The sequence below is a fragment of the Dermacentor andersoni genome, chromosome 11 (genome assembly GCF_023375885.2).
Source record: "Dermacentor andersoni chromosome 11, qqDerAnde1_hic_scaffold, whole genome shotgun sequence".
Lineage (NCBI taxonomy): Eukaryota > Metazoa > Arthropoda > Arachnida > Ixodida > Ixodidae > Dermacentor > Dermacentor andersoni.
Window position 1 is genome coordinate 9,125,341 of NC_092824.1, and position 122,771 is coordinate 9,248,111.

The 122,771-nt window shown below is 46.6% G+C and overlaps 1 protein-coding gene across 1 annotated transcript; it reads left to right on the plus strand.

Annotated features, from left to right (window-relative positions):
• The first annotated feature begins 27,244 nt into the window (after nucleotides 1-27,244).
• On the plus strand, nucleotides 27,245-104,259 carry cdi (serine/threonine kinase). Its single transcript, XM_050167864.3, has 5 exons — nucleotides 27,245-27,581; nucleotides 51,794-52,170; nucleotides 67,778-68,059; nucleotides 83,097-83,419; nucleotides 102,715-104,259. Exons 2-5 carry the CDS (start codon nucleotides 51,806-51,808, stop codon nucleotides 102,810-102,812), a joined length of 1,068 nt encoding a protein of 355 aa, XP_050023821.1. The 5' UTR covers nucleotides 27,245-27,581; nucleotides 51,794-51,805; the 3' UTR covers nucleotides 102,813-104,259.
• Nucleotides 104,260-122,771: the final 18,512 nt, after the last annotated feature.

The window sequence follows — 122,771 nt, forward strand, 5'->3', positions numbered from 1 at the left end:
CTGTTCCAGCCCGAAACACTGCAGAACTTTCTCGTGGTCACCAAATGCTTTCTCTTCTTTGAGCCACTCCTGCATGTTTGACATAAGCCTGTAGGCAAACTCTGTGTATGACTCACTTCTGCCTTTCTCAGTTTCCCGAAACTTCCGACGGAACGCCTCCGCTGACAGCCTGTAATTTTTAGCAGACTCGATTTCACTTGGTCGAAATCCTCTGCCTCCTCTCTCTTCAAGCGAGTGACTACGTCGGCCGCCTCGCCGGGTAACAAAGTGAGCAAACGCTGTGGCCACGTTTCCCGAGAGAACCCCTGCTTCTCGCACGTTCGCTCAAAGTTAACCAGGAACAAACCAATGTCCTCTCCAAGCTTAAACGGCCGCATCAGATAAGTCATTTTGAACGATACTCGTTCTCCTGCACCGTGTGCCTGACTTCCATTACGAGCGCGTTCCATCCCTACCTCGAGACGCTTCATTTCCAAAGCATGTTGACGGTCGCGCTCCTCTTTCTCTTTCTCTTTTTGCTCTTTACGTTCGCGCTCCTGTCTCTCATTTTTCTCTTTACGTTCGCGCTCCTGTCTTTTTGCCGGCTCCCTCTCCTCAATGGTCTCAGGGCATTCCGACAGCTCGTCATCCTCAGCTTCTAACTCAAGAATAGCCCTTAGCAGTTCTGGTTTTCTGAGTTTGTCTGAGACATCCAGACCCAACTCTCTTGCAAGCTCCAGCAATTTCGGTTTGCGCAACGACTTCCAATCCATGGCTGCTCTGAATGCTGCTTTCTCTACTGCCTACTATTGTCTTGCCGCAAACTAACCAGGCAGCAACGACAACCACAATTACCAGCTCTGTTTCTGACACTAACAAAAGTCTGGCAAAACTCAGAAGAAGAAAGTCCCGCACTCACCAAACCTCGCAGCCAAGAATTCAGCACAGTCGTTCCGCTGCAGGCAACCAGTCATCACACAGGGCTCGTTGCACTGCTCCCGGATGGTCGTTGCGCTGCTCAGCATACAGTCGACCACATATCTTCGCTGCTGGCCTCCGTTGTCGCGATCTCACCGCTGGCAGCCAGTTGTTGCATCTGGGTCGCAAGCCCCAAGGGTAACGTTGGCCTGGCGGCCTGGGGCACAGCTGGAAGCATCCGAAGGTCCTGGCAAAGGATGAGTCGACTGCTAACAGAACAACTTGTTTATTCTAGCATCGCAAAAGAGCGGCCGGTCAGGTCGACCGAAGTGGAGAAACGGGAGACCACGTTACTCGACTGAAGAAATCGAAGCTTCTCTTGGCGTCCGGAGGCAGCTGCTTTTATACTCTCGGAGTCGAGGGCAAGAAGTGACAAGAAGTGACGTATCCACCGGGCCGGCGCCGGTCAGACCTCCTCGCTTCACAGTTGGGGAGCTCCTCTCCCCGGCTGCCGCGCTTTGACAAGCGTGGGCACCAACATGCACACACACACACACACACACACACACGAAGACACGCGGCCTTGAAACATGCCTGGACGCGCTTGGCAGGAAGCGTTGCGGCAGCGCTGAACTGGCCAAAATGTCCGCCGCTTTGAACGAAGCCCCGGCGTCTGTTGCATCCGCGCCGGCTATACCGCACGTCGGAGGCGAAACGTAACACTACACACGCCAGGCGACGCGAGCTACATTTGCCATGACTCGCATTCGCGACTGCACTGGATGCCCTCCATGTTACTCTGGTTAATCTTGCTCACTGCACCGAGGCAAAAGAACGATCATGGGGGCAGGTGTATTTATACCTGTGTCACACGGGCACATTTGGAAGGCCTTCCAGTTAATGGCCTTCGAAACGCCACAAATCTATCGACTTAAAGGAGTTTTCACGCTGCTACACGGCGCTTTTGAAAGGCCGCTGAGTAGTGCAGGCTGAGTAGCGCGGAACGGTAGACCTTGTTCTGTGGTTCTTCAACGTTGAGCGACTTCTGCATATCAGGAGCTTCCTCAAAGACGTCATCCTCCGGAATGGAGGACGGAGGACCTCCGCGCCCTCATGGCAAGGCGAGTCCCGCGGCGGTAGCCCTGTCCGTGGGAAACCGCGACATCTCCGACTATAGGCTTCCCGATTCATCTGACAGCTCAACAGCGGCAGAGATGGAATCGGACAGTGATTACACGCTAGTCCAATCGCGCCACTTGAAGCGCAAGCTTCGCCGGACGTCAGCAGGCAGTGATTCTACTCATAAAAGCAGATGTGACGAACGGGTCTTCTCCGTGGGCTACACCCCAACTACGGAAGGTACGAATATGAATTCGTTGAACAGACAATCGCTGACCAAATACTTCGATCGAATAGCCTCAGGACATGTGAGAGAGATCCGCATTAATGCTCGGAAGAACATTCTGACGGTGGACGTTAATTCTCAGGCAGTATTGGAGGCTTTGAAAGGCATTCAAGTGGTTGGTAACATCCCAGTTCGCTCATTCCTTGCGTACGGCAAAGATACCTGCTCTGGTGTGATATCAGATGTGGACATTGACATAAAGGATGAAGACCTGCGATCTCTTTTATCGTCGACAGTGCGAATCCTCGACATCCACCGATTAGGCCGCTCCCGGTGCATCAAGTTGGTGTTCGAGTCAGACTCTTTCCCAGCATCGGTCAAAGTAGGTTATGTGAGGCACTCAGTGCGTCCATATGTACCACGACCGTTACAGTGTCACAAGTGCTTCAAACTGGGCCACGTGAGTGCGGTGTGTAAGAATCCTACGTCGTGCCGAAGATGTGGTGGTGCTCATCATGTAGACTCCTGTGAGACTGACGCCATGAAATGTGCAAATTGCTCCGGAGCCCATGAAGCGACATCCAAGGACTGCCCCAAAATGGCAGAGGAGAGGCAAATCCTGAGAAAAATGGTGAGAGAGAACTCCACGCACAAGGAGGCTGCCGATTCCGTCCGCAAGAAAAGGCGCCGGTTGCGGCAAAGGCGTCGCCGCTCCCAGAGCAAGCCCGGAGGGAAAGAGGCACTTCCTTTGAGTACTTGGATGCAAAACGTGCCACAGAGAGTGCACGGCCGGGACACACAAGATGCGCCTCCCCCAGTACCACCGCGCCCGTCAAGGAATGAGGCGTCATCCTACGTGCGTCCAACCTCTTCGGCTATTGAGTGGCCTTCGCTACCACTAAGGGCTTCCGGAGGAGATACTCCTTCGGCTCTCCCCAAGTGCCGGGAGGGTAATGAAAGGCTTGGAAATGAAAAGGTGATAGACATGCTCAAACAGCTAGTAAACACTATGCGTATATTACTCTCCGGAATGGCAACGCCAACTTGCACTATCGGTTGTGAAGGCGTTAGATGCTATGGAGCCGCTATTAGCGGCTCTAAAATAAGGGTGTTAATCATGGCTCTCACGATAAAACACTGGACATTGGAACAAAAGATGCATCATTCTGTTATAATGCAATGGAATGCTCGAGGTTTATGCGGCCGCATGTCTGACTTTAGGCAACGAGTCTTCAAATACCGCTTCCCAGTGATCGTGATATGCGAGCCAAATCTCACGTCGGAATTTCGCCTTTCCGGATACGTTAAGCTCTGGTCACGTGAAGATCGACACAAGAGCAAAGTGTTAATGTGCATACGCAGTGACATGACGTTTGTGCGGAACACGATCGCTCCACATGACAGCAATGAATATGTGTGTGTGACACTAAAACATAAGCTACATGTGTTTTCGATCATCAGCGCCTACATACCTCCTAGACAAAGACTTGAACTCTCTTATCTATCCACTGTATTACAAAGTTCCCCAGGCCCTCATGTTGTTATTGGAGACTTCAACGCTCATCATCCTTACTGGGGAAGTGCCGCAGTGAACTGTCGGGGTAGGCACTTGATGGACTTCATAGACACTGAAGGTCTGGCTGTCATCAACGATGGATCTCCAACTTACATCCGCGGCACTACCTACGGAAGTTGCTTAGACCTCACTATTGTATCTCAGAGCCTCCTGCCCTTAGTCAACTGGTGCTTGGACATAGAAACGCATGGGAGCGATCATATACCAACATATGTGCAGATGAAGTGGTTTGTTCAATCAACTGCATCTGCTGTACGCTGCACTGATTGGTCCACATTCACTACATCTGTCGAAGAGTACTGTGGAGACATCACTTCACCATCTGATATAGAAGACATTATTGTCTCATCAGTGCAGAAGACAACTAAGTTCATCAGTGCACCTACATCCAGAACGGCGATTGATATTGAATATGAACGGCTCCGAGCGATCCGTCGGAGAGCGGAAAGGAAGGTTAGGCGAACTCAATCGTCATTAGACCTTGCTTTATGTCGACGAGCTCAACGAAAAATACGGCGTCACCTTCAAAAAATGGGAAAACAATGGTGGAGGACCTTCTGTTCGTCTCTAGATCCTCGAAAGCCACTTTCTAGGATCTGGCAGATAGTACGAAGCCTTCGTGCCCCTCCTCAGCAAAAACATCCTTTCCGTGCTCTAGCACTTCACCAATCTCTGACGGAAGTGCAGGTTGCCGAAGACTTCTGTAAGAGAGTCACCCGTACCGATGCTTCAGCATGTCCAACATTGGATCGACCCGTGCTACCTCCTAAAGATGATCGTCTTGACCTTCCTTTCACGATGCCGGAATTGGAAGCTGCACTTGCTGCGTCGAGACGATCTTCTGCCCCTGGACCTGACGGTATTTCGTATACTGCTCTGTGCCACCTTGGGATGGAAGGTCGGAAAGTCCTGCTGTCATACTATAACGCCACGTGGTCATCCAGTACAGTCCCGAAGCAGTGGAAAACCAGCCGTTTGGTCGCCCTCCTAAAGCCAGGAAAATCGCCTTACGAAATGTCATCTTACCGGCCAGTAGCTTTAGCTAGCTGTGTCGGTAAGGTGATGGAACGGATGGTGCTCACTAGATTAGAATGGTTCATGGAAAAGAATGAGCTTTATCCTGAAATTATGACCGGATTTAGACGTGGCCGGTCTGCAATAGATGGGGTCATTGATCTCGTGTCCACGATCGAACACGAAAAGAAGCGACACCGCCTTGTAGGAGCAGTTTTCTTAGACATAAAAGGAGCTTATGACAATGTACTGCACGAAGCCATTCTTGATGTCCTCAGTAATTTAGGCATCGGCGGCCGTCTCTACATGTGGATTGATAATTACCTAAATGGTCGTACAGTCTTCATGTCCACGAATGATGGTGAAACGACAAGACACGCTGTGGTCCGTGGAGTGCCTCAAGGAGGAGTTCTCAGCCCGACTCTTTTCAATGTTGCCCTTATTGGCCTTGCGGAAATAATTCCTGATACAGTACACATCAGTACATACGCAGACGACATATGCATGTGGGCATCCGCAGTCACGCGACCGCAAATTCGTGCCAGATTGCAGCGTGCTGTTTCTTTAACGTCTCAGTACCTGCAGTGCCAAGGACTGCAACTGGCCCCAGACAAGTGCGCTGCGATAGCGTTCACACGGAAGCTTATGTGTTGGTATCCAATTATGATCAATGGAAATGCCATCCCATATGTCACCCACCACAAGTACCTCGGCGTTGTCATTGACCGCGGTGTTTCATGGTCGAAACATGTGGCAATGTTAAAGAAAAAATTAACTGGGCTTGCTCAAGTTTTTCGCTTTCTGGCCGGTATGAAGTGGGGTCCATCTGAGCGTTCGCTACTCCGGCTGTACCAGGCTCTCTACATCGGATACATTAGGTATAGCCTGCCAGTTTTATCAGGTATGAGCCCGTCATGTTTACGCACGCTGGAAAGTGCCTAGGCACAGATACTGAAAACATGTCTCGGTGTTCCACGTTGCACCTCAACCCACGGAACAATTGAGGAGGCTCGCGTCACCCCTTTACCTGTCTATCTACGATGCGAACCTCTTCGAGTATTCCTGCGACTGCTTTGTCGTCATGGACGCCATCCCTTATCGACATTACCCGATATACGGCCGGACTCCACTTTCTCAAGAGCCGTTAAATGGGAAGAATCTGCCATACCAGCATACTTTGCCCCGGCTGACCTTCCACATATGCCCCCATGGGTAATGTCCAAAATACCGGTACGTCTATCTATTCCGGGAATTTCTAAAAAATCGCGAATACCTACCGTCGGCCTCAGACATTTAACACTTGAATATATATCGAAAGAATATGACTCCTCGGTGAGCGTGTATACAGACGGATCGGTGTCGTCGTATGCGTCTGGTGCGGCTTTCGTCGTGCCTGCGCATCAAGTCATTCGACGGTTTCGTCTGCATAACAAGACGACTTCAACATCTACGGAACTAGTGGCAATCAGAGAGGCCGTTCAATATATTTCGCGACAGCCTCCTCAAATATGGACAGTCTTCAGCGACGCAAAATCGGCTCTTCAACTACTTAGAGTGGTGTTGAAAGAAAGCGCTTACAGAGTGTTGGCTCTTCAAACTGCCGAGCTCTACACTTTAGCACAAGAAAACGGCCACCTCATCACATTTCAGTGGATTCCCAGTCACTGTGGTATACAGGGCAACGAACTGGCCGACGCCGAAGCGAAGAAAGCACTCGAAGAACGAGAGTCACTGCTTTCAATTCCTTTTTCAAGAGCGGACGCCAACTGTCTCCTCTCCAGTGTCATCCGAAAATTGACAGCACAGCACTGGGACAATCCGGATAATCGTCACAGACGACTCCAAAGATTGGACCCTGCCATGAATTTTAGGCTACCACCGAAAATTCATCGAAGCGGTGCCAGTCTTCTGCACAGACTAAGGCTGGGGGTAGCGTTTACGCGCGGATACGTGCACCTCATGCGACGCACCGAGTCTCCACACTGTGAGGTGTGCAATGTGCCTGAGACTATAGGTCATGTGCTTTGTGACTGCCTTAAGTACGTGGAAGAGCGTGAAAGGTTGGACAACGACCTTACGCGTCTCGACAGCGCACCGTTGTCGGAGGACGTTATTTTAGGCCCTTGGCCAGATGCTCGATCAAGTTTCAAGGCCATTCAGGCATTACTGAACTTTTTAAAAACTACGGGCTTGGATTGCAGACTTTGAGCATGCCAAATTGCTTGCGATAAGTTCTACATCTTCCTTCTATCGTCATCGTCACCCATCATGCACCTCTTCTCTCTTTCTTTCCCTCTTCCCCTTCCCCCAATGCCGAGTAGCTGGCTAGAGGAATATACCTCAGGCCGACCTCTCAGCATTTCGTATCATTAAACTTCTCTCTCTCTCTCTCTCTCGCAAAATTGTGTGGTGCTGCGGATCTTTATTTTCGTTTTCATGCCAGAAAAAGTTAAACAACATTAAAACTACTTAAAAGCACTATAATTTCTTTTATGTTTGTTTATACATTAAAAAAATGTTTATACATTGCCATAGATATATGTTTAGTACTGAAGTTCTTGAGTAGCGAAACTGCGGCAACGTTTGCGTCGCTACTGTTGAGAGTACGTGCAGTTCGCACATATCAAGTGGCAAAAATACTTTATTGAATAAATAATAACACTCGTATATAGTATTTTAGAGCATTTTGGTTTGATTTCTTATTTCTAACCGTGAGTACGAGCACACTGTGAACGATAGGGCATGTTCGCGCTGTTTCCGTTTCCGTTGCTCAAAGGCCATCGAGATTTCGATAGAGTGTCAAGGTGCTCCTTTGACTCGATAGACTAGTATTGACTCGGCGGCCTTCGAAACCGCCCGTGTAGCAGCTCAAATTTGACTTTTGAGTCGACTGACTATAGGTTGGAAGGCCTTCCAAACGCCCGTGTGACACGGGTATTAAAGTATCTCGACCTTGCGAGGCACCGCTGCGCGTGTCAGAGGAGCTGTCCGGTCGAACACTCCCTGGCACACACCTGCCTCGGCGGCCCTAACCTACGTACAGTTCTGCTTCGAGCTTTAATACCCCCACTGTTCCTTGGGTGCCCTGGTGTTCCTGCGCCGCCTGCTTCATTTTAATCTCAGGTACTCTCCTGAGGCTTCCGTTTGTCGTTACTTGTGTCCTACAGCTGGATCACTACTTGTAATAAAAATAAAAAACCCGATCTATCGTCGCGACATTAGATCGCGACAGCGGCTTCTGCAACATACCGCACCCGTGCGAAGAGAATTACGGAACGCCAACGAGGAATATGACCACAGCTTCGAGCTCCAAACTCGTAACCTCGTCGAGTGACACTCCTGCAACAGGCGTGACCCCTGAAAACCGCATACCACCGGAAACTTCAACAGGCCCATCCTTCGGTTGCATAACTGCCACCTGCACGGCCAACATCGACTACACCCACAGCATCCCGCAACATAGAATAAACAGCCCAAACACACGGCTGCACGCACACCGCATCCCCACAGTACAAGCGAGACGCCATGCTGCTATGGTGTCTAGAAAATGCTGCTACGCTGCTAAGGTTGCCAGATTAAAACTGACTACTGTCACCAAGTGTAGCAAGCGTCTCAGGAGCTGGCTACCTCGGCGCGTAGCAACATGGCGGCGCTCTTGCGGTTCCCGATTTCAATGCATGGGCCCTACACTCTTAGGCAAAGTTACACCCTTTGGCTTGCCCCTTCTGCCACACAGCAATAATCGTTGTCTGCCTTGCTGCGTTTCCTTTCTTTAACGCTGCGAGCCCGGAAATTTCCAGTAACAAACGGCACGCGCGTTATCAGAAGGGGCACTCCAAAGGGTGTAAACTGCTCTATCGCCACTGGTGGCGGCCTTGCGCAGAACACGCGGGAGAGGAGCCTGGCGCGCTCCGTAGTTTGTTGTGTCGTTGATCGTGCTTCTCTGTCTTATTCACGTTTTCAGAGCAAGATAGGCAACACCATTCGCACGTGTGGGGTGGCCAAAGCTTCAGGGAATGTCGAAGAAGAATTGTTGCAGGTTGGGGGACTCAAATACCGGTGAAAACGTGCCGGCGAAACGGTTCTAATCATTCCCGGCAAAGCCTCATCAGCGGAAGCAACGGTAGCAAAAATGGATCGTCGCTTCGAAGGGAAATTTCTTGTTCTCATCCTTTCCTTTGTCTCGTCGGTGTTTTTTTTTTTTTTTCACTCGATCATAGTTAGACGCGTGAGCAACGAAGTTCATCTGCAGTGCAGCATGAGGTTTAAAGGCATTTCGCTAAAGTTCGGAATGCTGGTTGCCGCTTATATTGTTTTCCACTTCTTTACCGCGTTGCGCTAGCTAGGCAGCACGACTGCACGAGCGCATTGCGTTGTATGTTAAAGCTACTGAAGTTTGCAAGAACTGAGATTGTTGGTTTCATGTGGCGCGGTAAATCCTCACACCAGCTGTCGCGCATTTCATGTTTTTACATCTATTTTATGCGTGGCTTCGCACATGTTTAACTGTTGCTAGTTGCTCCATGCATAACTCTTGTCGATTCTTTTGAGCTGCGAAGTTATCACCCGGCCTTGTTTGTAAAAGGTATAAATCACGCTGTGTCTTATCGGAATGATACCAAGGAAGTGCTTCTTTAACAGCTTTATTTTTTTCGCCCGAGGGCATCTTAGATATTGTTTGAGTTTTTGGAAATGTGTTTAGAAAATGGGTAGTTCAGGGCGAGAATTGCTAATAGCTGCTGCATATGGTATTTTTGTCCCATTTCTCGCTGAAAAGTTCGCGTCCCGTTTGGGAAGTCATCACACCTCGATGCTGCCTGAGCAAACTTAACACGCCGAGTGATTTGTTTGTTTCACAACGTAGTCCCTTCTTGCATGTGAGTTTTGTACTCAAGTGAATTCTTTCTTATACTTACGCTGCAGACGACTAAACCGGGCCTTGCTGCCAGCGCTCATGTACTTTAACTGGCGCTGCTCTGCCTTTAAATATATCATGTGGCACCTCTTTCTAGTAACATAAAAAAGTACTGAAGAGTTAGTCAGTCTTTAGCTTTATACGTTTCCAAGCAGCTCCCTTGGGGAATTTAAAATTGCACAAACTGCACGGGGACGGTGGTTCATCGGCGTATGCAACAGAATTGCATCGGTGGTACAGCACTAACACGCGCTTTTATTAACGCGTGTGTTTGGTGACTTCGTTGGCTAGTGTACGCGTTTCCTTCAATAAATTGGCAATTACTCTTGAGGCGACTTCGACTGCAGTTATTCGGCGATGTCACATGTATTCATCGGCAGAAAAATCACAACGGCATATTCAGAGATTGTACCGTGCGGATATGTTTATAAGTCTGCACTAACGACGGTTGCTTATTATTCAGGTACAGAAGCAGCATTGCGGCAAGGGTAGAATAAAAAAAAACCATCGAGAGATCGCATCACTCAACAAAATTTATCGGCTAGTCAACATGAGCTCCACGTCATGTACTGGGGTTCATGGCGTTTGTCTGCGGGACACATGCACCTTGCACGTATGTGGACCATGTTGTCCCAAACACCGGTAACATCGTGTTCATACCCGCTCTCACAGAGGTCAGCATCTTCCCTACAGCTGTCACCGCAGAAGAAGCAGCCTGGCACCCGAACAAAGGAAAAATCGCAGCCGCGAACTTCAGCCATCCTTGCTGCAAAGGGTTGTCGTCTGCTACTGCTCCCGCGTGTACTGTTGGAAGCGCCCGCTAGGTGGCTTTCAGTGGCGCCTCTATAGGCGGTGCACGAGGCGTATAGTAACTCTATGATGGGAATGATGGGAAGTACAGGTAGGGTGGCTAGAAGGGGAGGTGTGAATACCGGCGGCGCTTTCCTTCGGCCGCGCGTGACCCCCTTGCGCACCGATGCCACCAGGGGGAGCATGGCGCTGCTGCTCGCGGCGTGGTATTACGGCGTGGTACTCCCGCGCTGGCCTGCGCCCTCCGATGTCAGTTGGTCTCGTCGCCTGTTTTGGAGTGTTCCTCCCGACATTCCGTCATTCGAGGGCGAGATGCTGTGGACCACCAAAGTTATGTTGAGCACCGCAGCGACGCACGGCTAGTTTATTACATTGCAGGTTCTGTGGCGAGAAGACGTGTTTTGCCCACACATTGTGAAGACTGCGAAGCACCATAAAGACAATATCCCCAGAGAGCTTCCACCAGAGGCATCCAAAGAGTGGGACCTTAGGGCCTTTTATATCCCTCAGAATCGTTCTATAAGCTGGATAATGCCCTTGAAAACAAACTCACACGTTTATTCATTGTAACACCCGCCATGGTTGCTCAGTGGCTATGGTGTTGGGCTGCTGAGCACGAGGTCGTGGGATCGAATCCCGGCCACGGCGGCCGCATATCGATGGGGGCGAAATGTGAAAACACCCGTGTACTTAGATCTAGGTGCACGTTAAAGAACCCCAGGTGGTCAAAATTTCCGGAGCCCTCCACTACGGCGTGCCTCATAATCAGAAAGTGGTTTTGGCACGTAGAATCCCATAATTTTTAGAGAGAGAGAATGAAAAGGAAAGGCAGGGAGGTTAACCAGATATGAGTCTCCGGTTTGCTACCCTACACTGGGGATGGGGGATAGGGGTTAGAAAGATGACAGAGAGGGGAAAAAAAAGGAACGCGCACACATGGAGACACACACACAAAGGCGTTCCAGTTAAAGTCGTTCACACAGGCCGATAGATCGCAAGAAGCGCAAAAGCGCTTGCACGGCCTTCTTCTGTGAAGGTAGGTCCTTTCGATGTTGTAGAATTCTTTTTTCGGATAGCGGTTGGTTGTCCAGTTGGTCAAGTTCGAGGCTAAGGCATGCCCTCTGTGGACTGTACTGCGGGCAGGCGCACAAAATATGGCCAATTGATTCTTCATGGCCGCAGTGGTCACAGGCTGGTGTGTCGGTCATACCTATGCGGAAGGCATAGGCTTTAGTAAAGGCAACGCCCAACCAAAGTCGATATAAAAGCGTGGCGTCTCTACGGCGAAGCTGTGATGGCGCTCGAAGACTTAATGTTGGATCAAGTGAGTATAGTCGCGTATTTCTTAAATGTGGCTCATTCCATTGCGACGCGGTGCACTGCCGAGCAAGTAGGCGGAGCTTCCGTGCCGCGTCAATTCTAGAAACAGGAATTGGGACGTGGCGCTCCTCAGTATGGGCTGAGCGGGCAGCGTGATCCGCCCGTTCATTGCCGATAATCCCGCAGTGACTTGGAAGCCACTGGAAGGTTATTTCATGGCCTGCATCACTTATATGGTGTAACGTCTCTGTAATATGGAATATTAGCTGTTCGTGCGGTCCGCGTCGTAAAGGTGACAGTAGAGACTGCAGTGCCGCCTTCGAATCGCAGAATATTGTCCATTTGTGTGGCGGTTCATCACCAATGTGATGAAGGGCAGTAAAGAGCGCTGCGAGCTCTGCTGCCGTCAATGTTGTCGCGTGGGCCGTCCTAAATTTAATCGTCATACCAGCGAAAGCTACAACCATAATTTTTAATTCAGTGTAACACGCTAGCATGCCAAAGCTGTGGCCGAGATTTCGCAGTCATTTGGTTAAATGTCAAGATTGGTTGCCTAGACCATTCTGCTACCCTGACAGCCTCAGTTATACGTTTTTATTGCCTCACAAGGATTCACTTTTTGCTTAAAGGTGTCAATCAGCAGAGCAGTGAGAAGAAACGGAAAACACTGAAACCTTGTGTGTTGTAAATTTTTTTGCTCACTTGTAAATAAACGATTTCATGACCAGATCTGTTGTTTCACTGTCTGCAATCATAGTAAATTCCTTATATGAGCGTCAAAATGACATACTACAGCTCTGTAAGCACAGACAAAAAGTGGTTTGTAAATACGTCCAGACTTTATCAGTTAATGTCTGCAGTTTACAGGTCTTACGGCATGCATAGGGTGATTGACTGCTGATCTCGAGGACGACGGTCGCATTTTCAGGGAGGCGACATGCAAGGCGCCCGTGTGCCGTATGATGTCAGTGCGCGTTAAAGAAACCGAAGTGGTCGAAATTATTTCGGAGCCCCCACTAGCTCCTAACACCCAAAGCCAGCTCACGAAATGCGCACAGACAAAACGCGTTTGAATCTCGATACAGTGCGAACTGGGCCCGTAAAATTTCACAGGAGTAATGATTTGGGCTGACATAACATTGTTTTCATGATAAAGATTCATTCTTCGACGCTCGCAGAAAGCGCGCGATACCCGAAACGGGCTCACTTTCACTTCGGTGGTAGAGATGCAGCCGACGCAAGGCTGGCGAGGCGCTAATTTCGGCTGCGTGCTTACCCGGATGGATGCTATGAGCCTCCCCTTTGGAACGGGGCGGTGGCTTGCGCCACCAAGCTCTTGCTACTATGCTGCTTAATATCCTACCTAGGTTAACCAATGAAAAAACAAAAAAACCCCACTATGAACTACCACGTCCAAATTTTCTGATACCCTATTGCGAACTGTGCTTTTGTACGTCTCCGTCTTTTGTCGTTTCCTTACTTTTCTTCCACCAATCCTGCAATCGCCTCTTACTGATGTCTATTGTGGACCTGTTTGCTTTACCACTGCTCCCGCTGAACCCAAGGGCTTCAAGGAGGCCAGTGCCTAAATCGACCGCTGGATAGACGTCTTCACATTCTAATAAAATATGCTCCGTCGTTTCCCTAGCTTTACCGCAGCAAGCACATGCTTCTTCTTCCTTCTTATATCTCGCTTTATAGGTGCGTGTTCTAAGGCATCCCGATCTCGCTTCGAAAAGTAATGAGCTTCCCTTTGAGTTATCATAAATGGTTTCTTTCCTAATTTCGTTTTTTCCCCTTAAGTAGTTACTCATGGCAGGTTTCTTTTCCATTGCCGCCACCCATGAGATTAATTCAGCCTCTCTGACTTTCCGCTTGACCTTTGTTGCTGTGTTGCCCACCCCATAGGCCACATACTTGCTGGTAAGCTTCCTAGTTCTTTTCCTCCACTGTGAATCAATGTTTTGCCTGTACAGATACCTGAACACTCTCCCAGCCCATTCACTTTCCTCCATATTCCTGAGCCGTTCTTCATACTCAATTTTACTGCGAGCTTCCCTCACTTCAAAACTAGTCCAGCCCATATCCCCTTGCACAGCTTCATTTGTAGTCTTCCCGTGCGCGCCCAATGCGAGGCGACCCACTGATCTTTGGTTCCCGTCGAGTCCTGATTGTACCCCTGATTTAAAGCAAACAACCGCATTTCCAAAAGTAAGTCCTGGAACCATTACCCCTTTCCACATACCTCGGAGGACCTCGTACCTATTGTATCCCCATAGCGCTCTGTGCTTCATTATGGCTGCATTTCTCTTCCCCTTGACTGTTATGGTTTTTTCCTGTGTTTCCATATATCCGTTGCCTTCGTTTATCCATATACCAAGGTATTTATATTCTGTTACCCGAGGTATTTCTTGGCCCTGTATCTCCACTGTCTGTTCACTGTTTTCATTGAATACAATAACACCTGATTTTCTAACACTAAATTTCAAGCCTAAATTGTTGCCTTCCTGTCCACAGATATTAGCCAGACGTTGCAAATCACTTTGCTTGTTTGCGAGCAACACAATTTCGTCCGCATAAAATAAACGTGGGAGTTGCTGCTCTATTACTGTACCTGCCTGTTTGCATGAGAGATTAAACCCGATATTACTTCCTTCTAGCGCCCTCTCCATCCTCACCATGTACATCATAAACAGCAGCGGGGATAAAGGGCACCCCTGCCTCAGTCCCTTGTTGATATGAACTTTCTCCGCGCTCCTCATCCCTTCCCATTCAACGCAAACAGTATTTTCTAGGTAAATCTCTCTCAAAAGCTGTATACAATCGTTACCTAAGCCTTCCCCTTCCAGAATATCCCACAAAATGCTGCGGTCTACGTTGTCGTATGCTCCTGTAATGTCCAAAAAGGCCACATACAACGGTCTGCTTTCTGCTTTTGATATTTCAATACACTGTGTAAGAACAAACAAGTTATCATCCAAACGCCTACCTATTCTAAAGCCATTCTGAAGCTCTCCCAAAATGCCATTATTTTCTGCCCATGCTTGAAGCTTTAATTTGATTGCCTGCATTGCTAGCCTGTATATTACCGATGTAATGGCCAACGGTCTATACGAGTGAATTCTGCCTTTCTCCCTCTTACCTTTATAAATTAAATTCATTCTACTTTGTCGCCAACTGTCTGGTATTCGTCTATCTTTTAAAGTTTTTTCAACTGCTTTCACGAGAGCTTCCTCACTTTTTGGTCCCAGTTCATTTATCAGCCTAACGGGAACCTCGTCTAGCCCTGTGGCTGTGCGCTTAGGAATTTTCTCTTCCGCTTTCTTCCAGTTAAAATTTGTAAGCACTAGCTCCTTTCCCCCTTGGGTCTCTTTCATGCTCTTTTTTTCTTCAAATACAACCTTGTCCTTGCCTTGGAAAGATTCGGCTGCTACTTTTTGGATGTAATTTATTGCTGCTTCTCCTTCCAGTCTGTTTTCATCTTCGTCTAGGATATGTTGTTGTATTGTTGTTGCCTTCCTGCCTAATAATTTTATGTGATTCCAAAATATTCTAGGTGCGGCCTTCTTTTTCTCACGTATTTCTGACAACCAACGTTCACTTTCACCTTTTAATTTTGCTTGCACCAGTATTTGAACCATAGACTTTTTCTCCCGGTATATTTCCCATTTACTGGTTACTTCATCCTGTGGCAACTGCGCCTTCTTTGCCTGCCTGTGCTCTCGAGATGCTTTCTGTCGTTCGGCGATGGCTTCTCGTATCTCCTTGTTCCACCAGCTTTTCGGTTTCTTTTTTCCTTTCCAATGAACATGTTGTTTCTCTTTCCGTATTTCTGTCGTTACTACACTTAGAAGCTCACCATATTCCCACCCCTTACTTAGCGACTTGCCAATTTCTTCCTCCACTCTAGTGACTATATTTGCTATTTGTTCAGCGTTCAAATTTGGACTGGCCATTTTGCTTTCGTTGCTCTCTTTCCCAACTACATATCCCATTTTCAAAATGATGCGTTTATGGTCACTCCCTATGCTGCTAAACCCTTCCTCATCGATGACCATTTCTCTCAACTTATCATGAATTCCTTCTGTCATCAGACAGTAATCAATGGTCGATTGCCGGTTTCCCACTTCCCACGTGATCTGTCCTTCACACTTAGGCCCTGTATTCACGATCACGAGGTTATGTTGCTCGCAAAGGTCTAGCATTGACTTCCCGTTATTGTCGGTATAGCCATCTAAATCCTGTATGTGGGCATTCATGTCACCTAATAGGACTATCTCAGCACCATTCCCGAAACCCCTAATATCAGCGCTTATGCATTCCACTAACTCTTTATTCTTCTCTGTGCAATTTATTCCGGTCCACAAATACGTAACTCCAAGCCAAGTTTCTTTCCCACTCATTGTACCTGATAACCAAAGATGCTCTTGACATTGTGAATTTACTCTTTTCCATTTGGCTCCCTGATGGATGAGCATTCCGACTCCCCCTCCCTTTCTTTCCGACTTAGTTCTGTTGCACCATTCCCATACATAATTCTCAATAACTGGCGGCTCTTCTGAGTCTCTAAGGTGCGTTTCTGTAACCGCATACACCCCTATTTGTTCTCTATCTAACTGCTCCTCAATCTCTGCCCACTTTTCCTTTCTTCTGCCGCCCTGCATGTTTATGTAGCCTATTGCATGGCGAGCTCTTGTTCTTGCTTTCCTCCTTTTTCTGTTATCGACGGCGATGCTCTTCTGATGTTCCCCTAGGGGACCTTCTTTATTACTACCTACTCTGACCTCCTGAGCGCCCGCGGGCCCCCTAAAAAAGCAACAGCGCGACCCCCAAGTCGCCAGCCCACTTCTCGTGCTAGCCTGTAATTGAAGTGGATCCCATCTCGTTTAAAACCACCACAACTTCTCACTTCCCTGTTTACTTCGACAACCTCAAAGCCTTTCTCTCGGCTCATTTTCCATATTGCCTCATTGGCAGCCATTACGGCTCTTTGTACGTGACTGTCACGCACAGGCACCTCCGGCACCGTGCAAACCACGATCTGCACCTGAGGGGATAGCTCGCGCAAGTCGTCCACCCCCTTCGCCAAGCGCTGGGCTAGTCCTGGCCCTTTCCTGTTCAGGACGTCATTTAGCCCACCTGCTACTACGACAAGGTTGCGCACGTGGGCATTTTCCGTGAGCTTTTCTTTTGCTCGCTCCATGACAGAACCCAGTGTCTGCCCTGGAAATGTCCCTACGCCACTCTTTTGTCGCCTTTCACCCTCTCCACAATTGCTTTTGAGCACCCAGCCATGTTTGAGTCGCCAGCGATAATCACCCTTTCACTCTCTCCTACCTCTCCCTGCTTCCCGGCTTCCTGTGGCTGCAGCGTCGCCTCACTCGGGGCGTGTTGCGCTGCTTCGCTATAGCTACGCCGATTCACCGGCGGCGAGCTGGGGACCGCTTGCTTTGGCTCCCTGCCTCCCACTTCGCCCTCGCTTTGGTGTCCTGACCCGACATTATCCGCTGCCCGAGTCTCAAGAGCGTCGAGCCGCCTTTGCAGTTCGGCGTTCCTTTCTTTCGCCTCCCCAAGCTCGGCCACAGTCCTCACCAACTGCGCTGCCTGGGCCGCCTCCACCTTGACGAAATTTTCAACCTTCGCCTGCAGTGCTACCCGCTTCTCCTGCTCCTCCCTCAGGTTTGCCTTAAGCTCTTCAAACTTAGCCGCCCAATTCCCTTCCAGTTTTTGGACGGCTTCCCTGACGCCCTCGCACGACCTGCACGTGAAGCTAGACCCCACCGCGTCTGCTAAATTCTGGAATTTAGTCTCGTCGAGGAAGCACCAGCGCAGGCACTCGTCGCACTGCACTTGCTCCCCGTCCCCCGCGGCCTTCATGTTTTTCGATTTCATCGCTAGGCCCAACGAGCAAGTTCGCCAAATCACTCACGCAAACCCGACCTCGACCGCTATCCCAAACAAAAACGAAGAATTATCACTCCCTACTCCATGTAAGAATCCGAAGAGCTAGCTGAAAGAAATACCCCCTAGGCCTAACGAGGGAGCCGCCAGACCTAGACTAGACAAAGACTAGACTAGACCTAGACAAAGCCGGTACGTTTCCTACTCCTACCAAAAATTCAAAATTTGCGCCCCTACTCCATGCAAAAGAAAACACTTCAAAACACTAGCTAATAAAGATAAAAGAGTACTTAGCTACGAACGAAGTCGCTGAAGCCTCGTCCACAGGAGCGTCCGTGAGCACGACCAACCACCACGGCGACCAACGACCAACCCGCCTTAGAGTCCCCGCGGCATCGGTGCGCTGTGTCACGTTTGCGCCGCCGGTATTCACACCTCCCCTTCTAGCCACCTAGAGTCACTGGAAAAGAAACTCACTAGAGCCACCCTAACTGCAGCGCCAGAGTTCCCTCTAGTAATTTTGTAGGAAACTCTATGGAGGTTCCCGCTTTTCCGCGTGCGTCTATTTGTCGTACAAAAATCCCTCACGTGACCTGATCCTAGGTGCCCACGGAGGAAGGAAACTAAGGAGAGGCCCTACCCCCTCCGCGCGCTAGGAGAAAAGTGTGGCGGAAATGACGTATAGGTTCTCATTTCTTTTGCTGCTTTTTTATTTTTTTTGCTGCATGGCCACGCCTTTTGGCGTGCGTCTATTTGTCGTACAAAAATCCCTCACGTGACCTGATCCTAGGTGCCTAGAGAAAGCATCATTTAAGGATATTTGAGAAGGCGCGATGCTGGCGCCGAGCGACGCCGTGGCGTGTTCGTTCTCTGGACCGCGCGTTGTTCAACATTGCTCATGTAATCGTGCGTGCGTTGCTTGTGTGTTGGTTGTAGGTTCTGTGTTACTTGGCGGAAAGCCGTGAGTAGTGGCGGTGCGGCAGTGCTGCTTTGGCCTCGATGAGCTCTGGCACTACAGAATCTGCGTTGTGTGACCCGTGCTTTCTGGAGAACCCGGCGGTGGTGACAATTGAAATATCGAAGTGGCCTAGCGCCTCGGCAGCGAAGTTCTGCGAACCGCGATGTGGCGTCGCCGTGTCCGACTTTGCTTAACGGACATCGAGGCATGTGCTGCTCGCTGCAAGTCATGTAAATGCAACTGCGTCGACCGCCCACTGTTCAGCGCTGAATGTGTGTTTGGTTTGCTGTGCTTGAAACGATTGATGCAGCCGTGCAGCGGGGGTGGCGGAGGAGCAGAGTGGCTTAATTACGGGGTCCGTTTGCGCGTTCACAGCCATGTGCTCCCGTCTTGGTCTCATTAGCGGCTGTCGCGGGACTGAGGTGTGCTAGCTCCTTGCCTAGTATGAAGTTTACGACGCTAACACACAGCATGTTCACGTTTTTCCGCGCCATATGTCATTTGCATGACGGCCGAGTTGAAAACGAGACATAGTGTTCTTTGCGTTTGTGTGTTGTAAATTACTTTCTATTGTGGAAGTTCTGGGAGTCTTATTACGCAAGGAGTGCGAACGTAAACATAAACACATATGTGTGTAAAATTTTGAATTACCCATAATACCCTTTACGACTGATAAGTGGGCTGCACGGCCTGTGTGAATCAGCTACCGTATGTTGCGACGCTCTTCCTTGTGGTAGACTGATGCATGGTGCGCGTTTATTTCTGTACTGTTGTAAAAACCATTTGTTTATTCACTCAATAAAAATGTACGGCTTCTTTGCCGCAGTACGTTTTAGTTACGCGGTGAAGCATACTAAAAGTGGGAGGGGGCCACTATCAGCCAGCATAGTATGTCCACTTAGGCGACCTGAGAGGCGGCGGGTTCGCGAGTGTATGATTAAAGAACTCTTATTATGTCCAGTGACAGTGGCCCCTTTTCACTTTTATTATGCTTCACCGCAGTACATTGCTTAGGCTTCACCGCGAAATAATAGTGTATTGCGAGAAAGATAATCGTAAAAAGCCTAATTATGCAACGTTTCTTTCGTAGCTTGCTACACCTCAATACAGGAGTGTAAATAAGCATCGTGCAGTAAATCATACTAAGAGTGGAAAGGGCACATAGGTTTACACTGTGCTCATTACTTTCAATTGTGACATAATTTGCAAGTGCATCTGTGCTCGTGGTAAGCTTCATTGACAATTCTTTGTACATTACAAATTAATATTGCAATGAAGCTTACTAAAGCACATACGCCATTATGGTACGTGTTATTCACCATCAATGCAGGAGCACAATGCGGATTCTTGCCCCTGCTTTTGGCTGGACTGCACATGCTCTTTGAGAATTGATTCATTGTTCATAAGTGCACTGGTACTTTACTCTAAACTGGAGGGCTCAAGTTGATATGAAAGCACAATTTTTATTAAGGGGACAAGATGTTGCCAAGATGGTTGCAGCACAGCTTTTTCTTTTCTTCCAGGCACCTTTTCTACTTGAAGCTTCCATTGCAGTGTTTCGAACATCATTGAACCAGCACATAGTGTATATAAATATTGGACACTGATTGGCAACATCACCTAAGTTCATGCCTATATATAGTAAAAAGATGTAGCACGACCAGACAAAATAAAAGAAGGGGTTGGGCTGTAGGAATACTAAGTGTTAAATGGTGCTTTATCCTTTCCCTTGAGTTTTCTGTTTTTGTGCTTTTTATGAATCCTCCACAGTAACCATGCGAGTGCTGAGCTTGAACTTGTTGGTTTCAAGTCTCACGGTTGTTACTAACAGAACAGTGTGATAAACGAACAAGGGCTTGGAGGCATCCATTCACCTTGCTTGCCTCATGGTGCTGCTTCATAAGCACCATGAGCATCCAGGCCAACTAGGAAGGGAGGTTTGTTGCAATTGCTTCTGAACTTTATTGCCACCAAACCAACAGTGCTCTCAATGACAGCTTTTGGACAGTAGAATGCTTGCACCCAGCAAAGTCTTAAGAAGGAAGCATTCAGGATGTGAAAATTGGCTTTTGAAGCTGGCAGCATTACTGAAGGGGCTTTGCCCATCTGCCCTCTTTATGGATGCACAAAGATGATTTCCTCTTTAAGAGGGATTGTTTCAGAGGTCGTTACATGGCAACAGTGTTGGGTGTTTAGTAGCTTGTCTTTGCCCACTGTTAATAACCTGTTCCTTCTCCAGTGCCCCTGTGAAGTGCCTACTTTTTGGACACAATGTGCTCTCCATGCATTCATGCATTTTTAGCTTGTAAAGACGTCTATTACCCCTTGCCTCAAGCTGGTCTTTGCTGATGTCACCCAAGAAGGCATTGGGGAGTATGGCAATGTACGCTTACAAAACACTGTCGATACCAGTGAAACTAAATTAATGGAGCTGCTGTTCTTTTTTTGTCCACTCCATCTTTGTTAGTTACAATGAGCAATGTCCGAACAGAAGGCATATATAGTTGGTCGTGCATAGCCTGCGCACTAAGACTTGTTGGCATGTTATGACCTTAGCCCAGTGTTTATATGTAAAAACCTTCTGATGTGTTAATGACTTCCTTCTCTTTATCATACTTTGCCTGGTGGAGCCAGCAAGTGGGTCAACCAGATGTTCAACAGGCTTCCCACTAGTTTTCCCAGAGTCTCCTTATCAGGGTGCTGCTCATAGATATCTGTTTTCTTGACCTTGCACTGCACTTCAACCATGGCCACACCTGCTAAACCTATAGCATGCGATCAAAAAAGTGCTATACATCATGTTGCTCCAAACTCGTAACATGTGCTACAAGGCCTTGAGGAACACCCTCATTTATTTACGCCCAGATCATACTGTATGAAGCTTCGCATGATAAGTGCGACAATTAACATCTGCTGGTTTTTCAGTGTTAGGTTGCTGAATTGCTGAAAGCTATCCTGAGTGTTTCAAAAAGCAAATGACCGCTGCTGGACAAGAAGTGCTTAAAACAAGGGTTGCTATAACCACATATGTCACACGAAATAAAGGCCACTGAGTATACAGGCGGTTTACTTCATATCCAACAAGCTTGGTTCTCCCTTTGCTAGTGAGTGAACTCAACTTGCCCCGAATACATGGCCTGTGACAAACTATGTGCCAGATGCTGTGTCCCCTGCAAAGCTGAAGATGTGTATGAGATCCTGACACCCTGCAGCGGCTTCTACACTGGGCAAACAGGCTACTATAAGAACGACTGCCTTTACTAATATGCTAATAACATGAAAACGGGCAGAAATTTGGCTATTCATTGGACCCAACTGCAGGTGCAAGCCACCCTTCCACCAGATGTGTGTTGTTCACAGAAACTGGAGCTATACAAATGCAGATAAAAACAATAATGTTTGAAAGTAGTAGAGCTGCACTATATTCTGCACAAGCAGTGCTATCTGCAGCGCTGGTACCTTATAGCCACAATTCATGGCTGCACCACCATGCAAAGGCACTATTCTTGAATTATTAACTTCTATTATATTTATGGTGGCCATATACTGCAATTACATATCATCCACATTGTGTGCAATATGGTTAAATGTCAATTATGACAGCCATTCCTAATCTGAAATGCAACAAAAGAGCAAATATAGGCAACAAATTGCAATTCAGAGACAAAAGGCAACCAGTGCACAGGATAAGTGACAGACTTCCTTTTATTGAAAAAGAAACGTGACATGTGTCATGCCACCACCAGTGGGTAGCAATCTTTCAAGCTTGGGTGACAGAGGCAAAACTTGGCAAAATGCTGCAATCACGCTGTAAAACGGCCTTGGACACAAAAAACCGACATCATATTGTACAGAATGAAAGGGCAAGACTTCATCTAAGAACAGTCTGTGGCACCACATACTTGAAATGGTGTAAAAAATGTTGACATGCCCTACCCATAAAGAAAAAGCAACAAACACAGAAAACACTCCTTAAAATGCAATGTGCAGAGTCTGAAACCAAGAAAAAACAACCCGAAAAAGGTTTCGCTAAGTCTTTCAATGATTAAAATTGTCAAACTGTATCATCACTTCTTAATGAACCTGCACAGCTGAAAAGGAAGGAAGGAAAGCTCAATAGCAGGGCTGCAGAATATGTCACCGAATAAATATACTTTGCTTACCAATGATACCTGTGGTTTAGTTGTGGTCTGTGTATAAACTAATTGTGTATAAACTTTTCTTGTTTAGCATGGCTGAGCGGATAGGGAAAAAATGAGCATAAGAGCACCAGGTGTATGCATAGTCTACGCACAAAAAGCCACTGCTTTCTTACTTTTTTTTTCTCTGTATTACTATTCATGAGTATTAGGTGCCTTATTAGCACTGCTAACATCCCACTGCAAAACACAAAATTGGGCAAGTTGTGGCATAAAGAAAATTGCAGTTTCACTCATAATGTGAAACAATGATGCAGTAGCTGGTGAAATATGCACAGGAAGCTTACCTCATGCAGTGTTTGCTGAAGTGAACACTTGCCAATGCAAGTCGGTAATCTCCTTAAAAAAGTAAAATAAGTAAGAGTCCTATTTATTTGTGGGAGTTGTGCCTCAGTGTTGAAGTGGAAAGACTCGGCTTTTCTCCCTCCTCTTTCATATCCGGACTTATCCGCTGATCTACACCAAAACAACCCTTTAGCTCCTTACTGCTGAATTCGTTTTGGTTTTCTCAAATCTATATTTGGGCTACGCATTGCTGTCTCGCGCTTTGCTTGAGGAAAACAAGACACCAACAGCTCCATCCAGTAAATCTGAGAAGCCAAGCACTAGAAGAAGATTAATGAAGCAGATGCACCCAATCATTGTCATCACATGCAAGAAAACTTAACATAGGTCTGCCTTCACAAGTGGGAAGGTGATGTGTAAGAACTTGAAGGTGTGGATGCCAGCTCTATATACAGTATGCAGACATTGAGCAGGTGTTAGCCAATCTAGGCACCTGTTGGCTAGATCACGCTCTCCGGGATCAGTATTCACCACGACTGTACCTTCAGCAGAGTGGCTGAAATGTAGAATTGTGGACTGCCACTCTTTTGATCGTATGTTTGAATCCTCGCAGCACAATGAGAACTTTATTTGCAATATCCTAGCAAGAAATTCGGGAATTCCAGTGACAACACCAGTAGACATCAGAACAACCAGGGGAGTTAGCCCATAGCAGCTATTGCTGTAAAAAAGAAGACTGGCATAAGCACAAGAATTGAGGTGGGCATACTACATGCCTTTGTTCTGGTAGTGGTCCACACTTTGGTGCTACAGTTAATGATCTCCACTGTCACTGGACATAATAAGAGTTCTTAAATTATACACTCGCGCACCCGCCGCCTCTCAGGTCACCTAAGTGGACATACTATGCTGGCTGACAGCAGCCCCCTCCCACTTTTAGTATGCTTCACCGCGTAACTAAGCTGTACTGCGGCGAAGAAGCCGTACATTTGTATTGAGTGAATAAACAAACGGTTTTTACAACAGTACAGAAATAAACGCGCACCATGCATCATTCTACCACACGAAAGAGCGTCGCAACATACGGTAGCTGATTCACACAGGCGGTGTAGCCCACTTATCAGTCGTAAAGGGCATTATGGGTAATTCAAGATTTCAGACACACATATGTGTTTATGTTTACGTTCGCACTCCTTGCGTAATAAGACTCCCAGAACTTCCACAATAGAAAGTAATTTACAACAGACAAACGCAAAGAACACTATATGTCTCGTTTTCAACTCGGCCGTCATGCAAATGACATATAGCGCGGAAAAACGTGAACATGCTGTGTGTTAGCGTCGTAAACTTCATACTAGGCAAGGAGCTAGCACACCACAATCCCGCGACAGCCGCTGATGAGACCAAGACGGAAGCACATGTCTGTGAACGCGCAAACCCTAAGCCACTCTGCTCCTCCGCCACCCCCGCTGCACGGCTGCATCAATCGTTTCAAGCACAGCAAACCAAACACACATTCAGCGCTGAACAGTGGGCGGTCGACGCAGTTGCATTTACATGACTTGCAGCGAGCAGCACATGCCTCGATGTCCGTTAAGCAAAGTCGGACACGGCGACGCCACATCGCGGTTCGCAGAACTTCGCTGCCGAGGCGCTAGGCCACTTCGATATTTCAATTGTCACCACCGCCGGGTTCTCAAGAAAGCACGGGTCACACAACGCAGATTCTGTTAGGCCAGAGCTCATCGAGACCAAAGCCGCATTGCCGCACCGCCACTACTCACGGCTTTCCGCCAAGTAACACAGAAGCTACAACCAACACACAAGCAACGCACGCACGATTACATGAGCAATGTTGAACAACGCGCGGTCCAGAGAACGATCACGCCGAGGACGAACACGCCACGACGTCGCTCGGCGCCAGCATCGCGCCTTCTCAAAAATCCCTAAACGATGCTGTCCCTAGGCACCTAGGATCAGGTCACGTGAGGGATTTTTGTACGACAAATAGACGCACGCGTGCAGGCTTCCTTTGCGTAAGTAAAGCTGAAGCTAGTGCCGACGCTGCTTCGCTATCGCACTACGCATTTTGACAATGGAGGCCTTGTCTATCTTAGTCAGACCTTGTCAACCGCTGTGAAGGCCGTGGAAGATGTTTTTACTGTGTTCTTTAGCAAAAAACAAGTTACATGTAGCGAGTCTAGCTGATTTTTCAGGTCAGCTGCAGACGGCTGCAGACACTGGCCTTTCCCCAACTAGGGTGCCCAGAGCATGAAAAACCAGCTTTGACAAGAAGTTCCAAGTTTTCTTGAGGTTTCGGTTTTTTTGTAAAAGGCATCAACAAAGAGAGGGAAGCGCAAAGGCAACGGCAGAAGCTCTTTAAACTGCGTCACTGCCACTAGGTCTATCTTCTTCAGGTATGTGTGCATTATCTCATCTAGGGCTGTCTTATATGCCCGCGTTTGACTGTTGTTACGCGAGAATAAAATATTTGTTACGCTTAAATGAAACATCTGTTTCCCATTTTCGTTCACTTATATCAGACATAAAAAGAAATCTGCACGTGTTTACCAGGTATTAAAAAATGTATAGTACACAGAACACCGCATGCAGTCCATTTTACAGGCAAAATTTTTTACTTATTATCCTATCCTTGTGGCCCAATGGGCATTATGAGGAGATGGGTACATGGTTTACAAACAATAAAAAAACATTCAAACCTATGAGGACAACAATACGATAATAGGCAGAAATAGCAGCAAATAAAAAGAGAGGACATGCAGCGATCGAAATTCAAGTCATTTCAATGGATGATCGGTTACAGCGGTTTTCAATGGTTATGCATTAATATAACATCAATAGAACAGTAACGTAACCTTAGAATTCCTTTACTTTATTAGAATGAAAAATGTAACCTAAAACTTACCCTTAAAAAAATTACGCTGCCATCATGGCTAGAATAAAAAACAAGTATCCTTAGCTACCGCCGAAGAGACACGTACGAAGGCGAACGCCTTGTAAAGCCTACTGTAATTCACCTTAATGCACCCTAATCCTCCTTCATCCACCTTAATCCTCCTTAATTAATACACCTTATTAATCCCCCTAATTCAACCTAATACCCCTTAATCCAATCACTATAATCAATAATTAAATTTGCTAATCATTTAGCATCTCTTATACACGGCTGGACATGCTTTGGTTCGTTTCTGACCTTCCTTAGATCGTGTGATGTGTTCTGTACCTCGCAAAACGGCCTTGGAACATGGAGATCTAAGGCATTTGCCTTAAAAATTACGTTTTGTCTTCTGAATTAAGACGGCAAGCTGGGCGAGTTGGTGATTGAACATGTTCCTGTGGGTGGGCAGCGCAACCCGGACGAAGGACGAGAGGCAGAACACAACACGAGCGCAGACTAACGTCTCCTTGTCGTTAGTCTGCGCTCGTGTTGTGTTCTGCCTCTCGTCCTTCGTCCGGGTTGCGCTGCCCACCTAGGAACATGTTTTCTCTTCGCCAGCATAGAAACACATCAGGTTCCCCGCTCGAAGCCGAACTGAGATAGCACACGCTTTTCACACAAGCGACAAGCGCTAGAGAAGCCTGTTGTTCTTAAAACAAACCACGATTTATAAAGCAGCTGCCCACATTTGAACTGTGCTGCTGCTACAGCTTAATAAAAACAAAAAGCGCAACAGCCCGCTTGCCGATGCGGTGGAAACACGGCGGTCCACGATGACCGGATGGTGCCGCTGCACGCGCTGCACCCACCTACACCCACCTGCACTGCAGCGCTCCTAGCGGCAGCCGCTGGCATTCATTGCATCCGGTGCCACCCGGGAGGCCGCGGACGGCACACTAGCCAGTATATTCTAGGCACTATAGTGCTGCCAGCTGCCACGCTGCGGTGAACGACCGCCATTCTAAACGGCATGTATATGGCCTCCGAAATTGGGCTTTCTTGTCGCCACCAAATTTCGGAGGCCACGATTTTCTTGATTACTCATCCAGCCACTGAATAAAAAAAAGAAAAAGAGGATATTCCATTGTGGCCAACCGCAGTGCAACTAACAACGTCATTCGGCTTGTCGCTCGTGTGCGAGTTTCGGCAGTGCCTGTTTCGGAGAGGTGCGGGCTCCGTGCTGAATAACGGCGAGAAGAGTGCGCCAACTGTCTCACATTTGTGTGCCGCTGGCCGTGCAGCGCAAGTTTGGCTGCAATACCTAACTGGATAAAGGAAAGCTGTAGAAAACAACGGTCGCTTGGCCAAGTGGCAGCGACGTGATGGGCCAGCGGGGTCCTGCGATGTTGTGTAACCTTACCGCGTCGACATCGAGTGCCGACGCCACACCAACTCCGACAAGGTGAGTAAACAACAGCACCTTGCGTTCCGCGAGGAAAGCTTGCGGTTATGTGGCGTCGTGGTTTTCCCTCTTTTAGCGCTAGGCCTACCGGCGGAGCCCGGTGACGGGGATATCCAGTTACGTTTTGAACCGCGTCCAGGAGTCGTGCCCTCCGCGCGAGAAAAATGAAATAAATCGCCACCAGAACAGCGACCACACAGCTGCGAAAATTTGCGTGCATGCGATTCCTCTGTTTACCGTGTAGCCCGGGGACTAAGGTGTAGTATTTTGTTCGTGTGCGCTCGACCCAGTTTTTAGCGAAACCGACTGGCGTGTTCTAGCCGGCCGGCCCCCTCCTCCGCAATTATTTATATTTTTTTATAGTGCTCGTTATTTTCGAGGCCGCCCATCGTCCTAGCGGCTACATAGCCGAGAGATGCATATCGCAGCCAGCGCTGTTCCCTTTCGTCTTCGGTTTCGGAAGCACTAGCGCTGACGGCTTCTCCGGAGCTTCGCCTGCCCTCAAGAAGAAACGCACGGTTGGCGCTAAATGGCGACGCCTGCTTCCTGGTCGCCCGCCTGTATTTAACCTTGGACCGTTAATTTCGTTTTTGCGAGTTGGTCGCCGTGGCAGTGCGGGGCAACTGTGGGCAACATTTTCGGGCACCCTTCACCGTGACCGCTTGATGGGTTTAAAAGTAGCGGGCTCGCATAGCTTACGTTCTACAAAGTACACTAGTCTACTACTCGATTCATGCGTTTCTGAAATGTGTACGCCAGTTAAGCCGCCTTCTTGCGTGGCCTTCGCGTTTGTATGTCGCTAGTAGGTGCTCCCTTCAGGCCTCACAACATGGTTGCAAGTGTGTGCTATTCATTTAGCGAAAACTACTATCCCTACGTATAGCATATTCTGTTGTGAATTAGCATAAGTTTGTGTGCGGAAGGGATGTTGCCATGTTACGTGCTTTACCTAGTTGTTCACTCTGTGCCTACTTTGAACATAGCTATCCAAACCCAGCCTCAGTGCTGTTCATATGAATGGGAAAGTGGGACTGTGTACAATGGCAGAATAGTCTGTTTCTCTTGATGATGCGAAAAGTGCATTTACAGCTGAACGATGACAGTCTGATGCAAATCTCAAATGTTTCACTCTAAAAGCAACTGCATTAGCTACATTCATTGGAATTTGTAGCATAGGGAAGTTACCTTTTAAAAGCTGAAACCGGAACTTTGTGCACTCGATTAAACAAACTAACTTGGTTAAACGTGTTCACAATTACACGCAGATACTCTTCTAGACATAGAAGCATTGTGCTGGATTGTTTGTTACTTAAAATGGTGCACACATTTTCCACACAGGGTAGGGTTGATTGTTTATTTGGGTTCACAGGGTTAAAAAAAATAACAGATCAAAACAATAACTGCAAGGTGTCTTGCAACACCCCCCTCCCCTTGTAAATCCAAGCACAGATATCGTTGAAACATACAATTAAAATGTGACAGTGCATCTGTGTAGATGATGGTGCTACATTATTTTAAACAATGCAGTGTGACATTATGTACCAGTATGTGACAGGATGTAGAAGTGATAGGTAGGGTAAAGTGCAGTGATCATAGGTTAGTCAGGGCTAGGATTTACCTCAATGTTAAGAGAGAAAGAGCAAGATTGGTCAAGAAGAATCGGGTCAACCTAGAGGCAGGAAGGGTAAAAGCAAGCAAATTCAGGCTGGTACTTGCAAACAAATATGCAGCCTTAGCACAGAGAGATGATGATGACATAGAGCTAATGAATGAAACCATAACTAGGTTTGCTTCAGAGGCAACAATTGAAGTGGGGGGCAAGGCACCAAGTCAACCAGTAGGCAAGCTCTACCAAATAACAAAGGACCTAATAAGGAAACGACAAAAAATGAAAGTGTCCAACTCGAGAGATAAGATAGCATTGGCAGAACTGTCAAAAGTGATAAACAAAGTGAAAATAAGTGATATCAGAAACTATAACGTGAGAATGGCTGAGGCAGCCATAAAAAATGGACGCAGCCTCAAATCACTGAGAAGGAAACTTGGCATAGGACAAACCAAGATGTATGCACTGAAAGATGAGCAGGGTAATATTATCAGCATTCTCGAAGATATAGTAAATGAAGCGGAAACATTCTATACTCACCTGTACAGTACCCAGAGGTATCAGGACACCTCCATTAGAAACAGCAGTGAACAGGATACAGAAACTCCTCCGATAACTAGCGATTAGGTTAGAAGGGCCTTGCAAGACACGGAATGAGGAAGAGCAGCAGCAGAAGATGGAATAACAGTCGATCTAATCAAAAATGGACGAGACATAATGCTTGGAAAACTGGCGGCTCTTTATGCGAAGTGTCCATCAACTGCAAGGGTCCCAGAAAACTGGAAGAGTGCAAATATACTAATCCACAAAAAGGACGACGTTAAAGAACTGAAAAATTATAGGCCTATTAGCTTATTCCAATTATTGTATAAAATATTTACCAAAATAATCTCCAATAGAATAAGGGCGACACTGGACTTTAGTCAACCAAGGCTGGCTTCAGGAAGGGATACTCTACAATGGATCACATCCATGTCATTAATCAGGTTATCAAGAAATCCGCAGAGTACAATAAGCCCCTCTATATGGCTTTCATACAATATGAAAAGGCATTTGATTCAGTAGAGATACGAACAGTCATAGTAGCATTACATAATCAAGGAGTACAGAATGCTTACATAAATACCTTGGGAAATATCTACAGAGGTTCTACAGCTACCTTAATTCTACACAAGAAAAGCCGGAAGATACCTATAAAGAAAGAGGTCAGACAGACAGGCACAATCTCTCCTACGCTATTCACTGCGTGCTTGGAAGAAGTATTCAAGCTATTAAACCGGGAAAGCTTGGGAGTAAGGATCGACGGCGAATATCTTGGCAACCTTCGGTTTGCCGATGACATTGTTCTGTTCAGCAACAATGCAGATGAGTTATAACAAATGATTGGGGACCTTAACAGAGAGAGCGTAAGAGTGGGGTTGAGAAGATTAATATGCAGAAGACAAAGATAATGATAAATAGCCGGGCAAAGGAACAAGAGTTCAGGATTGCCAGTCGGCCTCTGGAGTGTGTGAAGGAGTATGTTTACCTAGGTCAATTAATCATAGGGAACCCTGATCATGAGAAAGAAATTCACAGAATAAAGGGTTGGATTGCATACAGCAGACATTGCCAGCTTCTAGCTGGAAGCTCACCATTATCATTGGAAAGGAAGGTGTACAATCAGTGCATCTTACTAGTGCTGACATATGGGGCAGAGACTTGGAGACTGACAAAGAAACTTGAGAACAAGTTAAGGACCACACAAAAAGCGACGGAACGAAGATTGCTAAGCATAACATTAAGGGACACAGAAGGAGAGCGGTTCGGATTGGAGAGCAAATGGGTATAGACAATATTCTAAGAGAAAGAAATGGAGCTGGGCAGGTCATGTAATGCGCTGGTTAGATAATCGTTGGACCATTAGGGTTACAGAATGGGTACCAAGAGAAGGGAAATGCAATCGAGGACGACCGAAGACTAGGTGGAGCGATGAAATTAGGAAATTCACGGGCGCTAGTTGGAATCGGTTGGCGCAGGACAGTGGTAATTGGAGATCGCAGGGGAGATCCCTTTGTCCTGCAGTGGACATAAAACAGACTTCTGATGATGATGATGTGACAACTTTATACATTATAACAATATACAAAGTTTAGTGTTACGTGCATGAACTTACATGAAAATTATTACCTAATTTAAAGTTTAATATTACACAAAAAATAAAGAGTTGGTTTAGAAATAGTACCGGCGTTTTACTTCTGCTGGTGGAAAAATTATGAAAAATGTTTGTTTCCGTAAAAAATGCATTTGAAGATGAAGGCTTCAGACATGTGGTATCGCTACTGCCAGTTTTCAAAACCCATAGTTCCTGGCATTATGTTTCAGCAAGTTGGAAATTGGAAGGTGCACTTAGGCTTCAATATTTTTGCTCTGATTATTACTTTTTACTGATTAATACAGAGTGGTATTCAATATTCATATGATGTTTATGAGCCAGCATTTTACAAATGACTTCTCCCTGCTTTTACAAATTAACAGATCTTTATTACTATGAACGGTTCTTTCTTGGACATTGACCTCCATAGTTGCTTTGCATATGTGGAATCACCAATCACAGTTAAGAGCACAGGGGTTTTATTTGGACGTCCCTTGCTGATCTACTTCGTTTCCAACTCCTCTTCCTCATCTTAAGCCTTACCCCACTACTCGGTCATATCTAAAACCAGTGGCGTGCCAGAAAAAGAAAAGTTTGCCGCAGATGCCCCCCCACCCCCCCTGCGGACAAGTAGCCGTGATCAGACGGAGGTGTTGATAATGGGAGCTGGTTTGATTCTTGCAATAGCAGCTGTCTTCACACCCAATGGGCAGGATAGTGAAATGATGTTCAGAACGTTTAGTGACTGGGAAAGGACATCATAGCAGGGCTGAAGAGAACAACAAGGAGTGTCAACACGGACAAAAACGTGCGAGGATCTTTGCAGGTTTGAGGGTAGGAAAATGTCATGCCTATTCGGGTGAGAAGAGGTTGGCGATGGATGCAAGTTGGGCATGAAAAAAAGAAATGAGTAGACGCTGGACAAAGGAGGATGGATCCGAAACATTCGGCGTAGATACGGGGTTGACGAGGTCACCGGGCAGATGGAGGGTGCAGCCGTAAACCATCTCAGCTACAGAGCAGGCGGGTTCTAGTCAGAGTGTTCACCGAAGGCTGAGCAGCACGATTGGAACGTGCAACACCCAATCCTTCGCGGGAGGCCGAGTGGTGAGTGCAGCTTTCAGGTGTCGATGTAGCCTCTCGGCAATGCTGTTGCATGCAGCATGGTAAGCAGTTGTGCTAATGCGCGCACAATCTAGAAGGGAGGTTACAAACGTGAAAAGTACCTACTCAAACTGTCTACCTCGATCAGTGGTCACCGGTGATGGCACACCAAAATGGCTAATCCAGGTAGACAGCAAAGTATGAGCAACTGTCTCCACCGTTATGTCGGTGATTGGAGCCACTTCAGGCCACCGTGTGTGCCTATCATATACACATGAACAAATATGTATAATCACGGCATGGTGGCAAAAGCCCAAGGATGTCCAAGTGAATGGTGTCAATTGCATCAGAGAAAGGGAATTTGCCGAATGGAGGCTTGACGTGTCGTTGCACCTTGATATGTTGACACGCTGTACAAGTGCGGACCCAGTCTCATATGAGAGCGCGTATGTGCAACCAAATGTGACATTTTGCTGTTTTTTTCCTGTAGCGTAAATAGCACAAGGATGTAGAAGAGAAAATAGACACACACAGGTGCTAACTTCCAACAATTTATTTTCTGGACGGACGCCACGTTTATACCCAGAAATAGATTGTTGTTAGAAGTTAGCGCCTGTGTGTGTCTGTTTTCTCTTCTACGTCCTTGTGCTATTTGCGCTACAAAATAAAAAACTGCAAAATGTTGCCCCAGCAAGGCCAAATATCTACACCAAACGTAACGTTCGTTGATAAGGTGTCGCCTGGCACATATGCCTGGATGGCAGATTGAGTGCAGTGTATCCAAAACAGCATGACAAAGAAGAGCAGGAACATAAATGCGGGTATTGTTAGGGGAAATGTCGCACCAAAGTGTGATGTCATGGTCGGGAAAGTTGAATTGCTCCAAGTGGAAAGATGTAGATCGGAGTCGTCGAAGCTCATCGTTAGATGCTTGAGCCGCCACGAGTGAAAACAAGGAAAGGTGAATAGAACTTGTCATGGCGTTCATGGTAATACGACTGGGAGTGTCCGTTGCCCTGTCAAAGCTGCCTTTCACATAGCATATTTCTGTCATGAATTCGGCAATAAAAGCAGGATGCTGGAGCTCTCTAGGAGTATGGGTAGCACTGCAGGAACATAACGCCAAAACAAGTCGTTTGGGGTCGGTAAAACCTACAAATTGCGCCCTTCAAGGAAGTAGAGCGGCCAGTTGCGCTAGTTGGTGGAAGTTCATCTTGTAATACTGGGGTTACTGCGCTAAGACACACGGACAACAGAAGTAGAAAAGGACAAGATGCGTGCAGACTCGCAACTGAATTTTATTGGGTGAAAGATGACGTATATATACAATGATCAAAATGACGGCATCATGCTAATAGGCCATCCAAAATCACTGCCGTCACAATCTTACGTCCAGAAATTGCACCTCACAATTGGCAAGCACAATGGAGGAGTCGCTAACACATACACACGCTTTCTTCTTTATGACATGCCTCGAACAGCTCCCGTGTACGACGATCCTATCACAGAATAAAATTTTTGTTTTTTTCCGGAAGAGGAAGGCACACCTTCCTTGTTTCTTTTTCACAATCCCTGAAATGTTTTGCTACTTGGGAATGCTTGTCGGATGACTTATTCTTAAAATGTAATTTTAAACGGATATTAATACAGCGTTCGGTCTGACCAGCATAAACACAGCCGCAAGAGAAAGGGAATTCATAAACAACACCACATGAGCAAGGAACAAACTGTGATCTGTGGCTTACATGGCAAAAAAGGGCTATGGCTAGGAATCTTTACGATCTTTCTCAGGACCTGTGCACACAGACTTGCCATTTTTAAAGGAGCAGAAAACGCTACATTCACCCCATAATGTTGCATCACATTCTTCAAATTGTGCGACACCTTATGTTAGTAAAGAATCACGGCAAGCGTCTTACGCTCCTGGTTGTTGTCTTGAGTTGAAGCTGTGACGTTACACTTAACTTTCTTACTCGATTTTTTGCAAGCTGCTGTTACAATTGGACTCGGATAACCTGCTGTATTTAGTCTCACCACGTGGTGTTCCATGTTCCATTCGATGTTCCACGTTTGACGCCAAACAAGTATGTTACTTAAATCGGTCTGCAGTAAAGCAACACCTTCTTGGTTATCTATTTTCTTGTAAATTACACAGTCATCCGCGAATAGGCAAACCTTTGGTGAAAATGTTACCCGGTAGATCATTCATGAAAATTAGGAAAAGTAAGGGTCCCAATACAGACCCCTGGGGCACACCCGATACCACTGGTTGGACTGGGGAATCAACAGTATTAGCAGAAACAAACTAAGTACGGTTAGAAAGGCAAGTTCAAATGCTATCAAGGATTCAAGGTTGCCTCCTAAGATTAAGCACATTAGGATCAAGATTTAATTGGCCAAGCTTATAAGTAGTAACTGATGGCTAACCTTGTCAAATGCTTTAGACTAATCTAAAAAAATACAATCTATTGAAAGTCCAGAATTGAGCAAATGATGCAGGTCACTATTTATTCATTTGTTACATACTGCCGGCCAATTTTAGAGGCCTTAGGTAGTAGTGGAAACAGGATTACAACCCAGTACAAGCTCACTGTACTAAAGAAAACATCACAGGACACACTCGCGCCAATGCATACGAGCGAAAGTATCAACATTAATTCCAATACACAAAATGATAACGTGTGCACGCACTTGAAGTGTGAAGGTGCCTACAGCGCTCAATTTCTGATCGCTTGTAGGAATGAATCAATATTTGGCTGTTCAACCACATCAGCAGATAAGGCGTTCCAGTCTGCAATTGTCAGAGGAAAGAAAGAGTACATGAACAAGTTAGTCCTGCATTTAAGCTCGGACACCTTTTTTGGGTGAACAGACAGAATAAAGAGGCTTACGACAGGCGCTATGAATTAAGGTTAATCAATTCTTAACAAGTGATATAGTGCATAAATAAGTTTTAACCTGTCACGATAATTCCTCGTTTAAAGTTTATCTGGTTGTGCTTTTTGGAGGAGGTTTGATGGGGATACTTTCGAGCTGCAACAGTTGAAGGTGAACCAAATAGATTTTCTTTAGATGCTTTCTAGTTTTAGTTTGTTCACTTCTTTCCAGGGATCCCAGGCTGCTGCAGCGTACTCCAGTATGGGCCTAATAAACATATTGTATGCCAAAAGCTTTATTTCTGTTGAGTGACCCAGTACGCGCCGAAGGTATCCCAATATTCTGAACGCTTGTTTTGTAATCAACCTCACATGCTCATTTCAGTGCAAATCAAAGGTTATCATCACTCCCAAATACTTGTAGCTATGCACTATGCTTAAAGGTTGGTTATTGATGTAATAGGTGAATTCAAGTGGTTGCTTTTTACGGGTTATGGTCACTGCTACAGTTTTCCTACTTTTTATAGTCACCTGCCATGTGCTACTCCAGTTCGCAATCGTGCCTAATGCTTCGTTCAGTAAGACCTGATCATCAGGGCTAGAGATTTTCTGGTATATGACGCAGTCGTCCGCAAACAGCCAGATTTGGACGCCTAGGTCCTGGTCAGTATCATTAATGAACAAAAGAAAAAAAAAGAGGGCCGAGAACCGAGCCCTGGGGAACACCAGACGCTACAGAAGCTAAAGAGAAAACTGTGCCATCAATGACTACACACTGGTGCCTAGACAAGAGGTGTGCAGCAATCCATGCCAGAAGGCGACTGTTTTTAAGAATGGGCTTCCATTTTAGTACTAGCTTAGAATGAGATACCCTGTCGAAGGCTTTCTCGAAATACAAAAAAATATAATGTCCACCTGTTTGTTTAATGCTATAGCAGTGTCATGTTGCTATTAGTTGGGTTACTGTAGATACTCCTCTACGAAATCTATGTTGCTGGTGGTCAAGGAGGTTATTGTTCTCAATAAAGGAAGACATGTGCTTAAACATATGTTCTAGCAATTTCACTGAAGTACATAGAATCAATATAGGCCTGTATGAAGAAGGTGATGAATGGTCGTCTGCTTTAGGTATGGGAGTAATTTCAGCAAATCTCCAATCGTCCAGAAGTTCCGCACAAGTCAATGATTTGCGAAATAATAGGGCTAGATACCTCGCACACCATTCGGCATATTGTACTAAGATTGCATTCGGTATCTCATCATTACCAGGTGATTTCTTGATGTCTAAATCCAGAAGCATCACCAGGACACCATCCTCACTTACAGATACATCTATAGGCAGTATTTCTTCAAAAAGCGACATGTTTGGAGTCTTACCATTATCCTGCATAAACACAGAAGTGTGTATTAAGTGTTCCAGGTATATTAAAATTATCATCCAGAACTGCATCACCAATGGCACTGACTTCTTTTTTGGCGGCAAGTATTGCCAGAACTTTGCAGGGCATGAAAGAATAAAGTTTTTCGATTGCACGTTCTGAAAATGGTCTTTTGCTTTTTTAATGCCATTTCATAACATAACGCGTAGGTCGGTAATCTTTTCCGCATTAGCATTTGTTGGATGGTGCTTAAACTTATTTCTCCCTTTTTCAGAGCTTATGCCCCAAACGAACGAGGTCCTTTGTCACCCAGGGGTTACAGCTGCACACAGTCTTTCATTCTTTTTTTTTGTATGAACTGCGCAATGCATCGAGAAACCAATTCCTTAAAGAAACGCCACATTTGTTCGACCGAGGCAGCAGCTAATTCATACATAGTGGGGAAATCTGAGAATGAGCTACCAAGCCTATCCAGTACGTCGACATCACTAGCACGTTAAACAATGGGGCTATAATATTTTTTTTAAGTTTAGAAGAAAAACGCATTTCTATCAATAAGGATACAATCCTGGGATCAAATATGCCATCAAAAATATGGATATTTGGATTTCTCCGTAATAGCCTACTGGAAACAAAAAAAAGGTCCAATATAGACTGCATTCTGTTGACTATGTGTGGGTAATTTAATTGAGTTAAATTCTTCAAAGTGACAACATTAACGAATGTTTGAGACGCGCGTCATTAAGAGCTTCTGGGAAATCGGCGGACTAGTTTATCACTGGTAAGTTGAAATCGCCTGTCAGTCAAGTTGCAGAAATGAATGATGTTTGTACACAAGAACTCGTTAAGGTTTTCGGCAAAGCTATCGGAGTTCGGTGCACGATATATTCCAACAATAATCGGGTGGCATTCCTCAAGAAACAGTTTAATTACAACGCTTTCTATTCCCAGTATGTCCGGTAACCTGGACACACGCAGTGATTCCTTGAGTAAAATTGTGACTCCGCCTCCCCTACCATCGCTATCATTACGGTAAATCTTGAAGCCATTTGATGTTATCTCGTGAACACTGATGTTGTGACCCAGGCAGGTTTCTGTTATTACTATTACATGAGGATTATGCGCTGTAATAATACTTTCCGAGTCAGCTAATTTGTTAGTAGTGCTACAGGCATTTGTTTAGGCAACAGAAGAGTTTTTTTGCAACCAACGCTAATTCAATTGATTGCGTCTGAGCTGGTTCATGCTTTGGGTGTCAGAAGTCGAGGAATTTTTCTTATCTGTGAGAAGAGCAACCCTCTTCTCTTGGTTGCTATCCCATTGAAACAGGGTGCCGTCAATATTTATTTTGTCGTATACGAGCTTAACTTTTTTCCTTCCCTTCTATCTTTCGCAGCACTATCCCACAGTTGCTTGCGCAGTATTCTAGTGCCAGTAGAATAATCCTGACTTACAGAAACATGCTGGCCTTTAAGCTTGTGGCGATTCCTTAGAATTTTTATTTTTTCGCCGTGGTCAATTAATTTTAGGACAGTCGGTCACGGTTTATTTACTTCTCTGCGTCCTATTGTACGAATTAGCTCAACAGATGTAACTGCGACGAATGAAGGGTATTCAGGTCGACGCATTTCAAATGTTATTATCGAAGAGTCCTCGCACTGTCGCTGAAGTGATAGAATTGTGCCAGAGTTACGACGAGTTGCGCAGGCAACGGCTCCACACCAGACGTCCCACTCCGCCCGCCGACTCTGTCAAGCCTTGGAGTCAACGACAACCATGCTGCTCTGTTCATAAAAAAACTCAGGTATTTGTTCGCACAGAGGTCACCCGCCAGCTATCTTTGATATCTTCTGACCTGGAACCACCACCTGCTTTGCCTCCTACGATCCGCGACTTCATTGAAGAGCAAGTATCTCGAGCCGTTCCTCCAGCCCCTGAGCAGACACCAGTCACTGCACCTCTCACTTACACTGAAGCAGTTTCCCGATTTCGTCCACAAACACTCTTGCCGCCCTCTATGCATAGACCACCGACATTTTCCTCCTATGCCGCTCCCCAACCGATAGCATTTTCCAACTCCTCAACCACGACTTAGACCTTACCCCCAATATGTTTTGCTTGTGGTTGTGCTGGTCACATGGCCCGCCATTGTCATCGTTGCATGCTTCCTCTTTGGAACATCCGGCGAGCGCCACCTTTCCCCGCTCCGTTTTCCTCTTCGCCTTCCTACCTCTTCCTTTTCCCCTGACTGCCAACTGCCTCTACCCGCCGCTCACCATCTCCCTGTCGTCGCTCGCTTTCTCCGATGCAGCACCATCCCGTGTCCACCGAACTCTATGCCGAGGCTAATTACGCTGTTACAGAGTTTAGCCATTATTTGGGCCCTTGGAAAATTCTGTCCTTATTTGTATGGTCACCCTTTCGATGTCGTCACTGACCATCACGCCGTTTGTTCGCTGTCTACCCTTAAGGGTCCATCAGGCCGACTTGCTCGCTGGGCCCTTAAGCTACAGGGGTACGACATCCGCATTCTCTACCGTTCCGGCCGCAAACGCACGGACGCTGACGCCCTTTCTCACTCACCAGTCTCCGCTGACTGCACTTGCCTCTCCGCCCTTGAGCCCACACTTACATCTCATGCACTCCCGCAACATGCCGTCAGAGCAGCGCAAGGATCCCTGGATCAGTGCTCTCATCAGCATCCTTTCTGATCCATCCACCTTTTCACCATCTCGCGCTCTTCACCGCCACTTCTGCATTCGCGACAGCCCTCTTTATCGTCGTAATTACCTCTCTGACAGTCGCAAGTGGCTTCTTGTGATACCCCGCCACGTCCGTGACCTTATCTGCGATGCTTTCCACGCAGACCCTCAGTGCACGCATGCAGGCTTCTTCAAGACCTATGCTCGACTACGCATCCGATTTTATTAGCGCGGCATGTATAACTATGTTCGTAAGTTCATTCACTCGTGTGCTCAGTGCCAACGCCAAAAATTACCTCCCCAACAAGTCTACCTGTCACAACCCCTTCCCTGCCCTAGTCAGCCCTTTGATCGTGTTGGTATAGACATATACGGACTGCTACCCTCCACTCCAGCAGGCAACCGCTTGATTATTGTTGCAGTGGATCACTTGACCCGCTATACTGAAACAGCCACTCTGCCGACTGCCACCGCCCGCGACGTTGCATCGTTTCTGTTAAGACATTTTGTTCTTCGCCACGGTGCCCCTCACGAACTTCTGAGCGTTAGAGGCCGCGCCTTTCTTTCCGATGTTTTGAAGGCTTTACTCGACGAATGCCGAATCATCCGCTGCACCAGTACAGCGTACCATCTGCAAACTAACGGCATGACTAAGCGCTTCAAGCATACTCTTGGCGATATGCTCTCAATGTACGTCGCCCCTAATCATTCAAACTGGGTCCACGTTCTCCCTTTCGTGACGTATGCGTACAATACTGTGGCCCAAGCAACTACTGGATTTTCCCCTTACTTTCTCCTATATGGACGAGAACCTTCTACTACGCTCAATACCATTCTTTCATATACACCTGACGCGTCCGATAGTACTCCGCTATCTGAAGCTGCTCATCATGCCGAGCAATGCCGCTAGCTATTTCCACCGAGGACCAGTGGCAGCAGCAATCCTGTCAACCTGCCGACCATCCTGCACCAACTTTTTCTCCTGGCTCTCTCGTATGGCTTCGGGTACCATACCCAGCCTCTCTGCAAAACTTGTTGCAAAATACCTAGGACCCTACTGTGTCCTGGAGCAAACGTTCTCCGTCACTTACATCGTAGAGCCCCTCACGCCATCGACGGACTTACGCCATCGCAGCCGCGAACTTGTCCACGTCTCTCGCATTAAGCCGTACTACGACCCAATAGTAGTCTCTTCGCCTTAAGCCGCTAGGATGGTGCCTTTTTCTGTGGAGGGCAATTGTAATTAAGAGTAACCTGCCTGCGCCACAGCACCATCGCTACCGGTATGAGCTCGTGGTTGCTGTCCTTGGCTGAACGCTTGTGACTGCTACCCATTCGTCTGCGCCTGTTGCTAATAAATCTCTTAGCAGAACACTGAGAATTGTTCCCTTGCTTGCCGCACTGAGAGTGGTACATACTCAGTGAACCAGGTTGCCGAGTTCATTGAAGAGTGTCACATTGTTCTAAAGCATTGTGGGGAAAGGTGTTTGTTGAAAATGGCACATACCCAGTGCATTTGTGGTGCTGATGCCTAGGGTTGCTGTCCTTGAGAAACCCTTGTGGTGTGGGTTCAATTCCGCTCAACACCGGATAAATTTAAGGGACCTTTTCTGACATTGTAGAGCGGGACATTTCCAATGGCACATTTCCAGTGGCCTAGTTATTCAAGCTGGCGTCAGACATTCATTCAACAACGGCACACACCTATTGCACATACCCAGTAACCCAAGTTGGCATCAGAGGTTGTAAGGTCGTTGTGAGTGTTCGCCTTGGTTAACTCATTTATGCATTCTTGTTTAGTTGAAGTGCATGCTTGCTTGTCTTCTCTAGGGTTCTCTCTGTGTTTGTGTATCTGTTGCCTTGCAATGTTGTGCTGTTAACTCACACCTGGGCTACTCGCAGAGAACGCCTGCTTTGGGAAGGCGACAGCCGGACGCTGTTCAATGAAAAATGGAGCGGCAGGGTTTTCGCGCACTGGTACTGGCGAGCTCCATAAATCTCGCAGCACGCCACTAGCAGCATCTGGATGGATAAGGGAGTTTTGGGGGAGTGTTTGAGTCAGGCCGATGCAGCGTAGGCAACTCGGGTGGTTCGAGTGGCGATCACCGCCAGTGTAAGTTCTGCAGCCTGGACACAATGTCCCACGACTGAGTGGGCAGTGTGGTCTGAGACTAGAGAGACAACGGACCAATCTTGTCAAGTGCCCGATCAGAGCGACGGACTACCCCGAGGCTTTTGCTCAGCCGCATTTGTTAATGTGAACTTGCTTTCCTTGTTTACTATATACTGAGTGTAGCTGCTAATGTCTGTCTGCAAGTAAATTCAGTTCAAATTATTGACATCCAACATCTTTAGTCTCAAAATACTGAAGCAGAGAACAGCTCAGTGACATGGGAAAAGTCGAGAACGAATTAAAACACCATGAAAGAAGAGCCCGGCGGAAGAAGAGAGAAGAAAAACTTGCTGGCGCAGCCCGACAGCGCATCTGTTCTCGGTAAGCCTTCGGCAGACGGCAGCGGCAGACAGGCAGTATCCATTCAGAACTCGTGAAGGTAACAGAACTGCGATGTCATCACTGTGTCTGGTCAGGTAAAGAAGCAGAATGCGAGGGTGCTGCTCATGTAAAGGCGAGTAGCGAAGATAAGCGTCAACGGGCCAACGGACCGACCCCAGACAGTGCGTCGACGGACTGACTTATGGGGAGTGCTCACTAATGGACTTGTGAGTGTGCGTCAGACAGTTCAGCCCACTGATGGACTAGTGGCCGCACTGCATCACCTTCTGATGGACTAGAAGATGACCGTGGAAAGCTGCATGGTGGTGACGACCGTGGAACAGTGACACATTTCATCGGCCTCCTGGGACTGGAAACAAGGTTGGTGGCTTCCCTGTACAGTTCACAGAGACCACTACGTAAGAGAAGATCACAATCAAGCTATCACTAATGGGCATGAAATTAGATTCCAATGTCTACCTGGACATACCGTCATTGCTGGTAATGATCTCTCCGACGGAGCCGCCCGGTCTGCCCATCTGGAAGTGCAACCAGTTCCCGTCCCCTTATCCAGAACCGATGCTGCAAGAAAGCTTCATATCATGGCTAAAGCTATGACACACAAATACTGATCTTCTCACAACCTCCCGAAGTGTCATCTTCATAGGCTGGTTCCATCCTTAAAGCTATAAGTGCCATCAAAAGTTTCCCACTTTGAGGCGACAGTATTGTACCACCTCTGGCTTGGGGTCAACGAACACTGACACCAAGGACAACATAGCGGAAATTACTTGTGCTTAATAAATGAAATAAAAAAACGACAAATTAATGGAAAAATGAAAGTGGAGGAAAAAGCTACTTGCCGCAGGTGGGGAACAATCCCACAACCTTCGCATTTCGCGTACGATGCTCTACCAATTGAGCTACTATGGCGTCATTTCCCCATCCACTTTCTTGGGTATTTGTTACCTAGCAGAACCCCGGGAGTGTTAGCCAGGGCCACCACTCACACCTTGGCGGCGGATGTGGAACATCCTTTCTGCCGCAGGCGTCACGAGAACGTGATCTTTTTGGGTGAAGGGAACCGGTCAATAAACCCACACATGCTACCTGAAGGCATCAATGTTGCCTGATTCAAGACCCTCATTATGTAATAAACGAGAAGAAAGGAGGTTAACCGAGGGGCCCGATTTTTATTAGCCATATCATAAGAAGCGAACAAACACTGACACCGAGGACAACATAGGGGAAATTACTTGCGCATAATAAATCAAATAAAGAAACAATAAATTATTGGAAAATGAAAGTGGATGAAAAAACTACTTGCAGCAGGTGGGGAACGATCCCACAACCTTCGCATCGTCGCTTTTCTTTGTCGTCTGCTTTTCTTCACTGTCATATGAATGCTAGCTGTAAGATGATTCGAAGTAAAAATATGTCGCATAACTGATTTGACCCTGCACATCTGTCGTGTGAATCCAGCATGACCAGACCCATGCCACTTCGTTGTGTGATGTAGGAAATACTCCTACATGATGAAGTCATGTGGCGCAGTTCTGTTGTAGCCAATTTAGCATGTAAAATAACTGACCATTTAAATGAGCTTTTACAATGAAGGTGGCCTGTTATTACCATTGTTCTGTCTTCTTGTGCTTACAGTGGTGATGATACTGGCCCTGGTGGTAGGGTATTTCAGTGCTGTGTCATCGAGACGTGCTGCAGCCATTAGGGTCAGGCACCTGTAAAGTTTGAATTATTCAGTGAAGGACAATTTCAGGATCAAATAAAAGGGCTCAGTCCATAGAACTGAGTGGATCCAAACCAGGACGTTTGGTTGGGATTAGAATAACCAAAACATAAATCTACTGAGGCTCACTGCAATAGTAAATGAATAGAACTTGAGAAATTCTGTACATAAGGCTGTGTGATGGCAATTTTATATCTTTATTTGCTTCATATCATTGTGTGTTAGTTACTGTGTTATGTTTTACAGCACTGAGATGTTTTGTGTGAAAGCAAATTTGGTTTATTTATCACAACTTTCTTTTGTGTGTGTTCTAAATACTTTTTAAGAAATATAGCATTCGTGCACTCTGTAAAAAGCAAATTTGGTTATATATACTCACAAAAAGAACTAGAGATAGTTATCTTGTACACTTGTTTGCTGGAATTGACATTTATGTTATGCTTTTCCTCATAATTTCAGTCCAGAAAGCCAGCCCTTTCTGAACGTGCAAGCATGTTTATAATAAACAAATTTCTTTTTGGATGTTGAAGTAGCTGTTGCTCGATGAATACTAGTGATTTTATTTTCATAATTGTGGTGATCAAAGCTATTTAGAAAGAAGGTCATATGTTATGCCTTCAAAGCCCTTAGGGAACAGTAAATGAAATTTTTGTTGGTGTTCAAATTGTCTTTTCAATTAGGGTCTGTATTTGAGATGGTACGGCAATATTTTAAGGCAGGTAAAGGCAGGGAACAGGGACAGCGAAAAGAATGAGGAGTACAGTAAAACCTCGTTAATACGTACTCAGCCAGGAACAACGTTTAGGTACGTACTAATCGATGTATGAATTAACCGCCAATGCCAGTTTAGAAGCTGCTTACGGGCCGAAAAGAACTACGTCACGATGCTCTCAAAGACACACCCTCAGACAGGCTTTATTTGTGAGTAGGCAGCAAGAAATTGGCGATGTTTGCTTGCCGCCATGGTGGCCTTGCCGCGACATCTTTGAACTCGGTAAAGCCGCGAGCGAGTTTGTCCACAAGGCCCCGCTTCTCTGCGAAAGCTTGCATGACGCTCAAAGCACGCACTCAGTCAGATAATGAAGGGCCATTATACACTTTCAGATCGTCGTTGTCACCATCACTTTCACTTGAAGATGGACGAAGTGCGACGGCGGCAGCAATGTCGCTATCCGAGAACTGCGCGGATGTAACAATGTCGACTTATCGATAACATAAACATGACATGCCGCCGCAAAGACCATTGAACACCACCACCCCACAACAGCAAACACACTGGCGGAATGAAGAAAACAAATTCACGCAGGAACATCTCTGGGAGTTGTCTAAGTATGCGTAACCATTGTACCACTTGCTCATCTCCATGAGGTGTCAATGTTATCTGGCCAGTACACACAAACGACAGCACTGCGGCGACACGAACTGGTGCACATGGCGGCGCAAGGTGCATTGATAACGCAAGCAAAGTACTGCAGATGACTGCGCCCGGTGCGCTGATGACGTTCAGATCATTATAAGCCATTATTGCTCATTAGGGCCTTATCCATCCACGTTGAACCATGACGAACGATGTAAGCTTTACGAATCGATGTAAGCAAAGCTTTCTGTGCTGGATCCTTTGATTGACGATAATTAGCGGTGATGTTGACGGCTAAAGCTTAATTTCTTCAGTGTTTAGGCTAACATGAGAGTGGTGAGTTGATGTTAAACGTTACCTTGAGTGCACCACTGCTGTTTGTCTACATAGTACACAGAACACACAGGGGGAGATGTTTGCTTGAGGCGTTGTTGTGCACCATATTTCATTACCTCTGAGAGTGTTGTCATTGCCTTGCATGGCACATCACATTGTGGCAGAAGTGTTAAACGAATTGGATTATGTACGTGCCAAAACCACACTCTGATTATGAGGCACGTGGTGGTGGCGGACTTCGGATTAATTTTGACACCGTGATGTCCTTTAACGTGTCTCAAAATCTAAGTGCACGTGCGTTTTCTATTTCGCCCCCATCGAAATGCGGCTGCTGCGATTGGGATAAAATCCACGACCTCCAGCATTGTCATAGCAGCAAAGCTACCGCAGCGGGCACAGAAGTGTTGGTTTGATGGTCGACCGCTTCCGTAGTGTCTCCTGGACCCTATGGTGCACTTTAATTAATGCAACTCTGCTTCTGCGCATCCTGCGTAAGTTGCCTTTCTGACATATTTGCATGCCGTTTATTTTTCAGAAATAGCAGCAACGTACTGTACCGTACCTTGAACTGAAGCTTATCCTGTGTCCCCGCAACTGCCTTGCCTTCTCGCGTCACCTCCCCCCTATCTTGTAGGGGAACTGCTTGTTCTCCTTCCTCTCATTCTTCTCCTCTTCTACTCTCTACAGTTGTATCTGCATCCAGTCTGGCCTCGCACGTTAATAGAAAGGGAAGCGCTGCAGTTTCTGCAATGTTTCTGAGGGGAGTCACGGGTAATTACAGCTGTTAAGCGGCTAATGTGGCGATGGCCAGAAAGCTCCAGAGGGTATTGTGCACGTTCAACATGGTAGGGTGAGAACGAGTTTCTCTGGTTGCCTTTCCTCTCTTACTCGCGCCTGTCATCTATATACACGCTCTGAACCACCCCCCGACGCAGTGTGCGAGACAGCAGCAGCCACAGCAGCAGCAGTGGGAAAGTTGAAGGAAGAGGCAAAGAAAGCTTCGCTTTAGAGCTACCTGCCGACTAGCTGCGCGCACTGCGTTTCCACCGCTGCACGCTGAAGAGAGACGCGCGGGACAGTTGGTCGCTGCTGCAGGCTTTATCTTGAAATTGGACGTCTTACGGGACGGACGGAGGGACATTTTCCTTGTTGGGTAAGCATAGACATTTAAGGCAGGAAGCTGGGCTGGTTGGTGGTTATTCGTATAAGGGGATGTTATACGAATAACCAGGGGGTCTGCGTCCTTTTTTATGCGCTAGTGCAGTCTCTCCTTATACGAAGCATAGAAATGCCTATGCATTTTAGAAAAAAGTGCTTCTGCGCGGTTACTACTTCAATTGGATTGGATTCGGTTCGGTGGCAACAGCGAATTCGCCCTCCTACCGGCAGCTTATTCGTGCTATCGAAAGTGATTCTTGAAGGCCATGCTTTTGTGCACTGCAATCGGCAACACCTGTATGAGCAGGAACTATGTCATGGTGGCCATGTTTAACGTCACTATCGTTGGCGGCTGTCGCAACTCGAGAATCAAACTTCTGCACGCATGAGATTTTGCCATTTTGTGCCTGTGCATGCAGAACAAGAAATAGTACACACTAACCATTTGGTGGGCACCGAGCGACTAAGGCTTAAGCGGTCATCCAATACATGGAGTTCAATAAGTGCTGGGTGGGGGAATCTTCGCGACTACACTTAAACTGCGATTACACATTAAGTGGGTACGTATTAATGAGGTTGGACTGTACATACAAGCGCCTGTATGTCCTCATTCTGTTCACTGTCCGTGTTTCTTGTACTTTACCTGCCTTAAGATGTCTTTTAAAAATATACAATATGTGTGGTTTTGCTATTGATTGTATAGAATTTAATGTGCATAACATTTATGTGATATAAACAGTTTGTTACGGAAAGGCAGGTGTATGGACAGAGACATGTTCTTATTTGTGCCATGTTTGCGTGCTTTTGCCTTCCAGTAACATAAATCCCACCAGCTGGCTCAACTAGAAACTGTTTTGTGAAAACACAGGTGCCATCTTAGCAGATTTTGTCACTTCATCAGGAAAATTATGCATCTCGCAGCTAGTGTATAATTTAGTGGATTACAGTGGAATCTCGATGATACGAATCTCACGGGGTCACGATAAATATTCGTATTAGCCGAAATTCGTATCATAGAAACAACTAGCTAAATTTAAGAGTCAAAGGTGAACTCACTCAGGCGCACGTACGTAAAAAGCATTTATTTCCTGAAGAAAAAGTCTCTAATGACCTGCTTCTTTTTTTTTGTCACTTCAATTAGCAGACTTTGTTCAAATCCATAAAAACGCGTGCACGTGTCGTCGGTGATTTCATCCGCGGTCATAGCACGCCTCAGAACTTCGAGCGCATGCAGCCTTTCAGCCGCCGGTGGTGGTCCTTCGCCGTCGTCCAGGTCTAACACAAAGAACGCAGCCGAAGCACAGCAGCCACTCCGTCCAATGGCACGCCAAAAAGGAGGAAAGGCACAAAAGCAACAAACTCTTCGCGCCTCGTCGCGGCCTCCACGTTGTCCGGCGCCGCGTCCGCGCCTCTGCACTAAAAGAGAGAGGGAGAAATCGCCTAACCGCAGGCTGTTCTCTTTCACTGCCGTCGGTGGGGCTCGCGGTCGCGTCCGTCCGTGCGCTGGAATCGTACCAACTGTGGCCTCTCCTCCGCGCAGCGGCGCAACCTCCTCCCCTCCTTAGCAACCGGCGTGCCGGTCGGGGGCGCAGCTGCGCATAGCAACCGTGACGTCACACAGTAGCGGTAGAACGAGCGCGCGCGCTTCGGCGGTGGTAGCTGCATCGCCGCTCCTTCGTCAGACGTCTCGTTGCAGTCGAGTGAGAGACCCATAGCTCCGAGACGGCCCTGTGATTGCGCGCCAAGCGGTTCGGGGAAGCGGCAGCGGACGCCGGATTTCCCCAACACCAAACGCCAGAAGAACAAGGAGCGAATGTTCATGCGACAAATGAACACGTCACCAGATGCGAAAGCAAGGGAGGCAGAACGGAAACGCCAACAGCGACTGATTAGATCGCCGGGTACCAAAGGCAGGGAAGCAGAACGAAAGCGGCAGCAGCGACATTGATATCGCCGAACATCAAAGCAAATGAATTGGAGCGCAGACGGCAGCAGCGACCGGCCATTTCACCGAACAGCAAAGCCAGGGAAGCGGAGCGCAGACGGCAGCTGCGTCTGGCTTTCGCCAAGCACACTTTCAAATTTCCAAAGTGTCTTCGGTAATTTTCGTATCAACGGACGCGGGTCGAAAATTGATTCGTAACAACCGTCCTCTAACACCTTGAAAAGTAATGGGGCTCGGCCGGGACCACAGAAAAATTCGTGTCATCCAGAAATTCGTATTAGCCGTGTCGTATCATCGAGATTCCACTGTATAAGCTGATTTCTAGTGGATTGCACATGTTCAGCGAATTTTAGCATATGGTAGTGGATTTTTGGCTTATTATTTATTAAACAAAGTGGAATTGCAGGTGGTGGTGCATCTCTCATTAAAGAAATTTAGATTTCGACAGTAAGCCCAAGCAGCTATCCGGTACTAAACCTCACCATGCCTTGCCTTGTACAAGAATTGGTGTCATAGAAAGGGAATTGACAAGCATCACAGCTGTAGTGAGGGCGTCAACAATGCAGAACTTCTGGTGTGAAATAAATGATTATCTTGACTCTTCTGGTGAAAAGCCATTCTAGCAGACTTTGCTTTCTCAATGATGGTACAGTTCGAAACACAAAAGTTCAGCCATGTGAATTTCTCGAGAACAAAACTCTGAAGCAAGCTTGCCCCCAGCACAGTAGCATATTATGGTCATCAGAGCTGGGTTAAAAAGGCACAAAAAATGGGTTGCTTTGACTACAAACTTCCAGAGAGGGAGTTATCCGTCTCACTGGCTGCACCCGTGATGCCTGCAAAGGAAGTGTTGAGCTGTTAAGTTAAGCAGGCGCTGCGAGCCATTAGGAACACCTGGTCTGCAAAGACCAGAGCCCACGTACTGATGACGACAAACTAGCAGTCAAGGTTTTGACACTTCCATGCATCTCTTCCTGTGCCAAAAAACAGAACCGCTGTGATCATAGATGAAAGATAACCGTTACGCAATGTTAAGATGCAGCCGAGGGTGGGAAAAAGTTCAGGACAGGAAAGAGCATCACATGCAGCTAAGCTTATTGGAAGCAGAAAGGATCATATCTATAGGAGAAGGTGGCAACATGCGCAAGTATGTATGTGCACAGTAATCTGAAACAAATTTGCATGTTTATTGAATCATACAGTCCAAAAACCTGCGTTGGGTGCTGCATAAAGCCACCAATATATCACTGACACAGACGGTGCATTTCATATTGATAAGATAAGCCTCCATTAATTCCCGTGCCAAAGAATCTTTCTACGAAATATGCAAATGTTGGAAAGGTGTGGCCCACACATGCAGGAATTGCGGTGCATAAGTAAATGTGCACTAATCTTATTCTTGATTGACAGCTCGTGTTCTCTTGCCCTATCATTGACACAGGGGCCTGTTTGGCTAGTATACAGGGTGTCCCAGCCAACTTTAGCCAGAGTTTAAAAATATGCTGATGCACTCTAAGGCAACGCAACCAAATGCATGTTATATGGAGTAAGTCACACTATCTTTTATATTCTGCTTAATTGCATTGCATAATTAGTCCAGATTAATTAACCATCTTCTGAAGCAACGAGGTTAGGCAAAAAGTTCGAATTAGAAAGTTGTAGAGCACTTTGCAAAACGTCCAGTTAGACAGTTTCTAACACTCTATTAAGTATTAGTGTTTTTCCACTTACTGCAGGTGCCCGCGAAATACAAGAAGTGTAGCGTGACGTTCCCGCTTGCACATTGTGATTGCAGCGCTCCCAAACGTTTCTCATACGAACGAACATAGCATCTAGCAGGGTGTGCTGCGGCTTAAAAGGCGACGACAGGGCAGTGACACAGGCGTTAGCTGCGCTGTTTACACCACCGATGTGCTTCCCTTGCGGCGGTTCACAACTGCGATAAGCAGACGCAGCGGCAGCAGACCCACCTAGATGCTATGTTCATTTGTACGCGGAGCATTTGGCAGCGCTGAAATCATGGCGCACAAGCGGTCGTGTCAGATGGTATTCTGCAGTAAGCAGAAAAACACTAATGCCTAATAAATAGTTAGAAACTGTCTCATTGGACATCTTGCAAAGCGCTCTACAACCTTCGAATTGGAATTTTTTGCCTAACTTGCTTCAGAAGTTGGTTAATTAATCTTGACTAATTAGGCAATTAAGCATAATTAAAATAATAGTGTGACATACTCCATACAATAGTCAGCAACATGCATTTGGCCGCATTGCCTTAGAGTGCATCGGCATATGTTTAAACTCTGGCTAAAGTTGGCTGGGACACCCTGTATACCCTGCCTCAAGTAAGAGGAATTGTGTACACCCAGCCAACTGGGCAAGTCACATACGGCCTTGCATGCTTTCTTTCACTTAGGGTCAGCTTCTGCGGCCCTGAGATGCATAGGCACACTTTCGGGAAATCAGAATGCATCCACTGTTTGGATTGCTCTTCTGGTTCTTCAGTTTTGAAACGGACCCATGCGTAAACCCCTGTGGCAATTTTCAAAAAATCTTCTCCTTCATCATGGTAGTGCTGGAGAAACGTTAAGGCTGCACCCAGTCGCTGTGTTTTGTGATGGCCGATCAGCATCTCGGGAATCCACCTTGTATAGAGTTTGCAGTACTGGACTCTCTTACTCACAATGGTATAGAGAGCTGACGATAAAATTTCAGGAAACGAATCACTCAACACAGAAATTGTGAACCGATGATTTTCTCGAATCGCCTGATCCACTCACTGAACAAGATCATCGGTTGACACTTGTTTCCTTCCCTGCCCGCCTGCACCATGAACGTTTGTGCCTCCTGCTTCAAAGTTGCTGAACCATTGCTGCACTTTGCTGTCACTCATTAAAGTTGTACCGTACGCTTTACTTATTTGTTGATGAATTTCGGCTGCTTTGCACCCCTCGGCACGCAGAAATCGAATGACAGCATACACTTTACACTTAGCGGGAGACTCTATAGTTAGAGGCATGTTTATGTACTCACTGCACTCTCAGAATTGACATCTGCACACAGCATAGTCGGATTTTCACTTTGGTTTTCATTTCACAACTGATCGAACCTTTAAAAACAATAACCCTCGTACACACACACACACATATATTTCTTAACATCAGTTAGGACATGTACACACTTGCTGTAGAGTGTACTGTTGCATGGAATGTGAACAGTAGCAGCAGTGCTCTAAATTTGAAGGAAAAAAATCTCATCTTCACTCCAACTAAATTAACCAGCAACCGATTTAGCAACACTCACTGTGTGTCGGTTTTTATTTTCTTGGGAGATGAAGAGATTAATGCAGCAGCTCACCACTCGAGGGCACTGTGCAGGAGGGTCCAGTGATGCGCTGCTGGCTGGGGCCAGGCTGCTGTGCGCTGGATCCCCCGACGCGGTCCTCGTGCCAGGCGCTGCGTCATGCGGTGGCCACCCTCACCCGCCTGGATGACTTCACCTCAGAGAAGATTGGCTCTGGCTTTTTCTCCGAGGTGTACAAGGTGACGCACCGCACCACGGGCCAGGTGTGCGTGCTCAAGATGAACACGTCGAGCAGCAACCGGCCCAACATGCTGCGCGAGGTGCAGCTGCTCAACCGGCTGTCTCACCGGAATATCCTGCGCTTCCTGGGTGTCTGTGTGCACCAGGGCCAGCTGCACGCCCTCACCGAGTACATCAATGGCGGCAGCCTCGAGCAGCTCATACAGCGCAGGTGAGTTTCGTGCTTCAAGTATGCCCACTGTTGAAAGGGAACGTCTTTGGCTCTCACTTTGTAGGAAAGTTTACATCTTTTGGGACGTATGTTGCCCCCCAAAATAATTGTCGTCTGTCCTTCCTATGCTTTCTTTCTTTAAAACTCTGTGCTCACTAGTTTTCTGTCAAGAATGCCAGTCACTCCTGTAATGCTCACACCCTTCATAACCTGGAACTACTTTCTGTTAAAGAACAGAAAGGCACACAAGTTAGGTGGCGATCATTATTTGGGGACAGGATAAGCTCTAAAGGATGTAGCGCTCTAGCTGCAAGTGCCAGTTGACACTACGCACAGTGTGTGGAAAGGTGCCAGCACCACCAACCACATGTCACCTGTTGCAAATGTGGGTGATAGAGGGAAAATATCTTTGCACTTACAAGTTTCCTTTCGCAGCTAACTGTAGGTGGCTGGCAGATGTGGGTCGTCTACCTTATTCTGTGAGGCGGCAATTAACAGCAGCAGCTGGTCTGTGGAGCAGCATACTGTTGTTTGGGCCCTGTAGCCTGGACGATCGCCCTCTTCTCCCGCCGTGGTGGCATAGCGGCTATGCTGTTGCACTGCTAAGCACGAGGCAGCGGGATCAACTCCCGGCCGCTGAGGCTGCATTTCGATGGGGGCGAAATGCAAAAAACGCCCGTGTCCCATGCATTGGGAGCCCGCTAAAGATTCCCTGGTGGTCAAAATTAATCCGGAGTCCCTTACTATGGCATGCCTCATAATCGAAGTATGGTTCTGGCACTTAAAACTCCAAAATTCAATTCAATTGGCCTCTTCCTTTGGTTGTCATGCTTAGTGTCCATTACTAGCACTGCTACAGAGCTTCCCTCCAGCATGCGGTATATTAAAGAAGAAAAATGTAGTAGTGCAGACTAACATAATACAAGAAGCAAAAAGTCCGCATCTGTCCTTAGAACTGTGGATGAACTGATTTGATGTGCTATTTCTTGGACGAGTTGGAATTGAATTCTGGTAAGGGTTGTGCTTTCTAAACACGGACAACAGGAAGGCACACGGATACACAAATGGCAGCGCTCTAGCAACAGATTTTTTATTAAAAATCCATTCGAAATTGGTGAAGCGTGGTACCGTTAACCTCTCTTTTAATAATGTCGTTCAGAAGTCTTGTTATCATGCTGTTAAGATCAGCCTGCAGGAACAAGCAGCACGTCTGGGTTCAGCAGGACACCCAACGCAGGTGATCATCTCAATTGCAAGCAGCATGCTTAAGAAAGTGCGGAACCCGGATGGTGCCTCTTTGCACACGCCCAGGAAAAAAACAGAAGGTGGCGGTCAATATGTACACGCATAAGGTCTCACATGGGCTGAAGAAAGCAGTCAGTCAGGTCGGCGGGAATGCGTCTTTTTTTTTTTTTTTTCGGCATCTAAAAAGCTAAGCCACATGTGCAAGCTCATTGACCCTGTCACTGTAAAGCCGAGAGGGTGCCAGAAAAAGCACCCTTTCGTGCTTTGCGCAGGGGTGGTATGCAGCATACCACGGACCTGTGGTGGGAAATGCATCGGCCATTGGCGTAAATGATCGCTTGAGAGAGCGCAAGCTAATGTTGCATGGTACAGAGATGGGCACCTGTCCACACATTGCGGTGACTGTGATTGTTTGCCATTATTTTCAAATTGTCGGATAATCAGCCATCACAAAGATAAATGTACACAAAAAATTATAGAAACAAAAGCCATAATTGACAAAGGGGCAAAATGTGTCAGCACACCATCAATTTTCCTACCAGAAAAGGACATTTTCTTCTTAAATTTTTCAGTGCATAGAAGTGTCATGTAGCTGTTAAGTGCTGTATATACTGTCTTTTCGTGACAATATAAAGATGTGGATTTTCAATAACGAGATCACTTGCTAGAGAGCTCCCGTTTGTGTATCCATGTACCTTCCTGTTGCCCATGTTTAGAAAGCGCAACGCTTACCAAAATGATTTGAGTGAACAGGAAATATATAGGGCTAGTTACAATGCGTAGTGCGAGGCATCACAACAAATTACGTACAGTATTTATGATGAAGCATGGCAGGCAAAGTCATGGCATTTGGACTGTCGTGTGCACGCGACCTGTTTCGGGAGAGCAGCACTGATTGTTGCGTGCAGGTCAAGATCATGGTACAGTTTTGCTGAGGAACAGTGCACGGATTTTTATTGTCTTGTTGTAGTGACGGTAAAGAACGAGACAGTACGAAAACTATGCATAACAAATTTAATGCTTTATTGCACGATCCAGAAAAAGTTCTATTTAAAGCACGTATGGGTCTCCCTGGTGCGGTATTCGATCACGACCTCCCTGATGATATCCACAATTAACCAATGGCCCTCAGCCCCCCCAGCTGCGTAGCACCTCACCAAGGTGGCGGTCAGACCTGTAACGCAGCAGAGGGGGCTAAGAATCTCTGGGTTTCGACAGGCCGCCAATGGAAACTGACCCTTGCAACGTTTAACACCCGAACCCGCTCGAGTGAGGCTAGCTTAGCAGGACCTTTTGCGGAACTATCAGACATTGTTTGGGATATTTTTTTTTAACTTTATTTATTTCATACTGCAGACCTAAACAGGTCCAAGCAGGGTGGTGAAACACAACAATATTACAATGCATTATTCAATCGAGTAAGGTGGTAAGACACAACAGTAATACAATGAGTCAATCAGTTGAAACAGGCAACAACGAGTTATTCCAGTCTGTTTTAGTTCGGGGAAAAAAAGAATACTTGAATACATCCGTCCGTGCAAAATAAGGGGTTAGTGAATTCGGATAATGGTGTCGAGTAAGCCTAGACGTTGTACTGGACAGATACGATGCAGGATTAATTGATAAGTCTCCATTAATAAGCATGGTAAGGAATCGAATTCTTAAGTGTTGCCTTCGCTGCTGAAGGACTTCGATGCGATTATCACGCATTATTTGTGAGGGGGGAATCATAGCGAGAGAATTTAGAATATATGAATCGCACGGCTTTTTTCTGTACCCTTTCGAGACATTTAATATTTGTTTAGTAAACGGGTCCCAAACAACACATGCATATTCAAGTTTAGGTCTAATTAATGAATAATAAGCAAGCAGTTTTACGTTAGGTGGGGAATTTCTAAGTTTATGTCGCAAAACATATAATTTATGCAAGGCTGAAGAACAGATATTATCAATGTGTAAATTCCATGATAATTTGTTAGTAATTGTGACGCCTAAATACTTATATTTTGTTACTTCCTGCAAGCGCAACGAACCTAACGTGTAACTAAAGGTTAGTGGTGCTTTCTGACGAGTGAAGCAAAGAAAAACCGTCTTTTCAGCGTTAAGCCGCATTCCTCATGTTTTGCACCAATCAATAATGCCAGCTAGAGAAGCATTTAAATCAGTTTGATCATTGGTTGAAGTGATTTCCCTAAAAAGCACACAGTCATCCGCAAACAACCCAATTTGCACGCTGGGATGGATTGAAGTAGTAATATCATTTATATAGAGTAAAAATAGCAGTGGCCCTAGGACACTTCCTTGAGGAACTCCCGAGGTGACCGGAAGACAGCCAGACTGTTGCTTATTAATTTCCACGAACGGGCGGCAATTTGTTAGGTAGTTTGTTATCCATGCGATTAATATTTCAGGGAGCTCAAGATGTCTAAGTTTTAGTATTAATTTGTCATGTGGAACTGAATCAAAGGCTTTGCTGAAATCAAGAAATACGGCATCAATTTGACCATTTTTATCGAGGCATGAGGCGAGTGAATGAATTACGGTGACAAGCTGTGTAACTGTTGATTAGCCTTTTCTAAATCCGTGTTGAAAATTAGACAGTGTTGAATGTTTATCTAGAAATTCGTTAATGTGATTGGCAACAATATGTTCAATTAGTTTGCAACATGAGGATGTCAATGATATTGGCCGGTAATTTTCTAACAATGAACAGTCGCCCTTCTTGAATATGGGTACAACTCTGGCTACCCTCCAGTCATCCGGTAATTTTCCAGCAAGCAACGAAGCATGAAATATAATAAGAAGGAACCTTGCAATAGTTTCAGCATAACGTTTCAAAAAAATGTTCGGAAGGTTGTCAGGACCGCAAGAAGATTTAGCTTTTAAGTTAACTAGCATCGAAACTAAGCCAGGGTATGAAATAAAATTAGCTTCGGATGGGTGAAACGTTTTGTCTCTAGATGAACTAATGCCAGAGTTAGAAAATACACTATGAAAATAATAATTGAAGTGACTCGCAATTTCCCTGTGATCGGTAATGATTGAACAATCAATGCAGATTTGTGCTACTGGCTTCTTTTTTTCGTTCAAGTAATTCCAGAACTTTTCGGGCTGTTCAACAATAAAGTTTGGTAGTACAGTGAAACCTCGTTAAACCGTAGTCGGCCGGAGCTCGGAAAAAGTACGTACTAAACGGTAGTACTGTTTAACCGAAATAGCATGAGATTGCCCACTTACCTGTAGAAAACGGAACTCGGAGAGAGTGCGATGAAAGGGGAAAAAACATGCTGTATTTATTCACTTCGCGCGACATAAGTGTTATTTTCGTTTGATGCCGCGGCGGCCTAGCACGACGACAGCAGCCTCAAACTTACTCAAGCTGCGTGCCAGCTTCTCAGCCAGCCCCCCTCCTCTCGGCAAACACTCGCACGGCAGATTCCTCGTTGGCGTTACGTATTCTCCGTGCACGCGCGCACTAGTGCTGCATAAGTTCCGGGGCGCCTTTTTCATTGCCGGGTGCCGGAGTTCGGAAAACTTTTCGTTTGGAATAGTTACGTTATCGCGCCCCTGTTGTCGTTGCGACGATTGCATTCACGAGGCTGACGTAACGCGCAGCTTCTGCCACTGTCGGGCCGGAATCGCCCGTGCTGTCGCTTTCCGTGTCGTCCTCATCACTGTCGCTAGTCGACACTTCGGCAACAACAGAAGCAACGATGGCGAAAAGTCGAATCTCGTAGCCGACATCTCTTCGCGGTCGCAGAAGCGCTGCCGAGCAACTTCGCATTCCAAATGCCACACACTGTAGTCAACAGCAGATCCATGTCGCGGGCCAGCGCCGACTTCTTCGTGTTGCGTTCGATAGCACGGACGATGTCTAATTTTTCTTCTATGCTGAGCACCCGGCGTCTTTTTTTTTTTTTTTTTTTATCCGAGCTTCGGCATGACGGCAGTCCTCGCTTGCACGACGCCATAACGCTCTCTCGCTTTCTGGCACGGCGTCGAAATGATGTTGATGTTGATGCGGCTTCACGTGCAAACACACAGGGCGCTTGGAGGCCGTTGTACCGATCTCTGAGGCTTGTTGTTCTGCCGGACCGCCCAGTGGAGACGACGCACCGCCGTGTTTGCGCGACGAAAAGTGGAAACGCTACGTTTTAACCGATGCGTACGCAATAAGCTGGTACGGTTTATGCGGATACAAAATACATTATGTTCAATGGCCGTTGAGTCGGGGAATTGACTTTACTACTTTTAAACCGAAACTACTGTTTAAGCGGGTACGGTTTAACGAGGTTTTACTGTACTATATTGAAATAGTGTTCCTTCGAGGTGCATACTGCACGCGCTAGGTTTTCTTTCATTTCTTTAACTTGATCAGGTTGTAATCGTGTTTTCTTTAACCTTTTTATCTTGCGGGTCATGTGGATAATATCACGTGTCATCCACGGTGTTTGTTTGCAGACTAGTTTGTATTTATCAGGCACAAATTTATCAATACAGAACTTACACGTTTTTAAAACGGTGCCAGAGTGCTGTCACATCACTGTCGTTAAAGTCGGTGAGACATGTTTCCATATGTTCTATTATGGCTGCATCATTTGCACGTGACTAGTCCTTGAAGGAACGCTTCACAGATTTTTCAGTTGGGGTGGAAGAGACTATGGATATATCGATACTGACGAGTAGATGATCAGATATACCTTCTACAACTGCAACGGTATATTCAGTTAACATTCTGGGCAAAAATACCAGATCAAGCAAAGATTGGCAAGGTCCTTGCACACGTGTTGGCTCCTGAACGACTTGAATTAGGTCATGAGTTAGCATTATGTTAAGCATGCTGTTTAAATGTTTATTGTTCTGTGAGAGAGCTTGCAAACGCTCGCAAATGATGTCAGGTAAGTTCAGGTCACCCACAAGTAACAATTTGTTTGACTGGAATTGGGACATGCTTTCTTGTAGCTTGACTAGATATTCAGGTGATGCATCGGGACGTCTGTAAATTGCGTACAAAAGGAATTTGTGACCCCAACACGTAAGTTTTAGGCATAAGCATTCGAGAGTTTTATCGTCTTCTAGTAGAACAGCTCCTATATGGTGTTTAAAAAGGACTGCAACACTGCCTCCCCTAGAATTCCTATCCTTGCGGAATACTTGATAACAGGGTGGGAACACATCCTCATCACCTATTTCGGACCGCAGCCACGTCTCTGTTATAACTGCAATGTGTGGGCTGTGCTCCAATAAAGTAATTTCAAGATTTTCTGTTTTGTTTAGGACGCTGCGAGCGTTTAGGTTAATAATACGCAAGTGTTTGCCGCATTCTTGGGAGGAGCGTCAGGTGTCTTGGTGCGAGGAGCGTTTATTCATTATTTTTACTCGCATGTTCTTTGCCTCATCCCAGAAAAAAATATCTTTATCAATGTTAAGTTTATCACGAATCAGGTATACTTTTTTACCCCCAAGTTTCTCAGCTTGTGCACTGTCCCACAAAAGTTCCCTTTTCTTTAGTTTAGCTTGTGAGTAATCGTTCCTAATGCTTATGCTCGTTCCTTTAAGTTTTGTACAGTTATCAAATATCAGTTTCTTTTCATTGAAATCCTGGAGATATATGATAACTGGATGGTCAGTACCTTTTCGGCCAAGTCTGTGAATGCGGCCAATGGAATGGCACTCCACTTTCAACTTATCTTTAATTACCTCAGTGATAATCTTTTCCTTAAGCAGCGCTTCAGTTTCATCGGGGATGTCAGTTATTCCATGAATAATTATATTTGACCGCCTGTTTCGGTCTTCCAGATCTGTTAATTTTTTTGTCTGGAAATCAGTGACATGCTCCAATGATTTAAGAGTGGTTTCAACCTGATCATCAGGAGCAGGAGAAGCTTCTGAAAGTTTTTCTTCAATTTTAGTGAGTATCTGTTGAAGGTTACTAATCATTTTTTCGCCGTTGGCTAGTTGAGCTTTCATTTCGGAAATATCATTATGAATAGTAGTTTGACCCTCTAGTAAATGTTCGAACAGCTCTTTCTGTGTTGGACCAGGGTTGCTCTCAATGTCGCCACAAAGAAGTAGCTTACAAACATGAACACACTCATAGGCTAGATCGAGACATTTCCGTGGACACGGCAGGACAATAATGCTACGACAATCGCTGCGCAATGAATTGCCGTAAGGACTACTGACCTGCAGAATACAGAGCAGATTTCTGGTCAGTGAAATTGCCAGGCTGCGTCCGCCGTGCCCACTGAAGATGAACTCGTGAGGTGCTTGCTTTATAGCTGTACAGTGAGGTGACGTCACGCCACGACTGCCAGGTGGCGTCGCTAGCAGAGTCACGTTGTCAGGTAATGCTGTCGTTGCAATCTTGTAGGCGGAATAATCAGGACGTAGTCGATAGGTGTCCATGATGCCACCAGCTTGCGGACACGTGTAGCCACTTGCTTCCGTAGATGCGACGAGCTGCAGAATACAGAGCAGATTTCTGGTCAGTGACATTGCCAGGCTGCGTCCGCTGTGCCCACTATCGGCCCTGGTGAGATAAGAACTGGTGAGGCTTACACACTGCTAAATAACGGCCATGTCCTCTGCTATAGAGGTCTCCCTGATAAGAAGCAATACAGGGTTGGATTCCTAATCCATAACGACATAGCGGGCAATATTGACGAATTCTACAGCATTAACGAGAGAGTAGCAGTAGTCGTAATCAACCTTAATAAGAGGTATAGATTAAAGATAGTACAGGCCTACGCTCCATCATCCAGTCACGACGATGAGCAAGTAGATCAGTTTTGTGAAGATATTGAATTAGCGATAAAAGAAGTGCAAACTCGGCATAAAGTAGTAATGGGTGACTTCAATACAAAAGTAGGGAAAAAGCAGGTGGGTAAACAGGCAATTGGCAACTACGGCATCGATTCTAGAAACGCTAGAAGAAAGGTGCTGGTAGAATTCGCAGAAAGGAATAAGCTGAGAATAATGAACACCTTTTTTGGGAAGTGTAGCAAGAGAAAGTAGACCTGGAAAAGCCCTAATGGTGAAACAAGAAATGAAATTGAATTCATACTTTCTGCCAATTTCAGGATAGTGCAGGATGTAAAAGTGATAGGTAGGGTAAAGTGCAGTGATCATAGGTTAGTGAGGGCTAGGATTCACCTCAATTTGAACAGAGAAAGAGTAAAATTGGTCAAGGAAAAAACAGGTCAACTTAGAGGCAGTAAGGGTAAAAGCAGACAAATTTAGGCTGGTACTTGCAAACAAATATGCAGCCTTAGAACAGAGATGATGATGATGATGACAGAGGTAATGAATGAAACTAACGAAGCAGGCTTCAGTGGCAGCAATTGAAGTGGGAGGCAAGGCACCAATGCAACTAGTAGGCAAGCTCTCCCAAGTAACAAAGAACCTAATAAAGAAATGACAAAGAATGAAAGTGTCCAACTCAAAAGATAGATTTGGCAGAACTGTCAAAACTGATAAACAACGTGAGAATGACTGAAGAAGCCGTAAAAAATGGACGCAGTCTGAAACCAGTGAGAAGGAAACTTGGCATAGGACAAACCAAGATGTATGCACTGAAAAATAAGCAGGGTAATGTCATCAGCAATCTCAAAGGTATAATAAAAGCAGCGGAAGAATTCTATACTGACCTGTACAGTACCCAGAGGACTCGGGGGTACTCTATTCGAAGCAATAGTGAACAGTATACAGAAACTATTCCTATAACTAGAGATGAGGTCAGAAGGGCCTTGCAAGGCATGAAACAGGGGAAAACGGCAGGAGAGGATGGAATAAGTCAATTTAATCAAGGATGGAGGCGACATAATGTTAGGAAAACTGCCGGCTCTCTATACGAAGTGTCTATCGACTTCAAGGGTCCCAGAAAAGTGGAAAAATGCAAACGTTACAATAGTCCACAAAAAGAGAGACGTTGAAGAACTGAAAAATTATAAGCCTATTAGCTTACTCCCAGTATATAAAATATTTGCCAAAATAAACTCCAATAGAATAAGGGCAACACTGGACTTCAGTCAACCAAGGGAACACGCTGGCTTCAGGAAGGGAGACTGTACAATTGATCACGGGGATGTCATTAATCAGGTTATCAAGAAATCTGCAGAGTACAATAAACCTCTTATATGGCTTTCATAGATTACGAAAAAGCATTTGATTCAGTAGAGATACCAGCAGTCATAGAGGCATTGCATAATCAAGAAGTACAGAAGAATACCCTGGAAAATATCTAAAGAGATTCCACAGCCACCTAAATTCTACACAAGAAAAGTAAGAAGATACCTATAAGGAAAGGGGTCAGACAAGGAGACACAATCTCTTTAATACTATTCATTGCATGCTTGGAAGAAGTATTCAAGCTACTAAACTGGGAAGGTTTAGAGTAAGGATCGACGGCGAATGCCTTGGCAACTTTCGGCTTGCCGATGACATTGTTCTATTCAGCAACACTGCGGACGAGTTACAACAAATCATTGAGGACCTTAACAGGGAGAGTGTAAGAGTGGGGCTGAAGATTAATAAGCAGAAGATAAAAATATTGATAAATAATTGGGCAAGGGAACATGAGTTCAAGATCGCAAGTCAGCCTCTAGAGTCTGTGAACGAGTATGTTTACCTAGGTCAACTAATCACAGGGAACCCTGACCATGAGAAGGAAATTCACAGAAAAATAAAAATGGGTTGCATCGCATACGGCAGAAGTAAAACAAAAACATGCAGACATTCAGTTTGTGTGTCTTATTTCTCTAAGCTTTAATTTGTCTATTCAAGCAACCTATTACACAAATAACAGATGTTGCCTAGAATAATTCTCGAAGTCACGTGCCACCACGAGCGACTTCACAGCGAACACGTGTATGTAAGTGCGCTAGCACATGTATGTCATCCTCCGGCTTGGAGCATGGCGGTGGCGAGAAGAAGGGAAAACGGCGTTTGGATCAAAATATTAAACTGTCTGCTCTGCCAAGCATGCTTGATGGCGCCCTTTCTGTTGCAGTGGCAATGAAAGCATTTGGCATTCATATGCTGACAAAAGTTTGCTGCGTATTTCAATGACCCGCAGTGATAACGTGAGGCAGAAGTTTGCTCAGTGCTGTTGACTTTATGCACGTCATATTCTGTTGGTGGTGTGCAGCGTGTAGCGCACGCACTTAAAATAGCAGCTTCAATTGCTATTGCATGATCGACTGCTGTTTGAAACTTAAGCTGATTGTCTTCTGCAAATAGGTTGCATTGAATATCAGCTCGAAGCAACCTACAAACAGATCTGTTCTTTAAGGCTTGATCGAGAAAAGTGCTGAACTCGCAAGTTTGTGCGAGCCTCTGTAGCTCTGCAGCATACTGAGTATTAGTCTCCTGCGGCAATTGTGATCGGCGATGAAATTTGGCTCTTTCTCCAATAAGGGACAGTTTTGGGATAAAGTGGCTTCGCAGTAACTCTACAAGTTCTTCAAAAGACTTCTTAGTGGGAATCTCCATAGACGTTGACAACTTCAATAATGCGTATGTCTTCAGTCCTCCATACTTATCAACGTGTCAGCCTTCTGCTCACCCAGGACTTTGTTAGCCCGTAAGAATGCTTGGAGCCGTTCCTCATAACTAATCCAATCTGTGGAATATTCATTGAATGGTTCTACTTGCCCCAATTGCGACGACATGGCTGCATCGACTTGCCGTCTTGTGGCTGTCTACCAGGATCCCGCCCTCATCGCCAAGACTGTCATGTTCCGGGGCTTCCATGAACAAAGAGGCAGACTGTACTTGAAACATGCGATATTGCATGGCAGCCACTTAATGTGGCAGAATATAACAGCCCAAGGATAAAAGGGCAAAATGCACAGCCCATTCTTGCGGCCAGCACTTATATGCACATAGTGTGGGTGAGAGATGTGACAGAAGGGGGCAAACGCTATCGCGCAAGTACACGTGGACAGATATGCGACAACATCCTATGTTGCATGAAGCTGATAGAACATTTGGTATTGCCATACGTCTGTGATACCATGTTTGATAACCTTCTCACCATCTGTCTTATTATATATTGACACGTGGACTTGTTTATCCTTTTCTGATGAGCACTTTTCACCATTTAACAAATGTTATCGCTCAGCGCGGGACGCGCCCGCATGTATCGGAAGTTTCTTGAATTTTATCGATGGTTCTGTTTGTCACCGACTCTTGTATAATTTGATTGCATGTACTATGCGAATTATGTAGAACTTTCTGGAAGACACGCGGGCACCATAATTTGCTCTGGAACCTTCAATTACTCGTGTATAAAAGCCAACGCGCTTGACCGGCAGATTGTCACCGATCGCCGACTGTGTTCGCCGGTACTGTTCCGCTTTAAGTGTAGCCTGTTTTTGTAGGCATAGGTTAGCCCAATAAAATTTAGTTTCGTCATTCACGGTATTGCTACTGCGTTCTTTGCCATCACTACTACGTGACAATATGCATTCTTTGACCAATAAAATTCAGTTGTATTTGGCCTGCATTTTTACTGCTAATCACACACACTTATTCCTGTACATTGGTGCTTTGCAACATTTTGTTCATGAAATTGCTCAAAGTCACCCAAATCGATGCACTCTAAAGCAAACCTTTCAATTACAAGCTGTTTTAAAAGATGCAGGTGATGCAACAGGATTGCTAGCTGCAAGACAAACTGTTGTGGGCGTGTAGTGTGGCATCTGGTGTGCAGACAAGGGTGATGAGTGTTTGCAGACATCCTGCTTGCACCAAAATTACTGGTGTGAGGATAGTTCAAACTTTGACTAGGTATTCGATTATTTGAACTATTCAAGCCGCTAAAATTGCTGTTAGTCTAAGTAAGCTTTGCCACTATACAGAGGTGTTATGCGGCGAAGAATAGACTGTATTGTGGTGAAGAATGTTTGCCGTGCAGTGAAGCATATCAAAAGTAAAAAAAAGGGTGCTGTCATGGTGTCCCTGCTGGCGCTTATGGTTGCCCAGCACTATCAGCTATGCTGCCGGTGTTCATGCACCTGGACAACAGCAGCTGCCTGGTGAAAGCCTCTTTGTCTGCTACCAATCTGCCTAAGTGCTGTTAGTGCACGGTTTCCAAACTACAAATTTGACCAAGTAGCAAGCTTGCCAATGTTTTTAGACCCTTGTTCTAAAGTAGTTGAGTGCCACCAGGATGCTTCACTGGCAAACTGGATTTTTTAAAAACCTAGTTTTAGAAGAAGCAAGAAAAATTTCAACACTGTGGAACTCGGATATGTTATCAAGAACAAATGCTTCTGCTGAGGCTCCTTCCACGTCAGCACTGTTGAAAGACTAATAAGCTGTAAATTTTAATAAAAATTTATAAATAGTCAGATATTTCTGAAGACTATGTAGAATGAACTTCACAGACCTTCCATACGTAGGTGCTCTGTGTAAAGGCTAGCTTTTTCATCATGTTTTGATTATTTTTAGCGTGGCAAAAATGAGAAATAGCAACGTGGCAGTGGCATTGCGGTTTCCACTTTTTTCATCCAGCTTTTCCTCTAAAGTCAGTATAGCAATTCTATGTGGGGAAGCTGAAGCACTTTTAAAAAAAGTGAGTTCTTAGTGAATTATAGGTTTTCACCCCATGAATGTGAAAATCATAGTTTAAAAGGCCGCAAGTCACTGGAAGTTGCTTTAATTTAGCAAAAACAAGCAGCAGCATCTGCAGGGTTGGTTGAAGGGACTGACAACTGGCCAGAATGTGTTGCTAGACGTTGATGGAAATGAAATGGCCATGATTTATAGTGATAAGAATCCAGCATACTGTCCGCAATTTAAGTAGGGATTATAATTTTAAATTGGCAAAGAAAGTCTCCAAAACCAGTAAGTGGCAAATCCTGGCGATGAAATCTTGGTGCTTTAGATGTAGTCTGAGATTACTGTACATAAGTTAACTGTTATTAAGTACAGCACAATTATTGCTTAACATTGTATTTCAAAAGGCGCAGCGCAACTGAGACGGAGACAAAGAAACAAAATCACATCACAAGCGCTGACTAACAACTGGTTTATTTGCTCCAAAACAAGGCTATATATGCACAAAAGCTTGCCACATGACACCACAGCTAGCTCAGACATGGTCACACACGATCAACCAAAACAGGATACTGCAAGCGAATAAGAACATATTGTGCTAAATCCACAGAAACTGTAAGAAAAAAAATTTTCATCGAACTTGGTTTACTATCGCCACGCCATGTGTCTCAGTGCTTAAGGCTAAGGCGAAGTCACTATGCTGAAAAAATTGTATTGAAGTCAAGGAACATGCACACAGGACATGGAATCCAAAGACTTGCCTTGAGCAGGTGTGTGTGATGAAAATACAAAAAAAAAAACCTCTAAAAGGGGGAAACATTTAGACCAAAACAAAACCTTCAAGAAACTGTATCTCAGCGTCATTCAATGAAATAATGGCGTGCTCATGCAGTTGTCCGCTGGTCTTTTATAAAAATAAAAAAAGCTTCTACGATTTCTCGCTTGGTCCTAACTCTTGGCTTGCAGCCACTCAGCTTGCAATGTTCAACCAGAACGCCACCTCTTATTTCGTACATTAAGATTATCCTCCCTCGCCTTCTCATTGAAACATCTTCCTGTTTGACCTATATACAGGTGACCACAGCCCAAAGGAATTTAATAAACATTTGCCATACAATCTGTGGATTTATTTCTGGGCTGAGCGCTTCCAGTGAACGACTACATCCTCACTGAAAATGGAAAAATCCTGATAAAAAACGTCACTCGTCATTTTCTGCTTTACCACTTCGTGATTACACACACTGACCGGTAAGATTTCCATTGCGCTAAAAAAAATGGATACCATGAAAATTGGTTGTCAGTCCCTTTAACGGGCTCTGATGACGAAGACTATCGTGAAGTCATTGTGGATATTGGTGAGACGCGTGATTAGAATAGAGTACTCGCGTGACACCTGTGTTGGCATCATGCCCAGTTTTTTTCCACTACGCTCTGGGCGCAAGGGGAGTGGAGTTTCAATGAAAATTTAAAGATTGCGGCACTGCTACAAGCACAATCGAGAAAATAACTTCAGGAGTTGAATTATAATGTGGCAGCCTTTGAAACCACTGTACATCTTCCAATTTTAAGACCTCTTCAAGGTCCACTTAAAGGACTTAAAAGATGGTACCTTCGCCACCCATTTATGGTGGTGCAAGACTCCATATAACTTAAGCATATTCCCCTGTATACTTCTTTTGTGCCTGCACAATGGCCCTAGAGGTGGCTGTCCGGCCTCCTTTTTCCTCGCCCACTGGCCCAACACTCCACAGACGGTGCTAAAGGGTACGTTTATAAAGTGGGTATGTGTCCTACGAAAAGAACGCTCTCAAGCCAAACTTTTAAAAACTAAGTGCTGTTAAAGGGACACTAAAGTGAAACACTGAATTAGTTTAGATTGATAAAGTATTCTTGAAGCACACTACTTTTGCTGATTTCCAAGTAATATGTTCATTGTTAGAAGAGAGAATGACTTAAAATTTTGTTCTCGAATTTTGCACCAGAACCCCAGGGCCGGTACACCAGTGTAAGATCACGGATCAGAAAGCGCATTTTCACCCTCTGGCCTTGTGGTTCAGTAAATGTTCTTCCCAAGTTCAGCCCTTGGTTCTTTTAGAATAAAGTGAAGTCCACCTTTACCTATTAAGATTTATACAGCAGGCACCATCATAATTGACGAGTTTATGGCAAGCTGGTGTGGGAATTTCATGGCCGCACCATAAGCACCCATCTTTTCCAGCATACCAAAAGAGTGACTTTTTTTTTTTTTTGGTATTGTAGAAAGGTGATTTACTAACACAGCTGAAATAATTTTTCTCTTCAGTGCCTTTTTAACACCTCCCCCTGCAGTCTCATGTCTGTGAGACAGAGTTGAGAGTTCTTTATTACAGATCATTCTATTTGACAAGGTATGTACAATCTGTATGGTCGCATAGCCAAAGGCTAGTTTGGAAACAATTTACAAGGTACATGTGCAAAACTGTCAGTACACTAATACAACTAATGCAGAAATTACAATTAGATGCAAGCAAATACAAAAACATGTCGCACAGTAATTAACAGGAAAGAAGAAAGAAAAATACCTTAGACATCACGATGAGGCTCTTCAACAGATAAAAATAGTAGAAAAGCGAAGTGCAACCTTTGACAGTAAGTGCACGTCAACCATAATTGCACAGGTGTTAAGACATCTAGACACACATATCCATCAATTAGAAAGCAAAACTATTACTTTTCAAGTACACAGGTGGGCAGGTCAAAGTTTTGACGGTTGACTGCAGCGGCTGCCACTCGTAAATAAATGCTAGTGTTGGCCTTGCAGGTCAGAGCCCCTGTCGTGGGAGCTGCGTATGCGGCTGGCGTTGGACATAGCGCGAGGCATGGCATACCTGCACTCACGGGGCGTCTTCCACCGGGACCTGACCTCCAAGAACGTGCTCATCAAACGTCACCAGGAGGAAGAGGGTGCGCCCCCCACCCTGACGGCTGTGGTGGGGGATTTGGGGCTGGCTGAACGCATCCCGGTGTCAGGCTGTCGTGACTTCCGGCTACCTGTGGTCGGCTCCCCTTACTGGATGGCACCCGAGTGCCTGCACGGTGCCTGGTGAGTCTTATCTGTTCCAGCTGGTGCAGCTCGCAGCTTGCTGGAAGGACCTTAGGCAATTAATGCGATTAGCATTCTTTGCCTGCTTCAGGCATTTTGAGCCTGTCTACCTATCTGTCTGTCTGTCTGTCTGTCTGTCTGTCTGTCTGTCTGTCTGTCTGTCTGTGTCTGTCTGTCTGTGTCTGTCTGTCTGTGTCTGTCTGTCTGTCTGTGTCTGTCTCTGTCTGTCTGTCTGTCGATAGATGAGATATGTAGATAGATACAGATAGATACAGATAGATGATATTGCCTTGCTTAGTAACTCAGGAGACCAATTGTAATGCATGCTCACTGACCTAGAGAGGCAAAGCAGAAGAGTGGGTCTAAAAATTGATCTGCAGAAAACTAATGTTTAACAGTCTTCGAAGAGAACAGCAGTTTACGATAGGTAGCGAGGCACTGGAAGTGGTAAGGGAATACATCTACTTAGGGCAGGTAGTGACCGCTGATCCGGATCATGAGACAGAAATAATCAGAAGAATAAGAATGGGCTGGGGTGCGTTTGGCAGGCATTCAGATCATGAACAGCAGGTTGCCATTATCCCTCAAGAGAAAAGTGTATAATAGCTGTGTTTTACCAGTACTCACCTACGAGGCAGAAACCTGGAGGCTTGCGAAAAGGGTTCTACTTAAATTGAGGACGACGCAATGAGCTATGGAAAGAAGAATGATGGGTGTAACATTAAGGGATAAGAACAGAGCAGATTGGGTGAGGGAACAAACGTGAGTTAATGACATCTTAGTTGAAATCAAGAAAAAGAAATGAGCATGGGCAGGACATGTAATGAGGAGGGAAGATAACCGATGGTTATTAGGGGTTACGGATTGGACTCCAAGAGAAGGGAAGGCAGCAAAGGGTGGCAGAAAGTTAGGTGGGCGGATGAGATAAAGAAGTTCTCAGGGACGACATGGCCACAATTAGTACATGACCGGAGTAGTTGGAGAAGTATGGGAGAGGCCTTTGCCCTGCAGTGGCGTAACCAGGCTGATAATGATGATGATTATGATAAAATTGTTGCGCTGTACCTACGTTTTTCTGAACCCCATTCCATCAGCGTACCGTTCTTGTGAGAAAGGGTTAACGTGTTGATGTTAAACAAATATTTAATAACGTGTAACGAAGGAGAGTAGCCTGCGCCTCAGCAGCATCGCCACCAGCATGAGCTCATGGTTGCTGTCCTTCGCCGAACGCTTGTGACTGCTGCTCGTTCGCCTGCGTCCACTGCTAATAAATCACTTCGCAAATGGTGGAGGTTGCAGGGTTTCGACCACCCTGAAACTGCGGAGTCACACTCTACCCCCCCATCATGACCGCCGATGCACGTCCTCCTCCAGCTCCTCCAACGGCGCTGCCCACCCTGTTTTGTGCTGGTGCCTTGTGTCAACAAGATCCCCCTATCTTCTGTGGCACAGATGACAAAGACATTGAAGATTGCATCTCCTCTTACGAGCGAGTGAGTGCCCATGACCAGTGGGACAATGCCAGCAACTTGAGAAACGTAGCATTCTATCATTCGGACGTTGCAAAACCATGGCTTCTAAACCATGAAGCCGACATACCTACATGGTTGGTCTTCAAGACCAGCTTTACACAAGTTATCGGTCGGCCAGCGGTACGAAAGTTTTGTGCAGCACAGCATTTGTGTACACGATCCCAAGACATCAGAGAGAATTTCACAAGCTATACTGAGGACATTGTTGATCTTTGCAAATGGGTGAATGCATCGATGTCAGAGGAGGAGAAGATCAAACTTATAATGAAGGGCATTGAGGATTATGCATTCCAATTGTTATCATCGAAGAGTCCTCACACTCTGGTCTAAGTGATAAAATTGTGTGAGAGTTATGGCAAGTTGCGCAGGCAACGGCTTCACACCCATCGCCCTCCTGTGCCCACCGACTCTGTCAATCCTTGGAGTCGGCGACAACCATGCCGCTCTGTTACTAAAGATTCAGGAGTTTGTTTCCACAAAGGTCGCTTGCCACCTATCTTTGATGTCTTGTGTCCTGGAACCACCACCTGCTTTGCCACCTATGATCCGCGGCTTGATCCATAAGAAAGTTTCTGAAGCCGTTCCTCTGGTCTGTGAACCGACGCCAGTCAGTGCACCTCTTGCGTATGCAGACGTCGTTGCCCAATCTCGTCCACACACGCTCCCGCCACCCCCTATGCATCTATCGCCAACCCTTTTGCTGCCACCTATGCCACTACTAGAGTTTTCCTCTTCACCTTCCAGCCTTCCTATCTCTTCCTTTTGCCCCAACCGCTCACCCGCATCTACGCGCCACTCACCATCTCCACGTTGTCGCTCGCTTTCACTGATGCATCGCCATACCAAGTCCACCAAGCAGGAAAACTGATGGCCATAGTTCCCGAGGCACGAACTGCGTCCACTTCACAATGCCTAAGTCCTCGTCCCTCTCTAACCACCGTAATTGAAGTATCTGTTGAAGGAATCGCCATCCCGGCACTTGTCGATACAGGAGCCATTGTATCTGTAATTTCTGCCGAACGCTATCGCATACTAAGAAAGGTTTTGACGCCTCTCTCTGACCTCTCCCTTTGAACCGCCAGCGTTCAAGACATTGGGCTTCTCACTGCCTGTACTGCTCGAGTCTTCATTCAAAGCTTTCTGCATACCGTCGAATTAGTCGTGCTGTCTCCATGTTCCTGTGACATCATATTAGGCTGGGACTTCCTTGCAAAAAATGCCGTTATTGACTGTTGTCATGCCAAACTTGAACTTCCTGCACTTCCCGACCTTGAGACTTTCGGAAACCGTCCTTCTAGCGATAAACTGCTTGTGTCTGAAGACAATGCCGTCCCTTCGTGCTTTTTCCTGCCTGTGTCGTGCACCGCTATTTCTGATGGCGCTGTTCTCTTTATGCCCTCTGATGTGTTCATTCGCCACAAATGTTCTCCCTTGCCCTTTGCTACCCTTACTCTTTGCAGTGGCATCGCGAAGATGCTCGTCGACAATCGCATGGCGTACCCTTTACTTTTATTTCATGGTGAATGCCTAGGCCTCGTTCAACTGGTCGACACCTTTTGCATCTTTGATGCTCCTGCTGCTTCTATTTTACGGACCTTAGCGCACTTACTTGTGACCCTGCAATTTATCAGTCACTCCTCTACGCTTTCTACTGCTCCATCGACGATGAAATGTCATCTTCAGAATGTAGCCAGCTTATTACTCTCCTGCAGAAGTTCTGCGCTTTTCATAGCCATGCCTTCGGATTGGGCTGCACATCGACCGTTTTTCACCAGATACAAGCAGTCATGCACCTCTACGGTAACGCCCTTGCCGAGTATCCGCTTCGGAATGCTGTGTCATTAACGACCACGTTGCTGACATGCTCAAGCACAGCATTATGCAGCCTTCAGACAGTCCCTGGCCGCCACTGGTTGTTCTTTTTAAGAAAAAGGATGGCTCTGTTCGGTTCTGCGTTGACTATCGCCATCTGAACAAAATAACGCGCGGGGACGTTTGTCCGTTGCTGTGCATCGACGATGCGCTCGACTGTTAGCCGGGAGTGGAGTTCTTTTCTTCGCTGGATTTACGTTCTAGATACTGGCAAGTCCCTATGGCACTATCTGATCGACCTAAAACAGCATCTGTAACACCTGGCGGATTATATGAATTCACCGTGATGCCTTTCGTCCTGCACAACGCTACAGCCACTTTTGAAAAGATGATGGATAATATTTTACACGGTCTCAAATGGACCATGTCCATGCTACCTGGATGACGGAGTCTTTTATGCTGATTTCTGCCCTCATCTTAGCCCTCTCAAGCACGTTTTGAAATGCCTCACTGATGTGGGACTTCAACTCAACTTAAAGAAATGTCATTTTGGCGCCTGAAACCTTACAATTCTTGGCCATGTATCGCGAGACGGCATTCTTCCGGATCGAGCTGAGCTCCGCACTGACGCCGACTTTCCCTAACCAAAAAAGTTAAAGGAGCTTCAAGGTTTCCTTGGTTTATGCTCATATTTTTGACGGTTCATTCGAAACTCACCTACATAAGTGCACCCCTGACAGACCTTCTAAGCGGTGACAAGGAACTTTCAGCTTGGTCACCTGCCTGCTATGATGCCTTCACAAAATTATGCCGCCTGCTAACTTCACTACCTATCCTCCACCACTACAATCCTGCAGCCCCCACAGAGGCTCACGCAAAGGCCAGTGGCATCGAACTTGATGCCATACTTGCACAACGAAAAGCGAGGTGTGATGAATATGCCATCACCTACGCCAGCCGAAATCTGATAAAGGCCGAGCTAATTATTTGGTTATAGAGTGGGGGGGTTCCACTCTGCGTGCGGCTAGGGCTGAAGGCGAGCTCCGGATCTAGCCCCACGCAGTCGCTTTGTGTTACTCCCCAACCCGTAGCGCGGGAATCGCGGCTACGCCGGCTCGAACGAATAAGCCAACCAGTGGCGTCAACTGTAAGAACGTTTATTGCTACAGGCAATAAAGAACACTGGCAGAGGGACGTCCTCTCTGTAATAGTAATAAATAGGCTGGCCTCGTTGCCTGGGATAGGCAGGCGAACGTGGTCACTCACGGGTTGCGGCAGGTACTCCAGTCCGGCAGGTTAAGGGTCCGGCCTCAGAGAGAGCGGGTCTCCCTCGGTTGTGCTGTTTTGTACCTTTTTACCTGGGCGAGGGGAATGTCCTCCTCGCCCGTCAGCTACCTGCCCACAAGTCGGGGAGGAAGGGCGCGCGTGTCGCGAGAGCAAGGGAGAATCAGGAGAGGGCATAGTGCGCCTCTCTCCTGTCTATGCCGGCTCTCGACACGACGGCGCGGGGGAAGATGGGCGCGTGTGCTCCCCACAAGAGAAAGTGTTTAGCCATTATTTAGGCCCTTGGAAAATTCTGCCCTTATTTGTATGGTCACCCTTTTGATGTCACTGACCACCACGCCCTTTGTTGGCTGTCTACCCTTACGGACCCATCTGGCCGACTTGCTCACTGGGCCCTTAAGCTACAGGAGTACGATATCCACATTCTCTACCGTTCCGGCCGCAAACACAGATGCTAATGCCCTTTCTTACTCACTGGTCTCCGCTGACAGTGCTTGCCTATCTGCCCTTGAGCCTACACTTACATCACATACTCTGCGCAACATGCCGTTGGAGCAGTGCTAGGATCCCTGGATTAGCACTCTTATCAGCATTCTTTTTGATCCATCCACCTCTTCTTCACCATCTCGCACTCTTCGCCATCAGGCTACCCGCTTCTGCATTCACAATGGCCCTCTTTATCGCCGTAACTGCCTTTCTGATTGTTGCAAGTGGCTTTTTGTGATACCCCGCCTCTCCGTGACCTTATCTGCGACGCTTTCCACGCAGACCTTCAGTGCGCGCATGCCGGCCTCTTCAAGATCTTCGCTCAACTACGCTTCCGATTTTACTGGTGCGGCATGTATAACTAAGTCCAAAAGTTAATTCGGTCCTGTGTTCAGTGTCAACGCTGAAAATTACCTCCCGAACAATTCTACCTGTCACAACCCCTACCCTGCCCTAGTCTACCTTTTGATCAAGTCAGTATTGACATATAGGGACCGCTACCGTCCACTCCAGCAGGGAACCACTGGATTATTGTTGCAGTGCATCACTTCACCCCCTATGCTGAAGCAGCCACTCTGCCCACTGCCACCGCCCGTGACATTACCTCATTTCTGTTACGACATTTCGTTTTGTGCCATGGTGCCCCTTGCGAAGTTCTGAGGGATAGAGGCCGCACCTTTCTTTCCGATGCTCTGAAGGCACCACTCGACGAATGCAGAATTGTCCACTCTACAAGTACAGTGTACCATCCACAAACTAACGGACAGAGCTCTTCAACCATACTCTTGGTGATATGCTGTCAATGTATGTTGCCTCTGCTTATTCAAATTGGGACCACGGTCTTTCTTTCATAACATATGTGTTCGATACTGTGGCCCAAGCAACTACCCAATTTTCCCCGTACTTTCTGCTATACGGACGAGAACCATCTAATACGTTTGATACCATTCTTTCATATAAATCTGACACGTCCAAAAGTACTCCGCTGTATGAAGCTGCTCGACATGCCAAAGAATGCTGCTAGCTTGCCCGCTCTTTTTCCATCGAGGACCAGTGGCAGCAGCAATCTCGTCAACCTGCCGACCGTTCTGCACCAACTTTTTCTGCTGGCTCTCTGGTCTGGCTTCATGTACCCACTGCCACGCTCGGCTTCTGCGAAAAACTTGTCGCAAGAAAACCTGTGACCCTACCACGTTCTGGAGCAAATGTCCTCCTTCAAGTACCTCCTCAACCTCTCACGCCATCGACGGACCTACGCCATCGTGGCTTTGAACTTGTATACGTCTTTTGCATGAAGCTGTACTACGACCCAGTAGGGGTCTCTTTGTCTTAAGCTGACAGGATGGCGCCTTCTGCAGAGGGCGATTGTAACGAAGAACAGCCTGCAGATCATCACCATCGCCACTGGCTCATGGTTGCTGTCCTTCACCGAACGCTTGTAACTGCTGCCCGTTCGCCTGCACCTGCTGCTAATAAACCTCTTAGCAAATGTTTCTTTAGTTCCATTTGACAGGAGTTCCATTAACTGAGAAAGATGAGCCAAGATGCAGCATTATGTACATACACCCTCTTAGTACTGTTTTAAGAAATTGTAAGCATCAGGAGAGGAATGTAGCTGATATTTTTCCAAAAGCTGGAAAAATTATGAAGTGTTTTGATACAGCATTCAGTAAATGTATTATGCGGCTACCGATCACTGTTCATCAAAAAATGCATCAATTTTTGCTTGCTTTAGTCCTTGCCACTACTTTTTTAGGATTGTGTTCTCCATAAAACACAAGCTTTGCACGAAAACACAGGGATTGCGGGAGATGGAAATTCAAGATTATGTGCAATACGAGAACAAGGTAAACGCAAGAGCCAACGTTTCGACAAGTGGACTTGTCTTCTTCAAGGCGACATATGCTTTCCTCGCCACAGTATATATAGGTGGGGTTCTTCTAAAGGGGAGAGGCCATAAGGTGGGTGGGCGCGGCAACGAGTGAAGGTGTATTAGCGGCCAGGGTGTCGAATTGAGAATAAAGGAGTGCTGTGCACAAGGCAAGGGACACGGCCGTCTGTCAATCACGTGTAAACGCCCATGAGTCAGCCGGCGTGTCAACGGTGTACATAGCAGCCCTCTATTACCTGTTTTGCTGGTGGTCGTGGGCAGTGGCATAGCCAGAAATTTCATTCGGAGGGGGGTGATGCTCATGTTGGAGCTTGGCCTCCTCCTCCTAGAATTTGTCGAGGGACCAAATACATAAATAACTGCATTGCCATTGCCAAAGATGCTGCAAACGAATTCTTGAATGCTACGCACTCAAGACAAGTAAAGTGCGTATCTTTTCATAAAAGAATGTACTCGTATGCCCAAAAATCTTGAGGGACACGGCCGTCTGTCAATCACGTGTAAACACCCATGAGTCAGCCGGCGTGTCAACGGTGTACATAGCAGCCCTCTATTACCTGTTTTGCTGGTGGTCGTGGGCAGTGGCATAGCCAGAAATTTCGTTCGGAGGGGGGGTGATGCTCATGTTGGAGCTTGGCCGCCTCCTCCTAGAATTTGTCGAGGGACCAAATACATAAATAACTGCATTGCCATTGCCAAAGATGCTGCAAACGAATTCTTGAATGCTACGCACTCAAGACAAGTAAAGTGCGTATCTTTTCATAAAAGAATGTACTCGTATGTCCAGAAATCTTGAGGGGAACTACCGTTAGCTTCGTTTCAGACGTTGGTTTGTTGTCTGTTATGCCAACTAGTAACTCGCAGTTCAGACGTGGCTAGGTGGCCCAGGCGATACTGGTGGACAGCACTAGCTCGTTGACGCTTCTCAGCAGACTGCCTAGCTCAGTCTAAAACCTGCATTTAAATAACTTCGCCTTTCCCTAGTTCCCTATGGTGGGGAACGGCAGATATTGGTGACGATCTAATCAAGTTCACCCAATTGAATCCCGGCTCTTCTCAAGGCCTTGGCCGCACCCCCTTTAATTAGGGGCGAGGGAACGGGTGATTCATCCCTGCATTTAGAGGTCGCGCACTCGTATTGCACAACACACACACATTCTTGAGTCTGTGGCGTGCCTCTATTGTTCGTTCACAAACACAGGAGAAACGACGGCAGCCGGCTCTACGGAGCTGTTGGCACACATACACTGTCAGCATTTCGTGGACACAGGATTGCACAGACACCACATACTTTCAGAGTATTTGCACCCCCCCCCCCCCCCTTCTTAGTAAGCTTCTCAATGCACGAGCAGTGCAGAGAACACACAGGGGTTCCAACAAAAAGCTGTCGGGGTGTCATGGTCGCACCGACGACACAGAGATGGCTACAAAAAGCTGTCGGCATCATGTTGCTTGTCGGTTCCTATTACAGTAAAACCTCGTTAAACCGTACCCGCTTAAACAGTAGTTTCGGTTTAAAAGTAGTAAAGTCAATTCCCCGACTCAGCGGCCATTGAACATAATGTATTTAGTATCCGCATAAACCGTACCAGCTTATTGCGTACGCATCGGTTAAAACGTAGCGTTTCCACTTTTCGTCGCGCAAACACGGCGGTGCGTCGTCTCCACCGGGCGGTCCGGCAGAACAACAAGCCTCAGAGATCGGTACAACGGCCTCCAAGCGCCCTGTGCGCTTGCACGTGAAGCCGCATCAACATCAACATCATTTCGACGCCGTGCTAGAGAGCGAGAGAGCGTTACGGCGTCGTGCAAGCGAGGACTCGCGTCATGCCGAAGCTCGGATAAAAAAGACACCGGGTGCTCAGCATAGAAGAAAAATTAGACATCGTCCGTGCTATTGAACGTGACACGAAGAAGTCGGCGCTGGCCCGCGACATGGATCTGCTGTTGACTACAGTGTGTGGCATTTGGAATGCGAAGTTGCTCGGCAGCGCTGCTGCGACCGCGAAGAGATGTCGGCTACGAGGTTCGACTTTTCGCCATCGTTGCCTCTGTTGTTGCCGAAGTGTCGACTAGCCACAGTGATGAGGACGACACGGAAAGCGACAGCACGGGCGATTCAGGCCCGACAGTGGCAGAAGCTGCGCGTTACGTCAGCCTCGTGAATGCAATCGTCGCAACGAGAACAGGGGCGCGATAACGTAACTATTCCAAACGAAAAGTTTTCCGAACTCCGGCACCCGGCAATGAAAAAGGCGCCCCAGAACTTATGCAGCACTAGTGCGCGCGTGCACGGAGAATACGTAACGCCAACGAGGAATCTGCCGTGCGAGTGTTTGCCGAGAGGAGGGGGGCTGGCTGAGAAGCTGGCACGAAGCTTGAGCAAGTTTGAGGCTGCTGTCGTCGTGCTAGGCCGCCGCGGCATCAAACGAAAATAACACTTATGTTGCGCGAAGTGAATAAATACTGCATGTTTTTTCCCCTTTCATCGCACTCTCTCTGAGTTCCGGTTTCTACAGGTAAGTGGGCGATGTCATGCTATTTCGGTTAAACAGTACTACCGTTTAGTACGTACTTTTTCCGAGCTCCGGCCGACTACGGTTTAACGAGGTTTCACTGTACTACGACCCTTTTGGCGCCCATTGATTGGTGCTTCGCAGAATCGAATAATGCCACACCGTGATAGCGAGACAGTCAGAATTAGCGAAGAAACAGCCTAAACCATAATCTGACAGACTCCCAGCCTTTATAGCAAAATATTCTAATGCACTCCCAAACATAAACAACATCCTACAAAAATACCACCCAATATTATGAAGTAATGAGTAATGAGTGTCTGAGAAAAGCATTCCCGGATGTACCAAGGCTTACCTATCATCGCAACAGGAACTTTAAGACATGTTAGTGCTCTCAAAAGTCAGTCAACAACATTCCCCTGTAATAAAAGCATGTTGCCGCCCCAGGTGCAAAATCGGCAGGCACCTTCAAAGTGACATTAAAATTAAAAGCACCGCAAATAGTTATACACACAAAGTCAAATCTAGCTTCACTTGTACAGGTTTGGATGTGATTTATATGCTTGAATGTTCCTTCTGTAATAAACAATATATCGGTGAAATGGGACAATTAATCAATGTCAGATTAAACGGAGATCGCGTGGACACAGCTAAGAAGCTTCCCAAAGCTGTCGCCGAGCATTTCAACCAAGCAGGTCATAACATTGATGAACTTAAACTCTACATCTTAGTCAAATTTCAGTTCTGAACGAGAAAGAAATACAGAGAATCACATCTCATCCATAAGTTCAAGACATTGCAACCAGTAGGCATAAACGTTTCAAAGGGAGCTTTAGAATCTGTTCGCTATGCTGAATTTCAAGCTATAGGCAACAACACTTAGTTTGGTTTCTTAGCATTTTTTTTTGTTTTTTCTCATCTTTGTCTTTCCATTTTTTTCCTTTTATTTATTTATTTATACCATTTCAGTATTCTTTTTCTTTTTCTCTTCCCCCCCACGAGCACCGGTTTCTGCTGCTCCTTCTATTCTCTCTTTCAGAGACACGATAGCCCACGACCACCAGCGAAACAGGTAATAGAGGGCTGCTGTGCATGCCATTGACACGTGATTGACAGGCTGCCGTGTCCCTGGCCTTGTGCACAGCACTCTTTTATTCTCAATTCGACAGCCTCGCCGCTAACACACCTTCGCTCATTGCCGCACCCACCCGCCTTACGCCCTCTCCCCTTTAGAAGAACCCCACCTATATATACCGTGGCGAGAAAAGCACATGTCGCCTCGAAGAAGACAAGTCGTGTGTGCATGAGATGCAAGCAAGTTTTTACAACCAATTGGGCAGGCTCGTTGCAGCTGGTTTCCCTGAGTTGGTCTTGGTCCCTGTGGCAGAAACGCTTTTGAAGAAGTTAAAGGCCGGGGTAAGCAGGGTAGAGCCGAAGAAAAAAGAGTGGCGTGTAGTGGTCCCTTACATCCATAAAGTCACGCACTGCCTGAAAAAGTGGCTAACCGGTATAATGTACCGGTGGTGTTCTCCGCTCCCCAAAAGCTTGCCCAGCTAAGCCGTCGCATAACTTGCGAAAGCCAAATGCCTGGCTTAGAAGAAGCATGGCCAGCGTTTCGTAAAGTGTGGCACAAACATTGTATGGGAAATTCCTCTGTCCTGCGGGAAATCCTACATTGGACAGACGGGGCGTTGTGTGAATGACCGGCTTAGGGAACATGCAAAAGGTATAACAAATAATGAAGGTGGGCGACTTGTCGATCACTGCAGGGCTTGCACCGATTATTTTCCACGGTTCCGCGATGCGAGGATTTTAGGTAGAGGCAGGCATCGGACATCGCGTGAAACATTGGAAGCCTTCTGCATCAAGAAAGCGGGTCCGAACTGTGTTAGTGATACATTGGTTTTTCTTTACGAGGCTGAGCTGAAGTTTCTATCGCGCCTACTCTGATAAAACTTTGTACTCCATGTTGCCTTGTACGCATGCGCGGTGTTTTGGAGGGCTATATATGTCGAGTGCTTTCACCCTCATTAACACTTTCCTGTCCGCGGGAAAATAAGCAGTTTTCGGGTGGTCTAGTAAACAATCTTTTTGCGGCTACACCAAATGTTTGATATTAAAATATTTAGTATCAATTTGTAGAAGAGGGAATGTGCTTTCTAATGGTGTTATTGGAAAGCAAACATTTATTACCAAATTATTGGAAAAAATATCACTTAATAAAATATTTGTAACAGAAACGAGAAAACTCCGCAAAAACGTCAATGCTGCTTTGCACCAAGACAACATTAAAAAAAATTCAAAATATACATTTTGAAGGAACAGGCCGTATACAACATTCCTGCAAATATAAACTTTCTATCTGTACAAGTTATTCTTTTACAAAGGGAAATGTTATTCCTAGTGGCTATCGTGCCACCGCACAAAGCAGTTGCGTGATGTGGTGAAGCACAAGTTTGCGGAACACGTCTCGCAGAAAACGTTCATTTTTTGTTCCACTTTCCGTTCTTGATAGCACAATTTGCAGTTCCTGTATCTTTGTAGCTTCTGGGGCTTGTGCTGTTGATCCTTAGGGGCACATGTAGCGGGAACAGCAGGAGGAGCCTTGGGGTCTGGATGTTGTTGCTCATCAAGTCCTATGAGCTGCTCCACCAGCTCTAGCCTGAACGCGAACTGATCAAAGCGCGAACCTCATGACAATTCAGGCACTTCAGGATGCTGCCGGCGGTGCTCATCAAATAGAATAAAGCTGTTGACAACAGCAATATCTATACTGTGGAAAAACAGCGTTTTCCACCAGCGCACGCACTTCATCAGAACATTGTATGTCCCAATCAGCTGGTCCGATTTATCGACTCCGAGCATGCCCACATTGTACTTATAAAGCAGCATTGGCTTTTTCACCGATACTTCTTCCCACTTATTGTTCACTTTCCTCCTGCGCTTCGCAGTACGAATTTGTTGGCTCTGTGGGCTGTCGACATCATGTGAACAACACGCTTGTCCTTCCATTGTAAATATAGAATGTCCTGATCCCGTAGCCAGCGAACATCTCCTCTCTTTGCTTTTTTTTCCCATTGGGTGTCCTTCAGCTCGGCTGGAAAGCCCCGACAATCCTCTTGCGTTGTGCCACAAGCAAGCGTCTTGCACTCCAACAAGTGTACAAACAAAGATGTCGACGTGTAAAGGTTGTCTAAATAAATTATGTAGCCTTGATCTAGGTAGTCCTCTGCCAGTCGCGTCACAACGTTGAATGCCAGCCGACGTGCGCTTGGTGCTTCACGCTTTCCTGTGTATAGACTGAACTGAACAGTGTAACCAGATTTGGAGTCCGCCAAAACCCACAATTTATATCCCCATTTGATAACTTTGTCCCGCATGTACTGTCTAATTTCGGATCTGCCTTTGGACTTTACCATCCTCTCGTCAACGGAGAGGCTCCAGTCAGGTTGGAAAAATTGGGCAGATGAGGTGTTGATGTGCTTCAGCAGCGAAGCTACGCGATGCAGCTTGCCATGGGATGCGGCAGTTGTCTTCTCAGGGTCGGACACACTTAGGAATGCAAGCAACGCTTTGAATCAATTTCTTGGCATTACCGAAGGCTGAAGAAGACCAGAAAATAATTTCCCCGTGTTCCAGTAGCAGTGCAAGCGCGGCACTTGTACAATACCCATGTAAATGAGAAGTCCGATAAACTTCATCTCATCGGGAGTCACTTCTTTCCAAGATCCGTCTCTCTCACTGTACGATTGCTTCTCCAAAATATGCATCCACGCATATTTATTAGTCATGTTGCATATCTTGGTGATTATTTCCGCTGTGAAGAACAGCGCGAAGAAGTCGACGGCTCTTGCGAAGCGTCGCGCGGCACTGCGGAGCGCAATGCCGAGGTCAAAACACCACTCTTTGTGCCGCCGCCGACAAGTGGTCCTGTCCAAACGACGTTGACACCCTGCAGATGAGCATCGTAGCCTTTAGAACACGCCGCATGTCTTTAGATCTGATCGCGGCCGCGATAAAATGGCGCGGAGTGGAAAATGGAACTTATTGGTGGATACCTGTCGACGTTCCGGGGCTACTTGACGCACTTTCACCGTCCATGCTGAAGTCGGATGAGTCAAAATCATCTCCCGAGTCTCCGCTGCTACCACGATCACAAAATTATGATGCAGACTCATCGGAATCCGTTGAAACTCGCCGTTTCCGAGGAGCAGCTGCGCGTGACGTCGACGCCATATCCGAAACTATGCGTGCTCGTCAAGCGCGATTAAAAGGTGTTCTAAAAATTCCTCCTGCAGCCAGAAAAGGAAACACAAAAGCGAAACTTGAAAAATAGTTGTCCTTTTATGCGCTGGATGGCGCTAGCTGTCCATAAGCACTCCGAACGGGAGAAAATCTATGTTGAAACCATCGACAACACAGTGTCAATGGGCATAGGCACGGACAGGAAAGTGTTAAACAGTTGAAGTAACGCCCGTGGTGTCGTCGTCTTTCTTGTGTGTGTTGTTTTTTGGCGGAAAATCTTTTCAGTATGCCAGATCACCAACTAGCCCAGCAGTTAACTCTTCTAAAGAGAAGTCCACTTGTCAAAACGTTGGCTCCTGTTTTCACCTTGTTCTCGTTTTGCTCAAGTGTTGCACGAACATTTCAGATCTGTTCTTTCTGAAAAATATGTGGGAAGCCTGCACAGCTAATCCTTCTCCTTGAAGTGCAGCAGCTTCTTCTGTGGTAGCTACCTCTTGAGATGCCTCCTCTTGTTCATCTTCATTGCAAACTTCTGTAATAGTGCTTTCCACTGTGTTATCAGGGCAAGTTGCAACATCAACAACAATGTGCACACACTCATCACAGTCCAGTGCGATTTCCCTTAATGCACACTGCTCCGATAAGTCCCAATGCTCAGTGGCATCATCTTCACTGTCACATTCAGGCAAATCCTGCATGTCTGAAGAAAATTCTGCATGCCTGAAGCAATTTGCTGAAGCCTCATAGCTTTGCCAACTTTCACCAATTTTATGCCTATGGGGATTGGTCTTGAAAGAAGTTGACGAGCACGACTGTTTTCAAAATTTCTGTTCCATTTTTGGTTCCATTTTCACAGTGATGTGGAAATTTTGGTTCCAAGAACTGAAACATTTTTTCCATTACCTGAATACAAAACCAACCAATTGAGGGGCGGTTGTCCTGTTTAAGCGATTTCCATTTACCAGATAAATTCTGAATTCATTTTGAAAGTGCTCTATTAACTACACATTAGTGACACACCTCTTTAATGGTGTTCTGCATTGTGGCCAGACTGCCACCGATACTTGTGACCCAGCTGGGATTTCTAGGATTATTTAGTGATAAAATGAAGGCTCTTTTTGGACCTTGTAAAAAGTCTGAGCAGCATATGGTGCATTGCGTGGAAAGTAAACCAGATGACAGTTTTCTTGGTGTGGATTTTGAGGAAGTGACATGCTAATGCTGAGCATCTTGGGGTACTGGCGACCATTTGCAACCACCTTGTTGTGCAGGTACGACCAACGTGCAGACGTCTTCTCATACGGCATCATCCTGTGTGAGGTGATTGTGCGACTGGAGGCAGACCCCGACGTGCTTCCTCGGACGGCTGACTTTGGCGTTGACCGGCTGGCACTGCGCCGACTTTGCCCGGATGACTGCCCGCCGGCCTTCCTGCGTCTCGCACTGGCCTGCTGCCAGGTGGAGCCCGCTGCACGGCCCACCTTCCAGGGTGTCGTGGAGCAGCTGGAGGCCATGTTGTCTGGGGATGTGGTGGACGCCGACTCGCCTGTCTCGGACGCCACCGACGACAGTATTGGCAGCGTCCAGGCCATCTGTGAGTGCAGTTATACAAGAACTGTGTTTTTGCGCTCGTGCGTAAGTTGGGCTCTTCTCATTCGAGTAACAAATGCTCTTCAGATTCAACTCAAGGGGAGATGTGGCCCTTGAAAACCGAAAAATCGCGAAAAAGTCGATTTCTGAAAAATATTGTCACGTGGTAGTGACGTATGAAGAACACAGTAGCAATACTGAGAAAGACGAAACTAGCGTTTTATTGAGTGAACTTGTGCCCTCAAAAACTGGCTGCAATGAAAGAACGGCGACAGCGGCTAACACAGTCGGCAATAGTCGAAAATCTGATCAGTGGGTCAAGCGCGTCGGCTTTTATACATTAGTCGTCGAATGTTCCAGTGTAATCGCTGGGACCCGCGTGCCTTCCACAAAGTTCTACATTATTTGCGTCGCGCACACATACGATCAGCTTACACAAAGTTCGGTCACAGACAGCAGATGGAAGCATCAATAACATTCCAGAAACTTCCGATACATGCAGGCGTGTCCTGCGCTGCGCTATAACATTTGTTAGGCGGTGAAACGTTTCGCCCGATAAAGACGAACAAGTACACGTGTCAATACCCCCCTCTTAAAAAGCATCGACCCGATGTTGCAGACGAAAGTAATAAAGAAAAACACCCGTAGCAAAGAGAACAACAAAATAAGGAAGTTCGTCAGCGTCCGTAAAATGGTAAACGCACCATGTGGCCCACTTCAGATCATGCACGGCGCCACTGTGAATGCGAAATGCCGTCTGGCACGACCTCATAGTCCAGTGCGCCAATCTGTCGAATGACCTTGTAGGTTCCGAAATAGCATCGCAATAGTTTCTCACTCAGTCCTCATCGGCGTATCGGGGTCCAAACCCAAACACGATCGCCAGGCTGGTACTCGACGAAGCGTCATCGGAGGTTGTAGTGTCGGCTGTTGGTACGCTGCTGGTTCTTGATCCGTAGGCGGGTGAGCTGTTGGGCTTCTTCGGCGCGCTGGAGATAGGTAGCGACGTCAAGATTCTCTTTGTCAGTGACGTGCGGCAGCATGACGTCGAGCATCGTTGTCGGGTTCCTGCCGTAAACCAGCTTAAACGGCGTTACAGTGATACAGTCGTATATCACTGTACAGGTTACAGTGATATACAGTCGCCGACCGATTTTCCGGACTCCAGCTTCGCGGCACCGCCATTCTCCCCATAGACCATAATGTATAACAACTGCCGAAAGTTCAGACACCTTGCAACCTCTCGTCTGATTTTTCGGACACTCCTTGAGCCAACTCGATCGAGGGTATCATGCACCGACTCTGACCGGCGCATAGTTCGATTTGCTGAACGCCATTTTTGATTTGAACGGAGACTCCTTGCTGTCCCACGAAGTGGCGCTACTGGAAATATCCGCTCATCATCATCGTTTCTGCCTTGTTCGATAGAGTGGCCGTTACAGCAGTTCCGGTTTCAGCTTAGTAAGCCATGTCAAGACAATCCAGCAGCTGATTTGCTTCTGTCGCGCGCGACGCTGCGAGCAGGCCGCGTTTTTCGTTTGTGCGACTGGTGTCTGCACGGTGGTGTTCGCTTTGTGTGCTGTGTCGAGGTTTCGGTGATCCAACGCGGCGTACGGAAACATCGCATCAAGTGTCTAATGGCGCCTACAGTGCCCACGCAGACTGCGCTGGGGAATGCCGGCAAGCGGGTGCCGGGAGGCCTAAGATTTGTCTCCTTCCGATGTGCTCCCTATTGACGCGGAAAATGTTCTGCCGCGGAAAATGTTCTGCCGAAACCTGCGCAGTGGTTGCATAGCGCAGGTTTAAATAAACGGTCGGCGACTGTACAGTCGCCGTCCGTTTAATTTAGTTAAGAGTTAGCGCTCATCCTGTCTGCTTCTAGTCTGTGTCCTTGTCACTTCGCGCTACAATCCAAGATCATGTTACCGTACCAACTCGCCCAACTTTCTATCCTTTTGCTTATGCTTAGTACAACAGGTCACTCAGTGGCATAACCAGAAATTTATTTCAGTGGAGGGGGAAGGGAGATCCCGCCGGCCAGTACCACTCCTGTTACCAATGCCGACCCTTCGTAATTCTCGCCAGTGGCTTCGAAGCTCGGAAAGCACGGCGCATTGAACAGTGTTGTTTTCCGAAATTCAGCGTCTTCTCAGTACAGAAGTGTTACATGGTGAAGCATACGGGAAGCATTGTTGCATTGAAGCATACCAAAAGTGGGAAGGGGCACTTGTAATGGGGCACAGTATGCATTCCTTACATACTGCGCCCGCGTGCACCACCCTCTCATGCGCGCACACACCCACTCCTGTCACATTACAAACACCGAACACTTAATGTACTGGCAGGCATTCAGAGCCATTTCAGGTGATTTTAGCCCTTGGGGACAGTAAAAGGCGTGGATTCATTTTTGCAGACGTGAATAGATTTGTGAACATTCAAATAAATCAAGTCGCAAGCTGATTATCAACTACTCTATTTTTCGCATGTTTGGTTAAATACTTGGTTGGGGTCGATGCATTGCACGCACCCTTACCAGGGGGCTCAATTGGTTTTGGAACAAAAGACAATTCTGGAGTTTTTATGCGGCGAAACAACAATCTGATTATGTGGCATGCCTGTCTTGGTACAACGGTCGTCCGGGTCATCAACTCCACTCGAAACAATTTCTATACCCAACAAAGGGAACAGTGACAAAAGCAGCGCCCATGTGCGAAGGTATATTGACTACTGGAAGGCACGCAGATTGTATCGCAGATCGTATCCCATACGTGTGTTCACGTAGCACGCGGATTCATACGTTTGCACATGCAGTTCGGAACGTATTGTTGATCTGCAAACTTCTATCCATGATTGCTGTAGTTACCAGCTTCGACGGTTGTCGAGAACGCCTATGCATAATCTCAGAACCGGTCGCTGGTTGGCCACTCATATGAACATATTAGTGGCAAGCTTTCTGTTCACGTCGGCCAACAGCCGTTAATGCCACGGCACACTGCCTTGGCCTTTAGGCCTTATCGGTAGTGCTTTGAAAGGTCGCTCGTGTATTGGGGACAGAAGTAATGGGATTTACGCCGAATTGACTGGCATCTATTCAGAGGCCACACGACACACGGGAAGCTAACTGCCTCAACAAAAGTGAGTGTACGGGATGGTATGAACATTGTTCTCTACCACCATCACCATCCTTGCAACACGCCGTACAGAGGCGTTTCATCTTGGCATAGTTCTTAGACGCATTGTTATTGGGCATAATACACATTTTGATTATTATGGTGAAGTATATCAGAGCACATCAGTCACTTGGAATGCACATTAGACATTTGCCGTCACATTTTATCTTGTGCCTGACAGTGCAAATTGTTCTAGCACATTTGTAATTTTATGTCACTGTTGGCTTTGTATATTGCTTCACTGTTGAGCAGCACTCACTGATTGCACAGTAACAAGCTTCGCCAACTAGCTACAGATTACGTCAAGTGTTCGAAAAGTACAATTCTTTCTTCTCCAAAACTGCTCCAAAATGCTGGTGTAGCTGCTCCTAAACTGCTCCAGAACTATATTTTTCCTGTTCCCAAAATTGCTCCAAATCTTAAACTGGCTGGATCACCACTGAATATTGCATTTTACATGCATGGCGAAGGCGTGCAACAGTACGGATGCACTGCTTATTCCGGAAACGGTCTTGCAGTTCACACACGTGCATGACAAATGAAATGGACTGGACACTTTAACCCTTTCGCTGTCACGGACATACCGGTACGTCATAGCGCTTCCCCCCCCACAGTGTCACTGATGTATCGGTACGTTCTCTATCGTGCGTTCAAAATTTCGCGCCTGAGCACAAAGCTGGGGCTCCTGGACTGGCCACGCCATCTGTTGAATCTTTCTACAAGTTCGTATTTTCGCCCCGCACTGTGCTGGTACATGTATTGAAGAGTACGGTGCGACTGCCACTCGCCCCTCTCTCTTTGCTGAGTGGCGCGGTGGCTCCGCGTTCGCTGGATCATGCGTCGCGCGCGTGTGGTTATGGGTTCAAGGGTTGTTCTGCCATCTCCGCTGGTTTGAAGGTTTCTATTTTTCTTCTGTTGGTGTGTCTGCTATGGCGCGTCAAGTTCAGGGGCACGCGCCGTTGCCTCTCCAAAAAGAGTGACTCGATTGCTGCTTTCGCTCTCTCGCCGCACCCTCGCTTCCGGCTTGCAGCAGTAAACGTAAAGCCCCTCGAACTTTGTTTTAGCCTTTTTCCATCTCCCTCTGTCTTCTTGATCACACAACGTCCCATTTCTCTCCGTTGTGCGGGCGACTGAAAGCGCATCCTCCCTGCGCGCGGTTACTTTCGGATGGCTGAGCGCGCGGGACCTTCGTCTGCTCATTGGAGCGGTGGCTCTTCCGATTCAGAATATGAGCCGAGCTCAGATTCGGACTCGGACAACGTCTCATGCGAGGAAGAGGTGAATTCCACATACAGTCGAACCTGACTATATCGAACCCATTTACATCGAATTATTCCATATATCGAACAATTTTTGGACACTGTATAGTTACAATGAGTATATATAGCAAAAATTACACTTACATCGAACAAAACTAGCACCGACTCCCGATATATCGAACGTCAAGCAGCGGAAAGTGCCCCCGGAAGTTGGCCTTCCGTCGTGGTGATGGGAAAACCCGGCAGCGCGGCTCCATCCAACCGCTCTCCCTACGTGACCGCGCTACCTCGGAGCCGCCGACACCCCCCTACAAAAAATGATCCTGGCCCGCCCGCCCGCAGCGCTTGCTCAGGCAGCCAATCAAAGGCTCCTGTGCCCTCGTCGTGCAAGATGGCAAAAGTGCGAGTTGTCTCACTGCTTATCTGATTCATTGTGTTCGCCTTCTCCCGCAGTGTTGCCGTGATGAAGCGGCAGAATTCGCCTTTCGTCATGAAGCTCGAAATCATAAATCGGGTCGAACGCGGTGACAAGTCGGATATCCCCGCAACGTACAAAATTCCGAGGTGCACTCTCGGCACGATCTTGAAGGGGGAAATTAGGGCTAAAGCGGCCTAACTCGCGACCCGGTGCCCGTAGTGCCGGTGGCGCCCGACGCGTACGCGAGGCCATGTATGAGTGGTTCATCCAAAATAGCTTCAGCCGTACCGACTTCTGCGTGCTCAGTGATGACTGTAAATTCTGATTAATGCGACGAAGCCGTTGCCATTGTTGCCGAAGTTTGGAGCAAGCTGTCAGAATTTCCGGAAGCTGTTGACGAATCATTGGTGGACGAGTTTGTGAGCGCAAATGATGGTGTCCAACCACGGGAGAGCCCGGAAACGAAGACTACATTGCGGACATCGTGCCGAGCACAAGTGAAAATGGGCACGAGGAAAGCAACGACCATCTTTGGCCCACATCCTCCGAAGTGATTGGTGCGCTCGCACTAGTTCGGTGCTTCTGCGCGAATGCGGAATGTTGCGGCCTCAGCTACTCTGACTCCTTAAACAAAGTGGAAAAGTGCGTGCCTCGCACGCAGCGAAATTGCCCAAGCAGAAGAAAATGCAGTACTATTTCGTGCGAAACTAAGCTAGTTTCATCAATAAAGTGATTTTATAAATGGTATGTGCTTTTATGACATCCACTTATTTAGCAGACTTATATTGAATTATGCTCTATATCGAACTGATAGGCGTTTTTTGGCGAGTTCAATATAGCCGGGTTCGACTGTAGTCAGATTCAGATGTTGAACGGATGTTATAGTGAGGCTGATGATGATGATGTTTACTATAAACAGCTGCAGAACACTGAAATGTGCATATTGCATTGACTATGTTATTTGTATACCAATCATAATCAAAAATAAATGGCTATGTTCATTCCCTGTTATGTTCATTCCCTGTTATGTTCGTTCCCTGATACCAAGCCGACACTGGGGGTGCGTCACGGCCAGAAAGGTCCGACAGCGAAAGGGTTAACACAGCTATCACTTAATCACATAATCTATGGATGATGAGCAAAATGAGAACAAGGTGAAAGCATGAGCCGTTTCAACAAGTGGACTTTGGACTTGTCTTCTTCAAGGCCACATGACAAGTCTACTTGTTGAAACGTCGGCTCCTACTTTCACCTTGTTCTCGTTTTGCTCATTGTCTTGCATTTCCATCTACCGCCTTCCTCATGTTTTGTCTAGATAACCTATGGATGATAATTCTATTTCTGTGGGAGAGCTATTCAGGGCTGATTAAGACAACTTGAGCTTGCCTTTTTTTCATGTAATACACTTATTTTGTTCTTCATTTGGTCCGGGTGGTGCAAAAAAAATATTTGCTGCAAAGCACGAGGTCGAGGGATTGACTCCCAGCCACAGCGGCCACATTTCGATGGGAGTGAAATGCAAAAACACCCGTGTACTTAGATTTAGGTGCGCATTAAAGAATCCCAGATGGTCCAAGTTTCCGGAGTTCCCCACTACGGGGTGCCTCATAATCAGATCATGGTTTTGGCATGTATAACCCCATAATTAAATTTTTTAATTTGTTGCAAGGCATTGCCAACTGCGAGGTTGAAGTTGAAGATGGTTGAACACTGCTGGGGGGCACGCAGCTGTTCCCTATTCTCGATTCCCCCTGGCCGCGCTTCGCTGTGCCGCTCATTCTTGGCCAAGCAGCCGTTCGATATGGAGTTTCCCATTGTTGATTCTGCCAAGTGCGAGATTCGTTCCGTAATTCGCTTTTTGCACGTTAAAGGGACTCCACCAGTGGATATTTATCGTCAGTTGACAAAGGTGTATGGCGACAAGTGTATGTCCGTTCATCACGTCTGAAAGTGGTGCAGAGAGTTTAGTGCCGGTTGGAAGGAAGTCTACGATGAAGAGTGGAGTGGAAGATCGTCAGTTTCGGAGGCAGTTATCGAGATGGTCCAACGCGAAGTGCTACAAAACAGGAGGATCACCGTCCGTGAACTTGTTGCTCAGATTTCTGGGAGTTCTTATGGCACAATGGAAAGAGCTTTGACTTAGAAATTCGGATATCACAAGTGTTGTGCTCGATGGTACTACGGCTGTTGACATCAGACCACAAGGAGAAACTTCTTGACTGTCCTCTCCAGTTCCTTCAAAAGTGTCGAGAAGATAAGGAAGGATTGTTGGACTCCATTTTTACGGGAAATGAAACGTGGGTGTTTCATTTCACTCCCGAAACGAAATAAAAATCCAAACAGTGGCATCACCCAGAATCGCCAATCGCAAAGGAGTTCAAACAAACACCTTCTGCTGGCAAAGTCATGTCCAGTGTTTTTTGGGATCGTAAGGGGATACTGCTGATCGATTTCATGGATCGTGGGGCAACAATCAACTCGGACAGTTATTGTGCAACCCTAAGAAAACTCAGGCAAGCTATCCGGAACTGCCGGCGAAGACGACTGGCAGCCGGTGTAACGCTGCTTCACGACAATGCCCGGCCTCATGTGTCCCGTCAAACCCAGGAACTTTTGACAAACTTTGAATGGACCGTCATGCCTCACCCACCGTACAGTCCAGATCTCGCGCCTAGTGATTATCACTTGTTCCCCAAGTTAAAGGAACATTTCAGTGGCAAACACTTCCTTGAGCGACGGCTAATTTAAAGAAGAGGTCAAACGCTTCAACGGGTTGGCAGTGGAGTTCTACGACATTGGAATACAGAACTTGGAGCACAGTCTACAATAATACATAGAAAAAGATGGCTATTATGTAGAAAAATAGAGGATTTCTAAAATTGATCGGAACCTTATTTCTGGACCAACGCTCGTAATCGAGACCGCAATTATATGGACCTCAAGTGCATTTCTTCCGTTGTCGTCACCTCTGAGTTCTGTATAAAGTCCAAGAGCAATAACATCGTCCCCACGTGCTGTACGTGTGAGTGAAAGCATGTGAAGGTGAGCTGACAAATTTGGCTCAATCTCACGTGCGCAAAAGAGGGAAGAGGAAAGCAGGAGGCATGGGTTGGCAGCACACTGTCTTCCGTCGTGCGCATAGTCGGAGGGGGTAGTGACACTGTACTTTGCCAGCACTGCGTATTTCGCGTGCGCATTATCTTGAACGCAGGGATGGAACTGCTGTGCCGATTGCACCAACTTGTGCCAAACCATCGAGCTGCACCAACCTGCACGAAAACACTAATTTCGAATGAAGGTGCCAAGTTTAGCAGGGTGTGCTTGTCCAGTGGCAACCACACAGCCACAGACATGCATTGGCTAGCACTTAGCCCTGCAATCCAAGCCAAAGCTACCCGTTTCAGCGTCAGCGTCTTTGGCGTGTGAGTGTGTTTTGTGGCATAATTGTAATTAGGTCATAAGAAAATGTAAACCAATTTCTGCTATACAATGCATTACGAATGTTTTATAAAAGTGTTTCGCATTTGTGTATATGTGGGCCGATAAAGATCAGATGAACTGGCATCAGATGGGGCAGTCGGGAAGGAAAGCAGCACGGAATGAATAAGGTTGTACAGTCTGCTCAACATGCTTGTTATAAATTTTTGCACTGGATTCTGTGCCAGAGTCTGTGTCGATGAATGGCCGGGCATGCGACATTCTAAATTGATTTTGTCCGGTGGCTGGATTGACAGTGCAGCATACCATCGAACGACCTGCCTACTTTCGTGAAGCTTCTTGGTCACAAATATCCGATTGCAATCGCCACTGATATTCGCACTCAGGCTACGCTATTTTCTGCATGGCCTCAAAAGACACAATAAGTTGCTTGCCTCCGCAGAAAGTAAGCCAAGGATCAAAATTTTCATATTTAGCCAACCTTAGCGGCCAAATTGGGGTCATAATTAAACCTTCGGCAAAACTGCAAACCTCCGAAATTGCGTTTGTGGCAACAATATTCACGACACGACTTGCGAAGATAGGCCAAAAATGTTAAACCATTGTTCGGCAAACGAAACATCTGTTGCCTTTTTTACATTGGCTTTATGGAGGCTGTGGCGGAACCGCGAATAAGCCCAAATAATCGAGCTTATTCAATATATTGGACGACAACGCAGACTGGAAAGTCAGTAATCATTTTCATCCCTTTATTATTTTCAGAAATATCTTCGAGCTTTTACTTGGCAAGCGATGTGAAATACTGGCAAACTTCCAATGACCAGTACATCATGTCACATTTATTCTGCGGTATTCTGCTATCTTAACTGAAGGCCATAGAACTTTAAAATTACCTGCGGGCACTGCGCAAATGACATTCACTGTTCCTCGGTGGGTGTTGTTCATGGTAGCCATTGTGAATATTTGTCATTAATTGTGCGCAAACGTGTTTAACTAAATAAATTTATCAATTTAACTAATCGACAAGATGTCAACGATAATCTTGTGGATGACGTTTACAAATGACCGATAACAGCATTTAATACAACCTAGGATTCGTGAATAACCTGGCGTGGTGGCCTAGTGGCTGTAGTGTTGCACTGCTAAGGCCGAGTTTGCGCTATCAAATCGCATCCGCATTTCGGTGGGGGCGAAATGCAAGAACACCCGTTTACCGTGCATTGAGTGCATGTTAAAGAACCCCAGGTAGTCAAAATTAACCTGGAGTCCCCCAATACGCCATGCCTCATAATCATATCATGGTTTTGGCACTTAATACCCCAGAGTATAATTTATAATTTTAATTTAATTCGTTAAGACTTTTTTAACAACAAGAAAAGCCTGTGAAATAAACAGTAAAATAATACTAATAACTAATACTAATAAAAAACTGCTGCGCACCAAAGATTGGATCAAGCTTTATGCAAACCTTCTCAAAGACCTTCACTGTGTCTAAATCAATGCTGAATAAAAAAAAATTAAAAAAGAAATAGGACCACTGAGACGAGCGGCTGCGCATTTGTCTCACCACGTTAGAGCTGCTTCAGCGGTTTCTTGCTTGAATCTTTGGTCCCCATGAAAGGCGAAGTAGCAAAATCTTATTGGTCTACTATTATAGCACGATCTTGTAACAGTTCGCTTTCCCAGGCCATTACATGACCGTGGCCCAGGTTTGCACGTTTGCAATATACACAATGCACTGATAACGTTTACGTCTGAGACCACATATATTACTGGTGCGGGGACACGGTGTCACGTGTATTTGTTAAAAGTATTACAGGCTGGTTTCTCTCTCTCTCTTTCTCTTTTTGTTGGAAGAAGGGCCACACAAGATCTAGATCACTTGCTATATATGCTGTTATCGGTCATTTCTCAAACTATTCCACTACCTTTCCATTGGCACCTTGTTGAATAAGTAAGGTAATAAATGTTAGTTCATTAAAATTAAATATTAGTTGCTTGTTCACAATGGAACAAAAAACTTATCATTAACACTAGCCTATCAACATAGAGTGAGCACTGTTCACAGAAAGCCCTCGGTTATTTTTTTTTTTCTTGGCCACATTTAGTAGGCACATCCATTGTGTAATTTAATGGTGCTTTCTGAGAAATCTGTGTGGGTTTCCATTGTAGCTTCATGCTACAGTCAGGGGGAGGACTATCTTTCCCCATCATGAATTTTGCTCATTTTGCGGGCTTCCACGGAATTTATCTGCTGTAACCTAATAGGGGTCTGCAAAGTGAAATAAGGAATACCTTTTCTTCATGTGCCTGCATTTCGCTCATATTTACATTTACCAAGCTGCTCCAGAACGCATATATACTGCTCCAAAACGGACAATTCATGCTCCAAACCTGCTCCAAAGTGCTAAATTTGCCACTCCTAGAGCTGCTCCAAAACTTCCTTGGCCACTTCCATCCCTGTGAAGGCGATCTGCTGAGTGTAGTTGTACCAACAGTGCCGACAACTCATAGCTCTATAGGCTCTGTGTTCTCGCTGCTGAGTTTGCATTGAAGCGATAGATAGCACGAAGGTGATCGCACATGATCCTCTCCACCTCCTGGCTGCTTCCTTATACACTTGCTTCACGACTTCAGGCAGACATTCGCCCATTTCACTAGCTGGCCAGTTATGTTTGTGCATAAAAGGCACATCGTGTGTCAGACATTCTCGACATGAGTCATTGGCCTATGACAAATAAAACAAACTCCCAGCTGTCATTGCGCAGCTTCTCGCTCTTTTTGCATGTACATGCAAGGCTTGGCACAATGTACGCGAAAATTATGAACTCTCAAAGAACAGGCGAAAAGCTAGCCCACATTTGGCTGCAGCAGCACCTATACTTATGCACCGCTGCATCGGCTGAACGCTCATTGCCACTTCATGCATCTCCTTGCTCCTGCCCGTGCCCCTTCAAGCCTTTTGCAACATGCCACATGAAACAGCCTATCCATGCCAGCCAATGTATTGCAAAATGAACACACATATAGAGCTGCGCTCAAGTTTAGTGTTAGGGAGTGTCCTTATCGTCGGTGAATTTTTTTCATTCCTCCATGCCTCCATGCTTCATGCCTCCATGCTTTATGCCTATTTGTGCCTATTACATCTTGAATCGGTGTGTGCGTCGGCCGTGCAAGATCGCCGTTCCAAGATCACGTCGATATATTCGGGGCGTGCTCCACCATTGGAAAAGCTGGCGTTGCCATCACCATGACGTGGTATGAGGGATCATGTGGATACAGCGGCCACGTCGGCTGCTTCGGAAGCGCCGAACAAGCTGTAAACGAAAGTTTAAAGTGCCGGCTGTGCTGCGGTTCTGATTAAGTGGGGAGGTTTTCCCACTTCGGGTGTTTATTTGGCAACACTTGAAAGCATTGTAGTAGGTAGTGACTGCCTTTGAAGGCGTCCAACATGGTAGGCTACTGCTCCGTGCTGCAGTGCTGGACGCACGGAACGGAGCCTGGTGTCAGCCTTCACATGTACCTGCGGGCAAGAAGCTGTGTGAAGCTTGGATCGTGAAATTTAGAACCGGCAAGCAGCCGTCGGCTACAACTCAAGTGTGCAGCAAGCACTTCCATGAGGAAGATTTCTGCTACAGCGTCGGGGCTAAAATGTTCGAGTAGCAGAAAGCGCACACTGAGACGCTCGCACACGTGCAGCTGCCCGGCTAATGTCGTGAAGCTTTGATCTATGAACTTGATGCTAAACACTGGCTGGTTTACTGGAATGGAAAGGGAACGGTAAGAAGCACATTAAAAAAAGCAAGGCATATGCTCATGTTTGTGTTAGCACCAAACAATGAATGTATACTGGATTAAGAAAAAAAAGTGGGGGACAATCACTTGCTGGGAAGCAAACATACAGTGCAACGCAACATGAGAAATAATGATATTGAAAGGCCCAAGAATTTAGAAGACAAAAAAAAAGATTGAATTGTCGCAACGGCATATCACAAGTTGGCGTAAGCATCGTCCCTGGTTATAACAAAATTGTTTTTGAACAGCTCCGATAGTGTGTCAAAATGAACATATGCTGCTGCCTTAAACGGCCCCTCACCAGGTCTGGCCATTTTGAGCTGACAAGCGCAGAGCATACAATGCGCGTTAATTACTGCGTTTGCAAAGAATTACATCGTTATGCGCCGCGGAGAGGTCTGAACTTTCAATCCAAATGACGTTTTCCCTTTCTCTCACGGTGACCGCACTCCAAGCTGGACGGTGACGTAGTTGTGTCCTTGCGCCTACGTAGTTGTGTCTGCAGTGTGACATCGCTCGTGGTGACACGTGGCTTCGAGAATTATTCAAAGCAACATTTGTTATTTGTGTAATCTGTTGCTTGAATTGACTAATCGAAGTTCAGAGAAATAATAACACACGAACGGAATGTCTGCGTGTTTTTGTTTTACTTCGGACCGAAGCAGGAGAGATACTTCCGCATCGTCTGCTTGTTCCCATGGTTGTGCAGTCACGTGCGCAGGTACCAAAACTATGCCATTTTCTACTGTGTTACTGCGCATGATCATGCTCTGTGGATCCACTTGTTCTGCCTTAGTATTTGCGTAGCACTGAATTGTACCGCCAGTCATGTGTTCTTGTGTGCAGCATACAAAATCATACGCTGCGCGAAACGAGACATTACAACAGCTTGCGCGCAACTCCGTCAGCAGAAGTGCACAGCGCTGCAAAAAAGAAAAAAAACGTTATGAAAAAAAGAATGAAGGCGGGGCCCATGGCGCATGCGCCACGCAATCCTCGAGGTCTGGTATGGGAGAACGCAAGGAAGGAATTTCGCTTGCTGAGTCTAGACGGGGCGAGTGGAAAGTGTATTGCTATGCAGTGGAGCTTGCCTTCTAAAATCATGGGTTCATGGCACTGAAATATTTCTATCTCGGCTATTAATGAGCCGATTTCAAACATTTTTACGGCAGAACGCTCCCTAGAGAACACGTAACAACTTACAGCGTATAACCAAAATTTGCTATGGGGCCTGGTGAGGAGCCCTTTAAGGTCGCTGAACAATGCGAAAACGTGCTCGCAGCGAAAGCTGCGAGCACATTTGGGGATGTGTTTGGGGACATTTGGGCACATGTTCGGGGACGTGCATGCAGATGCGCAGTCGGTCGCTGTGAACGCTTGTGATCGTTGCATTGAGGTTTCATTCTGTTATTCTTTATTTTATTCTTTATTCAAGAATTGCCCTGCATTGCCCGAAGGCGTTATAGCAGGGGGGTTACAGGAGGGAAAAAAACAAATCTTCATTTGTACAGCACACTTGCTCTTCACACAGCTGATTCCACTCCACAATAGTTTTGACGAAAAAGGAATCCGCAAACAAGTACGTCCTGGCACGGTATTCGCGGATTTTAAGTGAATGGTCATTACGCCTAGAAATATAATGTGGTTCTTTCAAGTAGCTTTTACTGCTAATTCCAGTCTTATTATTAAATATGAGGTATAAAAACTTCAGTCTCAACTTTTTCCGCCGAGAGGAAAGCAGTTCCCAATTCAATTCAAGTTTCATTTTAGTACAACTTTCTCTCCGCCCATACCGTCCCAAGACGAACCTAGCAGCTCGGTTTTGAATTCTTTCCAGCTTATCAATCAATTTTTTTTGCGCGGGGTCCCAGACGGCACAGGCGTATTCCAAAATTGGTCTAACACATGTTAAGTAAGCAGTTTTTTTTTTAGATTCGGCTGTGAACATTTCAAGTTCCTCTGAATAAAATTGAGTGCCCTACCAGCTTTTACAATGACGTCATCCACACGAGCAGACCATGAGCAGTCGGATGATAGCGTCACACCTAAATACTTGTATATAGGTTTGTTTTTTATCTGGGTATTACTTATCTGGTAAAGACATACAATCCGTTTCTTCTTTCTTGTAAAACATACATGAACACACTTTTTTAAATTCAAATTCATCTTCCACGTGGAACACCAAGTATTAATACATTCTAAGTCAGATTGTAACATGGCAGCATCTTGTTCACTCTTAATTTTCCTATAAACAACACAATCGTCGGCAAACAACCGTATACATGAAGAAATACCAACAGAAATATTATTTATATAAAGTAAAAACAAAAGTGGCCCTAAGACTGAGCCCTGTGGGACTCCTGACGTCACATCAGCGTATGCCGAGCTTTTGCCGTTCAAAACAACACATTATCGGCGCTGAGACAGATCATTTTCAATCCAAGCGAGTACGCTTGAGTGAATATTTAACATATTAAGTTTAATAAGAAGAAGTGGATGTGACACTGTCGAATGCCTTGCGAAAGTCTAAAAAGACACAATCTGTTTGTCCTCCCTCGTCGACATCGAATGCCAATTCATGATAAAATTCAATTAATTGTGTTGTGCAAGATAGACCTTTCCAAAACCCATGTTGTTCTTTGATTAGTATATTATTATTTGTTATATGATGCATTATATCGGTATATATAATATGCTCAATGATTTTGCACGAGATGGATGTTAGTGAGATAGCCCTGTAATTCGCGACATCTCTTTTCGAACCCCCTCTATGAATAGGTGCAACTTGAGCGGTTTTCCAATAATTAGGTAAGGGTCCTGTGGATAGCGATTTCACATAGATTAAATAAAGGTACATCGAGATAAGTGTAGCACACCGCTTTAGTATACGTGGAGATATACCATCCGGACCAGTTGCTTTGGTTTCATCTATGACCTTTAGGAGTGCCTCGATGCCTCTAACGCTTAATTCAATTTGTTCCATTAAAGGAAGTCTGCTTGCATGTGGTGTAGAGCTATGATTGCATTTAGGTAGGAAGACAGATTGAAAATATGTATTCAAACACGTTGCCTTTTCAATATTGTCTGTAATTATTTGTTGATTACAAACAATTTCATTTATTCCTACAAAATCTGATCTGCATCCTTTTAAAAACCTCCAAAAATGTTTAGGATTAGTTTTCATGCTGTCGTTAAGTGTCTTAAAGTACTCTTCCTTCGTATTTTTTATAGCAAACTTATACTCCTGTGTTACTTCAGATAACTTTTTTTATGTGATTCATACTTTTAGTTTTTTTGTATCTATTAAATGCTCTCTTTCTTTTTTTAATTATTCTGAGAATACGCGAATTCACCCAGGGTTTCTTACGTTTTTTGAGTCTGGTGGAGTATATGCTTGGAACATACTTGTCCGTAAGCTCAAGCAGTTTATCTTTAAATACCCGTCATAAATCATGGATGTCGTAATCCTCAGCAAGACATTCAAAAACCGGCACGTAATCAAGGAGCTCCTGGGAGACACTAGGATAATCACCTTTTTCGAAGAAAAAAACTCTCCTTGATGTGGGTGACGTTGATCGGTTAATATCTGTTTGAATGTTTGCAATGACGGCGTGATGGTCACTTATTCCTGGTATTATATAAACCGAGCTAATAAGGGTAGGTGAACTGCAGAACAAAAGGTCCAGAATGTTACTATTCCGAGTTGGAGCATTGACATACTGTAGTAGTCCGAAGGTGTTTACAATGTTTTTCATTTCTAAATTAATACGGCTGTCAACTTTGCATACACAATCACCTTCTAGCCATTCCAAGTCAGGTAAGTTAAAATCACCCGCAAGCAAAATAGGCTGCCGGGATGCCTCCGAAACGATGTCAAACAAAGATTGCAACAGTTTTAAATTTGAGTTCGGTGGTCTGTAGAATGATCCAACAGCATATGAGGAGTTATCAGTTGGGTGACTGAGCACCAAATTGATTCAACATTATAGGTATCAAGATCTAGCATAAATGGTTTAAGAGAAGAGTGAATTAACAAAAACACCCCTCCACCGAGGCGGGGCCTGTCCTTCCGATAAGCAATGAATTCTTTAGGGAATACTTCACTATCCGCGATAGACGGGTTCAGCCACGATTCTGTGCCAAAAACGATGTCAGCTTTGAGACTCTATCAGACCAGCGAATTCATCGACTGTTTATTATACTCCTACAGTTTACTACAACAGCAACGAAGTTACGACATACTTGTTTCATTTCCTTTCTATTGCGTCATCGTTCCCTGAATGGAACAACTTCTTTTTTTTCTTTGTCCCACGTGAAGGTCTTTCCGTTAATAATAAGTTTGTCGAAGTTTAGCTTTACCTTGTTATTGCCGTCCGCTTTTTTAACTTTTGCGTATAGACCAGAACACGCTAGCCTCGCACCCAGGCTAATCGAACGCATACTCTCGCACCCGGATTGCCCGGTCGACCAGCGCCATTTTGTTCTGGGCTGCCAAAGCGTGTGCGCCGGCGACCAGCAGACATGGCTAGCGCTAGCTCTAGGCCTCCAAAGTGCGGAAATGTGCCCGTTCACGCGAATACAAAGTACAAGAAGTCATCTGGGCATCGTTGCGTCGTGTTTGGATGCCAAAATAACCAGCGGAAAAGGAGCAGGTTGCTTAGTGCTGTTTGCGAAGAGCACAATACACGTAGGGAATCGTGCCGGTGCGGTGTTTTCAGCCTGCACCGATTTCCATCCGCAACAAAGAATGACAAGCTGCGCCACCGGTGGATAGCTGCAGTGAATAGGAAGAACTACCAACCCAGTGAAAATGCACGAGTGAGTATTCGATCTGTGTATATTTTGGTGCCACGTTCAACTTTGCGCCCTACGAACGTAATATGTGTAACACGCAGGTTTGCTCCGAGCACTTTCTGGACAAGCCCACAGGGCAGAATCCCGCGCCGGTGCTTCGCCTTGGCTATAACAAGAAGGCAAGCCTTTTCGTGTTTTCATTCAGGCAGAGCTCCCGACGGTTAAGCGGAACACGAGTTTGCGGTTAGCGATACTTGCAGCTGCTGCACGGCATGACCATTAAGCGTGAACGACAAGTTGTAAACGATAGTATGTTGCCCTGCTGGTGAGCGTTATTGCTAATGAAAGTAAAACGAAGTCTGCTCGTCACGTAGCATGCGTCGACAAAAACGTAAACAACGACTGCTCGTCGCCGAAGGCGTTCTTGCAGCGCGCCTGTCTTTACGAGCTGGTGTTGCAGGTGTCATTCGTAACGAATTCATTTGAGCATCCTGAGCTCTAAACTGCGTGCGGGCTGTTATGCAGGGCAAAGCGCTAAATTTTTCCGTTCATAAGGCGAGGAAAATAAGGTGCCTAATTATTGTTGTATTTTGTAACAAAATTTTGCTCGTTCTCACCAGTTTCTTTTACTGTTTTCTAAGGGAGCGCCAACAATCCGATATGGCCTCGCACAAGCGAAACAGGTCTGATACCAGGTAGCTGCAGTTGGTGGGGCTAATTTTTTGGAATGCAGGTGCGGTTGTTTTGTACCAAAGGCTTCCCTGATGATGCAGCTTTAAGTAGGGATGGTAATTTTATGTGCCCTGTCATGGTTTGTGCAACTGTACAAAACCTGCATCCGTCATGCTCGCCCTGTTATATGGGCTTTGACTGCACATGTAGTTGAACATTATAACTACTGTAGTTCCTCATTTTCCAATGAGTGCAGGTTTAGCATCACATGCTGCTTGTTCGAGTACTGTAGGCTTGTGTTCTTAATGTTGTACTCTTAAGGGGTTGCACGATACAATTGGCCTGGTGCATTTTCTATTTCATTTTGAGAGGACTTTATGTATTCGCAACAGTGATGGCATGGGAAAGAACTACAGCCCTTCTTACTATAACATATATATTGTTTTCAATGTGCAGGTGGTGAAGGGCAGGCGTCTGCTAATCAGGCAGTCAAACGACCTCGCCAGTTGGTTGCCAAACGCGGCCAACCCAGTAGTGACCATGACAAACAAGACCAAACTGAAAGTGCAGAGGACAATGTTCTGCGTGCTTTAATAAAATGTGGCACCAACACAGTGCTGTAAAATCCTTCACAGGTTACGTGCTTACGTGTTTACCCGATGTATTCGCTTCTGCAGTCTGCACATCACTCAGTGTGGCCATTGCGGACTTGCATGAGGTCTTGAAGTTTGATTGAATCGAGACAGCGAAAATGATAGGCTAGAAAAAACGCGACACACGCCTTCCGCCCAGCTAAAAAGCCCAAGTTTCGCTTTCGCGCTGGGTCGCATCTCCCGGCGTGGCAGCCCAGGCCTGCTACTTCGCGGCGCTTGGGATAGATGGCGCGACCGGCGCTCATCAATATGGCGGCGCGCTTTGAATTCACGGTGTTCTGGTGTATTCCCACAGATGCTTCCGTATTTCTCGGGTCTCGGATGAATAATCCTGATCCACACTGTAGGGTTACCCCTTGAACTTATTAGCATTTCACAAGATGTCCTGTTTTTCCTTGTCTCCTTATGCTCTATTTCATTATACAAACAGCCCACTATAAGAACACATTTTACATAGTTGGCGCTCAGCGATTGCCTACCTTTTACGCAAGAAACTGGCTCCAGGGACTCCATCGCGGTGACCACTCGCAGTGGACGTTCACTGTATGTATTTGGTAAAGAGACAGCGTCTGTAAACCATTCTGTGCTTTTTGTTTACCCAAGATGATTGTTTTGACAGCAAAGAACTGTCGTTTCAAGAGTACTTACAGAAATGTCCAGGAGGGCTCCCGCATGGTGTTTTGATTGAGCGTCGACAGTCAAACCTATGAGGAGCACGTCGCGTTATCCCTTATTTGTCAAAAGCGAGGCGCTTTCGACAGATGGCGACACCGCAGGTCTTCTCCGCCAATAGCGGCCATTATAAGCAGTAACTTCATTTCGACTCGGTACCTGCGTCGGCCGCGTGTCTTCAAAATTGCGTTGTTGCCAACCATGATCGCTTCGTCAGTGTTGCCAGGTTTTGCTGTATGTGGCCAAATTGGGCTACAGAAAAAAGTTTGATATCGACTTGGCCGAGTTGACCATGTAGCTATATTTGGGCTCCTGAGAATCTGTGACTTGGCTTTGTTTGGGCTATAAGTTGCTCTGTTGTGAGTGAAAAGGTGTGTGTACGAAACGTGTGCTGACATGGTGGTTTATGACGTCTTTCCTCTCTGCAGTTGGGCCGGAGCAGGCATGCTGTAGCACGGCCAACCCATTTGCACACCGGTTCAAGGATGGCCGCAAGATCCTTGAGGAGGACTCTAGTCACCAGTGACGATGATGAGGCACCAATGTGAAACAGGTGGCCCACTCTGCTGCCCTCCGCCGGAGCTCGCCCAACACCGTCCAGCCCAGGACTATTTATTACGTACTGCATCAGTGACTGTGGCAACAAGGAACTGGAAGCGTACAAAACTATGGACACGTGCATAGTGTGCGGCACTCGCACACAGAAAGAAAAATTGCGTGTGCAGTCCTCCCCGCCAGATCCCGCTTTTTCTTGGAAGAGGAAGTGTGCACAGCCCAATCCCTTTTTTTTTTTTTTTTTTCCTGGGTACTGCCCTTGGATTGCTCCCCAACTTGTTGGTGAATGTTTTCTGTTTTCTTTTCCACTCCTGTTTTCTCGCCATTTGTGAGTCGCAGGTACAGTGCAGCCTCACCGTTTTTCTCAGCTCGTCTAGGATTGACAGTGCCTCTCTCACCTCACTGTTTTTGTCTTCGTGCGGTGTCGTGGGTTGTACGATGCCGTGTGGTATAAAACACCAGCTGGTACACACACTGCTTCCCTTTCTTTGTTTTCTGATGCAGGACTGCATGGTCCAGGCCAATTCGGCACACTATGAAAGATGCCAGTGTCCTTGTTGTAGGCAACTGACAGCCGCAGTTGCACCGACTTCCTTGCCTTCCTGCCATTGCTGCTGTCAGAGTACAGGGTTGCTCATATTGTAAGGCTTTCAAGAGGGGAGCATTCATTGCAGCTTTTGCACTGCAGGTGACGGACATTAAGTATTTAATTTGTAGTTGGAACTTCAAAAGAAGCCTTGGCAGACCTTTTGCAGACTCTTAAAGCGCAAGAACTTTTGGGCTTGTCGGTCTAACTATTAGGGCCATTGTGCTTAAGCAAACACCGAAAGCCGCCCTTGCCCATTTATATCCGCGTCGCTTAAGTGCTGTTGTCCCAGCCTTAGTGCACACGCACCAAGAATACTGTCAGGTGTTGAGTGAAACATCAAAGGTCTGCAAGAATATCCAAGTGGAGCATTTAAACTCAGTGCTGTGTCTGCTCTCTTGTCCGTCCCGTGTTTTTGCACTGCATGTCAAGCCTGCAGAATTTTCAATGACTCGCATACCTTGACAAGGCGGTCTGTAAACAGCCGTGGTGCCCACCCACTAGATTAATTACAACCTTGGTAGTTACGGACCTTGAGATTTTACCAGACAATCTAAGGCTAAACCATCTGCAAAGTTTCTGACTATCTTGTGCATGTGAGAATTCCTTGTAAAAATGTTTGTGGGCGTAGCCTTCACTGACGCCCAAAAGTCAGAACCACCTGAGCATCCTGGATGGCAAAGTGTGGATGAGCTCTTGGCAGCTGTAAACAAGTAATTTTTTTTTCTCACAAGGACTTTGACCACAAGTCGTAATTTATCCACTGTGCTTATGCCTTTCCTACTGTGCATTTTTAAATCTTGTTTGTTTTAACATGAATTCATACCTCTTTTGTCACCGTCTCTTTTTGTGTATTCATATATTGAACTAAAAGCTTCAATGTCCAGCAACAGATTTCTGGTACAAGTTTCTGCTGTACCAGAAGTTCTGGCAGGTCCCTGGTTTGCCACATGCATGGTCTGGTGCTTGTTTCAAGCGCATAAAATTTGTCCAGTCTAGTCCCACTGCAACAAAACTCATGAAGTGCAAGAAAAATTTCATTGCAGTAAAAATTTTGTCACGAACATTTAGTAAAAGGCAAAAAAAAATACTGGCAGTAGTTTATTTCCAGAAATTGGTCATTTTCACTGTTGCTGCTTTCCAGCCAGCAGCGGCGGAATCTGTTGCTCATAGTTGGCATTGCAATGTTGGCGTGAACGCCAAGAAAGCAACGGATAGTGTAAAATGAGATCATCACCTATGTGCAGACTGCACACGATGCGCGATGTCGTCAGATGTATTATTGGCACCGCAGAGACTCTTAGTAACTTCGTCGTCATTCAGCTCCGAATTTGTGTACACATCCACTACCATGCAAAATAAGACTAGGAAATGGAACGCCAGGGATTGCCACCTAAAGTATGCAGTAAGATCCTTCTGATTTTCAAAGTGATGGAAAACAATCCTTTTGCACAACCCTGCAGGCGATACCAAGCAGCAATCTGAAACTTTGGCTTCGGTAGGGAGAACAGCGGCAAAAGCGACGATGTATCGCCTCATCGAGCTTTCTTCGATGCACGCGTATGAGTGTTTGTATGACAGGTTTAGTGGGCAAGAACTGGCGTTGTCTCTTTGAAACGTGGCATCCGCTGACATCTGTGCAGTGAACTGTCTTCATGCATCCGTCATTCATTATTGTGCCTATTAAAAGCATGCAGTATGCTTCTAATGACACAACGCCACATGCGCTGGCAAGGATATAGGTGAAGACTCTTATCACAATAGGGTTGGTGGTGATAGGTTGCACAGATGCGTGCTTCAGAGGCTGCCACATGCCTCTGTGCATTTCTGATGCTTTCCGTGTAGGCATCCCTGCGCCGAGGCTGTATTCATTGGTAGACCAGTCCCTGCACTTTCCAAAAGGGCAGAAGATCTTTTGACAGCATGTCATCAGCCACACCGCAAACCAAGGTGGCACAGTTAGCTTTTACACGACCAAAAGTGATCATGGTTTACACACTAACTGGTAGGCATTCAATGTGCCACTTCATGGAGACTGTGTCGGAGATTCATCGCAGCTGCATATGAATTGTTAGTACGCTAAATCGACACTTTTGCCCCTGAAAAATTTTGTTGCACTGGAACAGCGTTCAAAAAATTCATCGGTGCTTCCACTCTGTCAAGAAGGACGGGCAGTGAAGCTATGGTGTGTTTTACCTCAGTCGACACATCTATGTTGATTATTGAAGGACACAGACAATGAACATACAATACATCTTTGACTGTGAAGTGATTTATTCTTATTCTTTTATGAAGTGACCTGTGCAAGTAGCAATGGCGGGGAGGCCAGTTCTCCTCCCCACCACCTTCCTCCGTCTCGCTTCTGATTGTGTTGACTCGTTTAACTTTTTAACTCTGCTTCCTGTGTGCTCAGATTGCATGTTGGTAACACGCTGTGGCTGTCCGCGTTCAAGAATGGAGCTGCTATAACAACTGCAAGGAAGGTCGTCAGCCTAGATGTTTGGGCTTGTTGGTGCAGTTTTTCTTGTAGTGCAAAAAGCGCAAGGACGTTGAAGAGAAAACAGGCACACACTGGCAGTAACTTTATACAATTTATTTCTGGGACAGACGCCACTTTTATACCCTCACATTTTTGTAGCTTTTTTTTAATTTTTTTTAAGCACGTGTCTACTGACAAGGTAACAGAGAAAATGATAGTTCAACTCACTTGCAGACTAAGCAACAGCTATTCAAGAATTCCAACTCCTTTGATAGTGACATGGATGATTGGCTAACACAAGCATTGCCAAACTTTTCAATGCGAGCACTTTCAATGATGAGACGAGTTAATTCGCATTTGCTTCTCCTGGTAATAACTGTATCTTCAAATCGCGGAACGCATCTGCACTTATGACAATGAATTGCAAGGAAGCCATCCAGCGAAGGCTGGTTAAATTTATTCGAGTGCTCTCTAAGCCTGTAATGCATCTGCCGGTTTGTTTGATATAACTCTTTCCACAGGCCAATGGAATTCGGTAAATAACACAGGTCCTACAGTTGACGTACCCTTTTCTGTGCTGCTTTTTGCACGCATTTTTGTGCATGCTTTGAGCTTGCTTCTATTTTTGATTTGCTGATTTTTTTAGCCTTTAAATAATAATCGGGTAGTTTTTTTGTCTTTTTGTCGTGTGTGCAGGTGTGATTCATGTACATTTGGTTTTACAGGATAGTCAGAGTGCCCTTTCGCTCTACGTGCTTGAGGACGTGCAACCGGGTGGGACTTTGAGTCTTTATAGCCTTTAAATAGTAGCTTGGTAGTGGCAAGACAAATAGCTAGTAGTGGTTTTACTGTGTGTGTGTTAGTAGGAAAGTGAGAGCGTGGCCGCGTGGTTGAACACGTGCAAAAACGTGTCGTGCCTTAAGTCTGCGGCACTGATTGCTTTTGAAACATTGGTGAGAATTGCTTTGCGACATTTTAAGGCATAAAGGAGATTTATTGGGGTTCGTAGCGACCACCGGTCCTAATGCACCGATCAGTTTTCGAGCTCGAGCCTCTGCTGCGCGCTTGATGCTGCCGATGCTGCTGACTGTGCACATGTTCGTCATTTTCCTTGCAATGGCCCCGCGGAAATAAAGGAGCCATCCTGGCGACTTTTTCTGGAAGGACGGTAGAATGGTGATACGACTTGAGACGCTGAACGTGAACGACTTTGCGGTTACGACGTTGCATGTCGGACGGCGGCGTTAGCGGCTCAACCGGGTAATTGACGGGTGATGTTCTCTCGAGAACGCAGTATGGCCCGTCGTACTTTGGAAGGAGTTTTGAAGCGAGCCCAGGCGTACGGTGTGGCACTAACAACCAAATGAGTGCGCCCGCAAGAAAAGTGGCAGTCGAGTTCTGGGCATCGTGAACGGCTTTTTGACGGTTCTGGTCGTCCAAGGTGAATCAGCGGGCCAGCTGGCGTCATTCCTCGGCGTGTCTGGCGGCTTCAGAGATCGGCAGGCATTCAGATGGGTCCGGCCAGTAGGGCAGAATGGTGTCAATTGTGTGCGAAGGATGACAGCTGTAAAGAAGGTAAAAGGGTGAGAATCCGGTAATGGCCTGAGTCGCGGTGTTGTAGGCGTAGGTGACAAACGGAAGAACTAGGTCCCAATTAGAGTGATCAGGTGAGACATACATGGCGAGCATGTCACCAAGAGTTCGATTAAAGCGTTCCGTGGTACCGTTAGTCTGTGGGTGATAAGCAGTGCATTTACGATGAACAATAGCGCATTGAGCCAGCAGTTGTTCGATGACTTTAGATAAGAAGGCGCGGCCTCGTTTGCTTAAAAGTTCACGTGGACCTCCGTGACGAAGGAGAAAACGAAGAAGTAGGAAATTGGCGACCTCCTGCGCTGTAGCATTTGGTAGAGCAGCAGTCTACGAATAACGGGTTAAGTGGTCTACCGCAACGATTATCCACCTGTTGCCGGTAGGAGTCAACGGAAGTGGCCCGTAGAGATCTATGCCCACGCAATCGAAGGGTCGGGGTGGGCATTGTAAAGGCTGGAGTTCACCGGCGGAGTTGTGCGGTGGCGCTTTGCGGCGTTGGCACTCATGACAAGAGCGGACAAATTTTCGAACGAAATTGTACATTCCGCGCCAGTAATAGCGGTGTCGAAGTCTTTCGCAGGTCTTGAAGACTCCCGCGTGGCCACACTGAGGGTCGATGTGGAACGAGGAGCAGAGCTCTGATCGCAAGATTCTCGGAATGACGAGTAACCAGGTGCGTCCCTCTGGGGCATAGTTGCGTCGATATAGTAGCTGGTCGCGAATCGCAAAATGAGGAACTTGGCGCCAAAGCGTATGTGACACCGGAACTTTCAACACATCCGAGAGAAGGTCTAGCAGAGATGCAGTCCAGGGATTATTACGCTGTGCAGCAGCGATAGTGTCAACGTCCAGAGAGGATAATGTACACTCGCAAGCGGAGTCGTCACTGGCCTTCGGGGGAAGTGGCGATCGGGATAGCGCGTCAGCATCAGAGTGCTTTCGCCCGGAACAGTAAATCACGCGGATGTCATATTCTTGGATTCGCAATGCCCAGCAGACAAGGCGGCCCGATGGATCTTTTAGCGTCGACAGCCAACATAGTGCGTGGTGTACGGTCACTACGTCAAACGATCGGCTGTATAAATATGGGCGAAACTTGCCAAGCACCCAACAACGTATTCTGTGTGGCCAGGTTGACGCTATGCCAACACAGCGCCAAGGCCTACACCGCTTGCATAGGTATGGATTTCGGTTGGCGCTTGAGGGTCAAAATGGCGAAGAATGGGTGGCGTTGTGAGAAGATGGCGCAAGGTTTTGAAGGCGTCGTCACACGCTGGCAACCATGATGAGAGATCTCTAGCGCCGCCAAGGAGCTGCGTGAGAGGCGATATAATTGACGCAAAATTTCGAACAAATCGCCAGAAGTAAGAGCAGAGATCGATAAAACTGCGTAGCTCTTTCATAGTGGTAGGTTTTGGGAACGCAGTAACAGCACGTAGTTTCTCGGGATCCGGGCGAATGCCCTTCTTTGACACGACATGGCCTAACATCGTGAGCTGATGAACAGCAAATCGACACTTCTTCAGGTGAAGTTGCAACCCGGCGTTGGTCAAGCAAGTGAGTACGTGCTGGATGGAGGCGGAGCAGGTGCGTTGCAAAATCAGGGGCGAACACCACAATGTCGTCAAGATAGCAAAGACAGATTTTCTATTTGAGGCCACGCAGAACATTAGCCATCATTCTTTCGAATGTAGCAGGTGCGTTGCAAAGTCCGAAAGGCATGACGGTGAATTCGTACAAGCCGTCTGGTGTAACAAAGGCAGTTTTCGGGCGATCGGCCTCTGCCATCGGAACCTGCCAATAGCCTGACCGCAAATCCAGCGAAGAAAAGAACTCGGCTCCCTGCAAACAGTCCAGAGCATCATCGATGCGTGGTAATGGGTAGACGTCCTTCAGCGTGATCTTGTTCGACCGTCGAAAATCAACACAGAAGCGGATGGAACCGTCTTTTTTTTTTTACGAGGACCACGGGAGAGGCCCTTGGGCTTTGGGAAGGTTGAATGACGCCTCGACGGAGCATGTCATCGACCTGGTCTGCAATGACACGACGTTCCGTAGCAGGCACGCGATATGGTCTTTGTCGCAGTGGTGAGTGAGAGCCAGTGTCGATGTAATGTTCGACCGTCGATGCACGGCCAAGAGATGTTTGCGCAACGTCGAAAGAATGGCGGAAGTGCCGAAGGACTGCGGGAAGTTGAGATCGCTGCGAGTGCGTCAGATCTTCAGCGATGAATGGGCTGAACACACCAGTCCATGTTGAGTCGGGCACTGAGAGGGCACTCAGTTCATGGACGGCAGTAGAAGGCACTTCGTTGAGGACGGAGACAATTCGTGTTGAATCGACCGACTCGACGTAACCTAGGCATTCGCGGCGGAGCAGTGATAGCGGCGACGAAAGATGATTGTAAATGGGCATCGTGCTGACACCGGCGACAAGGTCAAGAGCTGCAAAGAGCAAAGGAAGCGCTTTTCTGGTAACAAAGTGATGAGAGGGCATGAAGAAGACCGTCCTGTCGGATATGGTACTACAGAAGACTGGTACGAATGCTGAAGAGCACGGGTGAATACAGGTGTCTTCTTTCACGAGAATTTTAGCGGCAGGATGAGCATCGACGGAGGCCAAGTCACCAAGGTGGAAAAGTTCAATCTCAGCCCGAGCGCAATTGATGATGGCATTGTGGCGTGAGAGAAAATCCCATCCTAGAATAACGGCATGGGAGCACGATGAAAGAACTATGAATTCAATCGTGTACAAAACGGCCTGTATGGTCACACGGGCAGTACAAGCAGCGGTAGGGCAAATGGGTTGGGCACTCGCCGTTCGTAGCGACAATCCAGACAGAGACGTCGTCACTTTACGAAGCAAACGGCAAAACCTGGCATCCATAACTGAAATAGCGGCATCGGTATCGACGAGGGCGACTGTGGTGACATTTTCGATAAACACATCAATGACATTGGCAGGTAAAGGAGGAGGACTTCGGCATGTCGACACTTGCGCAGTTCTTGCCTCAGGAACTGCGTCGTCTAGTTTCCCTCTTCGTTAGAGACGGGTCGTCGACACATAGCGGAAAGCGATCGGCAACGTGGAGAGGGTGATCGGAGGCGTTCGAAGGAGGACGGCGAACAGTCTGGGAGTGAGCTGGTGATGGGTCGAAGGGCCCGTAAGGCGCATTTGAATCAGGCAGCACATAGGGCGTTCGGCGATCGTCATCAAACGCCTGCGATCGGCGGCGGCAGTACCTTGCGACATGACCGGGACATCTACATGTGAAGCATATAGGGCGATTGTCCGGCGTACGCCATGGGTTAGCGATGGCAGTGGTGGTCCAGGGGTTGGGAGGGGGAGGGCGGTGCACAGGCTGCTGGAAGCGATGCACGGGCACAGTGCGAGGGGCGATTTGCGGCAACTGTAGCATAAGTGACTGGTGTAGTCACGACATCCTGCTGGTGAACAGCCGGCAGCGCTTCTGCGACCTCTTCATGGATTACGTTACGGAGATGAGACGGTAAAGTGCTGGCAGACTCCTGAGTGACGGACACCAGAGACAGCTGCCGTGCGACTTCTTCGCGACGAAGTCCTTGATTTGTGTTATCAGGGAGGCTTATTCTGGGCCGGTGGTCAGGCTGCAGAGTGACGCCGCATATGGTGTGGGATGTCGCCTTGTCAGAGCTCGCTGCTTACGTAATTCATCATAGCTCTGGCACAAGCTGATGACGTCGCCAACAGTGCGCGGGTCCTTGGCCAGAAGCATCTGGAACGCGTCATCATCGATTCCCTTCATGACGTGCTTGATCTTTTTTGCTTCCCTCATGGCAGCGTTCACGCGCCTGCACAAATCCAGCGCGTCATCTATATAGCTGGTGAATGTCTCACCCGTGTCCTGTGCACGTGTACGCAAACGCTGCTTGGCTCGGAGTTTCCTGATGACGGGTCGGTCAAATATTTCTGTAATCGACGTCTTGAATGCCGACCACGTTCGGATATCCTTCTCATGATTTCTGAACCAGAGACTGGCCACGCCCGCGAGGTAGAATGATACATAAGCCAGTTTGTCCGAGTCATTCCATTTGTTGTGAACGCTCACCCGTTCGTAGGACGACAGCCACTCTTCAACGTCGTTGTCGTCGGTTCCACTGAAGATAGGAGGCTCCCGCTGGCGAACGGTGCCAGCCCAAGGGGCAGGTGGAGATGGAAAAGTCTGCTGGTCGGCGTCTGGCATGGCGGAGGGTAGCGTTCGAGAACGGAGTTCCAGGATGGTAGAATGGAACGTTACCCCACACGGTTCCACCACATATAAAGGAGATTTATTGGGGTTCGTAGCGACCGCCGGTCCTAGGATGCACCGATCAGTTCCCGAGCTCGAGCCTCTGCTGCGCGCTTGATAGATATAATAAAGCAGACAGTCCGCGGGGGGTCCCTCAAGGCAGATGAGGGGATGGATGAGAATGGAGAGGGAACCGAGTCAACCAGCACACACTGTGATGTCGATGCTAGGCTGAAGAAAATGGAGGCTTTCCAGGAAGAGCTTGTCAAACACGTTGAAGAGCTCAAAAATGAGCTAAATAGGGAACGTGATGCACGGAAGGTAGTGGGAAAACGAAGCAGCCGAGGAAAAGCTGTACAGGGCCGCTATTGTGAACTAGAATGGTCCTGACAATAGAACACAATCCCCTGACATGACAGGAGAGGGAGTGCCAGCAAAGTATTTGAAATGCGTGCAACGTGGTGAGGGGTTATCTGAAAAGTGATACCTACCGTGGGGCCACCACACGGAAAAAGGAGGAGCGCATGGGTCAATGCCCCTTGTCAAGTCTGGTTCACGTGGAAAAGGACGAAGGGAAGCAGGGAGAGGTAGGAGAGAGAGAAATGGTGATTATCACCGACGACTCAAACCTGGATAGGTGCTCAGAAGCAATTGTGGAGAGGAGAAAAGGCGATAAAAAAGTGGCAGTAGGGACATTTCCGATGCGGATGCTGGGTTCTGTCATGGAGTGAGCAAAAGCAAAGCTCGCGGAAAATGCCCACATGCGCAACCTTGTCATAGTAGCACGTGGGCTAAATGACATCCTAAACAGGAAAGGGACAGAACTAGCCCAGCGCTTGGTGAAGGAGGTGGACGACCTTCGCGAGCTGACCCCTCAGGTGCAGATCGTGGTGTACACGGTGCCAGAGGTACCTGTACGTGACAGTCATGTACAAAGAGCCAGAGTGGCTGCAATGAGGCGATAGGGAAAACCAGCCGAGAGAAAGGCTTCGAGGCTGTCGAAGTAAACAGGGAATTGAGAAGATGTGGTGGTTTTCAATGAGACGGGATCCACTTCAATTACAGGCTTGCACGAGAAGTGGGCTGGCGACTTGGTGGTCGTGCTGTTGCTTCTTTAGGGGCCCACAGGCGCTTAGGAGGCCGGACTAGGTAGTAAAGAAGGTCCCCTAAGGGAACCTCAGTATAGCATCGCTGTCAATAACAAAAAAAGGAGGAAAGCAAGAAAGAGAGCTTGCCATGCAGTAGGCTACATAAACATGCAGGGCAGCAGAAGAAAGGAAAAGTGGCCAGAGATTGAGGAGCAGTTAGAGAACAAATAGGGGTGTATGCGGTTACAGAAACGCACCTTAAGACTCGGAAGAGCCGCCAGTGATTGATAGTTATGTTTGGGAAGGGTGCCACCGAACTAAGTCGGAAAGAAAGGGAGGGGGAGTTGGAATGCTCATCCATCAGGAAGCCAAATGGAAAAGAGTAAATTCAAAATGCCAAGAGCATCTTTGGTTATCAGGTACAATGAGTGGGAAAAAAACTTGGCTGGGCGTTACGTATTTGTGGACCGGAAATAATTGCACGGAGAAGAATAAAGAGTTAGTGGAATGCACAAGCGCTGATATTAAGAATGTCGGGAATGGTGCTGAAATTATCCTATTAAATGACATGAATGCCCACATACAGGATTTAGGTGGCTATACCGACGACAGAGGAAAGTCAATGCTGGACCTTTGTGAGCAACATAACCTCGTTATCATGAATACAGGGCCTAAGTGTGAAGGGCACATCACGTGGGAAGTGGGAAACAGGCAATCGACCATTGTTTACTGTCCGATGACAGAAGGAATTCATAAGTTGAGAGAAATGGTAGCAGCATAGGGAGTGATCATAAACGCATCATCTTGAAAATGGGATATGTAGTTGGGAAAGAGAGCAAGGAGCACAAAATGGCGAGTCCAAATTTGAACGCTGGACAAATAGCAAATATAGTCACTAGAGTTGAGAAAGAACTTGGCAAATGGCCAAGTAAAGAGTGGGAATATGGTGAGCTTCTAAGTATAACAACGACAGAAAAACGGAAAGATAAACATGTTTGTTAGAAAGGAAGAAAGAAACCGAAAAGCTGGTGGAACAGGGAGATACGAGAAGCAATCGGCGAACGACAGAAAGCATCTCGAGAGCACAGGCAGCCAAAGAAGGCGCAGTTGCCACAGGATGAAGTAACCAGTAAATGGGAAATATACCGGGAGAAAAAGTCTATGGTTCAAATACTGGTGCAAGCAAAATTAAAAAGGTGAAGGTGAACGTTGGTTGTCAGAAATACGTGAGAAAGAAGGCCGCACCTAGAATATTTTGGAATGACATAAAATTATTAGGCAGGAAGTCAACAACAATACAACATATCCTAGATGAAGATGAAAACAGACTGGAAGGAGAAGCGGCAATAAATTACATCCATAAAGTAACAGCCGAATCTTTCCAAGGCAAGGACGAGGTTGTATTTTAAGAAAGAAATGAGCATGAAAGAGACCCGAGTGGAAAAGGAGCTGGTGCTGACAAATTTAGACTGGAAGAAAGCGGAAGAGAAAATTCCTAAGCGCACAGCCACAGGGCTAGACGAGGTTCCCGTTAGGCTGATAAATGAACTAGGACCAAAAAGTAAGGAAGCTCTGGTGAAAGCAGTGGAAAAAATTTTAAAAGATAGACGAATACCAGACAGTTGGCAACAAAGTAGAATGAATTTAATTTGTAAAGGTAAGGGGGAGAAAGATAGAATTCACTCGTATAGACCGTTGACCATTACATTGGTAATATACAGGCTAGCAATGCAGGCAATCAAATTAAAGCTTCAAGCGTGGGCAGAGAATAATGGCATTTTGGGAGAGCTTCAGAATGGCTTTAGCATAGGTAGGCGTTTGGATGATAACTTGTTTGTTCTTACTCAGTGTATTGAAATATCAAAAGCAGAAAGCAGACCGTTGTATGTGGCCTTTTTGGACATTACAGGAGCCTACGACAAGGTAGACCGCAACATTTTGTGGGATATTCTGGAAGGGGAAGGCTTAGGTAACGATTGTCTACAGCTTTTGAGAGAGGTTTACCCAGAAAATACCGTTTGCGTTGAATGGGAAGGGATGAGGAGCGCGGAGAAAGTTCATATCAACAAGGGACTGAGGCAGGGGTGCCCTTTATCCCCACTGCTGTTTATGATGTACGTGGTGAGGATGGAGAAGGCGTTAGAAGGAAGTAATAACAGGTTTAATCTCTCATACAAACAGGCAGGTACAGTAATAGAGCAGCAACTCCCAGGTTTATTTTATGCGGACGACATTGTGTTGCTCGCTAACAAGCAAAGCAATTTGCAACGTCTGGTTAATATCTGTGGACAGGAAGGCAACAATTTAGGTTTGAAATTTAGTGTTAGAAAATCGGTTGTTATGTTATTGAATGAAAACAGTGAACAGACAGTGGAGATACAGGGCCAAGAAATACCTCAGGTAACACAATATAAATACCTTGGTATATGGATAAACGAAGGCAATGGATATATGGAAACAGGAGAAAACCACAACAGTCAAGGGGAAGAGAAATGCAGCCATAATGAAGCACAAAGCGCTATGGGGATACAATAGGTACGAGGTCCCCTGAGGTATGTGGAAAGGGGTAATGGTTCCAGGACTTACTTTTGGAAATGCAGTTGTTTGCTTTAAATCAGGGGTACAATCAGGACTCGACGGGAAACAAAGGTCAGTGGGTCGCCTCGCATTGGGCGCTCACGGGAAGACTGCAAATGAAGCTGTGCAGGGGGGTATGGGCTGGACTAATTTTGAAGTGAGGGAAGCTCGCAGTAAAATTGAGTATGAAGAACGGCTGAGGAATATGGAGGAAAGTGAATGGGCTGGGAGAGTGTTCAGGTATCTGTACAGGCAGAACATTGATTCACAGTGGAAGAAAAGAACTAGGAAGCTTACCAGCAAGTATGCGGCCTGTGGGGTGGGCAAGACAGCAACAAAGGAGGTCAAGCGGAAAGTCAGAGAGGCTGAATTAATGTCGTGGGTGGCGGCAATGGAAAAGAAACCTGCCATGAGTAACTACTTGAGAGGAAAAAACGAAATTAGGAAAGAAACCATTTATGATAACTCAAAGGGAAGCTCATTACTTTTCGAAGCAAGATCGGGATGCCTTAGAACACGCACCTATGAAGCGAGATATAAGAAGGAAGAAGAAGCATGTGCTTGCTGCGGTGAAGCTAGGGAAACGACGGAGCATATTTTATTAGAATATGAAGACGTGTACCCAGCAATCGATTTAGGCACCACTGGCCTCCTTGAAGCCCTTGGGTTCAGCGGGAGCAGTGGTAAAGCAAACAGGTCCGCAACAGACATTAGTAAGATGCGATTGGAGGATTGGTGGAAGAAAAGTAGGGAAACAACAAAAGACGGAGACGTACGTAAGCACAGTTCGCAATAGGGGATCAGAAAATTTGGACGTGGTAGTTCATAGTGTATTTATTTTTGTTTTTTCATTGGTTAACCTAGGTAGTATATTAGGCAGCATAGTAGCAAGAGCTTGGTGGAGCAACCCACTGCCCCGTTCCAAAGGGGACGCTCATAACATCCATCCATCCATCCATCCATTCTGACTGGTTCTTTATTCTGTGCTGGTGTCACATGTGAATTGAGCACGAGATACATGTTGTGATTTTAAGTACAATCCCTCATACGACGCGTTGGAGTTTGACTTGCCGCATACGACGATTCGGGACACATGGTAAGAAAATCGCCCCCGCTATTTTTTTAATGCCAGTGCAATAGCTCGCTTGGTGGACCTTAGTTCTGTGAGTTGCCGCGATGCTGCGCTATCCAGATCGTACTAAAGCCTAAAGCCCTTTAGGTACAGCAGGAACGACGAGGGCATGCCTGAATGGTCTCTCCCTCGTCGACTCTGCATACAGGTGCAGGGTCAACCGCGTCGTCTACTATTACGTCCGCCATGACATGTCTTGCTCCCTACCATAGCCTCCTTTATTTTTTGCTGAGGAGGCTGTCCCTACGGAGCGCACTGCCGGTGCGTAGTATAGCATGAGGTTTTTGCATCCAAAGCCATTTTGTGCAAAAGAAGCTGCTCATAATAGGCATGCCTGTGCTCATACACTGTTTGCAGGCTTAAATTACATTAATTTTGCTCTTGCACACGGTCTCCTGTCACCGCAACTTCTCAGCGGTCGTGCCCGGGACGTGCGCCCTGTCAGCCGCTCGGTGCAGTTTTAACCCATAGCGTTAAGAGGCCTGTGTCGCACAAAATCCGGTGTCCATGTTGGACTTCCCATCAGGAAGAGGAGGAATAAACATTTATTTTTGAAACAGTATTCTGGGGTGAGCCCTGGTTGTACTCTAGGTGGGAGGTCTCTTCATTCCAGGAACCCTCTGGCCTTCGCTGCCTCCTTGGCCCTGGCGACGAGGCGACATTGTTGTTCCAGGCCCTCGGAGACTAGCTTGGTCTCCCACGTTTCAATGAGGTCTTCGCTTTTTTGTCTGACGTTATATTCTTTCAGTAAGGCGATGCGTCTGTATCTAGATGCCATGGACATTCAGGATCAGGTGCGCCAAGGTGTCCGGTATGCCGCAGATTGGGCAGGGGTATCCTTGTAGCGTTGGGTACAGTCTGTGCATGAGCATTCAGTGGGTGTAAGTGTTACTCTGTTGTCTTCGGAGTGTGGTACTTTCCTCTTTGGTGAGCTTTGGGTGAGGTGGTGGGTACACCCTGCGTTCCAGCCTGTGATGTTGAAGGATCGCTGAGTAGGTGACGGGTACGGTATCTGCCCCCACTCACACAGACCGAGCATCTCGAGAGTAGGAAGGGTTGGCTCGGCAGGTGTGGCCTCGGGCCGTGGCATGTGCCGCTTCGTTCCCCTCTAGCCCCTCGTGTCCAAGAAGCCACGTTATGCAGGTGAAGCGACCAGAGTGCTGAGGTGCTTCAATATCTTCAGTGCTTCTGTCGACACACAACCCTTGTCGTAGTTCCTGAGAGCTACTTCAGAATCGGAAAAGACAACAGCTGCGTCCATGCACGTGGTAGTTTCTAGGGCAATCGCTGTCTCTTCTGCAATTTCAGGGTTCTGTGCACGGACTGTGGCAGGCGCTAGCTCTCTGCCCTGAGAATCTATGACGCTCAGGGTGTAAGCGTTTCTTTGCAGGTATTTGGCTGCGTTGGTGTATCTGGCATCCGGATCTTTGTGTCTTCGCCGTATGGTATCCGCTCGGGCTTGTTTTCTTTCCTTGTGGTGCGTTGGGTGCATGTTCCATGGAATTGGTGCTATGCACAGGGATTCGCAGTTGTTTGGAGGAATTCTTTCTTTTCGGTCCGTGGTGGCTATAAAGGTTTCACCATAGCTCAGCCGTTGCAGCACTGATCTTCTGGTGGGCGTGAGCTTCAGTCGTTCCAACTGACTGGCTTTATGAGCTTCAGCTTGTTCTTGCCATTTGTTGTGTACATCCATCTTGAGAAGTCTTGTAGTCTAAGTCGTAGATGGTAGGCCCAGGGTGATTTTGATGGCTTTGCGTATTTCAATGTTAATTTTTTCTACCTCTGCATTCTTCAGTGCGAGGTAGGGCATGCCATATGTTATTCAACTGGTGAGGAGTGCTTGCATCGTGCGTAGCGTGTCGCATTCTTTAAGTCCGCTTCTATGGCTTGCAACTCTCCTAATGAGATGCGTGAGCTGGGATAGCGTTCGCTGTAGGCGCGGGAGGGTGGCCACCCCGGACTCGTCTTTGTCGATGTGCAGCCCTAAAACTCGTAGTGTTTCCACTTTTGGAATAGGCATTCCATTGAGGGTGACGTTGGGATTGGGTTCATCATAGCCGGGTGGTCTGCCTCTCATTCTTAAGAACGACGTGTTCCGACTTCTCGGAAGCACAGCAGAGGCCACATTTGTGCAAGTAGCTCTCGATCGTATCTAGTGCTTCCTGTAGGCATGTTTCTTGCATTCCGGTGTTTGAGGCCCTTATCCATAATGTGATATCATCTGCATAAAAAAGCATGTCCTAGGTCTGGTATTGTGTCGAGGAGGCTGGGTAGCTTGATTATGGCGACGTTAAGAGCAATGGCGATATGACCGAACCCTGCGGGGTGCCTTTGCTCGGTAGTCGGAAGCTGTCGCTGCGCAGGGTGTATATTCCAACTGTGGCCATGTGGCCCGTGATGAAATTCCTGACGTAGTCATATGTCCGAGATTCACAGCCCAGGTCTTCGAGGTTGCAGAGGATAGCTTCATGACTGACATTGTCAAAAGCTCCCTTTATGTCGATGGCTAAAATCGATGATTTGCTTCTGGTGCTCAGGTGGTCGGTGAGGTCTTACATGAGTAGAAGGAATACATCTTGCGTTAACAGGTTCTGTCTGAAACCGAACATACTGTTTCGAAAATATCCATTGTCTTCGAGGTATGAGTTTAGCCGGTTGTGTATCATATGCTTGAAGAGTTTCCCTACGCAGAAGGTAAGCGAAATTTGGAAATTCTCAAAGCTGAGCTGTTTATTCCATGCAGCCAGTAGCTCTCCTTTCTCCCAGCATGCATTGAAGTACTGGAGCAGGGTTGCGGTAGCCTGCTGTGAAAGGTTCCGGAGATGCTTGTTGATGATCCGATCTTTGCCCGTTCTGGTGTTTCTGGTGAGCGTCGATAGTGCTGCAGAGAGTTCAACATGTGTAAAGGGTTGGTCAAGTTCGGGGTTTGGTTTCCCACCGTAGACTGTCATGTGCCGTCATATTAATGGGTGGGTCGCCGCAGAGCTTCTGAATTTCTCGGAGGAGGTTCTCTTCCAATCCAGCATGGTTGTGCTCGAGGCTACAGAGGTGCTGTCTCTGCTGAGTCTTTGTAGGGCCGCCGTCGAGAAGGGCGCAGGAGATGCCTCGTCGCCTTTGTGCTCAGGGTTCCCTGGAGTTTGTCGCAAAATGCGTGCCTGTTCTGTCTTCCTAATGTCTCTACGTATGCCTGTGCTTGCTCGGTGAGGTGGGGAAATTTGCTTCTTTAATTTCTTGTTTAGCTTCTGTCTCTTCCATCTTTTGAGGAGAGCTCTTCTGGCTTCCCAGAGGTGGAGAAGCCGCGTGTCGATGGATGGCACTATTTCATTCAGCTGTATTGTTTTGGTGTGATGATCTGCCGTGTTGAGGACTTTGCTCAGCCGGTCATCTATGTTCTCGATGGCGGTCTCGACATTTGGCACGTCTCTAAATGGCTTCCACTCCGTTACCTGGGCCGTTCCTACCCTAGCGGACTTGGGAGTGTGAGCCATGGTTAGTTGGAGGATGTGGCGATCACGGCACAGGGTTTCTGGGAGTCGGCTCTATTTCTTCGCATCTTCCCAGTTGGCCGTGCTTGCAATAATCAGGTTCTCGATTCTCTGCACTTGAACACACTTTTTCGCCAAAATCTGGCTGCGAGAAACTGCTGGCTCTTCCGATGGCTTGCATGATGGCAACATTGTTCCACTTTGCAAGCTCGAAGCCTACTTGTGGGCGGAATACAACCTTGTAGTCGTCGACTGGTAGAGGTGGCATTTGGGGCTTTCGCTGTTGCGGTGGTGGTGGCTTTTTAATCAATTGTTGCTTGGCTGGGCTGCTTTCTTGTGTCGTTTGATTCTTTGCATGCTTCTTGCCTTTTCTGCCCCTCGTAATCCAGATGCTCTCACGTTCAATAGTTCTTTCGCTGCTTGCATCATAATTCCAGGCAGTTTCTGCATTGTTTACTTTAGTAGGGTCCATCTGCATTGTGTCTACCTGCTAGCTGTTCTCTTGGTATTTTGATTGCTTCTACTGCTGCTTCACTTGTCTCGAGAGCTCTTAGTTGCTGCATGGGCAGGCGCCCGTTCTTTGCCCACAGATATGCTCGAGTGGCGGCAGCACACGCCACGGGGTTGCTGTGGCACGTTCGGCATCGGGCTTAGCCAGGCGGATGTGCAGCCATTGCAGAAATCAGTAAAGGGGGCACTCACTTGATGGTGGCTAGTGTCCGTCGATTCCTCCCATCTTGCCTGTTATGCAGTTGGCAAAATTAGGTTTTTCGCAGGCCGTGATCCTGCTTGGGAGGCACGAGAAGCGGGAGCCCATGGGAAGCGCGTCTGTTCTGTACGGCCCCATAGCAGAAATATTTTTGAACCGCACATACCCAGGCCCTTCATGTGCCGGAAGGAATTTACTGAAATAATCGAATTTTGCAAAGATACGTGGGAAAATAGTAAACTACACCTTACACACAACCTACAGACATGACAGACTCTTAGATTATAATGTGACTATACGAGAAAATGTAATTCTGTTACGAGAAAATTCAGACCCCTTTTCCAGCGTTTCTACAATTCATAGACTGCCGACGGCGTCCGCCATTTGCACGCACCGGCGCGGGGATCTCAAGGAGTCCACGTAGCGGCGCGCTTACTTCCTTGAAACACTTACAGATGGCACTTGCCTGCGCCAATTTTTAAAGCCCCCTAAAACTTCGTAAAGTAACGACACTCTTCTCCTCCGCCTTCACTCCTCCTTGTCCCTCCTCCCTCCCTCCTCGACCGTGGCGCCACCTACACTGCTTGAGCATAGCAAACGGCCTTTCGCACAGTTGACTGCACGCATCTCAAGGCAGTGCGCTTTAAGCGTTGGCGTTGGCTTCTAGCTCCCAGTAACTTCATGTACAACATAGCATAACATAACTATCCTGAAATCACGGGCTCGTGGCACTGAAGTATTTCCATCTCGGCTTTTAATGCAATGGCGTTAAGGGCCCCGGGCCACAGAAAATCCGGCATCGGACATTTTTTCGGCAAAAAGATTCTCGAACCGCACATACCGAGGCCCTCCACGTGGCCCAGGGAAGCTACTGAACTAATTGAATTTCTCAAGCTAAAAGACAGAAAAATCATAAAGTACGGCTTACACACAATGTATAGACATGGTAGTGTCGGATTGTACTTTGACTACACTCGAAAAGATCATTCTGTGTGGCAAAAATTCAAAGAAAACCCTTTTCCTGCGTTTCTGCCGTTCATAGACCGGCCACAGCGTCTGCCATGTGCACGTGAAAGTGTGGCTGGCTTCGCTTAATTTGTACAGCTCACATGAAGATGTCATCGTCACGCGAAACCGTATCATTCGTCACAGACTCCCAAATTCATCAAAATCTGCTCGTCCTGTCATTAGAGCTCGTCCCTGTCTTTTCTTGGCATTGTCCTCGTGTCTCCGCACAAACATTTTCAGTATTCATCAAAATGAATTGTTTTCTCATTAAAATTTACTTTTTTCGTTTGCCCGATAATACGCATAATTCTGCACCCCCTTTACGTGTAAGAAAAGTCTATCGGTGACTGTACTTATTTGCATAAAAAGTAGTTTCAGTACAACGAAATTTCAATATAATGAAGCAAATTGCAAATTTTGCCGGCTTCATTGTATTGCGGTTTAAAAATCTTTCCAAAGCGTGCACAATGCACATACAGTTTTCAGGCATTAACTGTGCCAATGCAGCTCACAGGGTTGCGAGGCAGCATGTGGTGTCCACAGGAGGACAGTATAGCTAGCTTTGCTGACCTCACCCTATTCTCCACCGATGGTAAGCCCCACCGCATATGCGTGGTGTGGAAAAGTAAAAATTCCACAGGAACTGTAGTGGAGCGACCAGCCATCTCCTCCTCCAACTCGCCAATGCTCCCAGTGCTCTGCCAAAGCCTATGGAGGTAAGCTGTTTTGACTCATGCCAAACCAAAAGACCCCTCTTGTACAGATGAGGTGAAGGTGACCTAGCATTACCTACTGAAGTACAGCTAAACCTCGTTACTTCGAACACCACATTAACAAAGTTTTCAGAAATCCCTTCCTGAATATTTACAGCTTCGAGGTAAAAGTATTTCAGTACTCCAAACTTCAGAATACTGAAATTTTCAGAATTACGGTCATTATTCAGTTTCCCTGTGAGGTTAACAATGCCTCAGTACCATGAGCTAATATTTAAAAAATTGAGGAGTC

Coding starts and splice junctions, on each gene's coding strand:
- cdi (XM_050167864.3), top strand. CDS start 51,806: ATGCGCTGCTGGCTGGGGCCAGGCTGCTGTGCGCTGGATCCCCCGACG. Junction 52,171..67,777: donor GAGCAGCTCATACAGCGCAG/GTGAGTTTCGTG, acceptor TTGGCCTTGCAG/GTCAGAGCCCCTGTCGTGGG. Junction 68,060..83,096: donor GAGTGCCTGCACGGTGCCTG/GTGAGTCTTATC, acceptor CTTGTTGTGCAG/GTACGACCAACGTGCAGACG.